A 144,179-nucleotide genomic window follows, 5' to 3' on the forward strand; every position below is an offset into this window, starting at 1 on the left:
CAACAGAGTGGATACATTCATGTTATATACGTTTGCTAAAAAAAGGTGAGCCCTTTCCGATTGCCTGGACTTTTTAATTGATTACTAATAAAATGTGTTCTAAGGCCTCATGTCCACGGGGAAAATCAGGCCCGCCGCGGATTCTTCATGTAGAATCCGTAGCTGGTCCCTCCTGCCCCGCGGACATAAGGCCTCAAAATCAGAATAAACTCACCTGATCCCGGCGATGCAGATCTTCCTTCCTTCGCTGCCGGATCTTCTTTCTTCGGTCCGGCGGATGTGCTCGGCCCGCCGGGCACATCCACCGGGCCGAAGATAGAAGATCTGGCTGCGGAGAAGGGAAGAACCGCATCGTCCGGAGCAGGTGAGTTTAATTCTGGTACGGGTCTCCCGCGGATCCGCACGGCTTTCATAGGCTTCAATAGAATTCTGCGGGAGCCGTCCCCGTGGGAGACCAGCACGAAAATAGAGCATGTCCATTTTTTTTCCCGCACGCGGATCCGCGCCTGACAGGAAAAATGACATCCGCAGGTATTTAACTACCTGCGGGTGTCCAATGCATCCCTATGCGGCGCAAATCCGCGTGCGGGAGAAACGCTGCGGATTTTAAGCCCGTGGACATGATGCCTAATGGTTAGCCAAGTCACAGTTACATACAAAATTTAAATTATGAACAGTAAAACTTTGTGTTCTCTTTTAAGGTCCTTTTATACGGGCCAATGATGGGGCTTGAACGTTTTTGCCCAATTATTGGCCCATCTGAATACGCTGGCAATTAGCCAGCGTAGATGCCCTTGTTCGTTCATTAGCTGCCGAGGAACATACTTGTAAGGGGATGAACAATCAAACGATGGCTGGTGTGAACAGGACCAACGCTAACCCAAATATTAATTTGCCAATTGGTTCTCATTCACAACAGCAGTGGATTGAGCCGTGTAGGGGCTCTTTCAAATGAGTGTTGTTTTAATACTCATATAGCCGCACTAAAACTGCGTGGCTATCACGTTAAATCGCAAGCACGTTGTGGCTGTTATTAGTAAGTATGCCGCGCTCCCTCCTTTTCCCGACCATGTCAGCTGAAGAGGATTTAGATTTTAATTAGGCAACTACCAGTGACCATAATATGCAAATATTCTATAATTTTTCAATAGTCTCCATGACAGCACCTCCTGACATCGCCTCCTCCTGATTGGACAGGAACAGAGAGGTTTAAAAGCTCCTCCCACCTTCCTCAGTGTTCTTCCTGTCCTGCCAGGAGGCAGGTATCCCAGAGAGGTGCTGGATGCAAATCCCAGCAGTAAATACTTACAATGGATCGAAGTTCAGGAAAACTCCCTTCTTGCGGATCGTCTCCTGGGGTGCTGCATGGGGCAATTTAGACAAAGGCCGGGTTCCTCCCACGGTGGCCCATCTGGGGTTCAATGTGGATATCGTGGTCTGCTCCTAGCTCTGTCCCTGCCGATGCACGGAGACTTGTGGGTCCGCACAGGGGCGAGCGCTCTCTGGCTCCCCTAAGCAGCACTGACGGGGGTGGAGGCCACAGCACCACGTGACCGCCACGATGACGCAATTGCATCGGCCTCAGGAGACGTGGTCAGGCGACAGCTGGCTCAAAATAATTTTTTTTTTTTTTTAAAAAGGGCATTTAAAGGAATCTGAGTGAAGATAAGAGATAGATACTAAGTTAAGCTGTGCAGTTGCCGGCTTAAGGCCCATTTGGACACAAAGATTATCACTCAAAAGCCGTCTTTTAAGCAACAAGCGTTGTGTCTAAATGTGCCCATCTTTCAGTTTCTGCCGAATGATGGTTTTTAGTTCTGCTTGCAAACCATTGGTCAGCAGAACAGCTGAGAAGCAGAATCGCACATTGTGCTCTGCCCGGGGAGAGCCAATTACAGCTGATAACATTGTATCAGCTGTTCTCAGCTGTCAGCCCTGTCGGAAGATCAAAGCAAAAGTAATGAGAGGTCTGTTCCCTGAGTACAGCTCCCGGAGGCTCACACGCTATTTGGTACTAATAGGCATTAGTGCCAAGTAGTAGTTTATGCAAAATGAGCACTCAAGAGCCATCTTTTGAGCCATCATCATCTTTGCAGTGTAAATGCACCCTTATTGAGGTGGTCTGCAGTACTAGACAGGATGAGTACTCCAACACTAGACATTCCCGAATCGGCTACTACCTCGTGGATCGTAAGTAGCCCGTTTGGTAAAAACACTGTTATTAGCGAGTTATGCCACTCCCTCCCTTTGCCGACCAGCTCGCAAAAGGAATCTATGGGTGCTGCCGGTGCTTTGCCATCAAAAGATAGGAAATGTCCTTTCTTTTGCTGGAGAGAAATCGTGCCTATTGTGCGCAATTTTTTTTGGCGCGTTAAAAAATCCTTCATCTGAAGAAACCCACACGAAACCTTGGGTTCTTTTAGATTTTTTTTTTGACACACCTACTCAGCGTCCAAATGACGCTCATGTGAAAGAGCCCTAAAATTGTTGTTATTGAGCACAAAACATTAACATCCACAGTTCGAGAAGAAAAATAGAAACCTTGAATTTAATAACACGTGTATGCCCCCCACCCCCACCCCCACCCTAGCAGCATTTATTACTAAACATTTCCTGCAGTTGCAAATCCACTTTCTGGGATGGCGCGTGTACACAACCATCTTCAGGTCATGCCACTGCATCTCCACCTGGTTAAGGTCAGAACTGTGACTTGGCTATTCCAAAACACAAAGCTTTTCTTTTTAAGCATTCTTCAGTCGCTTTACTTGTGTGTTTTGGCTGTTTGTCTTGTTGCATCACCGTCTCTTCAGGTTGAGGTCATGGACTGCTGCCATTACATTCTCCAGTAAAATGTTTTGATATACCTAGAATTCATTACGCCCTCAATAACCACAAGGCTTCCAAGCGCTAAGGCAAGAAAGCGACTCCAACCCCTGACGGCAGCGTGCTTCAGAGGGGGCATGAGGTTTTGGGGCTGTGTTCTTTTCCCCCTCCAAACAGAATATTTTGCTATAGTGTTTCACTTTTGTCTCATCTGCTCATGGAACCTTTTCTAGCCTCTTTGTGGAACATACAAGTAGACCGAAGTTTTTTACGGACATCAGCAGCTTCCGTTGCAATGTCCTTCATTTTTGTTCAGTGTTTATCGAACAGTTGACAAATGAGGTCCAGAGAGGTTGTAGTATTTTGCCGTTGTCCTTGAGTGTCTCTTTTCCCCCTCGCATACATCTCTGGGGTTTTCCCGTTACAACTCCCCCCCCCCCCCCCCTCCCTTTAACCCCTTGAGTGGCACGCCCGGAAATTTTCCGGGACGAGCTCCACTGCTCATAGTGACATAGCCCGGAAGATTTCCGGGCTATGTATCACTATGGGAGCTGCAGAGCACAATGCCACAAGCTGTGACAGTGTGCTCTGCCTGCACAGACCCACAGAGAACAAAGCAAGGGCTTTGAAAAACCAGCAGAAGATATTGCCGATATGCCGGCAATCTCATGCACTGGTTTGTTTACAGGTTGCCATAGAGACCATCGGCTTGTCAGAAGCAAGCCAATGGTCTCTGTGGCAGGGAGAGCTTGGTGCTTGGCTGTCAGAGGACAGCTAGGTACCAGCTCTTACAGCAGAGATCAGAGAAAACCTCCGATCTCTGCTGTGTTAACCCTTTACATGCTGCAGTCTATGTGACTGCAGCATGTAAAGGGCTGTCACTGCAGTATGTAAAGGGCTGTCACCATCGGACCCCCGGAATGTGATCAGGGGGTCCTGATGGGTCCCTGTGGAAGTCCCCTAAAGGGACAAAAGAAAAAAAAATAAAATTTTAAAAAAAGTAAAAAAATTATAAAAAAAATAATAAAAACACTTGTCGCCCTTTACTTTGTAAAAAAATCAAAAATACAATCACACATGTGGTATCCATGCGTCGTAATGACCCAGAGAAGGAAGTTAATACATTATTTAACCCCTTAATGACATGGCCCCTTTTTTTTTTTTTTCCCCATTTCTTTTTTTCCTCCCCCCTGTTTAAAAAATCACAACTTGTCCCGCAAAAAACAAGCCCTTATATGGCCATGTCAATGGAAAAATGAAAAAGTTATGGCTCTTGAGATGCAACTGCAAAATTAGTTGAAATTCGATGATTAGACCATTTTAAAAAACCTGCCCTAGTGGGCACGACAGGGTGGTAGGAAACCCGCCACTCAAGGGGTTAATAGAGCCCCCTGTAATAATATAATAAACTGAGAACTATAATTACCCCTCTCCACCGCCGTTAGTCAGGCTCCACCACTGTGGCCCCATTCTGGTCCCGGCCTTTGCTCTGACACATGTAACAGGAAATCAGGTGACTGCTGCAGTAGCATCAGTCCTCAAATCCTGAACTCCATGATGCCAGGAGTTTGGGAACGTGACGCTACAGCTTCTGATTGGCTGCAGCGGTCACCTAATCATCTGTCAAAACAAGTGCTGGGAGCAGAGTTGGAGCACAGCACTGGATCCAGACGAAGGAGTACGTATAGTTCAGTATTTTACTACAGAGGGTCCCTATTGAAGGGTGGTGAGGGGAGGAGTCTCTAGTAGCTGGACAACCCCATTAACACAAATACATTTATAACACAAATACGTCAACTGTGTGTTATTAGATTATCTATAATTGTGACTTAGCTAACAGACAGACATTTTATGAGTAGTCAATCAAGAATAATTCATAGGGTTCACTTACTTTTTTTTTTACAAGTATGTGTAATTTCAGATGAAAGGCCAGAAAAAAAAAATCCAACCTTGCAGATCACATTCTTTACAGACAGAAGCCTGCTGCTGGTCATTGCAAATGATCATTTCCATGTAGTAGATAGTAGGCCAAATAGTCAAATACAGCCATTCCAGCTAACTTACTGTATGTGTACGGGCAGCTTTTGATATTAACCCACAATAGCAGCTGAAGAGGATTTAGATTTTAGGCAACTCCTAGTGACCATAATATGCAAATAGTCTATAATTTTCCAATAGTTGCAGCGACAGCACCTCCTGAGATCACCTCCTCTGGATAGGACAGGAACACACAGAGAGGTTAAAAAGCTCCTCCCACCTTCCTCAGTGTTCTTCCTGTCCTGCCAGGAGGCAGGTATCCCAGAGAGGTGCTGGGTGCAAATACCAGCAGTAAATACTTACAATGGATCAGAGTTCAGGAAAAGTTTGTCCTCCCTTCTTGAGGATCGTCTCCTGGGGTGCTGCATGGGGCAATTTAGCCAGGCCGGTTTCCTCTCGGGTTTAATGTGGGGACAGCAGCCTGCTCTTCACTCTGTTCACGCCGATGCCGATGCACGGAGGCTTGTTGGCTTGCATAGGGGCAGGTGCAGCGCTCTCTGGCTCCCCTAAGCAGCATTGACGTGGGGTGGAGCCCATAGCACCACGTGACCGGGGTAATGACGCAAATGCGTCGGCATTGGAGGACAGTGGCCAGGCGGCAGATGGCTTGAAATTTAAGAAATAAAAAGGACATTTAAAAGGAATCCGAGAGAAGATAAAAAAGGGGATACTAAATTAAGCTGTGCAGTTGCAGGCATATTGTCCTAAGGTGGTCTGCAGTACTAGACATTCCCGAACCAGCTGATACCTCGGGGGTCATAAGTAGCCCGTTGGGGAAAAAACGCTCCATGAAAATGTCATTTTAAGTGGAACGTCTATGCATTTATTTGCCTTTTCCATGTTGCTGCTAGGGGGACAAGAGAGTAGACATCCCAACCAAGACAAAGCCCAAAAAAAGGGCAGAATGCACAAAAAGATTGCCCTCCATATACGACAAGCCGCTATGTAAATTATGCATAGCTTAAGTTATAAAAGAGGAATTGATCGGATTCATGGATATTAGACAGCTGATCAGGGAAGATGTTCACTCAGTCCTGACAATCGCAAAACATGCAGCCTGCTACAGCATCCATGTCAGCACGCTCTAGGAGGCCTTGTAACTCTGGTGATTACTCAGACTCTGAAAAAAAAAGTACTGTGTTTTCAGACGTCAAGGAACATCCAGATCCTTGAAAAAAATTCTTGTTTAATCAAGAGGACCTTTCCAAGCTTATAAAGTCGGTCAGGGCCACCCGCAAGATGGAGGAGTGCAGGAAGCCACACACTATTCAGGAGAAGGTCTTTGGGGTTCTGGGAGAGTGACGTAGGCACACTTTCCCCGTCCATAACAATATACCGAAGCTGATTAAACAAGATTGAAGCAGACCCGATACAGGATCCTTAACTACTAAAAAGGTATTAAAAAGACGCTACCTGTTTCCAGAAGAATTATGCACAGATTAGAAGGAAATACCCATGGTAGATGTTCCTGTAGCCAAACGAACGACCCTACCATTCGAAGATACTACACAGTTAAAGGATCATATGGATCAAAAAGAGGAAAGCCTCTTAAAAAAGACCTGGGAAGCAGCAGCTAGTCTACTCAAACCAGGCGTAGCAGGCACCTATGTGGCTAGAACTCTGAACGTATGGTTAGGTCAATTGGAACTTCATACATTTAATAAGACCTCGAAGGGAACAGATTCTAGTCTCACTCCCAATCTTGAAAATGGCAAATTTTTGGCAGATGCATCGACGGAGACGGTCAACCTGTCAGCACGTGCTGCAACATTATCCAATTCCACCAGAAGGATGCTATGGCTGAAATCCTGTTCGGGTGATCTAGCTTCCAAAAAGCAAGCTATGCTCTCTCCCATTTCATGGGCAACGATCCTAGAAAAAGCAGTGGATAGGAAGAAAGGGTTGCCAGAGGAGAAACAAGAGGAAAACCTTTTTTTCGGGCCCCAACATAGCATTCAGAACCCTGTAAAGGTAAAAGCAGGACAGGCCTGGAGCTAGCCTAAGGGGGGCAAAGGGAGGGGATTTCTCTTTAACCCCCATCAAGGAGACTTCTCCAAGCCAAAACCATCACCCAATCTCGGCAGGGGCGAGATTACAGGCCTTCACACACTGATGTGCCCCAGTCTGTGAGGGTACCTAGATTCCCAAAATCTTACACCAGGGATATCAAATAGAACTCATATCTCAACCCAAGCAATCGGGCCTTCATGGCATTCATAGACTTAAAAGATGAATATTTTCATGTGCCAATTCATAATTCCTCAGATATGCACTTTGCTTTGAGGGGGGGGGGGGGGGAGAGAATGAGGCATTTCCAATTTACCTGCCACCCCTTTGGGATATAGCGTCCCCCCCCCCCCCCCCCTTCCGCATTTTCACCAAGATCATGGAAGAACAATCAGGGCATACCTATGGCAGAGATCAATCTCGAGTGTAGCTTACTTAGATGATATCCTGGTTGAAGCAGAAACCAGGGAGCTCCTAGTAAAACATCTGGCGACTATTCACCTTCTTCAATATTTGGGGTGGATAATAAACTGGGAGAAGTCAGATGTAACCCCCAGCCAAAATAAGTTGTTTCTAGGCATCCTGCTTGATTCAGAGAGTCAATGCGGTTTTCTTCCTAAGTAAACGATACAGGGGCTCCAGATCAGAGCATTTCTAAAAAGGAAAAAAAAAAATTGTGCTCGATTCTGATCCGGCCATGTAATTGTTAGGGAAACTAACTTCATGCATCCCGGGGGTGGCAGGGGCTCAAGCACACACCAGGACTCTACAGAGTACAGGGTGCACTGGTGGATGTCGACCGTGAACCTATCTAGATGTGTTCATTGTCTTCAAAATCCAGCTGTATGCATTACGACAGACGCAAGTGCCCAAGGCTGGGGGGCGGGGGGTGTCACGTGGGAGACATTTCTTCAGGGACCTGGCCCCCAAGGATCCTCAAACTACAGGAACTTCGAGCAGTTTGGGAGACTTCAGCAATTGGGAGATTCTACACGAAATCAACATCTGCGGATCCTGTCAGACAACAGCAGTTGCCCACCTCTGGCCACATGGTTTCGGCTTGGAGAAGTCTCCTTGATGGGGGTTAAAGAGGAATCCCCTCCCTTCGAGTAGCTCCAATGGCCTGTCTTGCCTTTACCCTTACAGGGTTCTGAATGCTGTGTTGGGGCCATTTTCCTCTTGTTGTTTCTTCTCGGAAAACCCTTTCTTCCCATCTGCTGTTTTTTCTAGGATTGTATCCAAATCTAGGCCAAATAAAAATTAGGGGGCACGGACAAGATTCCCATCCTTACAGGGCGTCTGCCAAAAAAATCTTTCTTTGGGCAAAAAAACAGGTCCCATCAATATCAGCCACACACCTGAAAGGAACCTTTAACCAGGCTGAAACATGTAGACCTAGGGGAACGGTCCCTTTCTCAGGAGGCCTTCAAAGTATTGACAAACAAGTGGGGAGTTCCGCAGATAAACTGTTCGGATCAGCCGGTAGCAGTAGAGACTGGGGAAGAGGATTGGCCTACGCATATCCCCTAATTCTGGTTATCCCGAAAGTCCTCCAGAACTTCCGCTTCCAAAGATGTACGCTTATACTAGTAGCTCCATTCTGGCCAAGGAGAAGCTGGTTTGGGCTCCTAAAAAACCTAAGCCTACAAGACCCAGTCCCAAATAAGATGGATTGATAGGTTTATGAAGGCAGCAGACAGATTGAAGCCAAAAATTATGAATCTGGTCCCTGATTGGAACCTAAGTTGGGACCTCAGGGCTCTGTCTTCAGATCAATTTGAGCCTATAGAATCACTCCATATTAGAGATCTGACAATAAAAATGGTTATTCTAGTGCCAATTACCTCGGCCAGATGGATTAGAAAGCTACAGGCTTTATACATTCGTCAGCCCCTTTTCAGAACCACCAAAACTAAGATAATATTCAAATTGGACCCTTCCTTGTACCCTAGGGCACAAGATAGAATTCCCTTGTTTTTCGATAATCCTAAGAATGATCAAGAACGAGAATTTAATTGTCTGGATGTCAGGAGAGCATTCCTGCAATATACCAACGCCAGGAGGCAATGGAGGCATGGCGATTATTTGTTTACCAAATTTATGGGCCCCAATAGGGGCAAAAAGGCAGTGAAAAGCTCTACAGCCAGGTGGATCCGCCTGTCTATCACAGATGCATATAGGGCGATAAATAAAGAGGCCCCCATTAGACTCAAAGCCCACTCTACAAGGACAGTATCCACCCCATACTTTCATCAAACACTACAGGATAGATATTCAGGCGGATGAGGATCTAGCCTTCGCCACAAGGTCCTCTCAGCCATAGCCTCACCCTGACAAGAATTTACTTGTTACTTGTTATGTCTCAGGTGGTGCTGTCGTGGAGACGACTGGAAAAAGGTAGATACTTACCCGATAATCGGGTTTTCAGGAGTCTCCACGACAGCACCAGTACATTCCGACGCGACAAATTAGATTATACCAGTATAACTAATAATTTTAGTTAAGCTCCGACCCCTGGCAGTTTGTTATAAATCAATGAGGAAGGTGGGAGCTTCTAAACCTCTCCGTGTGTTCCTGTCCTATCAGGAGGCGATCTCAGGTGGTGCTGTCGAAGAGATTCCTGAAAACCCGATTATCAGGTAGGTATAATCTACCTTTTATTGAATACTGAATTAGACTAAACACTTGGTAATTACCAAAGGAGCTTCCCCCAGGAGACATTTCCCATATGCAAATAAATATTTGCTACAGCATAAAGGTGAATTAAACCCTTATTATCAGAGGATGTACTCGCCCCACCGGGTGTTTTTAGACTTTAAAATCCTATCACAGATTTAAAAGGTTAGACAAACAAATCTAAAACTACTTTAAAAAGTAACTTAGAGGGTTTTCCATTCTGCAGATAACAGTGTTGGCAGTGGAGAGGGATGAAATAGGTGTTTAAAAATTTTTAAATAAATAATGCTCACCTCTCCGCTGACGTGCTGCTCCCCACTACCCCATGTGACCACTGCAGCCAATAGGAGGCCCAACACAGGATGTTATCAGTTATGTCCCATAAACAAGCCCATGTGACCAGTTTATGGGACATCACTGAGCCAGAAGGCCTGGTAACGTCACAGATCACAAGTTTGGAATGGGGACAAATATGTAGAAAAATATATAACTCGGACAACCCCTTTAATTTTTTCACTACAACCACAGAAACTAAAAAACACAACCAGTTACATTTCTGAGACCTCTTTAGCATAAAAAACATCAAACTGATATTAAAAGAAAAAAAAGTTTACTGTACTATACATAAATTTTTGTCACTGACATAACTGAAATGTGTCATTTGTATTTCTCCCCCCCTTAAGAAAATTTTGTATCAAAACCCACAAAGTGGTTTTAATTTATTACAGATGGAAATAGTATATACTTGTAAATATAGAAAAAAACCCGCCAACAAGCATCACATCAGCATTGTACTTGGGATCAATACTGTATGGCATGATTTCCGTCTCACGCGTGACATTCTATTACTAAGTATGGCACATTGAATGACCAACACATAAAACGCCACACAGTCTCACAACACCCCTCATACAAAATGACTGATGGGGGTCTTCTTTAAACTGCAGGTGGTGAAAGCCCCTCCACACACATACACACACTGTCTTTTGCAAAGTGCTTTTTTTTTTTTCAATGACACTTTGGATAGGATTATATAAATACTCCCGAGTTGATACACTTGCCACTTGAGAGGTTCTTGTTTTTAGCAAATATCTTCAGATACAAAAACAAGTAATACACAGAGAGACCCAGATCAAGGTAAATACATGTAGATTAAAAAAAAAAATTAAAACCATTAAAAACATGTCTTCTCCCTCAAAGTACAAGCGTCCAAGAACGGGAGAAAGCAGCAACGTTCCCTTCCTAATACAGTATATACTTGGTCGCTTTTTTAATTGCGGGAGGTCCTTTTACAATTTATCCCGTCTGTACTTACCAGACACTTACGGCTAAACCCCTGACCCAGCACCGCCGATCTTCCTCACAATAAGTTAAACGTTAGAGGAAGTTTAGCAGCACTCAGCAAATTTCTGCAGTGCTTTTCTCCATGAGTGGTAAATATGCCATGGCTGCCCCCAGCTTGTAACGTATGGCAGTCGGATCTTGTGCAAATGCCACGTGTGGAGTGTTTCGGGGTAAAAAGGAGTTTTAAGTGTACATCAAAAATAATCTATGAAAGGCAAGATACCCTCCCTCCCCCCCTCTTGATAACACTTGGACCAGGGCAGATGAGGAGTGTGGGGAGAATGTGTGTGTATGTGTTTAGATGAGGGGAGGTATATTATTCACACATACACATTTAAAAAAAGGGCATTTTAGCTTTTCACAGCTTCTTTTTCTTTGTTTTCTGTGTCTTCAGGGTAAGCGTGCCAAGTCAATCTCTCCTCGTAAAATGCAATAACTATTTGTGGGCACTTCACATTGGCTTCTTTTGCTAGTACGAGATCTGCTTCATCAGAATCTTTCCTGCAATACACAAGTAGGTTTCTTGGGTTTAAGGTAATCAGCATATAGTAATATAAAGTAATTACACGCGCGGAACATAAAACATATCCTGTTCATTAGCGCTTGTAACTGCAGGCTCGGCTCCCGTTGATTTCAATGAGAGCCGTGCCTGCAGTTAAAAGCGACGGCCACTACACAGAGGTCGGCGCGGAGGCTTCCACTCTGACCTGTGTGTTATTGTGGCGCTGATAGCATGCGCCCGCTCAGTTGTTCAGTCGGGGTCCCGAGCAGTGGACCCCGGCCAATCAACTATCCTGATAGGTCATCAATAGTATGTCACTGAAACACACAGTGAATACAGCAGCACATTTTCTAGTCTAGTGCTCCATGCTCCACCCTGAAGCACAGTGTGACCCAAAAGTCATTGTAATAGGTAGCGTAATTATTAGATACTTGTCAAACTTTTCCTATTTTGTATATGACAACCGCAGAATAAGGACCCCCAGCCTGCAAACAACTTACCATTTCATGAGGAACATGAGCTCACCACAGGAATCTGTAGCCCCGATAATCTTTTCAGGCTCAAGTCCCCTTTCAAATCCTCGTGCAATGTCATTGCTCTGCAACAGATTATAAAACAGAGAAGCTTAAAAAGGAAACTGTAGATAAGCATTGTGTCAAATATAAAGGCTATGGCAATACACAGCACCCCAGCTATAACTGAACACACAACCATACATTCTCCAGAGTAACCCTGTACAGACTGAGGAAGAAAGGGCTGCAAAACACAAGGAATTGATTTTATTTAGTGTTCTAATGTGTTAAGGGGGTTGTGCTAATCACTTGGGTTTTCAGCAGCCAGAGCCACCAGATCAACTGATCACCAGGGGGTCTGTGATTAGAAGAGAAGTTCATGCAATTTCTTAAAGGGGTATTCCAGACATTTACTACTGATTACCTATCCTCAGGATAGTTTATCACTTGGGGTCCGCCACTCAGGATCCCCATCAACCAGCTGATCCTCCAACTGACTGACTGTAACGATGGGCTGCAAGTGTAATGGAAAGCATCACTTTCATTGATTTCAATGCAAGCAAAGCCTTCCTATTACACTTTCGGCCCCGACCACCAACACAGACGCCCAGCTCCGTTGCGCTGATGGTGGGCTGGATGATCAGCTGATTGGCGGAGATCCTGAGTGGCGGACCTCCACAGATCAAGTATTGGTGACCTATCCTGAGGACAAATCATCAATAGTAAATGCTCTGAATGACCCTTTAAAAGGGGGCTGTCCCATCAGACAACATATAACGTTGCATGTACGGTAGGAATGTTAGCATATGGCTTCACCTCTCTTCTCCTTTTTGCCCGAATGTCATCACTTCCTGCTTTTCTTTTGGTGGTTTCTGTCTTGGGTTTGGGTTCAGCTTCTTTACCCTTCTTGTACTTTTTCATAAATTCAGAGATCAACTCTGGGCAGTCCAGGTTCCTGTCAGGCTCCCATGTGTTATGTTCTCTGAGGTAGAAGAGCGGTGGATAATGTTACATCAGTTCAAACTTCACAGTAGGACCTTTCTTTCTGGACAACAAGAACACTTGTTCTACATTTCGGCCCTTCCAATATCTCTGCTGGAAGGGGTTTCTGGCTTTCACCAAATATATTTATATATTTTAATATGCACAAAAATATGGTGGCGATCGGTTACGTCCAAACTACCTCTGATGGCTGCTGCAACTGTTTTACACACTAAGAAGGATTCATCATCTGTATGTTTGAAAGAACTTACAGAAATAATATAATAATTGATTGCACTTTTTCTATAACCAATGTTTGCACCTGGGTCATGTCAACCCCATATAAATAAAGCAAAGTCTAGATATGGCCAATGGTCAAACGTGGTGCTGCATTAAAAATATATTCTACTCTAATCTTGTATGTCCTTCCATGTATATATCATCTCTACAATTGATCCAAATCGGAAATTAACAAAAAGGGAAGCAAACATTTGGCAACTAAAAGTAATGGTCATTTCAACAAAACGTTATTACTATTACAACAAAACACGCCAAGAGGTTTTGCCCTCTGTAGAGTATTAAAGGGGTATTCCGAGATCTATGTTTTACATAAATCCAGCTCCCCTGCCATAAAACAACAAATATGCTTATACTCGTCTCTCCCCACTCCTGCTGTGTCCCTCGCCTCCATATTTACAGGCTTCCCCAGCCTGTTAATTGGACGTCACCATTACTGCAGCCAGTGACTGAGCCCAGCAATTCAGGTCTGAGCTCTGTTAATGGCTGCAGTGCCTGTAACATTACATAAACCGTGCGGGACTGCAGCCTGTCAAACACTGGGAACAGAACTCAGCGGCGGTGCGGGACAATCGTATTTTATGGCACAGGAGCTGGATTTTATGCAATATGGATCTCTGAATACAGAGATCTCTAATAAAATCTGTATTCAAACCACCTATATACACTATTCTGCACACCATCTTGATGGGGCCAATGCTAGCGCAACTCCACTTAAAAGGAAGAGATTCTAATATTTCAATAAGCAAGACTTTTGAAATTAAAGCTATAAAGGTAACCAATTAGAATCTTCCAGCATGAGCGGTATTATTGATTGATTGTTAAAGGTGTTTGAAGGACTAAACTACTGATTACGTATCCTCACAAGTCATCAATAGCTGATTGTTGGGGTATTTAGTGTATGTGATTGCAAAGTAATTTGCACTAATGTAGCTTTAAAAATGATGGTCTGCTACAACCCCTTTTTATATTACAGAATATGAGGGCTATTGACGGGGAGGTTGGGGATCCCACTACTCTAGTGGAGACAGCATTTCCACAGCCACTATATAACATGTATGGACGGCCGCAGCTTCCTCCTGCAGTAGTAGCTGCTTACACAGGATTTTACTGCCTACATTCAAGCCACTTAGTTTTATTTCATGAGACCAGAAACCACCTGTTTAAAAAGGTTTTACTAGAGTTAAAAGTTATTCCCTATCCACAGGACAGATGATAACTTGCTGATCGGCAGGAGTCTCGCCATTGAAACCCCCAAAGATCCCGAGAATGGCGGCCCCATGTCCCCATCTGTCATTGCGTGGCCGCTTCTCCCCGCAGTGATGTCAGAACGAATGGAGCGCAGCCACTGCTCCATTCAATTCCATGGGGCTGACAGAAATACCCATGCACTTGCTGCTCAGCTATTTCCGTAGTCCCACTGAAAGTGAATGAAGCATCAGCAGGTTTGTGCGACCAGTGCTCCATTCATTCAGACAACACTGCTGAGAGGTACAGCAATGTATTCCCTATTCTGTGGATAGGGGATAATCTGTAAATCTGGTACAACCCTTTTAGGGAGTTACTGAAGGAGTGACTTACTCTGAGAATCCCTTCCATTTCAGGAGATATTCTACTTGCCCTTTAACTACTCTTCGATCAAGAACTTTTTCTACCACGTATTCTTCTTCTTCAGAGGAAGAGGAGGCGTCAGACGCTCTTTTGTTCTTTTTCGCCATGTTGTTACTGCTATTCACCTTCTCCTCTAAACATACAAGCAAAAAAAAGGAAAGAAAGAAAAAAAAAAGGAAAAACATACAAAAAAGGGATTATTTCATCTGTACAATTACAATGGCAAAATAAGCTACTATAGGCAACGTTACAATCCAGAGAAAAAGACACTTAGGCCTCCTGTCCACGGGCCATATGGAAAGCGCAGCCCCGCTGTCCACAAGCAGAGAATCATAGCGATCCTCCCCTCGTGGGATTTAAATCGCAGCATGCTGCGATTTGTCACGATTCTCCGCGGTGAGCCTGTCAGATAGGCTCAGTGCGAGAGACGTCAGCTCTCACCTGTTCCCGGGCAGCAGTTCTCGCAGCAGAGATCTGCCGCAGGATATCGCTACGCCCGTGGAAAGGAGACCTAAAACATAAGAAAAATAATGAAGTTGAATTTTGATAAATCAAACACCTCCATCGCATTATTAAAAAAAGGGGTATATTGAGGCAAAGCAAAACACTGTTGGGGGGGTAGTGAATTAGCAAAACCCCCGGTCCCGCTATATCCAGTATAATATCATCCTGAGACTTTCTATGAACCATACTTTGTGAATATATGGAATAAACTCCTTTGATTCTAAGTAGTAGGAAAGTGTCTGTATTTTCTTCCCATTATATTCTGCCCGTCTGTATGAAGCTTCCTTATTTGTCTGTGTTATATGTGGAGATCGGATCCACATTTGACCATTTTCCTTTTCCGTGTATATGAGCGATAATTGGATTGTCTTGTCGGTCACATCTCACATACGGTGTGCAGCCACCGAGATCTCCATCAAAGCATACAAGAGAAAATGTACAAGCAGGGCCACTATAATTCATTACTACCATCATCAGAGAAGACCATTTACACACAGGTACTACGCTAAAGTCACAAAACAGCGAGATGGCAAGAAGGAACCCGACGGAAGCTGAAAGCATCCTTGTCATAATAAAAGTCTGATTGCAGGGACCTGACCGATGACCGGGGGGAAGCGGCTGAAAGCACTTCAGCATTTTCTATTCACAGAGCAGAGAACTACAATTTGGGCCAATGTAAGTAAATAAAGCAGAGATCCAGTGTGTGCAGAACACCCGACTGACAGCGGCTAGGTGCAGGAAAATAAACTTATTAGGAGCCGCGGTGCGCCACGGCGGGGTCATTCTAATCTCAGCGGTCGGACCTCACACATCAACAGATGACAGCATGTGTCTCAAGCAACTACCTCAACTGTCCCTTTAAGGAGGATTCGTCAGGTCTTCCCACATTTTTGTTCTGAGCCCGCTTCACACTGGCACCACGATTTCCGTTTCACAGGAGCCGTTATGACAAACCACTTATAATGGATCGGTTTTCCTCTTGCTGGATACGATACTGCAGCACACTGCGCTACTATCATAGAAACCATTGAAGCCGGATGGAAAACGTGTTCTTTCTTCATATGCATTTTTGAGCTTTAGTTTAGCTCTGTATTGTGACGTTCCTCTTGTTATTACTCCTAGAAACTCATGAATAAATGGTCAACTGGGTATTACTATTCCTTTCTGTCAATGGGGTGGATCTCTTACACTGTCCGATGCAGTCAGCACTGACAATGGCATTATGTGTAGGGACCCCCCCCCCCCCCCCCAACTAGCATTGTCCAGTTGTCAATTTACTCATACAGGAGGAATGATCGAGGAATAGCAGAACACAGATCTAGGAAAAGCAGCTCCAGAATGGTTATATAATGGGGACAAGTATTTACTAAAATACACATCAGGAGACCGGGCAGGACCTGTAAGGGACGGTGGCCATAGTTGGGCAAGACTAGCCCTATCCCACCAGCGTTCTTGTTGTCAAAAGGACAAAAACGCAGAAAGATATCCACAATGATAAGGATTCTACATAACTAAAATGTTGCAAATATCCTTTGTTACTCCATATGTATTCTGTCACCGTAGGCCCAATGTCCACGGGTGGATTTGATTTGCAAAAGATCCGCAATTCAAGCCACCCGTAGGGAAGCATGGGCGCCCGCAACTCAATTAAAGCATGCAGATTTGTTATTCGGATTCCGCATGCAGAAAACAAAATCGCTGCATTTTAGGGCAGATTCCGTGCAAATGACTTCCATTGAAGTCAGTGGGAGCCGTCGGTTCCGTGGACGAGCCACGGAAAGCAAGGAGTTTAAAAAGAGAAAAAACAAAAACCCCTGTACCGCGCATGTGCGCCAGCCGCTACTTCCGCAGTACAGAAAAAAAGAAGACCCGGACAGTTATGTGCGGTCGTCGGCAGGGTCGGATTCCGCTGCGGGTTACCACATGCAGAATACGACCCGCCTGTGCACACGAGACCCTACTGTACACTGATCTTAGTGTTTATAAGTATTGATTATGCTTACACACTGATCTATGCATTTGTGTAGTTTCACATCTGTGTTAGGGATTCTGCTTTCAGGCTCTGCTTGGGTATCAGGAAAGGGGAACCCTCACGGCCAAACGGCTCCGTCTCTGGACAAACCGCGTAGGCGATACTCCATTGACTATGATGGGGTTCTCCTGCTCTAACACCCTCTGCCCAGCGCTGTGCTTTTTCTTCCGGTATTTTCAGCCATATCTGTGACGGAGTCCCCGACTGGAGGTTCCAACGCAGATGTGAAACCGGCTTTAGAAACAGTTTTCTGAACTGGGAAACTTGTTCTAATGAAAAATATCAATGACCATCGCATATAGTCAGATGGTTACTGATCATAGCCACGGCCAGCTCCAGCGATTGGAAGGCTGTAATTCTGTACCCCAGCTATAGATTTCTATCTTCTGACTGGCATAGCACTGATTTATCTCCTACTTGTTTGTGAAAAACTCAAAAAAAGACTATTCATGTAACGGTCCAGCATTGGGTTGGCCAATCCAATCAGCGTTTACACAATATCGCCAGAAGCACTAAAGCTGGTCATACATTAGAGATTTATGAACGCTTTGTTGTATTTGAGGACTTACCTGTCTAACGGATAGCATGGTCATCCATCGGTCTCTGCTATAATCTATGGCCTAAGCGATCTATACATCAGATTAAAACTATCATAAAGGCTGATTTTCAACATTCGTCCGACGATCAATGAAGACTATGAACGACTGCCGATCAAAATCCCTGCCTAATTTTCTGGTCTGGGCTTCCGAATTGACGAGATGCAGATCTGTTTGGCATGAAGACGACGGCATCTTCCAACGACCGAAAACCTCCAGCACGGCCGACCAACACTCTGACAGACAACAGCCAGTGCTTGGCATCTCTCATGGTCGTTTGTGTCAGGCAGAGACGATCGGTGGCAGAAGATGGTCTACATTGTCCATCCAAAGCTCTAATGTATGGCCAGATTCATACTGTCCACTAACAATTAGCTAAAATTACAAATCTGCAAGAGTGCCCTGTAACATGGGGTGCCCCGGCAGCGGGTAGCACTTGCTTTACTGCTAATTGCCGGGCTATACCTGCACTTGACCATTGTTTCCAGTTACAAGTACAGACCGACAGTGGTATAACATATGCACTACTAAGGCCGGCTTCACACGAGTGTGACGGGCTCCGCCGCGGAATATTCCGCGGCGAAGCCTGTCACGGCGCCCCCCAGAGACCCCATACTTACCAGCGGAAGATAGCGTGAAGACGCTTCCCCGCCCACCGCCGCGTCATGTGACACGCCCACCGCGTCACATGACGCAGCCGGCGGTAGGCGGGAAAGCGTTTTCACGCTATCTCCTGCTGTGTTACAGTGGGAGATAGCGTGAACGGACGGCTTCCATTGACTGCGTACACCCGCGGCAAATAGAGCATGCAGCGGGTGAGGACGGGAGATTTCACGGTGCGGAATTCCGCGGTGGAATTCTGCATCGTGAGCATTGTGCTATTAGGTTCAATAGAACCTAATAGCAGCGGGCAACGCAGCGGATTTTCGCCGCAAATTACGCGGCGTAAATCCGTTCGTGGGAAGGAGGCCTAGCCCTATACGGCTGCCCTGAATCCATACGCACCTGTACTAGCCTGCTCACATCCAAGTCATTAATCAGATCAGTCTTCTGCTAATTTATAGGTCTATATTGCTTATATTATATAACACCGACACTTTACGAAGGGCATTAGTTGCATAATCTGAAGTATAATTTTCATTCATGTAGGTTAAAACACAATTAGACATAAAAGCACTAAAGCTACATAAAAAAAATAAGTTAAATAGTTCCCCGTTGCCAGATCTATCTATTGTGCACTTAAAGGGTTAAAGCTGGATGATTCCCCCCCCTCCTCCATCTGGTTGTGCAGAGAAGCAGGAGAAAGGAGCTGCAGAAGAGGCCGAGCCGCCCTTCCCCCACAGGTTGGTGTGGGGGAGGGAAAGGAAATAGATACAGCAGATACAGACAGACACAGCCTGTATGGAGGATAGAGCCGCAGCATTACCGTAGTGTGGTTAGAGATCCATGCCGGTATAAACCGTGGCTGTCACAAACCACGATATAGGAAAAACAGAACCAACCGCCAGATGTGAGGGTTCAGTATACAGTAACTAGTATATATCATTTATATACACAGGGCGATGCCTAAAGAACGGTGCAAACAGAAAGCCGATTTCTCTATAGATGAATGGCCTACAGCAGCCACTGACGGGAACACATAGAAGAACTCCAAGTCGTTACTGTGCCGAAGGGGGCGCCAGTTCGGCCAAGACCTCCGCAGTGAAGATAGGTAGTCTTAGGTGGTCTCGTGCCACCCACGGCCCCACATCCAACATCAGTTCGGGGCGTTACATACTTGTAGGGTTCTTCTACCTCTTCATGGCTGTTGTAAATCCACGTTACGTTTGCTCCGCTCCTCTCGAACCACCCGGTGTATTTAGAGCGCTCAACTTTCAAACAAGGAAAGTTACAAGAGTTGTTTAGGAGGGCGGCAGACGAGTACAGAACCAATCAGCATTAGGCAAGGTAGACCCCAGCATGCAGTAAGTGCACTTTTTTTCCCCATTAGCGTTCATGCATACGACCGTATTACAGGCCTACACTATACGATGGGCCCATACTGTATTTGACCAAAATTTTATATATAGGCAAAAAAAAAATAAAAAATATATATTATGTAAATTTTATTTTCTCATGAAGTTTTTCTCACCTATAAAGGGTTCGCGCTCTTGGCTTTTTTGTATTTATGAGCCATTCTAAAAGTGGGTTTAAAAAAAAAAAAAAAAAAAAAAAAAAAAGGCCTTGGCCGAAAGGCCCCCAATACATAGACTACAATACTCAGAACCTGCTGATGCTGTTGGGGCCGAGACCATCATGTGTGTACGGGGCCTCCTCACAGATCCTCCTTCCCCAACATCATCTATCATGTTAAATTTCAACACCCGCTCCTTTTGTTCTCCATGGAAATAAGCCGCCATCGGAGGGTCTGGCAGCGGCTTTCTCCAGTGTGCCCATGGATGACACATGACCACTTGGACGAGTCGAGCATTTATGTGTCTAGGGGAGCCGGGGGAAGTGGATGTCAGCTGAAAGCCATCTATTGAGGGTGTAGAGGCACCTTAAATCAGACCATCGCTGCCTATAGCGAGGGGTCCGCCCGGAAGCCGAAACAAAGACCGCTGTGTTCTTGCTGGAGGTTGACTTTAACACTATAAAGGAGGCATTGTCTAGTGACCGCACCGATTATTCTACACAATCTACACAAGGAAAATGTACAGGATGCCAACTGCCAACAGGATGTCCTAGACATAATATATCTGTACAGGTGGGGATTGTACAGTGCCAGCTGTATGCAGTGAGGGGCAGGTACACCGCCCTTATATACTGCGCCAACCTCACAGATTCCTCCCCTACACTTGGATGGACAGACTTACCATCCAGATGGGTTTTTTCCCTAAAAAGAGTGAACTCTTAGAGGCTGACATTTTAATTAGCAACTAGCAGCCCCCTTGCCTTACAAAACCAGGGAGACCCCATCCTCCCGATGGGAAGGGTAGATTGGTGGGACCTTACAGTATATCCGGTAGTCTGAGATGGGAATACTCGTTCATAGGCCATCATCAGCATGATGCGACGTATATTCCGATACCAGCACACCCGCGGTCATACCTTCATACTGGGTTTCTATCCATTCAGGAGCTCAAAATTATGCGGCAGGCTCTTTTTAGACGTTTACACGAGCCGGTAACGTCACTGCCAGCTCGTTCGCCATCATGCAGCCTTTTAGACAGGTGGATTCATCAATGACTCGATCAATGAGAACCGCTCACTTTTCGTTTAGTGTTCACATTCGCCAACGATGATTTTTATGCTTGCAGAAACTGTACTACAAACTAAAAGACGTCCCTCCCACCTCGCCACGCAGGGAGACGCACCCAGCTTCAAATTTATGGCCTTTAAACACTATAGTGATCCTACAGGAGAGATGTCTGGTCAGAATACAGCGCCGTCAGCGGTTGGATTCAACCTGTTTTACCCAAAAATGTCAGAATGTTCACCAAACCGTAGGAAACAGGAATGCTGATCAGGTTGCCTTTTTCTCGGTGTCTTCTCCATGAAACAGGCGGCATGATGATGTCATCGCGCCACTTGTGTGGTTCCGCAGAATTCTTTGCTTATAGAGGTGAAGGCATTGAGTGAAGCAAAACTATTGCCGGGGCATTTATTAGAACAGGAGGCCAGTGTGGCTTATAAATTACTACAGGGGTCTTCCTTGGTAGCCATTAGTGTGCGGCACTATTAAGATTTCGTCTTAACATAGGGGTTAAGGATAAGTAAAGAACCAAAGACACCTCTTTGGGCAATCTGTGAAGAGATGAAATGTGCCTGGGAGAAACTGTTATGGCGGTCCTGGCCAGATGGAGAAGAAAAGAAGAATAATTGAGAAAGGAAGACACCTGTGAGTCACTGAACTGTCTGCTCAGTCCTCTACTCACTGTATAGTCTGCAAAGTGACCAAGGGCGGTAAAATTCTTGTTTGTGAAACTAACTCCCAGCATTTATTATTGTTCAGGTCACATTGGGAACTGATATTACAAGATATACAAACTTATATAGCAGAAGCTAATCAGACTTTGCAATGTATCCCTTTAGGCCGCCTGTCCACAGGCTTAGCGTTTTCCCACAGCGGATTTCTGCCATGGGAGAAGGCGTAAAGTCACAGCGATTTTCCCCGATAAACCTATCATTAATGGTAGGAAAATTTTTATACGCAAGTGGAAAATTGTGGTGATTTTCCGCTTGTGTACATTGGGCTGCACTTTCCATAGTTATCCTGTGGAAAGTGTTCATTGCGTTACCCGTGTGCGAGTTATTGCCGCGGATAACGCAATGATATATATATATCGCCTGTGGACAGGAGGCCTTAATGATCTTCGTCCCGCGTTTCCCTCACTGCACCCACCTGCATGGACCTGGAGATTGAATGGAGTGGTGGTAGCACATACATGGTGCCGCTCCACTAATCTTCAATGGGCTGACGGAAATAGCCAAGTACAAGGGCTTAGCAATCTCCAGCACGGAAGATGAAAGGACCACCACTAGAGATGAGCGGGCAGGTACTCGCTAAGGGCAATTACTCGAGCGAGCATTGTCTTTAGCGAGTACCTGCCCGCTCGGAAGAAAAGGTTCGGGTGTCGGCGCGGGTGAGCGGTGAGTTGCGGGAGTGAGCAGGGGGGAGAGCGAGATCTCTCCTCCGTTCCCCCCTGCTCTCCCCCGCTGGCACCCGAACCTTTTCTTCCGAGCGGGCAGGTACTCACTAAGGGCAATGCTCGCTCAAGCAATTGTCCCTAGCGAGTATGCTCGCTCATCTCTAGCCATTACTCCATTCATTCTCCCCTGCACTACAGGGGGGGCATCAGCAAACCGTCAAGGAGCAAGAGGGAAGGGACAAGACACACAACCCCAGTTCTTGGAAATAGTGGGAGGCAGCAGTGAGATCCCCACAGATTAGACTTTAATAAACTATCCTGTGGATAGGTGATAAGATCAATCTTGATACAACCCCTTTGGACTACCTACACACCGACGAGTGCGATATCGGGCTGAGAAATATGTGCGCTTTCACTGCGCTGCGAGGCATTTTATGTCAAAAACCGCCTCCTGTCACTTCAGTAAAGCAGCGATCAGCAAGTGTATCCCACTGTTTTCAATGGTAAACCCTGCATCGCATGCGAGCGCTCATCGTGTGTTTTACCGTCCAATTGGCGATGTGTTCCGAGAAGGGAGAAGACCCATCTGCGCAAGCGCGTCTAAAAAAGTAAGAAGACACCGAAATCAGACGGAACCATGGAGACGAGGACGCTAGCAACGGAGCAGGTAAGTGAATAACTTCTGTATGGCTCATAAGTAATGCACGATGTATATTACAAAGTGCATTAATATGGCCATACAGAAGTGTATAACCCCACTTGATTTCGCGAGACAACCCCTTTAATATATATTTGTAGTATAATGGTTTTATCTGGCCATTACTTTAGGGACGACTCGCGCCGCAGGCACCTCGCACTCATTTCAGTCAGCCAAGCAAGGAACCTATTAAAAATATGAATCCCACCGCTGACTTCAGCCCTAACATATCCAAAGCGGCTGCCCAACTGGATATCTATGCTCTAGTCAGCCGCGAGGTTATTCTTACCCAATGCCAGCATCGCCCCTTTTTGTCCTCCACATAAAACACTGCCCAATTCATTTTTTCCCCAAAACAGAAAGCAAAAAATAGCTGAACACCTCGGTTCTAGTTGGTACAATGTGAAGGCAGGCGACATCTTACATCTACGATTACTAAGGATCTGCAAGAAAAACAACCATGTGACAAAGCATTGCATACAATGGGCAGCCGGTGGTCTGTACCTGTAGTAGTCTCAGTGACGTCCATGATCTACGTCTGATGTGGGTTGAGCCGGAAAACTTAAGTTGTAAAAGAAAGAAAAACATTTGACAGATCTACATGGGAACGGCATCAGGTCATCATAGTTAAAGCGGGTTACAAACTATTATATGTGGGAATTGCATTACAAAAAAAACAATCCCTCCTGCAGTATTGGAAGGTGTCGGCCAACGGCTGTATTATGGACGCCTGTTGTACGGATCCGTAGTATAACGCCCGTACAGAGGTAAGGAGGTTTACCACTAAAGACACTTCTCCTCCATCCACAGTAGAAGTCTGATTGCTGATGGTATGACGGCTGGCACCCTCAGTAACACCAAAAAGGTGCGCTCTCAATGCCCCATGTGAGTGGAGCGGCTGGTAGGCACTCTTCACCATTCACTTCTATGGAACGGAAGGGAGACAGCCGAGCGCATTGACTTCCCTTCGAAGTGAACCGTGGATAAGCGTGCAACCAATCTGCTCACACGGGGGTCCCATAGGTCAGACCCCCAGACATTTATTCCCAATCCTATAGATAGCGGATAGAGGTCTTTAGTGTGTAAACCCCCTTTAATGAGACAATTCCATAAAGAGCGGCACAATGCCATCTTCTGTTGCATGATATTCTCCCCTTGTAGGGCACAATACAATGCTACATGGAAGCGCCATATTGCAGCACACGTAGCGCCTACCGCATCCCAGGAGAAACTGTGTGCCGCCGTACGGGAAAAATAGCTCACAATGCAATTTCCAAATAAAGTTCTTAAAGCCTCCCCAGAGCTCATGTTCATAGACATACATTACATGTGATATCAGGCCAACCCAGCAATCACAGGTAAATCCAGACATCAGCTGTACATAAAGCCCTGCCAGCCAAATCCTAACCCAGAATCAGAGGAATAAAGTGCTAATGTAATCTCAGCAGCTCACTGAAACTGGAACACAAGGAGTTGTTGCCTTCACTTATTGATCGATTGTCCGGTTTTAGTTTTGCATTAGGCAAAAACAAGAATTCTATAGATTAAGTTTAGCATGTGAATGACTGGGTGGGGTGGAGTGAAGACCCCCTCAGCGGGGCGGAGGCAAAGAATGAATGGAGCTCATGTAAGACAACAGATAAGACCCCCCATCCACCCCTACAAGACTACAATCATGCCATGGAACCATAATAACCTAACAAACATAACAGACAAAGCAGGTGAGCCGTATAACAACACAGGTGTGTGCGACCAGCCAGAATAGCAGGTGGGACCCAAACACACCTATGTGCCCGCTACCAGGGGTGCCAGCGGGCTGCAGATAGGAAGGCCTCCTTCACATCTCTGCTGGGTTTATACTTTCTGCTCTCTTATGGAATCGAGAAAATAAAAACCCGTCTAATCAGAACCAAAAAGACCCCACTGACTATAACGGGGTCCGTTCGGCCGTCCTGCACTGTATAGGACAATACGGTGCTGCATGTTATTGTGTCCTGGGGAAACCAGTGAGGGGGGCTGCAGACACCATGTGAACAAGGCTGTACGATACATTACAGGTACAATAAGCACATCATGGGATAACAAAAAATGGGCAAAGAAGTTGGAGACCAAGATCCTACGACCCCGTGGGCCCGCTGAGGCGACGGCCCCCCCAGGAACAGAAATGCTTCTGTCTATGAGATGTGATCAATGGAGCGGGGATTTTTTATTCTTTTTTTGCAAACCCCAACCCGTGTGCAAGTACAGGACTTCTTCCATCCTCTAGTCCAGTGTTCCCCAACTCCAGTCCTCAGGGACCGCCAACAGGTCATGTTTTCAGGATTTCCTCAGTATTACACAGGTGATGTAATTATTGTCGGTGCCTCAGACATTGCCACAGGTGTTCTTACTGTAGGATATCCTGAAAACATGACCTGTTGGGGGTCCCTGAGGACTGGAGTTGGGGACCCCTGCTCTAGAACACTGTCTTACTTCCCTACATTATGGGGAAATATGGCAGAGGGTGGCTCGGTGGTCAGCTGTGACTCCAGGGTCCTGGATGGAGGTTATATGATCTCCATTTGGTGAGCATCCTCCCCAAAAAAACAATATTCCCCTCTGAGCCCCGGTGTATGTCTAAAATAAGGGAAATTAACTTGGGATCTTTGCGGCTCCTAGTTTGGGCTGAAGTGCGCTGCACCTTATAGTGAAGCCTGCTGCGGATTGTTTGTGGCCGCATTGTGGCCATGCGAATGAGGCCTGACCCTGCCGTCGTGTGTTACGGCTTACCTCTTTATTACTAGAAGACTAATCGGACGCCGGGGCTAACGAACCCGTCTGTGTTGCGCCCACAAAGCAGGCACTTTTCCATCCAGGGATAGCACCACTTTTCTGACCACCTAACGCAGACTGTGTGTTAGTACGCATGTGAAGTCCGAAGGAAAGGATTGGGATGCTAGAATCGCGGTATCAGGCTACGTCCGCACGGGCGAGCGCGCTATCGGGCTGAGAAACTTGGCCTGATATCGCGCCCGCCAATGTGCGCTTTTCATTCAAAACAGCCTGTGAAGTTGCGATCCTCAGACGGGTTTCTCGTGCGTCTTGGGATTGCAAGCGTTTCCTATTGGTTACAATGGCAAACATCATTACACGGTACGGAAGTGCATGCGGGGTCTAAGGTCCCATTGAAAACAATGGCCGAGGCGGTCCGTGGGAACACCAGATTGGGCTTACCGCGAGGGGAAAAAACACTTGTAAATAAATCCATTCATGAGAGCGGATTTCGTATTCGCAGAGTTTTGTACTCCTCACAACAAGAAAAAAAATCACGCAAGAATGTCGCAAGAATACCCCCCCAACTTTGTTTCCCCGAAGTCCAGGCATTGCCGGCCGCCACGCACACGTTGTTACCCCAGCTCTGCTCCCAGGGCAGCTTAAAGGGGCATTCCTATTGCTAAATGACAGCATCTCCCTAGGAGAGGCCATCCTTGTATAACACATGGCGGAGCGACCCCAGGGATACGGAGAATGGAGGGGCGGCCGCACTGATTCAGGCTTGCGGCCCCTTCCAAATAATCCCCAGCGACCTTACTTTGCAGATGGGCCGTGGGTCGGCCGGCTTCCATTGACTTCAATGCAACCAGCACAAGAATAGAGCATGCGGCGATCTTCCTGCTGTCCGCTCGTGTGAGCGCGCACACCAATGCTCTATTCTTGTTAATGGATGCAGAATACCGCGGATCGTCCGCGCAGGCGACAATTACAGATTCCGCAATCCAAATCCGGTCATGTGTGAGCGGTCTAATAGTGTAATATGGGTAACATGGCACCGGAGCCAGAGGGGCTCATTCACACGACAATTACACGGGATGTGAAGGCTGCGGGCGGTTTTTTTTTTACATTGGCGTCATCAGGATTTTTTTTGGCAAACATTATTTAAAAAAATAAGGCGGCCCAACTAATGGCATTATTTCAGTGTGCATAAAACCGCAGCGCACTACATGCCCCATCAGTACGCGCCATTTTATTAACGCTGCCAGAGACTTTCAGGGGTGGTTCTGGTCTGAATACGGACCACGATAGGTCGAGGCGGTTCGTTTTTTTACGCGGCCCCCTCAGTCCACGCCTGTGTGACCCGCCCAATCTGCTTTAGGGGGTCTGTGTGCTGTATGTGATTTATTGTATGGCGGACGGCTCGCGGATCAGACGGCCTTCATTGACTGCAATTTGTTTTTCCGACCAGAAGGTCCGTAAATCGAATCCGCGTGCTTTATGTCAGGGGCGGACGCCCGCGATTCCCTATGGAACGCTTGAATTACAGAACGTCCACAATTCAAATCCGCCCGTTGACATTGGGCCTCAGTGCGTTACCGCCGCCGGCACGGACGCGGCCATCAGCTCTTGCACAGAAGGATGCCGAGGCTGCAGCGACTTCTGTGGCGTACGGGAGGTTTCACACCTGCGTTGGGGATTCCGCTTTACCTTTCCGTTCGGAAAGCGGGAATCCCCACGGCCGAGCGGTCCTGTACAGCACCAGGCGGTCCCCATTGACTATAATGGCGTCCGCCCGCCTCCTGGTTTGCGGACTGAAGCAGCCGCCTCGCACGGAACGCTTTTTTATTCTAGTCTTTGCAGCCGCATCGGTGACAGAACCGCCGAGCGGAGGATCCAACGCTAATGTGTAACCGCCATCACGCCTACAAGATCTGCCTGAAGACTTAGGTCTCCCCAAATGGAATTACGATCAAAATACGCCGACCGCGCTCACACGGCGCTGTGTGATAAACATAAGTTACCGGATACCAAATAAGTGTAAACACACAAGCAGCGGGCGGCGCAATGATGAAAGGGAATGGCAACCGCGGGCGCCGAACGCAGGGAAGCCGTAGACGGGGGATACAGCGAGAGATACGCTTTTATAAAACATGTATGCTTCGCGAAGGCAGGAGACGCAGCGAGAGCGCCGCCAGAGGCACGGTCCACACGGGTGTAAGCGTGTTACGGACACGTATTACACAACTATATAAATATGGCTTATGCCCGCTCCGCGCCATTCTGTGCGCACAAATACACTGCGTATACGAAAGGCCATCAGATCGCATTGCGTTTGTGCGCACTCAGCGAATACGCGTTTTCCTACGTATTTCCACCATTCAGTGATTGTAAACGGAACCGCGAGCCGCGGATGTGAGCAATCAGGGGGTTCTATTCGAATCCGCTGGTGTGAACGAGTCCTTGCAGGCGGACGGCCCCAGGCTAACCTCCAGCAGCACTAGATGGCCACCCCAGCAGGCTGTGCCCTGTGCTGGGACTAGTAGTTCCCCCTTGTCGCCCCGGTACCTGCAGCTCTCCGCACGCGTCTCCCAGCACCGGCAGCCGCTCTATGCCCCGCCCCCTCTGATAGAAGCCGCTTCTACCTGCCGCCTGTGATTGGCTGCTCGCTCTTATCAGTCCTCCCGTCCACTAGTACCGGCACTGCGTGCTATCAGCCGTGAGGAGCCGTTTATTCTACGCGCCCCTCCGGCTCCCCGCTAGAACTCACCTTCCCTAACGACAACCGTGACAGGCGGGCGCACCGGAATATCACCGAAGGATCTGCGCAGCGACCAAACCCCGCCAAAAACAACCTACACCGCGCATGCGCAGAACCTCCCACACTTCCCCCTCCATTTCCTTTCCGACGGTTTTACTACCTAACGCCACAGTAAACTTCCCGCCGACTAGTTGTGCTATACCCCTCCTCTCACAGGACTCCCTGACGGGGGGAGTATACCGGTCATGTACAAGTAAAGCCGCGCCGCGAGCTCTGTACGTTACACAAGCCTCGAGTTCAAACGGTAGATTGACAAAGCTCTGGTCCAATGAGATTGCGACTCGAAATAGGCGTCACCCCGTCTCTCTCTGGACCGAAAGGAAGAGGCGTGGTTTCGTCGCTCCTCCAATCGGAGAGAAAGTACGAGGTACGCTTTCGCCAATCACAGAAGGCGGAAGTCGATAGAGGCCAATGGGAAAGGTTGTGGGCGTGTCCAAGTGACTAAATAAGTGCTTTTTTGTCTGGCCTTCCCTCTGTACTCGCAGGTCTTGCGTCTGGTTTGTGGCGCAGCGGAGGACACTGATCGCGGACATCATGCACAAGGGAGAGGTGAGGTGCAGTGCTCTGAGACGGCGGGATTACTGTGAACTGAGGGGGAGACCGGAGCGGCGCGGATGCTTCGGAAATTTTATTTTATTTTTTTCTTCTCAGCGCTTTGTGCGAGCAGGCGCTGGCGACACTTGTTTTATGTTAGTAATGGCGGCTCGAGTAGTTGATAAGCCGGGGGATAAACTAATCCGCGGGTAGAGGGTGCTTGCGCAATGAGTCAGCAGCCGGCTTTGTGTGCCGCCATCTTGTGCGGCCTAGTTCTCTCACCACGTGCCCGACGCCTCGCTGCCCGCTATAGCGGCGGCCGTTCTATTTATAGATCGGATCACGTGCATACAGTAACCAATCAGGCTTCAGCTCTTATTTTTAGCCGCGGTTGCTATGCGAAAGTAGCGTTGTGATTGGCTGCCGCGCAGTGTATGTCCGCGATTTCCTGTGTGTGAGGGAAAGTGACGGGTTTCTTACTACTTGCAGTCACCTAAGGAACCCGAGCAGCTGCGGAAGCTCTTCATCGGGGGCTTGAGCTTCGAGACCACCGACGACAGTCTGCGCAACCACTTTGAGCAATGGGGAGCCCTGACCGACTGTGTGGTGAGTGATACACTATATCTGTGGGTCCTGATACTGAGGGTGTTTACAGGGGTGATGCTAGGTGCGGCCCACGGACATCCGGGTCACACAAAGGACGACCTTCAATCTGAATGAGAGCTTCTGTGCCCATTCACAGGAATGAGTGCAGACCCCATTATGCCATGTGGCTGGACTCTATGAGCGGCCATTTTTAAAGGGATGGTGGGGGTTACTGATGACCTAACCTCCTAGTAAAGTCCGGGGGAGCTACTTTAGGGTGCGTTTGCACATGGCTGATTTGGTGTGGAGAATCTGCATCCTATTTTGCATTACTGTTGCCTGTTTGCTGCAGATTTCTCCCCCCTGCAGTTGAAAAGGGGAAATCTGCTGCAGGAAGTAAATTATGCTGTCGCTTTCGGTGCAGATTTGCACCAAAAGTCACCATGTGTGAATGTGTCCTTAGAAGTGTGAATCCTCTTTAATCTGTTTTAAAACAGCTCCATGCAGTGCACAGTGGCCCTGGTTGGTACTGCAGGCTGAATCCTGTTGAAGTGAATGGGACTTGGCCTGCAATAGCAACTCGGGCTGCTGTGCACTGTATGGTGCTGTCTGAAAATGGCTAGAAGTGCGAGATCCCCTTTAAGCGTAATGTTCATGAGCTGTCCTTGGGGATAGGTGGTCAATATTAGATCGGTGGGGGTCTACCACTTGGGACCCTCACTGACTGCCTCTGCCCCATTCAAGTGAATGGAGTAAGTTGCTACACGAGGCACAGCTGCTCTGAACTGTATGGTATCCATTAGCTGTTGCAGAGGACAACAGGCCCCAAACTAGGGCTTCCTGTAGTGTGGGGGTTTGGGAATGGGGTTTCTAGACCAGATATCCTCTTCAACCTGTACGCTGGCTCTTTTTTTTTTTCATGCAATTAATCTATCTTACTTTGTAGGTCATGAGAGATCCGAACACCAAGCGTTCACGTGGATTCGGCTTTGTCACCTATTCTTCCGTGTCAGAGGTTGATGCTGCCATGGACGCCAGACCCCACCGGGTAGACGGCCGTGTGGTGGAGCCTAAACGTGCAGTTTCCAGAGAAGTAAGTGTCTAAACCCAAAATACTGTAAAGTGCAATAGTCTCGCAGTCTGTTTAGAACCTGCTGATTGTTGGCTCGTTCATTCACTTTATAAGTGAATGAAAATGAATGAAAACGACTGAACAATCAGTATTTAAACTGACTTTTTTTTTAACTTGCATAAAACAAAGTATACTATTTGTTATAAATGCAACAGTTATTTATTTTCACTCATTTGAACGTCTTTGGCTTTTTTGGCAGTCACTTTGTGTTCAAGGCCCTTTAGTGCGCGATCTAACAGTGTTTTTCTTATAGGATTCTCAAAGGCCGGGCGCACACCTCACCGTAAAGAAGATCTTTATTGGGGGCATCAAGGAGGACATAGAAGAGCATCACTTAAGGGACTACTTTGAGAAATACGGAAAGATCGATGTGGTAGAGGTGATGACAGACCGCGCCAACGGCAAGAAGAGAGGATTTGCTTTTATCACATTTGAAGACCACGATTCAGTTGACAGGATTGTCAGTAAGTGGCGCAGCTTTTGATTCACCATTACGGCATTTACCTGCGCCTGTGCAATAACACCACTTTCTGTGTCTTCAGTTCAGAAATACCACTCTATTAATGATCACAACTGTGAAGTAAGGAAGGCCTTGTCCAAGCAAGAGATGGCAGCATCTTCTACTCAAAGAGGTGAGTGTCTAGACTGCCTTACTAGTAAGGTTCTGAACATACTAATCAGGAGGTTCCCATTATAGTGCTGGTGACACCACATCTTGGTGGTCCATTACTATCCATAAGGGTTACAGTATCCTAAAACTCTAGGGACCTCACAGATTAGTTTTGTGTGCCTGTCCTGTCAGCCCAATTAAGTCTTTAAGTATTAATAAAATTAACAATGTTACCCTTTCACTAGGTCGCGGTGGTGGTGGCGGAGGAAACTTTAGTGGACGCGGTGGCTTTGGTGGAAACGATAATTATGGCGGAGGACGTGGTGGTGGAGGAAACTTTGGCGGTAGGGGTGGTAAGTGTCTTGAGTATATCTGTTATATAATCTAGATCTCGACAAGAACACAAAAATCTGATCATGTTTGTCTTCAGGTGGCTTCAGTGGACGCGGTGGTTATGGAGGCGATAACTACAACGGGTTTGGTAATGATGGATATGGCAGCAACCCACCATATGGCGGTGGTGGAGGTGGCGGCAGCAGCAATCGGGGATACGGTGGAAGCCAAGGAGGTGGCTATGGAGGAGGCCATGGTGGTGGATATGGAGGAAATGGTGGTGGTGGTGGCGGCGGTGGCTATGACAGCTACAACAATGGAGGAAGTGGCGGTGGATTTGGTGGAGGCAACGGTAAGTGTGTATACTGAGACTGAAGTAATTCTTTGACAAACTTTAGGACACCTGAGCTTATTTTGTCTTATTTTTTTTTAAGGTAACTTCGGAGGCAGTGGAGGAGGAGGAGGAGGTGGCGGAGGTTACAATGACTTTGGCAGCTACAATAACCAGTCCTCTTCCAATTTTGGACCCATGAAAGGAGGCAACTATGGTGGTGGAAGGAATTCTGGACCTTACAGTGGTGGTGGCGGCGGTAATTAATGCATTAGTTACACCTTACTTAGTTTAGATATGCTGCATGGGACAGACTGTTGGCTCATTCAGAGTTCAACTTGTATGCAGTCTATAAAGAGGCGCTGCAGAGGCAGTCCATGGAGAGGGGAAGCAAAATCATGGGCTGCTGCAGCTAATGCTTTTGGATCTTGCTCTCCTTGCATCGGCACTATGTCCAGTATGGCATACTGTTTGAGAGGGAGCAGAATCTGACGTTTTCTTCATATTTGGTGTATATAGCAGGAACTAACAAGAGAAATCCATACGCAATTGATATAATGGCCAGAACTGGTGCTGCTACTCATGTACACACCTCATTTTGAAGTCGCCTGAAAGGAGTACGCTGTAAAAGTGAATCAAAGCTCGACTAAAGTAGTAAAGTTTTTAGTTAGTCTTAATAGGAGGATTTTTTTTTTCTCTAACGCCCTGTTCTGCCTTAGGTGGTTATGGTGGTGGCAATGGTGGAAGCAGCAATTATGGAGGTGGCAGACGCTTCTAACGGAGGTATGTTTGCAGGCAATCTTGTGAATTGGTGATTCTTGCTACGCACAGAATAGGAAACTGCCTTTTAAATTTCAGATGTGAAAAGTATGTGTAGATTTAACATACTTGTCCCATATTATTCAACAGGAAACAATGCTTAGCCAGAGAGGAGAGCCAGGCAAGCGACAGGTTACTACACAAGTTCAAGTCAGCCAAGCACAGTTGTGGCAGGGCATAGCTGCTACATGAAGAAATGTTAGCAAATCAGAATTTACGTGTGAGGAAAACACAGAACTGTTCATGATTTACTTATGAAGACTTTGAGTTTGTTTTGTGACAGTGTCAAGCATTCCTAGGAGTGGGTTTTATTGTATAGGACTTTTTATATAATTTTTATTTTATTTTTTGGCTGTTCAAACTGTAAACTGCATCATGACTCTATAATAAATGTGCCATTTTTATACTTCTGCATTTAGAAGACATTCCTTTTTTTGGAGAGGGAGGTGAAGTGAGGCTGTGAGTTACAGTCTGAATGGGTTGACGGTGGAAATAAATTCCACACGTCTACTTCTAGACTCATTGTGGGGCAGAAGAGTTTGAGAAGCTTGGTTAACAGAAATCCAGATGAGTACTAGAACTAAAATTGTAGAAAAATCAAATGGCCTGCATTGAGACTATTAGCATTCTATGCAGCAAGAACATGGGATTTGTATAACTTTACTGGACTTTGAGCCTCAAATGTACCAGAAGCTTATAGAAATCAACCACAGTTGAACAGACTAAAGGGAGCCTCTAACCTGTCCTGGTGCCTGCCATTGGCTAAAAGCGCCTCACTTTTCAGAGTCCCATGCATGCTCTCCCATAGACTTGTATAGAATGGCATGTGCATGATGCTCTGAAAAGCACCCGGTTCCCTCTAGCCTAACGGCACCATATGGCTAGGCTGGGGATGGGTTCCCTTTAACTGTGTAAAGAGGGTTATTCTGGACTTCAGGTATTTTCTATTGATTACCTATCCTGATAGGTCCACAGTACATGATTGGGGGAGATCCCTGGCACTGCTGTCAGTATAGAAGTGGGTTGTGCTGATTGTACTGCAGCAGCCCAGGTTGGCAGTGCAGCTCCTAATCAATGGAGTGGCAGTTGTGCCTGCAGTATGGACAGTGCAATTGGTTTCCATGCTGATGGCAGTGCAGGGAATCAAGTATTGATGCCCTAAGTTCTTGGCAACCCCTTCAGCTTCATGTCTATGAAGGAACTCCACATGTGTGCAGAACCGCACCGTGGACATCTGTGCTAGTCTATAACGTCACTGAAGATATGACCTGGCAGCTGTAGGCCTACAGCATCTAATGTGGGTCCTGTAAGCAGGGCTAGTAAAACAGCCATTCACTCCCATTATAACTGGCAGGTCAGCACTGGGGTTGTGCTCTCATGAACAGTTCCTGTAACTCAGTTTTAGGGTTGGTTTGACATGGAGGCCTTGGAAAGTCATATGCAAGATGAGCTAGCGTGGCATTGGAAGACGAAGACAGTTCAGGAACAGCCGCAATAGCACATGGGTCCAGAGACTGCTAGCAAGAAAGATGTTCTCTCCAGCTCAGCCCAGTTTTGCTACTTCTAAGCATAGGTGACATCCAGTGAGATAGCAAAATGAAAGGGATTCCTCAGCACATCGGAAGGAGGCAGACCAGAGGCAGGCAAGCCTAGCATGCAGTACCAGCCAGAAGGGACAGTTTTGTTACCTTGCTTGTAGGTAAGAACAGACTTTTCTTCCGTACTATATTGTGACATCAGTTATACAGGCTTAGTGGTTTGAGTTATATTTGTAGGAAACTGCAGTTTATGCCCACTTAGTGGTATTCTTATTCAATGTACATGCTAATTCTAGCTTCCACTAAGGCAAAAGGATGGATCGCTCATGAATTTCAATGCACTTTGTGCTACATACTGTTCAAATTTTCTTTTGGTTACTTTAATCTTCTAGTTAAAGCAGCACTCTGGTCCCAGAGGGACTAACTTTATTCTATTACTAGCCTGTTGGCTCTCTGGCATGGATTTTCAAGTTTCAGGCTCCTCTGGTCTTCCAAGGTAGGTAGCGGCACTCACTGTGCATTGGCAGTCCAGACACTACACAAGCAGATTACTGATGCACTACCAATGTACAGTGGGCATCAGATGGCCCAAGTACTGTGGCAAAGGTAAAATCAGAGGGCCCTGGAACTGGACGATTCACACCAGAGCTGCAGTTTGTACCAGAAGCTATTTTATACTATTAAGCTCTGTTAAAGTTTTGCTAAACTTGTTAATTTTTAAAGGCATTGTGCATGAATATGAAAGGTCTTAGTTATGTCACCTCTGCAACTTCTGCAGTGCATCTAAAGAAGTAACTGTCCAATAGATCTGGAAGAAAACTGGTGGTCAGCCCCTGGTAGTGGACTACAAGCAAACCCTGCATTAGTCAGTCTGCAGTCATATTCCCTTCCATCTGTCCACGACTTTATCTAATGTACTTACTGTTGGCAAAAAAGTAGGAGCCAGATGGAAGGGAGATGTATAAATCTGCATAGGACCTATAGACACAAATGCAATCCTCCATTGAGCTTTTGCACAGTTGCTTGTTAGATGCATTTTAGCGATCAAGCACTTATGCCGTGAATGTGGACATATCCTTTAAGTTAAGATCACAGAAGCTTCAATGCAGATGTGTTAACCCATCAAGTTGGCTACAGAAGAGAAGTTGCTGCTGTATAATCTTTCCTTTTTTCGATCAATCTTGGCTTTAGATCAACACTGCATGCGATTTCAGTCTGTCGCCTCATTCATACGGGCAACAGTCATGTAATGTTCTCACGTTGCAACAATGCTACAAATGGCATGTATGAAAAGCCCATGCTTTCCTATGGGTTCCTTCAGATTTGCAATGTGTTGTAGCATGCGAAATTGGGAGTCAAAAACCTCACAGGTTTCATGGTATGCATGTGACTCATGAGCTTTTGTAGCCCATGTTTCCCTATGGAGCCTTTCTCTGTTGCATTCCATGAAAACAGTTTCCAGGAAATCCTCCTGTCTAAGCCCTAGCTGCATTTAAACAAACATTACCTGGAAACTTGTGACTACTACTTTGTAGAACTTGTTCTGCTGAGATATAGAAGTCAGCTGTGCTGGACGGAGGCTGCAAATAGACCATCATTCGTGCAGAATGCATGTGCTCCGTTCACTTTCTTTATCTCCATAACTCATTGCCCCTTGCAGCGGTGAGCTCCTACTATAACTTGTGTTGGAGTCGGACCACTTTATTGTGATCAGTTGGAATAGACATTAGTGTTTGCTTGTTGACTTCTCTTAATATGAACCGTTATTTGTGGCCAAATGCCTGAATATGGAAACCTGAATAAAAGTCCTTTATAGCTGTAGCATCAACCTGCAGATGGTGTAGCATCCAAAATGCTGCAGAGCAGTGGTAGGTCGGCACTAAAGAATATGATGTAAATCCATATTGATAACTCAGACTTGCCTTTCAGGTGACGATTCAACACGCCTTGGCCCACTGCTGACCTGACTGCAGACCTGGAACTGATGTCATGGACTATGGATTTTAAGGTGAGATGGTGGTACTTAACATCTTGCTATCTTGTAAGATGCACATACTTTAATCCTAGCTATTTCTATAAAGGCGGTATCCTGGAAACAGCCCCAGTTGATGTGAATTACACACTGTCTTAGACTCCCCCTGCATTCAGGTGACCACAAATGTATGGATGGTCCTACCAAACACTAATAAATGCTAGTCTTTGGCATTATGCTACAAGAACACCTGCCTGGTCTAGCACTGATAGTAGATGCCACACTAGCCAAGAACCCTATCCCTTTCATCTCAGCTGCAAGATAGATGGAGATATATAAACTTTTCATGAAATTGTAAACTTTTTTTTTTCCTGTCTTTATAGGTTTTAGAAGATGCTGAGTCCTGTGTCGCTGTTGTCTGCACATGATGTGAAGCTGGTGCACCTACTCCATCCAGATATACGTCTTTTTATTTTATGAACTTTTAATTTTTAAATAAAGATTTTTAACTTTTTTGTACATCCAGTTTTTAGTAATTCACTGATCAGGCAGCAGTGTACTCAAAAGTGTTTGCTGCTAAAGGCTTCACCAGATGCCAAATATCTGCATAGTAAAACAATATACAGCTAAAATCTATGGGGCAGCAAGATAACAGAACTGCCCTACATGACAGTGTCCCTTTACCTACACAGCACTCCTCCTGTCAGTCTGCACATGGTGATGGAATATGATGGCCAGAACTCGCATCTGTAAAGGTTACATATGCATAGAACTCTCCCATAGATGTTCGTATTTCCAGGTCCTCGTGGCCCATATGCCTGCTGCAAAGCATCTCCAAATGTGTTCACAAGGGGAGCTCGTGCACCTTCTCAGTGCTGAGGGGGAAAAAAATAACCACAGAAAAAAACAAATATTTCTGTGGCTTATATTGATAAGAACTGTAAATGAATCATTAAAAAGTTGGATGGGTTCAGAACATGGAAAGTCCTGCTGAAATATGAAGTTCATAGGGGTTTAAATACCAGCTTTCCTTGGTTCCTAAAGGGAACCTGTGAGGTACCTCATGCTGCCCTGGATTGTAGGCAGCGTAAATTGGTAACAGGTATACAAGTGTTATGGGGCAAGTATTACATTTGGAATATTTACATATAGAAGTTGCTGTGTTGGGCGAAAAAGTGATCGTGATGCCCCGTTGATCTGAGCTGCTGTGATTGGCACTTTTCTAGCTATTACACAGCACATAATAGAAGTGTTAATTACAGCAGGGTAGGCGGCAACTCATGAGTAATCAGGACTCCTGTCTTGCCAAGTGCAATGGCATCACTATGTTGCTGCTCTGGAACTTGTCCTGTAATGACAGACTAGAATAAGCAGGTCTGTTCCTACTGTATGCTTCCCCAAGCGACAGGTTCCCTTTTTTTTTTTAAACTAAATGGTTTCAGGTAAAGTAGGAAACAATCTGTAAGACTTACAATAGCACAAGAATTGAGTACATTCAGAATTTACATGTTCAAAGCCAAGACAAGGACCTCAACCTAGTAAATCCTCCCATCTAGTTGTACCTCCCCAAATCATGATTTGGTACGTCTTCTGTGATGTGGTCATGAGGCACAAGGTAAGGATAGCATATTTGGTCTGTGACCATTTCCTGGTTTTCATGCAGAATAGGTAACTTTTTTCTGAGCAGGAGCAATCCATAATGCCTTGCCTGCCTTGACATTTATAGCTACCATCATAGTTTTACTGACCAGCCAGACTTGGGATGACTGGACTTTAAACAGTCAGCCAAAAGCTCATTCTCCCAGGGGTGATCCTCCTGACCCGCAGGCATTCACAAGTTTTTATCACTGCAATTTTATCACAATAAAACACTGGCTGAAGTCCATCTGATGCATTAGATTCCAGCGCATCATTTGCATCAGATGGGGTTTTTTCTACAGGCAGTTCCTACACCGGCTGGTCCTGTAGTAGCACACTAGATCCTGCCCCCTCATTACATGCAGCCAGCAAGGGCCAGAGAAGGGGTGGGGTTTTAGTCCTTTGCCACCACAGGCCTTCGCGTTAAAACGGAAAATGCCTCTCGATACACTATTTGGCCAAAAATCCCAGCACCCATGTGAAGGAGTCCCCATATGCATATTTGAGTTGGCTGTCATCACAACTTGGAAAAGGGGAAATTAAGGCCCATTTAACACAACGGTTATCTCTCAATGTGTTCAAACAAGCAATTGTGCAATAATCACATGTGAACATGTAGCGGTTGTGCACTATTTTTTTTACTTGCGTTTATCACGGAATTTCAGCCGACATAAAAACGGGCACGCGGTAGTTCAATATTCAGTTTAAATGGCATTTGTTTAGTCTCGATCGAGAGGAGACATCTACACTGCACCACCCTCACCCTCCTGGCCATACCATGAACCAGCCAGCTGTGCTAGCTCCTGTGCAGGAGCGTGGAGACACGGCACGCCTGTCCGGCATCATTTGCCCGATAGCCGTCCAATGTAAATGGGCCTTTACGCATGTCTGGTGAAGACAATGGTTTTTCTTCACACTAGTTCAAATTCTGCTAGCTAGAGATTCCTTGCATGGAACATATGCAGAGTTTACTTCAGCTAAAGGCCCATTTAGACGGGCCGAACATCAGGCAAACAATGCCAGACACTGGTCCCCCATATACACTCCTGTGCTGTTATCGCTGGCTCACAGTGGGGTGGCTGCAGGAGATTTCACTCCTCGCTCTCCCCGCCCCTCTCCACTGACTTAATGTAGCGGCCGTTTAATACTAACGGCTGGTGGTAAGTCAATAGAGGGAGGAGGAGGAAGCAAGGAGTGAAATCTCCACCCACCCTGCTGTGAGCCAGCCATACTAGCTCCTGGGCAGCAGCACCCGCGCTAGTATATGTGCAGGGATGAGTGTCAAGCATTGTCTGCCTGACATTTGTCCCATCTCTAAATAGGCCTTAATGAGGGACATTATGATTTCACGCAATTAGTATGTGTAAATGTACAGTATTCCATGTAAAAAAAAAAAAACCACTTCTGTAGCTGTAATTTGGTGTCAGATAAGTCTAGTGCTGGCCTTTGTAAGGAAAAAAAAAAAAGCGACGTATGTTGAACTATGACATGCTTGCTTCACATACTGGCTGGAATATTCAGTATCAATCAGCAATGCTAGCTCTGCCAGCAATTCTGCATCAAAATCTGCACTTAGATGTGGATTTCCAGGTCGGCATATTCCCCAATGCTGTTGTGGACTGTTCTAGTCATGTCAGCACCATAACTGAGATTTTTCCTTCTAACGCACAGCCATTATATTGATACCCAAACCTATATGTTCAAGTAGATACTTAAAACTAGATTCTCAGTAGTTCTCAGCTCCACAGATCCAATGCTCCAATCATGACAACTGGTCTATAGCTTATTTGTTAAGCAACACTGTAGAAAAGCATCATTAAAAAGGTTTTCCAGCGAGAATACTATTGATAAGTTGATTGGCAGGGGGTCTGTTGCTCAGGATTCTGCCCGATCAGCTGATTGTGCACCCACTGACAGCGGGGCAAATACACAGTGGTCGGAGCAGAGGTCTCTGCTCCGATCTTTGTGAAGTGATTGGTAGTTGTAACTTAAAGGGGTTGTCCCGCGCCGAAATGGGTTTTGTTTTTTTTCAACCCCCCCCCCCCCCCCCCCCGTTCGGCGCGAGACAACCCCGATGCAGGGACGTAAAAAAAACCCGCTCAGCGCTTACCTTAATCCCCGCGCTCCGGTGACTTCTATACTTACCAGTGAAGATGGCCGCCGGGATCCTCTTCCTCCGTGGACCGCAGCTCTTCTGTGCGGTCCATTGCCGATTCCAGCCTCCTGATTGGCTGGATTCGGCACGTGACGGGGCGGAGCTACACGGAGCCGGCATTCTGCACGAGCGGCCCCATTGAAGACAGGAGAAGACCCAGACTGCGCAAGCGCGGCTAATTTGGCCATCGGAGGCCGAAAATTAGTCGGCACCATGGAGACGAGGACGCCAGCAACGGAGCAGGTAAGTATAAAACTTTTGATAACTTCTGTATGGCTCATAATTAATGCACAATGTACATTACAAAGTGCATTAATATGGCCATACAGAAGTGTATAGACCCACTTGCTGCCGCGGGACAACCCCTTTAAGTGCAGCTCATTGAAATCAATGCATTGGGGGACACAGCCTGGGTATAGCTACTGCCACAAGGAGGATGACACTAACCAAAGAAGGGGGTAGTTCTTCCTAGCCTCACCAAGCTAGCCAGTTTTAGATTGGTGTTGGTAGGAAGCAGACCTCTTCCTGCTTTTGGGCTTCAGTTTTCCTGACTATGGCACTTAAGGGCTGCCACTACTCTCCCTGTTTACCCTAGCAATGAGGGGGAACAGACCAGATTTAACTGCTCTGCCATCCACTCGGACTATTCATGACGGCCATTTGGGTTAGTCATGGCCCCTGTGGTTTCACGAAGGTTCTGGCATGTGTGATGGCCCTCTTGAACAATCTGTACAGTTTCAACATCCCTCTGCACACATCCTGATTCAGGTGGATTATTTATCAAATGACCCCAAGTTCTGCCTCTCACCATCTCAATGTCTGCTTTTTCTGGGTCTATCATTTGACATAATACAGGGCTGAGTTTCGCTTGCAGTCCCATTGGCCACTGCATGAGTCCTGGGACTGATGGTCTCATCCTTTGAGGCCATCTCATTTAGGCCTCATGTCCACAGGGTAAATGGAATTGCGGATTCCGCTGCGGATTTTGCCCATAGGGAATCATTGCCATCCGCGGGTCCATTAAATTGATTTTTGCACCCGAGGATGGCATTTTAAAAGAATTGTGTTTTTTATGCGCGGGAGAAAAAACGCGGCATGCTCCATTTGCCGCGGATCGCCAACATTGCTATCACATTGATAGCTATGTGTGCGGATATCTGCATGCGAAAAAATGCCATTTAAAGCAAATCTGCGGCAGATTCTGCGCGGATTGTATTTTTGAGTGGACATGAGGCCTTAGGCAGTTGCATGCGTGGCCTTTCCAGTGGGCCATTTTCTCCTGCTGAGAGAAATCAGCGAACTCTCAATTGCAAGATGTGATTACCTCCACATTAACGCGATCTGGTGGCTGGACTCCCCACAGATCATCCGAAGATGCCCTAGTAATTCCTTGGACGGAATTCCAGTTCCTTGTACATTGCCTTTTCAGGAAGGCCTACCAGGGATTGTCATTGCACCAGGCACACAGACCTCATTGATCTGCCTATTGACACTGTGGCCCCTCCCTCTTTGAGATCACTTAAAAGGACACGTGTGCCACCTGAGTTTGTCCACTCTTTGTTTAATAGTGTGGTTGAAGCCATGGTGCCAAGAGCCCGTGGTTTTGACAAGCCTGTCATTCAAACTATGATGAAGGCGGGAAAGACCGCTTCCCAAATTTATCATCATGTCTGAAAGATGTTCTTCCTCTGGTGTGAACAACGCGACTTCCATTCAAATCGCAGCACAAGCAACCTCCCACTATTAAAAGATACCAAACTTGGATCGCAACACCCTAAGGTTTATTACGCCACAGAAATGGCCTAAGGACTAAGGAGTGATGTCTCCAATTTGACTTATGCCTGGAAATGGATGAAGTTATCCTATGGAGCATTTAGAGACAAATATATTAAAGGGACAATGCTCCAAAGGGGAAAAAAACGTAACATAATGGTGATGGTTTAAAAATGTTGGACTCCCCTTTGGGCCCCTCAGACACGCTCAGATGAGCTGACCGTAGGCTTGCGAGAAAGTCCTTACAGGGATAGTAAGAGGAATAATGCTATATCTATCAGGATGGAGAGCAAGCAGTGCAAACACCAGAAGGTATATTACAGTCCAGGATAATTAACAAAAGTAAAAGAAGAAAACAGGACTTAGCTCACAGGAAATTTCGTGCAATTCATAAATGAATGTAAAATGTAGGAGGAGACTTACTAATTGCGGGGGTCGCTCCTTGAGACGGTGCTTGGTCCTGGGCTTTAATCTTGGCCGATAGCAAAAATATGCACGGGATTGAAGCCTCTTCTCCAGCAATCAAGCAGGAGCATGTGGGGTTCTCACCTGATAGTCACAGCTTTCCCGTGTACATAGCACTCAATGAGCTCTATGTACTAAGTAGTGAAAGTGGAAGTGCTTCTTCCACAACGCGACCTGGCGATCATGTGACCGCCGGGAGCCAGCTGTTACAGCAGAGCTGCAGGGTTCTAGTAGTTGCTACAGGGGGATGTTACTGGGGCTCCTATGGCTGCCCCAGCTACAGTGAAAAAGTATGTAACAAAAAAAAAAGACCCATGTGAATGACTCCCAGAGGTCTTATAAGGCGTCATGGGGAATATAGATGGTCAAAATAATTACAGAATAAAATACAAATATTACATTAAAAAAAAAGAATGACCCAAAGCTGACACCAACTAAAACCTTCCTCGCATGCGCCCCATAATCCTAAACCATACATATTATATATCGAAACAAATTGAGGAGCCCATTCCCATACTTTATTTTAGCGTAAATATAATAATTAAAAAAAAACAACTATAAATGTTAAAAAAAATAATTTTTACCACCCATAAAACTGAAAAATGGGGAAAAAAGTCAGTGAAAAAGATATTTAAAAATAGCCCTATATGTCATGGAAAAAATATCTGCAAAATTAATTTTGGTAGCTGAAGGAAAAAAAATAGGGTAGTAAAAGCACCACATGGGTAAAATCCCTACAAAGTGTCTGGTCCTTATGGTACAAAACATTGTGGCTGAAGTTGTGTTATTTCATAGCATTCACCGATACACATTCATTTATTAACTTAGTTACGGAACTCTTTTACAAATGTAGAAGATGTCATTAGATCTTTCCTATAAAACAACATACATTTGACATTCTGTGGTTCCTCAAGGTTCTTCCATTAACATGCAGTCACTTCCGCGTCCATGTGTATGGTCCTTTAACTACACCGAGATTAATGATCACAAAGGCAAATATTAACTCACGATGCAAGGAGGAATTCAGGAACAAGCTGAGGTCGGTCATCGTTTTGATACATGTTGACACTTCAACAATTAATGATGTCTAATGATTGTTGCACTTTGCAGAGTTTCAGCTCCTACGCACTAAATCTACGGTCACCTGTTTGATTACGGCTCCACTTTAATCATTCGAAAGGCCACTGCAGACTATTGACCACAGCTTACAACTAATATACATTGACCATATGTACAGAAATAATAGGACAGCACGGTTTCCGTATCTTTGTCTTTTCATTTGATGAAAAATAGTCTAAAAAATGGCCGTTCTACTCCATCGAGAAAGAAACATCATTTGGTGTCAGATGGAGCGAAAGATCTTCCGATTAGTGATGGCTGTCCTGATTCTGTAAAATACTATAAACTTCTTGCTGAAGTAGTTTCATGTTACCTTTCAGTTCAGAAATGATCGTTTCCACCTCTTCTCGTTCCCTACGTAATCCTTCACGTTCTGACCTGAGGGCCCCAATTTCTTTTTCCAAGATGGCAATGTTCTCCATCTTGCGCTTACGACAGTTCTGAGCAGCTACTTTATTCTTGCCACGTCTACGGATGTCCCTGACCAAAGCCATCTGAGATTCAGTCAATGTGTAGCGTGACAGAAGTTCATTAAAATCCTCCACGGGAAGATTGACTATCCTGTCTGTGGGGAACGGGATCTGCATTGCGACTGCCCTTCGCTCATCCCTACTGCAGACAAGTTCTTGGGTCTGGGATGTGAAGTAGGTGTGTGCTTCACACATGTTTTCTTGAACAGGTTGTGTGAGATTTGGTGGTAAAGGATATTGGTTTTGGTAGGCATGTTGTGGAAGTATTTCCATGAATTCAGGGTGAAGCCTTTGGCTGTCTATATTCTCTATTTCTATCGATTCCCCATCACTGAAGTTCAAAGATAAACCAGAATCCGATTCAAAGTCATCATGGTTTTTGGAGGGTAGGTAGAGAGAAGTAACGCTGTCCAGGTAAGGCTGAGGCATGATCACCTGGTCTCCTGGTGCATTCATTGCCGTAGGTGGTATGTGCTTTGGTGGATAGTGATTTATTGCGCCCATCGGAGAGATACTTGATGAGATTAACATTCCCGTATATGATGTTGGACCATATGCAGAAGTCATGGTGGTTGTTGCCACATTCTGGGCTTGACAGTCTATGTAAGATTGATTGCAGATTGGTGTATTATTGTTTGCATTCGGTACAAGGCCATCTCTTGGGAAACTGCCAAAGCTGCATCCTGGAAAGGGTAACATAGGTGTTTGATATCCAGTCGCAATGTCATATGAGGGTTCTGGGTATGAATCCATGCCCTGGATGAGAAAATTAAATACTTATCGTTATTATGGAATGATAATAGTATTTAGTAAAAGTTCATCAGTAACATTTTGTTAGTAATTGATGTGATGTTTATTAGTCGGATTCAAACCATTAGGCCTAATTCCCACGGCTGTATTTCCGCCGCGCAAAACGCTCAATGTACATGCTGTGGAATTCCACAGCATGAAGTTACCCGCAGCATGTCCTATTTGCCGCGGGTATACCCGCTGATGGCTTCCATTGTAGTCAGTGGAAGCGTCCCGTCACGCTATACTTCCGCTGCAGCACAGCGGAAGTATAGCGTAAATACGCGCCCCACCCACCGCCGAGCACGTCATATGACGCTGCCGGCGGATCATATGACACTGCCAGCGCACCAAGCGCTGTACTGCGCAAGCACGCCGGAGCGTCATGCGAGACTTCGTGCAGCGGATCCGGAGGTAAGTATGGAGTCTTTGGGGGCGGGGGGGGCGCCGTGACGGACTCCGCTTTGGTATTCCGCTTGCGGAGCCCGTCACGGCCGTGTGCATGAGGCCTTAAAGGGATTTTCTCATTACTTAAAATTGCTCCACAACCACTCTGTGCTTTTTGGTTGCTGCTTACCCGGACATATGACTGCTGCAGCCAATCACTGGTTATAGAAGATCACTGCTGTGGCCGGTGATTGGCTGTAGCAGTCACATGTCATGGTAAGCAGCAGTCAGGAAGTGTACAGAGTGGTTGTGGAGAAATTTTAGGTAATGGGAAAATCCCATTAAAGAGTAATTGCACTTTCTAAAAACTTTTAAAATGGCAGAAAGGTGGGTCAAAGGTTTTCATCAGTGTGGGTCCAGATGCTGAGACCCCACACTGTTCGCTGAAATAAAGAGGCTGTAGCGCTTACCTGAGCACTGCGCCACTTCGGCTGTATGTTGGCTCCTCTTGGCAGCAGAAGGCAGATGCTCAGATATATATACATATACCAAGAGGAGCCGGCAGGCATAGAAGACAGCCGAAGGGACGCAGCTCGCAGGTGAGTGCTGCTGAACCTAAACCCTTACTAATCAAAACTTTTGATATGTCACTCTGACGTGCCAAAAGTTTTTAAAAAGTGCAGTTACGCTTTAAAAGAAGGGTATTGTTTCTCCTTTGGGAGAGCACCTAGGAGGTGTGAGGACACTTATAAGGCCATGCATGGAACTCTGGGAAATATGCAAATGGAAAGATGGAACAATACCTCTACATCGCCACCTATTGGAAGGCAGCATTCCCGCAAGTAAAACACATCATTTTACAATATACTTATTCGAAGGCTTAAAGTTATATAAAATATTGAGTACATATGCAAATACTTTGGTTAACACATTTTGTCCTAGTTTTTAATCATAGGACAGTTTGTGATGCCATTCAGACAGAACTCTAAATTCAAAATTCTGACACCAGTGCACAATGAATTGTGGGAACTCAGAGTGTGCAGGTGGGAACTATGTGTGCAGGTGAAGAGATTTCCAGTAAAACTAAGTGTGACTGATTTAATGAAATTTTACACTTTTTCCCCCCAAAAGTTTGATAGGTGCCAGTTTACATTTTATGCTAGGAGGACCAATAGAAACTTACAGTGATAGAGAAGATCTCTTGCCAAGTGAGATCCATGTCTCCTTGGGAACACTGTTCTCCCATTTATGAACAATATCTTCCAAATCTAGGCTCTACATTGAGGAAACTGCAGATTGGGGAGATCTTACATTAGTTCTCTTTAGCTCTGAAAAAAAAGCAAAATAATAGGGTTAATGAACAAATGAGTTGATATTTTCCAAGCTACTAATATTTTATTAGTTTTATATTACATTGCTGTTTTAAATTAGGAACATTTAAAATCTATGGAAACCTTTGTGCATGAAAAATCAATATGTGCATATTTACTAAATCCCTGCAGTTTTCTTTCTCATGCATTTAGAAGCCTCATACTTGGTTTGTAGGCTCTCCAACATTCATTTTTCTGGATTGTAGGCATTTCCAGCAACGACCAGCTGGTCTCTCTCATGAACATACACAAGCTCACCTCCCCTTTCTTCTTTCAGAGACTGGGTAGCAAACCACACCTACTTAATACTACACAGCTATCTCATCCTTTTTTTGAGTAGCTATTGGTCCCATTCCCTTTTGTAACTGATAAGAGCAGAAAATACACCCAGAGTGAATTACAGCCCTCTGTAATAGTAGCTTTCTCTGCACTCTGTCCTCCTGATCTTGTCCACCCTCCCCCGGTAACTGTCATACTGCCCTATGTAATGGATGAGTGGAAAGGCAGTAAATGCACCTTCTCAGCAGGGAAGCAGGCTATGGGAGGAGCTGACAGAATTTGATAAGGTTTCAGTCTTCCAGTCTACAGCGTCTTGGAAAACTACAAAAGTGCAAAAAATTTGAATGAAAACCAATTATAAAGTCTTTATTTCCAAAAACACATTGATTAAAAACAGTACAAAGATGTCCATAGCTTTTAAGTACTGTAACCTTAGAAAGAAACACATTACCAATTTATCTAATTGTGTGCGGTACACCATGTATGTCTCTGCAACACAAAGATTTGTGGGAGTATACTGGAAATCGGAGACAGCGGAAATAGATTAAAACCTCTTTCAGACGAGCGTATTGTAACATCCGTAATACAGATCCGTATTACACCAGTATTCAGGATTTGCCTCTGTATTTATTGTCATTGGGTTTATTGTCTACCGGGCAAATACTGATCGGTATTTGTGCAATAGAAACAAATAGCGGTACAAAAGCAAAAACAGACAAAAATAGGTCATACTGCATAAAAAAAAAAAAAAAAAAATGAAGAATATGGCCGCGTGAATAGATACTTAGATTATCATTAGCACCGTATTATAGTCCACAAAACACGTAACCAAATACGGAGTTAAAATATGCCCGTCTGAAAGCCTAATAGTGTTGTTTGCAGGACATTACTCTTCTGTGATGCTGCCAGGACTTGCTGCATCTGTCACATTTCAGATTACTGACTTTCACTATGAAAGGCCACTTCTCCTCTGGGACTAGACACTGGGCACCCTGTTGTTGTGGCTGCTTGTGGTCCAACAGTCAGAACTAGAGATGAGCGAGCGTACTCGCTAAGGCAAACTACTCGAGCGAGTAGTGCCTTATGCCAGTACCTGCCCGCTCGTCTCTAAAGATTCAGGTGCCGGCAGGGGGTGGGGAGCGGCGGGGAAGAGCGGGGAGGAACGGAGGGGGAGATCTCTCTCTCTCTCACTCTCTCCCCCCGCTCCTCCCTGCTCACTGCCACAACTCACCGCTCTCCCCTGCCAGCACCTGAATCTTTAGAGATGGGCGGGCAGGTACTCGCACAAGGCACTACTCGCTCGAGTAGTTTGCCTTAGCGAGTACGCTCGCTCATCTCTAGTCAGAACCCTTTTGATGTGACATTTGTGACGTATGCAGAGAATATGCCATTGGGGTCAATCATCCGCATACCTCTTTGATGCACATCAGACCCATTATGGCAGGGTGGATCTTTTGTATTGGTAACATAATCAAATACAAATAGTTAATTTTATTCTGCAAAGTATAGTTTTCCAGTTCAAGTTGCTTATGTCAATTAGTTTACCCCGCAAGACCTTTTTCCTTCCCTCTCTTCCTCTGCATGTACTGCACAGAGTAGATAAAACTTATCAGGAGACATGCAGCACTCCGGCTCTACAATGCTGGAAGTAGAGAACCATATGTACTACACCAATCAACTAGAACATTAAGACCGCCTGCCTAATATTGCATAGTTATCCCTCATGCTGCCAAAACAGCTCTGATCCTTCAAGGTATGGACTCCACAAGGTGTCCTGTGGTACCTGGCATCAATATGTTTAAAGGGAACCTGTCTAAAGCACATAAACTAACTTATGGTGCTGTTAGGCGAGGTGACAGGGAGCCGGCTGATGGATTTTTTTTATACTCGCCCGCTTCCTGATTCCCGCAATGCCTGCCTGTTAGGTCCATGCGCCGTCTGAAAATCGGACTCTTTTCACAGTCCCATGTGTGCGCTCTTCTATACAAAGTTGGACTGTAGGGTTTCCAGACCAAACATTGCCAGAGCATCACTGTCTTCACAGACCTGTCTTCTTTCCAAAGTGTAACTTAGTGGCATTTCTTCCCCAGGTAAGCAAGGAACATGCACCTGGTAGTCAACATGGTATAAAAAAAGTGTGACTTATCAGACCAGTTCACATTCCATTGCTCCATGGTCCTATTTTGATGCTCACATGCCCATTGTAGGCACTTACGCTCTTAGACAAGGATCAGTATGGGCACCCTACTGGTCTGAGGCTAGGCACTATGCCCTGACACCTTTCTATCATTGCCCAGTGTAAACTTTTTCAACAGTTTGTGCTGCACTACTCTTCAGTGGGATTGCACCACATGCATCAATAAGCCTTGTGCGCCATTGACCTTGGCACTGGTTCACCGGTCGTCCTTCTTTGAACTATTTCTGGTAGCTACTACCCACTGCCTACCGTAAATTCCGCCTCAAGATCTGCCATTTTGGAGCTGCTCTGACCCAATTATTTAGCCATCACAATTTAGTCTTTGTCAAAGTTGCTCAGATCTACTTCCCAATTTCCCCTGCTTCCAAATGATTGTTGGCTTGCTGCTTAAAAGGGTTTTCCCCTTGTGGTCAGAGCGGAGAGTGTAATAGAAGGGATCGCTCTCATTGATTTCAATGGGAACAAAGCCCGTCTATTACATTTCTGGCTTTGACCACTGATGTGAAAATTTAGCCCTACTGCACTGACAGCGGGTTGGAGGGTCAGCTAATCATCAGGGGCCCCGACCCTCGCCAATCAACTATTGATGACCTATCCTGAAAATAGGGTTCAGGATCCGATGCAACAGAAGAAGTAACCAAGTTATACAAAATTTATTTAAAACACAAAAGCAGGATTGAAGAATAATGCAACAGTATTAAGTAGCCAGTTGAACATTCACCTTCGGTCGCTAGCTAAAATGTAGGCATAACAACACTATGAGCAATCTGTAATAAGAGTAATACCTTGTGATCAATGACAATTACACTCATTAAAAACGCAGCTTTAGAATGGAATAGACAGCTTTCCCTTTAGGGCTTAACACTTTGATACAGCTTCTAAGAAAAGCTGGTTCCTGTATACACACGCAATGTCTATGGCCTCGAGTCTTAGACACTTAAAGGGGTTCTCCACACAACGTCCACTGTCAGTGCTGGGATACACTGGGGTAGAGCGGAAGCCACTGCTCCGACCCCTGTGTAGTGGCTGGTGCTTTTAACTGCAGCCACAGCTCGCTTTGATTTCAACGAGCTGTGCCTCCAAATACGAGCGCCAGCCACTACACAATGGTCGGAGCAGTGGCTTCTGCTCGACCCCAGTGTATCCCGATACTGACTGCGGGCACTGCCTGGAAACCCCCTTTAACAGCAGTTTAGTATCCTAACTAGAATGTAACCCTTTCCTTCAAGTGCACACGTAGCATTTTTTCTGAGGTCGGCCTCATTTACAGTTTAGGGTGTGGGAGTTGCAACTGCTACTGACCTAGACTTGTCTGGGGTCATGAATGTGGCACAATAACTGCTCTCCACAGTCCTTGTCACAGTCCAGTTGTTCCCACAAGACTGGGTCTGTAGGATTTCAGCTGTCTCGCTCTTGGCTCCAGGTAATGGGCACAGCAGGTTTCTCAGCTCCTCTCTGGCTCAGGGTCCGTTCCACTGCATTGCCGGTGCACCTTCTCCTTAGCGGCAGCCTCTTCTCCTCTGTCCAACACTGGCCCTGCTTCTCTGCACAACTCACACACAGCTCTAATTGTGCCTTTTTATACAAGGGCTTCATCCTTCCAGAAAGTTCTTAGTGAGCATGCTCAGTTCTGCTGTGCTACTTTTGGCGCACGCGATAATTTGGTGCAACTGTTGGCGCATCTTCTGTCCATTCTCAAGGCAACATTTGAACCCTTCAGGGTGCACTTAAACACTCCTTGATCAGTAGGTTACGTAGGAATGTGAAAGAGAACTGAATGATTCTCTAAGATGATCTGCTTGCATAAGCGCGAACGACCTGGTAATGATGTCACCAGCTCGTTATCTCGGACAAACAAGAATCGTGCAGTTCTCATTGTGTACAAAAGGGCCACAAGACTGTCCTTGTAGCGTGGTTAGAAGTTCTTGGAGGTCAGTAGTGGCCACTTTCAACAACTGTGATGACTCTGAGCTCACTAAGAAGCAAAGTAGGCATCAGTATTCCCTCTTGTGAGATATCAACCAAACAGAAATATTGTGAAATTACTAGGTTGCGCTGCAAGGGAAATACCCTGTAGTATAGCAATGGAGGCTATATAAAGAGAAATGCAGTGAGCTCCCCTAGTGGTGGTCACAGGAATTCAGAATTTTATTATTCAACTCTGTGAAGAAATGCGGGATGGGGAACTAATGATTATAAGGATACATTGTGAAATAAATCAGCACAGAACGTAACATTTATTTTAATAAAATAGAATAAAAGTATATGTACGCGTCAGCTCCTTACTGTGTTCATATCCGTATCAGAGGTTCCATGAAAATCCTGAACAAAATAGCACAGCATGCTGCTTTATTTTGTCCGGGAAATTGCTGCAGAGCCGGACAGAAACTACAGGACCCATATTATATTATACGGGTCCGTGTGGTTTCTGTCCGGCTGTTAATGGGGTCCGTTCAACGATTGGCTCCATCATGAGATAGATCTGTTCAGCCCAGTATTCAATTTTCCTGCTCTCATAATGAAGCAGGAAAACGGAATCAATAGCACAAGTATGAATGAGCCCTTACACCACCGCCAATAATACCATTACTCTTCCACCATACTAAACAATAAGGAAAGTTCAGTAGCATTCTCTAATCCACAGCTCCTCTGTCTTTTTTATTGTAGCCTCACCAACGAGAACATGCTGGTGCCTAGGCATTTTGCCGTCTATGAAATGGTACCAACAAATTTGCATAAATAGCAACCAAATGCACATTCAACATTTGCAATCACCTCCAGACCTTTTATCTCCTCTCCTTAAAATCAAATTATGAGGCAATCGGCACACTGGACCATCAGACTCATTTGCCCTTCGCTTTGATAGAGTTTGGTAAAATGAAAAGTCTACCGCTTGTTTCTTATTTTTGGGTTCTGATCATTTGATTAATTCAAGCTACTTCCAGAAATTGATTAAATACTGCTTCCCTAATATTCTTCTGTTGTAGGTCAATCACACCCGAAAATCACACTCAAAAGCATGGCTTCTTATTCTTCTTCTACTGGGCGTCTCACGAGCCGGACATTACTAATGGTCTAAACGCGCGCCCATTGTGCGCTTTTCGGGCACTACTAGCTTATTGTTAAATTAAGTCCAACCTAAAAATTGTCATTCACTCTTATCAGTAGTTCTCCGCTGGAAAACAAAGGATCTGGGAGCAGATAATGGCCTCAGGCTATTAACTGCTTTCAGCTAAGGCTTTATTTGCACACTTAATTGCTCTTAAAGGGGTTGTCCCGAGAAAGCAAGTGGGGTTAAGCACTTCTGTATGGCCATATTAATGCACTTTGTAATATACATCGTGCATTAAATATGAGCCATACAGAAGTTATTCACTTACCTGCTCCGTTGCTGGCGTCCCTGTCTCCATGGTGCCGTCTAATTTCAGCGTCTAATCTCCCGATTAGACGCGCTTGCGCAGAAGGGTCTTCTCCCTTCTCTTGGGTCTCGGTACGAGCGGCGTTCGGCTCCGCCCCCTTCTACGCATCATCACGTAGCTCCGCCCCGTCACGTGTGCCGATTCCAGCCAATCAGGAGGCTGGAATCGGCAATGGACCGCACAGAGCCCACGGTGCACCATGGGAGAAGACCCGCGGTGCATCGTGGGTGAAGATCCCGGCGGCCATCTTGGTAAGGTAAGTAAGAAGTCGCCGCAGAGCGGGGATTCGGGTAAGTACTAAACTTTTTTTTTTTTAACCCATGCCTTGTGTTTGTCTCGCGCCGAACGGGGGGCCTATTGAAAAAAAAAAAAAGCCGTTTCGGCGCGGGACAACCCCTTTAAGTAGCTGAGTAGCTACTTAAAAGTTTATGCAAAATGATCGCTCAAAGCTGTCACTCAAACTGTCTTTTAGCAATCATCGGCTGGTGTAAATGGGCCTTTAGATATGTTACTAAACCAGAGATTTGTGCGATAATGGAAAGGCCTTGGCAACATTTGCTCATTGTCCAAAAAAAAAAAAATCCTCTAGAAGGAGTTGTCGGAATGGAATAAAACTTTCTCTGTGTGATTGTAACCTTGATATAAGTAAGTGATAGCAATATCAGAGCGGAAGGATAATTTATTGTGGAAGACTGAACACATGAAGGCTGTAGTACCCTGTTATAACAACGCAGGCAAAGAAGGCTGATATACTCCACCACTTTCCCTTTCCCTCCTGGTCACGTAGAACGCTGTGGTTCAAAACCTCTATAAAACGCTGTACACAGTCCATTTTTGCAGCATTGAAAATGCTCCCCATTGATTTCAATGGACGACACATTGTGTTTCAAAATGCCAAAAATAGAGCAGACAGCACTCGAAAATCGCAGCGTTAGAAATACTGCGCTCGAACGCAAGTCTGTGAAGCCCCACTGAAATCAATGGAGGCATTTTACAGCATTTGAAACTTCACGATAAGCGCTGTAAAAAGCAGCATGTGTGAAAGCAGCCCAACAGTCTGGTCAGAAGGGCCCAGGTGGCATCAATTTGTTGATATGACCATCCAGCTTCTTGCATTGCAATAATGCGCCCCTCTCAAACTAGGCCAAATCTCTTGACTGCGTCGTAGAGGTGTCTAGTAGTCAACAAGCTCTACACAAGCGGAAGAAGAGGTCACTACACACAAGGGGCCTCCGAGAGCCTTTTTATAGGCCAAGGGGGGAACCACTTTTAGAGCCTCAGGTGACAAGATCGTTCATCTAATCACCACAACTCTAATTATTTCTATATCTGCCTGAGATGTAACTGCATGCCGAGTTTTGTAGCCAAATGACAACTTCTTCTAGGGGCTTGGTTATTTTTTACAAAGAGTGTATTTTCGCTTCTCTTAAAACTGCCTCCCCGACACCTAAGGGGTGCGTCACAGTTTCAGAAGAACTGCTCTAAAGTATATCTAACGGCTTGCAGATATATCCTGCTACTGGTTTAGAAGTTTATACTGAAGGTGCATCACAAAGATTAGCATAAAGTGTATGTTCTCTAGTTACTGAGTATTCCAGAATTGCGCCAGTATACTGTGTGCATATGTGGTTTGTCTGGTAAGTCGCCTTCATTCATCCTAGAACATGTAGTGTAGTGAATTCTGCACTGGAAATACGAGTGTTTCAGTTATTACATAACCTTCTAGCCAAATTGTGACACAGTGAAGACTTTGCTAAGAAGGATGCAAGTGTACTTGATACAGGAACAACATATAACAGAGGAATACAGGAGATTCATAGAAGAGTTGAAAAAGATAAATGTCCATCAGATCAACTTTAAAGCTACCTGGAGAAACAAAGATGGCCTAACCACTACTCGACAACCTGATGCAGAGTATGCATTTGTACTCTACAACAGGTCATGTTTTCAGGATATCCTATAGTAAGAACACCTGCGGCAATGTCTGAGGCACCGACCATAATTACATCACTTGTGCAACACTGAGGAAATCCTGAAAACATGACCTGTTGGCGGTCCCTGAGGACCGGAGTTGGGAAACACTGCTCTAGGACACTGCATGCTGCTCTGATTGGCCAGAGCAGCATGCAGTGTGGACACGTGGAAAACGCTCATGTGGACAACACTGGCCAGTCAGAGCAGCATGTAGTGTCTTGGACTACCAATGCATGCTCTGTACACGGTACATCAGGTAGTTGGAAAAGGAGTTTGGCCATCTTTGTTTCTACAGGCCTGGAGGGTGGCTTTATAATATGAGACAGAAAAAGGCATAAAACTCTATAAAGTTTGGTCAAATCTACCTTAGTAGGCAAAAATGTAATTCTCGTAATCAGAGTAGATTGGAGTAACTATAAAGTGAATGTCAGCGGTTTAATACTGTGTCATTTTTAAGTCCAAAATTTGATATTGTAGCAGGGATTTTTGGGACTTAAAAACATTTTACAGGCTTAAAATGGTATGAAATTATAAAAAAATAAACACTCCCCTGCTCAAGCGGTTCCCTGTCCAGCACTGGAGCCCACTTGGAACCTGGGATAAGACAGTGGGTGGTCACAGTGTGCACGTGACCGTACAGCCAATCACAGTCTTCAATGGTGATTCTTTTATGTCTGCTAAAGCTTGTGACGAGCTGAGTGGTCACATACACAATGTACAGCATGTGCCTGCCCACCGGCTTTTTCTAGGTTTCAGTTGTGGAAGCAGGACTGGACAGGAAGCCTCTCGAGCAGGTGAGAATTAATTTTTTTATTATTTTACATCATCTTTAGTTTACATAAATTTTTTAGAGCCCAGAAAACTACTTTAATATATTTTAAGAGCAGTCAGAGTCCATATTTTTGATACAGAGTTCCAAATCCCCTGCAAGAAATAAAGTTAAAGTGAAGTTCCCATCTTGGCCAAACATGACTGTGATGAGAACATCGCAGAATGCGAGTTAGCTAGAAAGGGCAGAAACAGCCAATCACGGCTGGGCTACACTATTTTCTTACCGGCTATAGAAGTCTATGGAAGTTATGCAGTGTTTGTGCAATTCCCATTGACTTCTATTGGAAGTCACTCTGTGTAGCGCAGAGTGTTAAGGCAGCAGAAATGCTCACGACTTGAAGGTTTCGGGTTCAATCCCCGTGGTTCAGGTAGCCGGCTCAAAGTTGACTCAGCCTTCCATCCTTTTTAGGTTGGTAAAATGAATACCCAGCTTGCTGGGGGGTTAAATATAACTGGGAAAGGCAATGGCGATCCACCCCACAAAAACAGTCTGCCGAAAACCGGCTTCCTTGGAGCAAGCACCGAGTCATGACTTTACCTTTACCTTACCCACATCCACTCACCACATACATCCTGGCTAGAGGTGGTGGGGCCACAATTAGATGTAGATATCTGTCCTAGCGGTGTCGCTTACAACTGACATTTATGGCATATTTGGGATATTCCCATCTCATACTTCATATTCTGTGGATATTAAGTCTGAGATGGGAATATCCCATTAATTAACAAAATTCTGTCTGAATACAGATGCAACTCGAGGGAACTTAATTGCTTACTGCCTGGTGTGTTATTGTTGAGTTCAATGTATAAAGACTATTGCCAAGTTTACAACTGCATTATAACTAGAGATGAGCGAACGTACTCGTTTAGAGTAATTACTCGATCGAGCACCGCGATTTTCGAGTACTTCCGTACTCGGGTGAAAAGATTCGGGTGGCGCCGGGGGGCGTGGCGGCGCGGGGGTAGCAGCGGGGAACAGGGGGGAGCCCTCTCTCTCTCCCTCTCCCCCCCCCACTCCCTGCTGCAACCCCCCACTAACCCACTGCGCCCCCCGAATTTTTTCGTCCGAGTACGGAAGTACTTGAAAATCGCGGTATTCGGGCGAAAAAGGGGCGTGGCCGAGTACGTTTGCTCATCTCTAATTATAACACTTTGCTAAGCATTCTCTCTGGGTTTTCATCATTTCATAATTGACTGAATCAATGGCGCAGCATGCAGTACTATTTGTGCCATGAAAACAGCCAAAATGTAGACCAATCTTGGATGGACCCCATCACAAATCAATAGGCTCTGTGAGACACTGCTAGGATCTGATGTATGACAAATCTGGCAGAGCACTATGCCTTCTGTTATTGAAACCATAGGTGTGAACAAAGGCTACATTAGTTGGAACCAAAACTGGAGGAAAGTCCATACAACAGCAGAATAGCATTAGTTTTTTGGAAAAAATGCAATGGTGTAAATAGTGACAGATAATTAGTTTCAGACAGCATGACTATACCACATACAAACCCATAATGCCACAGAAACCACTTGAACAATATATAGTGCCCAGTGCGGGGCAGTAAAAACAATTGTTAGGCCATAGGGCTTTATTGTCGGACCACCTGTTTGGGCCTTGCCAAACCCAGTCAAGAAAAAACAATAGATTAATACCGTGGTCTTACCTTCCATACTGTTGACTATGTAGGAATCTGGAATTGGTAGAATCCAACCGGTTGATGGATAATTGTGGTACTTCTTGATCTGAAGATGATCTCATCCGCCAGCTGCCTTCACAAATGTCTTCTTCTCTACTATGTCTGTAGTAAGTTCTCTTTGTAGATTGGTCATTCGAGGTTCTGCTGTCCTATGCCCATCAGATCATTCTCTGCTTTTTCATACCTGTTCCAATGACCAATGTCTAAAAGACTCCTCTTCTCACGTTCATAGCCTGACATTTCTCATTGTCACATGTGCTCCCTCACATTTTCATACGCTCCATTTCCCTTGCTTACCTCCCAGTCCCCATCCTGTCATTGGAAGTGGTCTCTGCATATAGTCCTACCCTGTTTATCCACACTTGCTGCTGCAAAACCACAAACTTGAGACAGTGGCATCCTCTCCCCACCCTTTTTTCCCCCCACCCTCCTGATCGCAGCTACCTCCTTCGCTGTAACCGAGGGACATGGCTAAAGATTAGGGACAGTTGTTTAAGTCAGATAAAACAGACTTACATGTTAGCGCTCTTACTTAGATGACCAGTTTTCAGGCATCGTCTTTATACGTGGTTCTGGCTACAGTCACATAGAAGAAAAAAGTTTTGTAAACTTTATTGATATTCTGGAGCAGGAAAATATAACCCTATATCAGTTCTGGCAGATGGATGTATGTGCATTGAAGATAGGCAGAGAAAATGCAAGACTGGCACTAGCCTATGCTCCTAGGTTATTGTGTCGGGCACACAGCAGATTCCATCTAGTCTCCATCCTTCCCCCTATGTATATTGTCACTACATGCTGTCCTATGATGAGCTCTGCCTGTGTTTTTCTTCTCTAGCACTTCAATATTCCAATTGCATAATATACTTGTTTTTGCAGTAAACATAAAGAGGTTTTCTAGGTAATTTCTATTGATGACCTATCTTTAATTGACTGGAGTTTACCGCTGGTGGCCCACCCAGATCAGCTGGTCAGCACCCGTACACTGTGCACAGAGTAGAAGTAGATCGCTCCGACCCCTCCGTAGTGGCCGGCGCTGGTAATTGCAGGTGCAGCTCCCAATAAAATGCATGGGAGCTGTACAATTATCAGTGCCGGGCACTATGCAGGGGTCGGAGCGATCTGCTTCTAATACGTACACTGTATTGTGGCGCTAACAGCAAGCGCCTGACTAGTTGATAGGCCAGGGTCCCCAGCAGTATACGAGAGCCGATCAAATATTGATGACCTATCTGTATTCCATAGAAATTGCCTGAAAAACCCCTTTATTAAAAATAACAATATAGACCTTAAGGGCTCAGTCAGACGGGCGTTATTTGCCGCTTTTTTTTTGCGTTCGCATCTATTAGAACCAATGCTTTTCAATGACAGCGGTCACATGTCCGTTTTTTACCTGCGTGGCAAAATTTGCACCGGTAAAAATAGGGCAGCAAATTGCAAAATGCAACTAAATGCCGCATTCAGGATTTTTTGGATGTGAAACCCCCGGATGCTGTCACATCCAGGGCTTTCACCTTGTGGTCAATGGGGCCGGCAGCAGCGCCAACCCCATTGAGAACATACAGAGAAGATCGCGATCCTCTGGCACAGCTGCCACAGAGGATTTCTTCATCCAGGGGTTTCACATCCAAGGAATCCCCTGCTGTAGCTGTCACAGCCGCAGCAGGAGATAGCGGGCAGCGCACTTTATCTGCGAATTTTGAACTCAGCCAAGTGCATTTTTTTCAGTGACGCCTGCTTCCATCATGCAAATTTTTGTGCGCATGCGTTTTGCGCAAAACAGAAACCGCCCATCTGACTGAGCCCTAACTGTGTTGTTCACGTTATATATTTTTTTAATAAATTAATCCTCCCTCCTACTGATTTATTAAGGCTGATTTTTCACACCTGTCAAAAAGTTGCAAACTTTTTGTAGAAGCACCAAATTTGCAACTTTTTAAAGCCAAAAAGTCTTCATAAATCTCCTCCTTTATTTTTGTAATTTACCAGCATTTTTTAAACAGCACCTGTGACGTCACCTGTTCTCCTGATCCCAATGATATCCTACAGACAAGTCACATCTGGTGTGTTGTTCCTTCTTCAACCTTTGTCTAAATGGAAACTAAACTAAAAATATAAAGAAAAAGTGCCTAAAAAATCCTAATTTCGTCGAGTCACTGAGTGTTTGCTAATAATCTAAATCCCGAGTCCTATGCCATACCACATATCTGCCCATCCTTGGCTATGCAATAATAGGATACCACTCTACTACTTCCGGTTTTGCAGCACAGAATACATATCAATGACCACAGATATCATATCACATGTATGGACAGAGGTCACCACTTACAGCGGGAGAGAAGGAGGCACGAGAATAAGCAGAAGGAGGGATCTGGAGGGTGAATACACAGCAATAAAAGCCTCTTACTGCTATTATAGGCAATGGTTTTGCCACTACAATTAGGATGTAACCAGTAACTTCCCCAGAATAGGAGGATTTTAGGTTCTAATGTTATGAAAGACTAGGAAATTACAAATATTAGGTGGTGACACAAGTGCGACTGTTGCTGCACCATACTGTAATATGCCACCGGTTAGATGGGTATCCTTTTTACCGGAGTAGTCAGAGTGAAAGTAGTTTTTGTGAGGATGTAATCTACAGTCATGTATAATAATTAATTCAAGGTTCATTTATAAAAATGATTATTTTTTGTAGAGATTGGGACCATGAAACATAATATATTACTTAAATGTAGATAACTTGTTATCTGGTTCCATGACAGTTCTATGATTTATGAAGATGGTACCAAAGTTTCACAGTGGCTGTGGATTGCAGGGGACACTATACCTTTGAGGGGCACAAAGGGGGCACTATAACTTTTAGGGGCACAGAAGGGGTGCTATTAAATTGAGGGACCGCAGAGGGGACAATTGGGGAGGGCACTAAGAGGCTCATTGGATACAGCGGAAGGATGGAGATAGTGTGCAAAGACAAGTCTTGGTTGGAAGGAACCTTTATAAGGCCTCATGTCCACGGGCAAATTATGAATTAAAATCCAGAGCGTTTTTCCTGCACGCAGATCCGTGCCCCATAGGGATGCATTAGACACCCGCAGGTAGTTAAATACCTGCGGATGTCATTTTGCCCTGCAGGTGCGGGTCCCGCGTGCAGGAAATAATCCGGACCATGCTCCATTTAGGTGCGGGTCTCCCGCGGGGACGGCTCCCGCTGGCTTCTATTGAAGTCTATGGAAGCCGTCAGGATCCACGGGAGACCTGCACCAGAATTTAACTCACCTGCCCCGGACGATACGGGTCTTCCCTTCTTCGCGGCCGGATCTTCTTTCTTCGGCCCGGTGGATGTGCCCGGCGCATGCGCCGGGCCGAAGACGGAATATCCGGCAGCGACGGAGAGAAGATCAGGCCGCGAAGAAGGGAAGATCCGGAGCGCGCGGAAAGGTGAGTAATTCTTATTTTAATGTCTCATGTCCATGGGGCAGGAGGTACCCGCTACGGATTCTCCATGTAGAATCGGTAGCGGGCCTGATTTTCCCCATGGACATGAGGCCTTAAAGTAGTTTAGACTCAGATAAAATAGGAAAACAAAAATAGACAAATCCAGTCAGTGATCAGTGGAGGTAACTTCACCGTAGACACTTCTTTCTGTGTAGAACTGGTATCTGACATAGAGGAATACCAGAGCTGGGCTGATGAATTGTTGTATATGAGCCTGCTGTGTTATAAAAATAGTTGGATTATGGATTTATGGATATGCTACCACATTTTGGTGCTCTTCACACAATTTAAGCCTCCTAAACAGCTGTTTCTGTTTCAGCTAATTACTGTATTTCAACCTACATATGAAAATGGTGATCACTATGTTATCCGTTCTGTATAATTGATTAACCATACACCTGACTATAATCCTACACAACACTTGACTTCATGCAAATGTACCTAGGATAATTGATGCCTTTTGAAGGCAAATGGTGGTCACACCAAATATTGATTTAGAAAATCGATAATTGAAAATGAGAATTACAAAAAATTTTTTTGCGCATTCACTCTGCATTTTGGTAATTGACAAAAATAAACTATTAACACTTCTATTTTTGAAAGTACTCTAACTTTGTGGCATTTTTTCCACACCTGCCTAAAACTTTTGCACAGTACTCTTCCTTTTATGAGGTGTTAGGTTGTGCTCCTGGGACCTCTTGTAATAGGAGTTTCTAGGAATATACCTTCACAGGTGTGGGATAATTGAGCTGGCCAGGTATGGAGTTTCTTCAGCCAGCCGATCCCCACTGGTCTGCTGCACATATATACCAGCCCCTCTGGCTAGAGGATGCTGGTTTCCCAACACCCTGGTGTTTGCTTCCATGCATAGTGTTCAGTATGGTGTGAGCAGTGATGTGTTCTGTGGGTCTGAGCAGTGGCCGAACATGTGCTGCGAACAGCCCTGTTCTGCGTGGTGTGAATTTCCTGGTGTGTTGGTGTGGACTGTGCAAGAAAAAAAGGGCAGACCACTTGTGATTTGCACGAATGAAGAGCAACATACAGTGATTCGCTTTTTGTGGTCTGAGGCTGTCTGGTGCCAATATTTATCGAAGACTTTGTGAACAGTATGGTGAAAATGTTTTGTCGCAAAGAAGTATGTTTGAATGGATAGAGAAGTTCAAGGAAGGTCGCACATGTGTCAGCCATGAAGAAGTAGCCAGATGTCCGTTCACGTCCATGGCTGATTACAACATTGAGCATGCACCTTAATTGATTCTGTTAGATAGACGAGTGACAGTAGATCATGTGTGGTCCCCTGAAAAAGCCCTACGAGGGCGACGATTCACGTCTGATGAAGAGCTGCAGATAGAGGTGCATTCATGGCTCGCAGCTCAGCCTAAAATATTTTTTAATGAGGGAATACGAAAGCTTGTTTACAGATGGACAAAGTGTGTTGAAAAGCAGGAAGATTATGTTGAAAAACAATGTATTTTTCTTTTCTGAAAGTTGATTAAAATAAATTCTACAGCCCGAGTGCGGATAATTTTTGACTCACCCTTGTATACATCATCATGCTTACTTCCCTTTAAAATTGGAAAATGTCTGGCTGTATCATCAGCTCAGAACTAGCAAAAAGCAGTGGGAACAAGATATAACCACCTATGTTTTAGGTCTGGCCAAAAATGGTCTTCATGGGAAAATTGCGTCCAAAAAGCCTTACCTATGATGTAGAAATAAGACCAAGCACCACAACTACGCACGTAAACATAGGAACTGGGGTGCAAAAATATGGCAGCAGGTGGTCTGGACTGATGAATCAAAATTTGAAATATTGTCTGTAACAGAAGGTAGTTTGTTCACTAAAGGTCTGGAGAACGGTACAATAATGAGTGTCTGCAGGCAACAGTGAAGCCTGGGGAAGAGCAGTACAATAATGAGTGTCTGCAGGCAGCAGTGAAGCCTGGGGAAGAGCAGTACAATAATGAGTGTCTGCAGGCAGCAGTGAATCCTGGGGAGGAGCAGTACAATAATGAGTGTCTGCAGGCAGCAGTGAAGCCTGGGGAAGAGCAGTACAATAATGAGTGTCTGCAGGCAGCAGCGAAGCATGGAGAGAGCGGTACAACAATGAGTGTCTGCAGGCAGCAGTGAAGCCTGGGGAAGAGCAGTACAATAATGAGTGTCTGCAGGCAGCAGTGAAGCATGATGGAGAGCGGTACAATAATGAGTGTATGCAGACAACAGTGAAGCATAGGGAGAGCGGTACAGTAATGAGTGTCTGCAGGTAACAATGTAGCATGGGGGAGGTTCCTTGCATGTTTGGGGCTGCATATCAGCAAATTTGGGGATTTCTTCAGGATTAATTGTGTCCACAATGCTGATAAATACAGGCAGATACCTATCCATCATGCAATACCATCAGGGAGGAGTCTGATTGGCTTCAAGACAACAACCCCAAACATACAGGCATTGTCATCAAGAACTATCTTCAGCGTAAAGAAGAACAAGGAGTCCTTGAAGTGATGATATGGCCCAACATCAATACCAGTCTGTCTGGGATTACATGAAGAAACAAAAGGATTTGAGCAAGCTACATCCACACAAGATCTGTCGTTAGTTCTTCAAGATGTTTGGAACAACCTCCCTGACGAGTTCTTTCAGAAACTGTGTGCAAGTGTACCTAGAAGACTTGATGCTGTTTTGAATGCAAAGGTCACACCAAATATTGAGATTTAATTTCTCTTTTGTTCATTCACTTTGCATTTTGTTAATTGACAATAATAAACTATTAACACTTCTATTTTTGAAAGCATTCTTACTTTGCAACATTTTTTCCACACCTGCCTATCTCCATCAGTTCCATAGACAATCAATGGAGCAGTAGTGCACTTGCGTCACCACCACTACATTAAAAAGGGGCGCTCGGGACTCCTGTGGGGGTATCAGTGGTGGGACCCCCAGGGATCATACATTTATCAGCTATGCACAGATGTTCTACATTGTTCAATATTTTTAAGCGCACACTATGTTTGTGCACTAAGCCTAATGAATGTGCTGGGAAAAGCTCTTAGCATATATGTTAACTTTTCCATAAGACCTTATTCACTAGATGTAGGGGAAAAGTGTGTCCTTTTGTCTTCCATGTTGCCAGTATGAATTAGCATAACCATTTTGTCAACTGTATAGGAAAGTACAGCAAACTGCCCTTTCCTATACTGTAAAATAACGTATACTCTGCGGTATACATCTTTTATAATGGATTCCTATAGTTGACTGATACCACTGTATGGCATTCATCACAAGCCTACATCAAACATATATATCCGGAGTATATACACTCAACAGTAGTCTATGGCATAATCTATACAGAGCCTTAAGCCCCATTTACATGCAACAATTATCGCTCAAAATGAGTTCAAACGATGGCTTCTGAGCGATAATTGTTGCGTGTAAATGCACTCTTTGGCTGAATGATGATTTTTAGGTGAGCATAAAATCCATTGTTCAGCCAGAGAGAGATAGCAGGGACCGCATGCTATGTTCTCCACGGAAGTAGCTGATTACATTGTATTCAGCTAACAACCTGTGTGAAGGCAATGCAGCTGAGAGCAAAGTCCAGACCACATGCTGGGATTTGCAAACAGTTGCTGTAGGCTCATTTACATGCATAAGCTGATAAAGTGCTAATGGGCATTGGTGTCCATTAGCAGTATATGCAAAACGATCGGTAGAACTGTCAATCTTTCAATCATTTGAAAGATTGTCTTTGTGTGTAAATGAGCCTTATGTCTTCCTCAAACAGATTCTTAAAAGTAGTCAAGTATGTTCTCAGGCAGCGCAACCATGACCCAATGGCCCGTAGACATAAAAAAACACAAAGTAGGCTGCCTTTCCACAGACGAGTTTTCATTACGTTCCCTGCGGCGATAATCCGGCCACAGGGAACGCAGTGAAAGCTCTCCATGGCGTTGCTATGGAGAGCACTTCCCCCCTGTACACGAGCGGAGAACCATTGCGATTCTCCGCTCGCGGCAGGCAAATCGCGGCATAATGCGATTTGCCGCGATTCTCCGCTGTCCTCTGCAGTCAGCCTATCTGTCAAATAGGCTGATCGGCGGAGATCCGTCTGTCGACTCCTGCTCCCGGGCTCCGGCTCCCGCGGCGGATACCGCAACGCCCATGGACAGGCAGCCGTAGTCTCCAATGAGCCATGAAAAAGTAGCAATATATTCCATTTGTTAAGTTGTGTGTTTATACATAACGGACATCACAATAACCCTATATGCATGTGTGTACGATGCTTTATTGTATGACTGATCACTCATCAGTGAATGATTTGGTCATAGATACGGCAGGTTGTCATTAGGTACTCTGTAATACTTTGGATCCGACCCATTTATTGTTTGATGGTAATGGACCTTACACCAACGCTGCATCTAGTTTTCGGCAGTACTTCTACTGCAGTATGTTAACCTGCCGCTCTAGAGCCCTTCAGTCAAGTGGCGTTTTCACACTGCAAGCCATAGATAAAGTTATATTATCAGCACAGCCAAAGCCCATTAGTTGGGAACATGCTTATCTGTGTCTGGCGGGGAGTCATTAAGTTTACAGTATCTGTCTATTTGTGTCTTGTACTTTGTGTCGCCATATACTGTATAATTGACATGTAATTTATTGGCCTATATAATAAGTTAAAAATATAAAAAATTGATGACTCAAAAACTAAGAAAGTCCGCCCATTTTATTTACTAAACATTTGCCTTAGCACAGACAGGGACTTGTGTAACTTGGCCCAATGAGAATCATCCATAACTGGTTTCCAGTTGCAAGTTTTCCCTGCTCCTACGGGGCAGATATCCTTGCAAACAGATTGTCTGCGTCACTAAGAAGGGGAGAGTCAGGGCAACATTACAGATTGAAAGTATAGGGATACTGTTCCCTTTCCACAACCCCAGGCTCCGGATATCCTCCTCAAGAAAAGAGTACAATGTTTTGGCTTGAGGTTTTGTCATTGAACAGATATAGGTGCTGCCAGCCTGGTTACGCTGATCAACCAGTGGTGGTGTTAGCGTCAATAGACATGAAGTAAATGAGGGTAAAAGGCTAAGATCCTGGCATGACCTATTGGCTGTGAAAATGGTGCTAGTGGAGTCACTAGTAGTGTAAGGAAAGCACCCTGCTGGTTCTCAGTAAAGCCTTTTCTTACACTACTAGTGGCTTCACTAGCATCATTTTAACTACCAGTAGGCAACAAAAACTGTCTGAAGGTGTAATCAGTTGTTAGAAAAGCCTGTCAACGTGGAAGCATTGAAGGAACTGCAAGATATTGGATGGCTTATTCAAAGGCACATGATGATTGGGACATTCAAATTGTATTTATTTAACATTTTCTGTTAGGCCATATTGAGACAGCCATATTTGATGTCCATGTGCTGTCTGTTACGATCGTGTGGGCAACTAAGCATGGGGCCCACACGATCGTAACCAAAGGATACACACGGGTTTCAGACAACTGGTCCTGAACTACAGGGAGGCTGACATGGCCCTACCTGAGTGGGGACATCGCCCCGATAAAGGGCGGCCAAGCGGTCTTTGGATCTGGGCCCTACCTGCTCCTAGGAACCACGCCACCAGAACAAGATACATACACATGCCACATGACAGGGACAACTGGACAGAACAAGTAGACACACAGAGCCAGAAAACACAGCATACAACAGCCAAAATGCAAACACTAATAGCAGATAGTAAAGCTGAATACAAATGGTTCAAATAAATTTAATTATCATTTATCAATTTACATACAAATTTAAGCCCAAACAAAGGAAAGGTGGAAGGGGGAACTGGGCTACAAGCACCACTGTAGTTAAGGAGATCTTTGTAGACCCGGCGCGCGAGTAGCCATGCGTTTGGTCATAGGCATCATCTAATGGAATATCTGATGGCTAATTAAGTGGCTCTCGGTGGTGTTTACTATGGATTCAATGGATTTGGTAGCCATACCTGGCCTGGTTCAGAAGATAAAAGGCTGGGTCTGCTGACCCCATACACTATGGGGCCACCGAACTCCCATTGCGTCTAACCCTTTTTTCTTTTGTGCTTTTACGTGGTCATTGACCTGAGAATATATCAGGGATCTTGCCTAATCCATAGAATGCAAGTGCCCCAACCAACGGAAGGGAATAGACACAGTTTTATAATAGACAATGAACAATAGACATTGGGGGTAGGGTGTGGGGTGAGCAGGACAGGGAGGGGTAGGTAAATGGGGAGGAAGGGGAGAAGACGAGATAGGGCAAAAAAAAAAGGGGGGCCAAGAATCCTTCTCTGCATCGCAATTACCTGTCTGCCCCTCAGGCTAGTCTCGTTCTGGGCTGCTGAGGTTTTTGGACCGTCATCCCTCAGATCACCCCTGATACTATCCAGCTCCTAAACCTGTCTGTGGTCCTGAAAGCTATCCAGACCTGCCAGGTCTCGTGTGTCGCCTTCCAAGTTTCGGGATCATCAGCCCCCAACTCCTCATAGCGCATGAGGGTATGACATTCCTCCACCCTTCATTCCTCTGGTAGGAACAGTCGTGGAGCGCCACAGTCTTGGAATGATTCTCCTAATTGTGGTTATGAAGAATTTCAGAATCCAGACTTGGCACCTCTAACCGATGCTGGAAACAGGGAAAGCAGGGCTATCTCCGGGGTCATCCTCACCGCTGCATGACAGATATGGTTATAAAGCGCTGTTACCTCTTTCCAAAGGGTCGCCACCACTGAGCATCCCCACCATATGTGGGTCATTGTGCCTCTACTATCGTTGCATCTCCAGCTGGTGGAGGGAAGCTGGTGGAACATCCTCTGGAGCCGATCAGGGGTCTTGTACCACCTCGATATTATTTTGAAAGTATGGTCTTGGATCTTACACGCAGATGACAGCTTATGTGTTAGTATCCACGCCTTAGACCAGCTCTCTTCTGAAAGGCTCTCCCCCAACTCCTCCTACCAGGTCCCCACATATCCTGGGGTCTCCTCCCCCGCCTCCCGGGCCAGCAGCAGCCTATAAAGCCTTGAGATCATGTGCCTGGGAGATGAAGGGGAGATGCACAACTGCTCAAAGGCTGTAAGGGGCTCTGTTAGATTCTACCTGGTCATCAGTGTGTTCACAAATCCCCTCAACTGGAAGTATTGGAGCCACGCCCCCGGCAGTGTTGAGTGGTCTCCCAGAATGTCAGACATTGGTTTTAAGCTGGACTGTGACAGGACGTCTCTCAGTCTAGGGGTCAGACTTTCCGGGAGTGCCAGGAGGGAGGGGTATCTAAGTGTAGCTTCAAACTGTGGGTTTGCAACTAATGGGGTAAGTGGACCTGGTACAGTAACAAGTCCACCCGCAGCCGCGAACCCCGCCCACGTCTTAACAAGTTGAAGACAAAATGGGGAAATGTTAGGCAGAGATTTGATTCATTTCGGGGGAATCCAGAAAACTCCATATAGGCCATCTGGGTCCCCCGAGTGCTTCGCCTCCACCCAGAGTTTCGAGTCCCTGTTTTTAAGAATATCTAATACGCAGTTGGAGATATTAGCTCTGTAGTAGAGGCAGAAGTCCGGGAGTTCCATACCCCCCCTCGCTCTTTCTCTCACCAGGAGCGAAAAGGGCAAATGTGGTCTATGTCCCCTCCATACGAAATCTGTAATTAGTGACCTCAGTTTTTTAAAGTGCAACCGTGGTAACCCAATCGGGATAGTTTGGCATTGATAAAGGAATTTGGGTAATGCGTCCATTTTTATTACGTTGACCCTGCCATTCCAGGAGAGAAACAGGTGTCTCCTTCTGTTCAAATCCCTCTCTAGACTAGTAGCACAGGGGGTAAAATTAAGTTTGAAGGCCTGGGAGATATCAGCCGGCAGTTGGATGCCCAGATACTTGATGTGGGACCCACTCCAATGGAAGGGGACCGTGGCCTCTAGGAATGAGGCCTCGGCCTGTGGGAGTGAGACGTTCAACACCTCTGACTTTTAATCTTATAATTGTTGACTCTCCCAAACCTCTCAAACTCATCTAGCAGAACCGGCATGCTGACCCAGGGGTTGGACAGATAGAGGAGCAGGTCATCGTCCGCGAAGAGCGCCAGTTTATGCTCCATGCGGCCGATCCTCATCCCCTTGATCGACTCGTTGCCGCGGATGGCATTGGCAAGGACCTCCATGGTCAAGACATATAGGAAGGGGGACAGCGGGCCCCCCTGCCTGGTACCGTTCTCCACCCGAAAGGCTCCAACCACACCACATTCACACTTATCCTGTCTGTGGGATCCCGATCCAATGCCATGATCCACTGCTTCATCCGCGGCCCTTTTCCTATTCTATCCAGAGTGGCAGGGAGGAAGGGCCAGCTTACCCTATCAAACGCCTTCTCAGCGTCAATGGCTAGGAGGCATAGGGGCACTTTCAGATTCCTTGCCCTGGCTATTAGGGACAGTGTTTTAACCCACCTGCTCTCTATGTATCAGGTTTGGCACTACATTTTGGAGTCTGTTGGCAGTAAGTTTTGCAAACATCTTAATGTCTACATTGATCAGAGATATTGGTCTATAGCTCCCACAGGCCGAGGGATCATTACCCGGCTTAGGTATAACCGTTATGTGAGCCTGAAGCTCTTGCGGCAGGAAGGGGTGGCCCCTACTGACGGATTAGTTGACATTTTGATCGAAACATGGAAGCTAGCAGGCCACTTCATGGCTCCTGGCTATACCACTAGTCCCCACACAAACCAGGAGTCCAGTGACACCGGACCCAGTTCACACCGCAAGCTGCAACAGCACAGCCAACAGGGCACAAGTCACACAGCAAGCTGTACAGGACACAAGTCATACAGGAAGCTGAAGGTCAATGACTGCTCACCCTGAGCACCAGACAAACACTGACAGGAGGTGAGTTTATATGTGCTGCAGACTAAAGGAGATTGGCTGCTGGAGAATATCACACCCAGCCAGCTCAATTAACCCCAACCTGTGAAGGTGTGCTCCTAGAACCCTGTAGTACAACAGATCCCAGCACTGTCCCTGACCCTGACACTGTCCATATATTTCATAGACAACACACAGACCCATTGTAGCCTTTGGGGCTATTAACATGGGTGAGTTTTCACATAGACCAATACAATAGGACACACAATGTCCACTGTGCACGATCTCCTTACCCAACTCTAGTGTCAATCAGTAACTTACTTGACCCCCCACTGTCTTAGACCCCCTGGCATCATATATCTTTCAGCTCTCTTGCTATCTCATAGCCATACTCAGTTACAGGAATAGTTTTGAGAAAATTAAGCTTTTAGTTCATTATTTGCCTAAAAGGATGACTAAGTGTCTCAAAAATTCCATGAAATATTCAAAACATTGCAGATATCCAGTTTTGGCAGCGTCTGAAAAAAGGAAGGCAGTCAGTTACCCTTGTTCCATTATACACATTTTCTGAGAAATAACTACTCATTAAACATTGTTTGGTATAACATGTCCACTTCTGCCAGCACAGAGGACCTCAATACCAGACCAGTGGTGCCATTAACTCCATTTCAAGTGAAACCGTACTTATCCCCTTCTGGTACCATGACCTCCGATTTATATAATAGTATATAATAAACTCTTGATAGGTACTCTGTCCTCAGTTTCAGAATGGATGATTGTAAGCGATTCTGATGACAGTGGACTCCTTATATAAACTAACTTTGAGATGATCCTTAAAGAGGTTGTCCGGTTACTGGACAACATTCCTTCAAGAGGGCTGTCTGTGCTGCAGCCCTGCTGTGGTCCCAGCCTCTGTTGTGACAGCTAACGTTACCAGAAATCAGGTGACCACTACAGCCTCTAATTAGCAACTCTGAGTCTGTTGGTATACGTGCTCGCATCCTGAGCGCCATGATGCCAGGAGTTTGGGGACATGATTCTGTAGCTTCTGATTGGCTGCAGTGGTATCCTGGCTTCTGGTGTTGTCAGCTATCACAAGAAACACCAGGACCGCAGCAGGGCTGCAATGCTGGATCCCGGCAGCGGCAGAAGGGCAAATAGAGCTTAGTTTGTTATTTTACTACAGACAAAACCATAGAAGTTAATATGGAGTTGGGTCCCTCCTACAAATATAACAGCCTCCACTCTTTTGGGAAGGTTTCCACAAGATTGTAGAGTGTGTCTGAGGGAATTTGTGCCAATTCAGCCAAAAAAACATTTTTAAGGTCAAGTACTGAGGTTTTTGAAAGCATTGCTGACAACTAGCATTGCAATTCATCCCAAAGGCGTTTGATGACATTGTAGTCAGGGCTCTGTGCAGCCATTTGAGTTCCTACATTCTATACTCCTCAAACCATGCCCTGATGGAGCTCGCTTTGGGCATGGGACATAGTCAGGCCTTATTTGGAGGCATACAATTGTCTAAAATGTTTTTACATGCTGTAGCATTAATGTTACCCTTCACTGGAACTAAGGGGCATAGCTGAAAACCTGAAAATTGCCTATTGCCATTATCTGATAGCTCCAAACTTGGAGCCGACTTCCCTAGTAGCCTATGACTTCATTGGTGGAGCCTCCTGCCACGTTCCCTCAGTACTCTCTTTCTCAAAGACTAGACTTTGTCTTGAGAATGAATGTGATTGACATATGTAGACAGGAGGATAGGAGGGGGCATCACAAATGACTGCATTCCATACAGCAGAAACACAACCCTAATGTGTTTTGGCTCAATGGAGGCAAAAAGGACCCTCTTTGGCTTCTGTCCAGTGAATGGGGGCCTATGGATCTGTTTGAACTTTGCTGGCACATATTGCAAACAGCTTACTGAAATGTAGTGTAAAAAGAACCTTATCCAACTACCTTAAAGCTCATCTTGTTTGGACATCAGCTGTTGTAGCCAACAGTTAGTTTGGTGGACAATGTGTTAACTGTAGCAATACATGGACAGAAGATATTCCCTCCTGGTGGTTGCATCAGTGCAGTATGCTGCCTTGGCACAGCCCACAACTCTTGGAGACTCACATGTCCTTCCGTTGTTCATTGCACAATAAATTTGCCAATCAGGATGGAATGTGGTTTTATGAGAATATAAACTTCTTGTACATTGACCGCATTTGTAACCAAGTCCCACAAGCTCTCCGTGAAGAGTTTATCTCTAGTCTCAGTCTTCCGCACATAATTGCTGTTTTCACTATTAGCAGAGCAAAATATGGTAAAATAAAATAGGCATATAAAATGTAAGACTGGGTATTAATTCATTAATTAAAGGGGTTGTCCAAGTTATGAAAAGGCAACCTAAAGGGTCCCCATATTGTAAAATAACAGAAGAGCTGATACTCACTGCTCCCCACTTGTCCTCTGCCACCGCTTCCAGTCTCCGCTGTGTTGTATACAGTCAGTACCGTAAACCTGCTGCTGCAGCCAATGACAGCATTCAGAGATTATCATTGTGCACTGTCATTGGCTGCAGCAGCTTGTTTGTAAACAGCTCAGGCTGTCTGCAGCCTCTAAAGATGAGGGAGGCCAAAGCTCTTCCATAGTGTTCTGGTATCAACGTATGAATGGGACTTGCTGGGTTACAGTTCAGTGCCTGTGTGGTTCAAAGCATAGCCAGCGATATATATATTTATATATATTTTTAAAATATGCTGGCCTGGCTGAAAAACAATAAAGTAGCCTATACTTACCCGCTCCAACTCCTCCCTCCTCTCTGTTCTCCCCACAGTTGCTCTGTTTAGAGGTGGCAGTTAGCAGGGGACATTCCATCAGCAAGCAGATTCTGCAGTTTAAAAAAAGACCCAGAGAATGGAAACTATAACCTAATAGATGTGACTACTATATTTGTCATTTTTGCTGTGGTTTTACGGCTCTGTGTTCAAAGTATGGCAATGCAAGTACTTCATCGAGTATTTGATGCAAACAAACACTTGTCAGAATTAAAGGTGTTTTACAAGTCATTACTTTTATAAAGTTTTGGCTCCACCATGCCCCAAACTATATAAAAGTATTATAGTCACCATGGCACCAGACTGCTGCTTTGTTGGTTCAGTGTCGTAGTATTTGATAGGTGACGTCATCCGGCCAGAAGGCCAGGTAACATCCCGTAAACTGGTCACCAGGGGTTCTAATATGCAGAAGCCCTGAGGCAGGTTTATTGGACATCACTGATGACTTCCCTGCTTGGCTCACATTGGCTGCAGCGGTCATGTGGCTAAACAACCCACATCACCGCTGCAACCAATGTAAACAGAAGACCGGAGCAGTGGCCACCGGCGGAAGAGCAGTAAACAGTTGGAGGAGAGTATTTTTTTTTTATATATATTCCAGGTCCCCCCACTACCACCAAAGTCAAGGATTCTTGGAAAACCCCTGTAAAAGGGGGTCATCTGGTTTTAAAAAATGTTTTAAAAGGGTTGCAAATATATAAAACCTAAAATAGAACCACTACCACCTATCCTGTGTTTCAGTGATCTACAGCTGTATCTATGGCGGTCCTCTGTAGTCTTTTGTTTACATCCCCCCAGAAGTGGCGATTTGTACTGCTGCTGACCGCAGCAGCCAATCAGTATCCACAGTGGTCATGTGACTTATTCCTGGCACTATGGCTCTCATCACTCAGTGGTGGTGACAGTAGTACAGGCACGTGACCATTGTGACCACTAATTGGCAGTAGTGTGTACATCACGTCCAAAGTTACCTGGATTATCGGAGCAGAGAACGGATGAGTAGTGGCTCTTTTTATGTTTTATAACATTTGTTGCCATTTTTATTTTTTTGCTGGTTTATGGATTAATTTTAAGGAAACACAGATTTTGCGAATTGGATGCGCAACATTCACAAATGCCTCAATCACAGTCAACCAACAACAGCGGTTGTAAGAGGTCAACTGGTTTGACCACCTAGGCAGTACAATTACCAATGACAAGGATGCTAAACATGAACTCCAGTGTCGCATCAGGAAGGCGTTAGCAATTTCCAATGTCTATGTTCAATATGGGCTACTGCTTCACTCCCATTACAAATGAAGATAGAACTTCTGAATAGAGATGAGCGAGCATACTCGCTAAGGACAATTACTCGATCGAGCATTGCCCTTAGCGAGTACCTGCCCGCTCGGAAGAAAAGGTTCGGCTGCCGGCGCGGGTGAGAGGTGAGTTGCGGCAATGAGCAGGGGGGGAGAGAGAGATCTCCCCTCCGTTTCTCCACGCTCTCCCCCGATGCTTCCAGCCCGCCGCCGAATCTTTTCTTCCGAGCGGGCAGGTACTCGCTAAGGGCAATGCTCGATCAAGTAATTGCCCTTAGCGAGTATGCTCGCTCATCTCTACTTCTGAACACTATCGTGATCCCAACTGTGGTATATGCATCTGAACATGGAAAGCAACCGCATGTATCAAGTGGCAACTCGATGTTTTCCAACAATGATACCTTCATTGCCTGCTTAAGGTCACTTGATCGGGTTACCAATGAAGAAATTTACCACTGCTCCATTCCCAAGTCACCGAAGGCCGATTCGGTTTTTAAGGACACATTCTACCCTTCCTTTGACAAGACTGGCAAGAATCACTGTCTCATGGAATCCCAAAAATGGGAAACATCAGCAAGAAAGACGATGCACATTTATAAAGGGCTTGCGTACTGTCACCCTTTCAAGACTGGATAGCCCCTTTAAATATATAGGTTTACAATAAATAGTTATGGCTGGACATTGGAAAGTAGTTATAAAGTATCACGACCAGATAAAGGCCCTTCTACACAGAAGAATTCTTGTTCAAAAAATTTTTCAAAATGAGTGAAATTGAACGTTAATCATTCAGTGTAAACACAGCCAACGATCGAACGATGCAAGATATTTTGTTCGCTTATCGTTCATTTCATGAAATCGTTGTCTCGTTTGCTAATTGTTCGTTTAAATATTGATCGTTCAGTCGTTCTCATTCACTGCCTGTATAAACAAGCTGCATGAGCGAACTAGCGAACTCTGACATTGTTCCCGTGTGCGAATGATAAATCATTGTGCGTAAAAGCTGTAACTTTTTCTTCATGTACATGCTGAGATTTTCAGTAGACAAAAGATCAGATAAAGACAATTCTCTGATGACACTTCCTTAGATAATGCCAACAACTCTGAGATAATTGTCCCTTCAGAAGAAGTCCAAGACCTTGGACTTGACTCACACTTCTCACAATTTCCAACTTACCAAACAAGTAACAACTTTTATCTGAAAAGTCTACAATTTTCCATTATGATCTAATGATTTTTGTCCCAACTTTCATCTGAAAGACATCAAATATATGAGCCATACACAAGAGAAAAGTAAGCAGAATCAGCTGGTGATCTGATGTGCTTGCGGACCTGCTGATGCCAGATGTCTGGGTGATAGGAATTGGGCAATTTAGATATTAAAAACTAGATTCTTTGTCCCAAGTGGGAGATAAGCATGCCACATACAAATAAACATGTCCGCTTGGCCAAGTCCAGCTTAGATGATTATAGTGGAGTGGGCTGAAATAGCTATCTCATGTCTAAAAGTGCCTTTACCAGAGACAACTGTTGGGTCCGAAAACCCCTTTTGAGCATGAAGTGCCTTTCTGAAAGAATTGGGACAGCAATCTTATGGCTGGGTTCCCACTGTGCGTATTCCCGTCGGAAATCCCGCGGTTTGGCCGCAGCAAAAAACGCGAGATCTCCGCTGGGAGAACTGCCACAGAAAAACCCGCGGCGGCTTTGAAGCGGCCTGGCCGCTCGCTCTTCCGCTGCGGCCGGCGCTCCCATAGAGGAGAGAGCGGCCTCGGCGGAAATAAAAAAAAAATAGACATGCTGCATCTTCTGAAGCCGCGGCTGCGGTCACTGCAGCCGCGATTTCAGCCTGACTTACCGCAGCAGATTGGCCGTCCCGTGTGGACGAGATTTCTGAGAAATCTCGTCCACATGGCTGGCTAATCCCGAGATTAGCGGCTGCAGGCGGATTTGCCGTGGCGAAATTCTGCGCGGAATTTCCGCAGCAAATCCGCCCTGTGTGAATGCAGCCTATGGCTCGTTTTCTCTATGCACTCTGGATTGCCCTATTAGCTATGTGTGAAATCCTGTGCTAATTTTCATTGAGATCTGAACTCCAGTGATAATGTTACTTGTAGTGTTATTTGGATATTTTTTGTATACATTCTTCTATAAATTAGATTTTTCATTGTGCTTGTCACCTGTAATATAGCGCACAGATCAACAGTGTTGCGTCATGTCAGTGACAGCTCCTTGTCTACACTGTCCATCATGTCTAACTATTCAGGTTTCCGGCTCCTCAGTAAGGCTAATCACACATTATAGTTCAGATTTGGGGTTATCTCCCTCGTTTACATGCTGCAGAAACATTTCTGACTATATTGGTATAGCATGCTGCAAAAAATGAAATCTATAGCATGCACAATCCCTTATGGAAAGTCAGCAAATTCCACTCATTGTACTTATGTGAGGAGGTCATATCAAAATCCACATGTAAATACTGCAGTATGTTTAATTCCAATGGATGCAAAATATACAGATAGATGTTGGCTGGTTCAGCAGATTTATGTATAGCATCCTATTTAGGCTAATTTCACACGGGCTTTATGACCTTACATGTAACCTTTATGGTTTTGCGGCTTTTGCCTACAGCCTTTGTGGTTTTGGCGCTGTGGCCTTTGTGGTTTTGACCTTATAGCCTTTGTAGCTTTTGCCTTATGGCCTAATATATTTTATGACTTTGCCTATAATTTTTATTGCTTTGGGGCTTTGCCTTTAGCCTTTGTGGTTTTGGCCTCATAACCTTTGCAATTATAAGCCATTGAGCTTTGCCTATACCATTTTTGTATTTTAATTATGGCCTCTGTGCCTAAGGGCCCATTTACATGCAAAAATAATCTTTCAAATGATTGAAAGATTAGCAATCATTTTGCGTAAAGTACTAATGGGCACTAATGCCCATTAGTACTTTATCAGCTCCATTTGCATGGAAATGAGCCTCCAGAGCTGGTTGTGTAACTCAGCAGGTGGTCTGAGCTCTGCAATTAGCTCTATTGTTCAGCAACAGGCTGCTAAGAGAATACAACGTAATCTTTAGCTCCCCCTGGAGATAACACCCCGTGATCTGTTTTCTCTCCAAGGCTGAAGAGAGAATACAATACAATCTCCTGGTCCCCTGGAGAACACAGCATGCGGTCTGAACAATGGATTTTAAGTTCACCTAAAAATTATTGTTCAGATGAAAAGTGCACAATGGTAGCATTTACACACAACGATTATCACACAAAAGCCATAGTTTTAACGAATTTTGAACAAATAATCGTTGCGTGTAAATGGGCCTTAACCTAGGTACTACTACTCACTGTGCTTGGCCTAGAGATTGTGGCCTCTGGGACCATTGTTTGATAGGAGTCAGTGTGCATTAGTGATGAAAATCACATTGTTATTGTGCAAGTGTGGATTGGCCTCTGAAAGTAGGTAGGTGTGTAAAAAAAAATCAAGGAGCTTTGTGAATTGACATTTGAAGGAATCTCTAGGTGTTGGGTTTAGGCGTTCTCTGAATTCGCTTTGTGAAAGAATCAGGAGGTGGTCGGTTTGAGCAAATAGCAAACAAGGAGTTTTGTGAATTGACATTTTGTGAATTTGTTTACTATCACAAATCTTTAGTCAGAAGAAGTAGTGAAACCAGCTGGCGGCCAAAGATAAATCCTCGATGTAGATGCCATGACTAGAGATGAGCGAACGTAGTCGTCCGAGCTTGATATTCGTGCGAATATTAGGGTGTTCGGGATGCTCGTTACTCGTAACGAGTACCACGCGGTGTTCCGGTTACTTTCAGTTTCCTCTCTGAGACGTTAGCGCGCTTTTCTGGCCAATTGAAAGACAGGGAAGGCATTACAACTTCCCCCTGCGACGTTCAAGCCCTATACCACCCCCCTGCTGTGAGTGGCTGGAAAGATCAGATGTCACCCGAGTATAAAAGTCGGCCCCTCCCGCGGCTCGCCACACATGCCTTGTGAGTTAGCTGAGGGAAAGTACTATCGTGCTGGAGCTGCTGTAGGGAGAGCGTTAGGAGTTAGTGTAGGCTTCAAGAACCCCAACGGTCCTTCTTAGGGCCACATCTACTAGTGTGCAGTACTGTGTTAGCACAGTATTTTTTATTTTTTTTTCCAAAATTGGATCTGCAGAGCATTGCGCCCTGCAATAGGGACAGAAGTGGGGGTTAGGCAGGGAGAGTGTTAGGAGTTAGTGTAGGCTTCAAGAACCCCAACGGTCCTTTCTAGGGCCACATCTATCCGTGTGCAGTACTGTCCAGGCTGCTGTTAGCAGTGTTGCATATTTTTTTTTCTTTCTCAAAACCGGCTGTGCAGAGCATTGCACCCGGCATTAATACTACAGGGATAGAATTGTGTAGGCAGGGCCAGAAGACATACATTATTCATTGAATACACACAGTGTGGGTGTTCCTTGTAAAAAGCAGGGAAAAAATTCTATTTGGCCTGCCTCTGACAGTACTCAGGGCTCTGTGTACGTGTGTGCTGTGCGCTGAACGTTCAGAAAAAATCAGACGCAGTCAGCTACGTTTTACCGCAGGCAGGCGGCAATTTTTTTCCTGCATGGGAAATCCCTGATCTGCTGTAGGTAGCGAATTACTTTGCATCACTGCAGTTCTGGGACAAATTGGCAGGGCCACAACACAGTTATTAAACTTAGTATTCATTGAATACACGCAGTGTGGGTGTTCCTTGTAAAAAGCAGGGAAAAAATTCTATTTGGCCTGCCTCTGACAGTACTGAGGGCTCTGTGTACGTGTGTGCTGTGCGCTGAACGTTCAGAAAAAATCAGACGCAACCAGCTACGGTTGAGTGCAGCCTTGCGCCAATTTCTTTCCTGCCTGGGAAATACCTGCTCTGCCACAGTTAGTAACTCTGCAACAGTAAAGTTCTGTGACAGTTTTGCAGGGCCGCAACACAGTTATTAAAATTATTATTCAGTGAATAGACGCAGTGGGCCTATCCTTTTAAACAAAAGGGAAAAAAGTATATTTGCCCTGCCTCTGACAGCCGTCAGGGCTCTGGGTACGTGTGTGCTGCGTGGAGAACGTAAAAAAATCAGACGCAACCAGCTACGGTTGAGTGCAGCCTTGCGCCACTTTCTTTCCTGCCTGGGAAATCAAATCACTGGTAATACACCATGCTGAGGGGTAGGGGTAGGCCTATAGGACGTGGACGCGGGCGAGGACGCGGAGGCCCAAGTCAGGGTGTGGGCACAGGCCGAGCCAGTGTGGTGGCCAGGGGTAGAGGCAGGGCCAGACCGAATAATCCACCAACTGTTTCCCAAAGCGCCCCCTCGCGCCATGCCACCCTGCACAGGTCAAGGTGCTCTACGGTGTGGCAGTTTTTCACAGAGACGCCTGACGACCGACGAACAGTGGTGTGCAACCTTTGTCGCGCCAAGATCAGCTGGGGAGGCACCACCAACAGCATGTGCAGGCATATGATGGCCAAGCACCCCACAAGGTGGGACGATGCCCGTTCACCGCCTCCGGTTTGCACCACTGCCTCTCCCCCTGTGCGCCAACCTGCCACTGAGATCCAACCCCCCTCTGAGGACACAAGCACTACCGTCTCCTGGCCTGCACCCACACCCTCACCTCCGCTGTCCTCGGCCCCATCCAGCAATGTCTCTCAGCGTAGCGTCCAGACGTCGCTAGCGCCACAGTTTGAGCGCAAGCGCAAGTACGACGCCACGCACCCGCACGCTCAAGCGTTAAACGTGCACATTGCAAAATTGATCAGCCTAGAGATGCTGCCGTATAGGCTTGTGGAAACGGAGGCTTTCAAAAGCATGATGGCGGCGGCGGCCCCGCGCTACTCGGTTCCCAGTCGCCACTACTTTTCCCGATGTGCCGTCCCAGGCCTGCACGACCACGTCTCCCGCAACATTGTACGCGCCCTCACCAACGCGGTTAATGCCAAGGTCCACTTAACAACAGGCACGTGGACAAGCACAGCGGGCAGGGCCACTATATCTCCCTGATGGCACATTGGGTAAATTTAGTGGAGGCTGGGACAGAGTCAGAGCCTGGGACCGCTCACGTCCTACCCACCCCCAGAATTGCGGGCCACAGCTCGGTGGTGGTATCTGCGGCGGTGTATGCTTCCTCCACTAAAGCACCTTCCTCCTCCTCCTCCTCCAACGCAACCTCTGTCTCGCAATCAAGATGTGTCAGCAGCACGTCGCCAGCAGTCGGTGTAACGCGGCGTGGCAGCACAGCGGTGGGCAAGCGTCAGCAGGCCGTGCTGAAACTACTCAGCTTAGGAGAGAAGAGGCACACGGCCCACAAACTGCTGCAGGGTCTGACAGAGCAGACCGACCGCTGGCTTGCGCCGCTGAGCCTCCAACCGGGCATGGTCGTGTGTGACAACGGCCGTAACCTGGTGGCGGCTCTGCAGCTCGGCAGCCTCACGCACGTGCCATGCCTGGCCCATGTGTTTAATTTGGTGGTTCAGCGCTTTCTGAAAAGCTACCCCCACTTGTCATACCTGCTCGGAAAGGTGCGCCAGCTCTGCGCACATTTCCGCAAATCCCACACGCACGCTGCCACCCTGCGCACCCTGCAACATCGGTTTAATCTGCCAGTGCACCGACTGCTGTGCGACGTGCCCACACAGTGGAACTCTACGCTCCACATGTTGGCCAGACTCTATGAGCAGCGTAGAGCTATAGTGGAATACCAACTCCAACTTGCGCGGCGCAGTGTGAGTCAGCCTCCTCAATTATTTACAGAAGAGTGGCCCTGGTTGGCAGCCATCTGCCAGGTCCTGGGAAAATTTGAGGAGTCTACCCAGGTGGTGAGCGGCGATGCTGCAATCATTAGCGTCACCATTCCTCTGCTATGCCTCTTGAGAAGTTCCCTGCAAAGCATAAAGGCAGACGCTTTGCGCTCGGAAACAGAGCCGGGGGAAGACAGTATGTTGCTGGATAGTCAGAGCACCCTCCTGTCTATATCTCAGCGCGTTCAGGAGGAGGAGGAGGAGCATGAGGAGGATGAGGAGGAGGGGGAAGAGACAGCTTGGCCCACTGCTGACGGTACCCATGCTGCTTGCCTGTCATCATTTCAGCGTGTATGGCCTGAGGAGGAGGAGGAGGATCCTGAAAGTGATCTTCCTAGTGAGGACAGCCATGTGTTGCGTACAGCTACCCTGGCACACATGGCTGACTTCATGTTAGGATGCCTTTCTCGTGACCCTCGCGTTACACGCATTCTGGCCACTACGGATTACTGGGTGTACACACTGCTCGACCCACGGTATAAGGAGAGCCTTTGCACTCTCATTCCCGAAGAGGAAAGGGGTTCGAGAATGATGCTATACCACAGGGCGCTGGTGGACAAACTGATGGTAAACTTCCCATCCGACAGCGCTAGTGGCAGAAGGCGCAGTTCCGAGGGCCAGGTAGCAGGGGAGGCGCAGAGATCAGGCAGCATGTACAGCGCAGGCAGGGGAACATTCTCCAAGGCCTTTGCCAGCTTTCTGGCTCCCCAGCAAGACTGTGTCACCGCTCCCCAGTCAAGGCTGAGTTGGCGGGAGCAGTGTAAAAGGATGGTGAGGGAGTACGTAGCCGATCGCACGACCGTCCTCCGTGACGCCTCTGCCCCCTACAACTACTGGGTGTCGAAGCTGGACACGTGGCCTGAACTCGCGCTGTATGCCCTGGAGGTGCTTGCTTGTCCTGCGGCTAGCGTCTTGTCAGAGAGTGTGTTTAGTGTGGCTGGGGGAATCATCACGGATAAGCGTACCCACCTGTCAACCGACAGTGCCGACAGGCTTACACTCATCAAGATGAACAAAGCCTGGATTTCCCCAGACTTCTCTTCTGCACCAGCGGACAGCAGCGATACCTAAGCAATACGTAGGCTGCACCCACGGATGGAAGCATCGTTCTCTCTCACCATCCAAAACGGGGACATTTCTGCTTCATCAATCTGTGTATAATATTCCTCCTCCTCCTCCTCCTGCTCCTCCTCCTGAAACCTCTCGTAATCACGCCGAACGGGCAATTTTTCTTAGGGCCACAAGGCTCACTCATATAATTTTTCTAAACAATTTTTATACGTTTCAATGCTCTTAAAAGCGTTGAAAGTTTAACTTGAACCAATTTTTCGTTAAACTGGGCTGCCTCCAGGCCTAGTTACCACTTAAGCCACATTAACCAAAGCGATTAATAGGTTTCACCTGCCATCTTGGTTGGGCATGGGCAATTTTTCTGAGGTACATTAGTACTGTTGGTACACCAATTTTTGTGGGCCCTCGCCTACAGTGTAATCCAATTAATTTTTTGCCCACCTGCATTACAGCTGACGTTACATCAGCTGTGTTGGGCACTGCAATGGGATATATTTATGTACCGCCGGTGGGTTCCAGGGAGCCACCCATGCCGTGGGTCCACACGGAGTTGTAACTACATGTGTCCACTTCTAAAGAGCCCCAGTCTGACTGGGGCATGCAGTGTGTGCCGAAGCCCACCTGCATTAAGCACGACATTACTACCTCAGCTGTGTTGGGCACTGCAATGGGATATATTTATGTACCGCCGGTGGCTTCCTGGCACCCACCCATGCTGTGGGTCCACAGGGAATTATAAATGCATCTGTTTCCACTTGTAAAGAACCCCAGTCTGACTGGGGCATGCAGTGTGGGCCGAAGCCCACCTGCATTAAGCACGACATTACTACCTCAGCTGTGTTGGGCACTGCAATGGGATATTTCTATGTACCGCCGGTGGCTTCCTGGCACCCACCCATGCTGTGGGTCCACAGGGAATTATAAATGCATCTGTTTCCACTTGTAAAGAACCCCAGTCTGACTGGGGCATGCAGTGTGGGCCGAAGCCCACCTGCATTAAGCACGACATTACTACCTCAGCTGTGTTGGGCAATGCAATGGGATATTTTTGTGTATCGCCGGTGGGTTCCAGGGAGCCGCCCATGCTGTCGGTCGACAGGGACTTCACAATAGGGAGTTGTACCTGCCTGTGTCTATGAATTAAAAAGCCCGGTCTGACTGGGGCATGCAGAGACACCTTGACAGAATGAATAGTGTGTGGCACATAGGTTCCCCATTGCTATGCCCACGTGTGCAGCTCCTGATGGCGGTGGCACAGGATTCTATTTCTCATTGCTTCTGTACAGCATTGTGGGCTATCGCCCCGCCCCTTTTAAAGAGGGTCACTGCCTAGCCGTGCCAACCTCTGCAGTGTGTGCCTGCGGTTCCTCCTCATGGCAGACGCACTTCTAAATAGACATGAGGGTGGTGTGGCATTAGGGCAGCTGAAGGCTGCGCAGGGACAGTTTGGTGTGCGCTGTGGACGCAGGGTCGTGCAGGGAGGGGTTGGGCAGCATGTATCCCAGGAGAAGTGGCAGTGGAGTGTCATGCAGGCAGTGATTGTGCTTTGTTGGAGGTAGTGTGGTGCTTAGCTAAGGTATGCCATGCTAATGAGGGCTTTTCAGAAGTAAAAGTTTTTTTTGGGGGGGGGCCCACTCTTGCCGCTATTGTGGCTTAATAGTGGGACCTGTGAACTTGAGATGCAGCCCAACATGTAGCCCCTCGCCTGCCCTATCCGTTGCTGTGTCGTTCCCATCACTTTCTTGAATTGCCCAGATTTTCACACAAGGAAACCTTAGCGAGCATCGGCGAAATACAAAAATGCTCGGGTCGCCCATTGACTTCAATGGGGTTCGTTACTCGAAACGAACCCTCGAGCATCGCGAAAAGTTCGTCCCGAATAACGAGCACCCGAGCATTTTGGTGCTCGCTCATCTCTAGCCATGACCTTAGCATGCGAAGTAGAAGATGGCAAATGTATTTTCAATGCCCTTTGTAGCTTCTGCGGTGTATGTTAGAACGGTAGATGATTTACCAGCCAATGGTGGAGCACTAGGCGGGCGTGTAAAAACAGTTGCTTTGTCTTGACAGCCAATCGCTGCACCTTTTTGAACACAAGCAAGTACACCCTGCCAAACGATAACTCCTCCCCATGAATCGCTGATTGTCATTTAAACCAAGCAGAAAGCAACCAGCCAAATGACAGTCTTTATGCGGACTAAAAGTCAGCGATGAACGAAAAATGCACAACTGCCCGCGTTTACACATAACGATTATCGCGCACTTTCGGACGTTTGAACGAATTTGAGAGATAATCGTTGCGTGTAAACGGGCCTTTAGCCTGTAGGCTTGTGGCTTTGGAGCTTAGCTTATGGCTCTATGATCTGCCTTTGATCTATAGCCTCTGGGCCCTACTTATGACCTATGTTTACTTATACCCTGTGAGCTGGGCTGCTGGCCGATGACCTCTAATCTTGACAGGTGATCTTCAAAGGAAAGATCAATAGACGAAGCCTCTTTTTTCTTCCCTCACATCTTCGGTAAAGGCATCAATGGTAAAGACTACCTTTGGAAATCTGAGGTAAGACTGTTCTGATGGTTGATAAGAATAAGATGACAAATACAGTAGATGGAGGTTACAATTTACCTACGATGGGAAGTTTTATATAAGAATCTATCTTCCCAAAGTTGCATCCTTAGGGTGACTACTCACTAAAGTTTTTTTCACTGCGAAATTTGCAGCATTTTTTTTTCTGCAGGGGTCTTTGGGCTGTAGGACTTGTAAAGCTAAAATTGCGATTGCGCAAAATCGTGATTTCACGGTAAATCGTGATTTTGCGCGATCGCGATTTTAACATTACAAGTCCCATAGACCCCTGCAGAAAAAAAAACGCTGCGAATTTCGCATTGAAAAAAAACTGTAGTGGGTAGTCACCCTAATGTGGAGTAGTTATGGGACGCATTTATACTTTTGAACATTTATTGGATTCTAGGTACAGTATATTGGTGTAATATTGGGTAAATAGTGTGTTCCTTTCTGGGAATCATACTTCCTAAAGCCTCATGTCCAAGGGATAATTTTTATTTTAAATCCGCAGCGTTTTTCCCGCACGCGGATCTGCACCCCATAGGGATGCATTGGACACCTGCAGGTAGTTAAATTTTTCCCGTCAGGTGCGGATCCGCGTGCGGGAAAAAAAATGGACATGCTCCATTTTCGTGCGGGTCTCCCGCAGGCTTCTATTGAAGCCTATGGAAGCCGTCCGGATCTGCGGGAGACCCGTACCAGAATTAAACTCACCTGCTCTGGACGATGCAGATCTTCCTTCCTTCGCGGTCGGATCTTCTCTCTTCGGCCTGGCGGATGTGCCCAGCGCATGCGCGCGGCGCGCTGCCAGCGTGCCGAGCACATCCGCCGGGCCCGAAGAAAGAAGATCCGGCAGCGAAGGAAGGAAGATCCGCATCTTCCGGAGCAGGTGAGTTTATTCTAATTTTTAGGCCTCATGTCCGCGGGGCAGGAGGGACCTGCTGCGGATTCTACATGAAGGACCTGCTGCGGATTCTACATGAAGAATCAGCGGCGGGCCTGATTTTCCCCGTGGACATGAGGCCTAAGAAGAATAACTAAGCGCGTTCCATAGCCTAGTTGACTGTAATAGAGAAACCAGTACAATGGGGGAGAGTTGGATCCTGGGGTCTAAAAAGCTGATATGAATTCTGTAAATTTGGTTGGCGACAGTTTTCAGCATCAGAAGAGAATGATGATACTTCATAGCTACAAGACAGTTTTCTAAAGTTTTGCTGGTACATTTTTGGTGGGTTTTCCAATCCAAAGAGGTATTAGCTATCAGTAGAATGGTGCTGTCATGGGCTCATGGAAAACTGATTACTGATAATTTTAGGGTAAAAATTTCCTGTAAGGACTGTGGACGTGGAACCACCGTGTCAACCTACCAGGTAAGTGATAATCCAGTCCAGCACAGTTGACAGCCAACTCCAGTGTGGGAGGTAAGATACCGGATGTACGAACCCCGTATGCAGATAGAAACTAGGGAAGATATCTTGCCCTAAACTAATAACCAGGAGGGGAGACCCCTGCCTATAAGCAGAGCACTTGTCCTGGTAAGGACGACCCCACGGTCTTATTCTAGGCGCTGACTGACCCTGACAGGACACAAAACATAAACATATACAATTAAACAACAAAACAATACCGAGATGTACAGGAACAAAGGAGGTACAAACTGACAGGGATGAACAGAGGGGCAGACTCACGAGAGTGACAGACAGCTGGATACACAAACGGAGAGAACACAGAACACGAGCAGGTAGCAAGGAAACAAGGTAACTGCCAAAGCAGTGGCTGAACACTATGTGAAGGGAACAAAAGTCACATCAACACTGCAGCAAGGTCTGAAAGGCCCAGGCCAGAAGCTATTAACTCTAGGAGTGCTGAAAGAGAGTGAATGCAAGCTCAGGGAACAGAGAGAATGGGATGACACCCATATTTGCCAGACACAGAAGCAAAAGACTGTGTCTGAACAGTGCATCTAACAATTCATTCTTGACTCCCAATCTGCTAATCAGGGGATTTGGCCCTCAGACAGTACCTGACTGTTAAAACAGTCAGTCCCTACTGGTGCTGGCCATAACCTCTGGTACATAGCTAGAGATGAGCGAGTATACTCACTAAGGCACATTACTCGAGCGAGTAGTGCCTTAGCCGAGTATCTCCCTGCTCATCTCTAAAGATTCAGGGGCCGGCAGCGGGCGGGGAGTGGCGGGGGAGAGCGGGGAGGAACGGAGGGGAGATTTCTCTCTCCCTCTCTCCCCCCCACTCCTCGCCGCAACTCACCTGTCACCCGCACCGGCCCCCGAATCTTTAGAGACGAGCGGGGAGATACTTGGCTAAGGCACTACTCGCTTGAGTAATGTGCCTTAGCGAGTATACTTGCTCATCTCTATACATAACCTTTGGTACATACACCTTTGGTACATAACCTTTGGTACATACACTTGCCTGGTACTCATTTTAAGGAGCCATTAAAAGGGGAAAAAGTGGAAGAAAACACATGTTCTGACAAGTAAATGAGTCTGTTGTGGCTGGAAGATACATTTGCACATCAAAATTAACGTTGACTTTGTAGTAAAGCTGATTTCCAAAGAATATGAAGCTGAATCCAGCTGTGACCAACGTGTTGTTTTGAACTCAGGGTAATTGTGAAATGGACCTTGATTTAGCTCTTAGAACGTTTGTAGTAATTTTGCAATTAACAATAACCTTCTAACTTCTCCATGGCAGACCACAGCTCAGCTCTCAGACGTTGTAACCAGAACGTATTACATCCTCTTTCCATTCCAAAACTTTCTTTTAAAGCCAAAAAAGTGTTTCAGAAACAAAATACTGAATGTACGCAGCACTCCTTTTGGACCAATCGTTGTCATCAAAGAGAGGCATTCGCAATAGATATTATTGTCACAATGGATCAAGTCGTGACATTCTGGCCAGTTAATCCTTGTCGTGAGCTCTACCATTATAAATGGAAACGAAATCAAAGGAAGACAAATTATGAGCACTTAATTAAATCCTATATTAAATGTACCCATCTCCTATCAGTGATGCTAGTAGAACAGCTCATTACTTTAGTTAACTGGATAAGGTTCACCACACTTCTGTGGTTATATCATGGTTAAAAAGTATTTATTATTGTGTGTGTCAAAAGTTACGTTTTATGCTCCTAATAAGCTTTTCTATTCCCCACTGTGTCTTGTTCACTGACAGGTTCCCCCATCCCCATTGGGTTTCAGGTCACCTAACAACAGGCTGGGTAGTGGTTAGTCAGGTAGCCAGAAAAAAAAGAGGGCCTGTGATTGGGGGATGACTTCTTCGCACAGGTTAGTGATGGTATAAAAGGAAAGAGGGTGGAGTTTAGAGAGGGAAGACCGAGCCAGAGGAGAAGTCAGGATCTAAGTGAAGAGGGAAGAAAGGAGGAGAAGAGAGGAGCCAGTGCGGTGAGAAGTGGAAGAAGTGTGAGTACTATAGCCTGTTTATATTCAAAGCTCAGAAAGTCAGCAGGAGAGAGAGGTTCAGTCAGAGGGAAGTTAGAAAAATAGATAAAGAGTGAACAAAACCTTTATAGTCAATCACAGAAAGCAAAACTGGAGTGTTAAGCAAAGTGGACAAATGTGCATACCAACTCATGTCTCCCAAATGTAGGAATAAAAGATCCCTGTAACCAAGTGTAATTATCTGTCTCAGATAAAAGTGATGCAACCTGTATAACTACATCAAAGTGAAGATCTCTCGCTCTGCCAATAAAACGTCCAATTGTTTTACCGTTTAATCCTGTCTTCTGGAGTCCCTTCCACCACCTACAACATCTGCACTGAGGTCCCACACTACACTTCAGAAGGAAAAGGGCAGTTCCCCTTTTATTTTGTGTTTCCTATTTGTTATTATTATTTTGTCCGGAGTGAGTTTCAGCCTACATACGGACTGGTGTCACAAACTTGATACACCACCATCTTTTCCTGCCCGACTTCGTGGGTACCACCCAGCGCCAAACTAGAAAATACCATTCACACTGGTATTTTCCCACAGTCACGGTACATAAGAGGAGCAATTGCGGAGCCACTGCCGCTGACTAAACTGACACCCAAACCCTCTCTGTGGACCCCCCCGGGCTTGTGGGTGCCATAGTGCCACTGTCTGAACCTATTCCCCTCCAAAAGTGACTCCTGCATGTCCTTTCCAGAAGACTGAGCAGGGGTCTTCCAGCTCCGTCAGACTCTTTCAGGGGCCTATTTTAAAATGCTACTATCTTAGAACGATAGCACAACAATGATGTTCGTAAAATGCATTATAAGGATGGTTTCACCACATTGCATGCCTGAAAATCTGGCTTCTATACATCAAATAAGAGGTAAAACTGCCGGTAGATGTGAATACATACTTACTGGGAAGCTGTCAGGTACTTCATGCTGCCCTCACTGATGACAGCATAAAGTAGTGACAGACATGCTGATTCCAGCGATCTGTCACTTATGGGTCAATGTTCAGTAGATTTCTTGCATTTATATAGCTAGTACATGTGTCGAGAGATGAGACCACGTTATTCATGAGATGTCACTCACCTCGCCCACCTGCCATGATTGACACTTTTCGAGTTATTATATTGCATACTGACAACAGTGTCAATCATGGCAGGTAGTCGGTGATTAGCGCCTCATGAATAATCTGGATTTATCTTTTGCTGGGCACAGGAGCTTTTCTATGTAAGTGCGTGGAATCTACTAACTACATTGTCCCATAAGTGACAGACCCGCCTTAGTGAGCGCAGCATTAAGCACTTGGCAGGTTAACTCATGAAGACAGGGGCGTAACTATAGAGGGTGCAGGGGATGCGGTTGCACCCGGGCCCAGGAGCCTTAGGGGGCCCATAAGGCCTCTCTTCTCCATATAGGGAGCCCAGTACTATGAATAAAGCATTATAGTTGGGGGCCCTGTTACAGGTTTTGCATTGGGGCCCAGAAGCTTCAAGTTATGTCTCTGTGCAGCATGGTTTAGGTATGGGTACGGATACAGGTACAGATAGAGGGGGGGCCCCAGCTCATCTTTTGCATCAGGGCCCCTGAGCCTTTAGTTACGTCCCTGCATGAAGACAACCTTTTTTCTCCAACTGAAGCTGGCCCAGCAATGAGCTGAACACCAGTGGTAGCTTATAAAACCACCTACAATCAGCATGGCCACGTCACCATTCAGTACCTACCAGGGTGCGGCAGCAGCCTCACCGGACCAGTCATTGCACCCTTGTTCTTCACATAGCAGCGTGGCCTAGAGGTGGGAGCTACAGCTATCAGACATTACTGACATATTTATGTTGAAAATACTTCTTTAGCGCTCTTACACACTGGCGATAGACTTTCCTGCGATGCAAGAGTAAGTAAAAACGCATGATAATGAAACCAATGATTTTCAAAGGTTTCATTCTCATTTGCGATGCCTTCACTCAAGCCTTGCAGTGCTAAGAAAAATCTGCGATATCACCCATTATTTTCAATAGGGCCGGCGGCAGCAGCACAGGCCCCATTGAAATCAATAGGGAAACATTGCAAAGCAGGCTAGCAATCCTCCTAAGAGAGGAGAGAGAGGGGGGGCAGAGCTACAGGGGATCTCTGACATATCTGCCCATATTTGGAGAGATAGGGGGCGGGGCTAAGGGGCTTTCCCAAGGCTTCCCCAAGAGCAGGGGTGAGGGGTGGGGCTTGATAAGGGCAGGGCTAGATAGGTTATCATAGTGATCCCACTCTAGCCAAGTAAGGGGCAGAGCTAGCAGGCTAGCCCTCTACCCCCATCTCTCCAAATATGGGGAAATATGTCAGGGATCCCCTGCAGCTTCGCTCCTGTCTCTCCTCTCTTTGGGGGATTCCTAGCCTGCTTCACGATCTTCTCCCATTGAAAACAAAGGGCGATATCACAGATTTTTCTTAGCACTGCAAGGCTTGAGTGAAGGCATCACAAATGAGGATGAAACCATTTAAAATCATTGGTTTCATTATCATTAGAGATGAGCGAACGTACTCGTCCGAGCTTGATACTCGTTCAAGTATTAGCGTGTTCGAGATGCTCGTTACTACACTTTCATCTCTGAGACGTTAGCGCGCTTTTCTGGCCAATTGAAAGACAGGGAAGGCATTACAACTTCCCCCTACGACGTTCAAGCCCTATACCACCCCCCTGCAGTGAGTGGCTGGGGAGATCAGGTGTCACCCGAGTATAAAAATCGGCCCCAACCGCGGCTCGCCACAGATGCGTTCTGACATAGAGGAGGGAAAGTGGTATCTTGGTGGAGCTGCTATAGGGAGAGTGTTAGGAGTATTTTAGGCTTCAAGAACCCCAACGGTCCTTCTTAGGGCCACATCTAACCGTGTGCAGTACTGTGGAGGCTGCTTTTTGCAGTGTTGCACATTTTTTTTTTGGTATATCGGGCGTGCAGAGCATTGCGCCCTGCAGTAATACTCCAGGGCCAGAAGCGCTTAGGCAGGGACAGAAGACATATTGATTGAATATAGGCAGTGGGCCTTTGCAAAAAAATTTGGGGAAAAAAATCTATCTGGGCTGCCTGTGACTGTCCTCAGTGTTCTGGGTCTGTGCTGGGTGTAGTAGTTCTCCACATTCATATGCAGCCAGCTAAGTGTTACAGCAGGCTTGCGCAAAATTATTTCCTGGCTCTGTCTGGGCTGTGAAATCACTGCTGTATTGCAGTTCACAGTGCAACACTCTGCAGTTCTGTGACATACCCCAGGGCCAGAAGCGCTTAGGCAGGGACAGAAGACATATTGATTGAATATAGGCAGTGGGCCTTTGCAAAAAAAATTTGGGGAAAAAAATCTATTTGGGTTGCCTGTGAGTGTCCTCAGTGTTCTGGGTCTGTGCTGGGTGTAGTAGTTCTCCAAATTCATACGCAGCCAGCTAAGTGTTACAGCAGGCTTGCGCAAAATTATTTCCTGGCGTTCCGTAAGCGAAGTCAGCCTCCAACCACAGGCCAATAAGCGGCACATTTAATTACAGCGTTCTGTTTCTGCACTACTGGTAATACACCATGCTGAGGGGTAGGGGTAGGCCTAGAGGATGTGGACACGGGCGAGGACGTGGAGGCCCAAGTCAGGGTGTGGGCACAGTCCGAGCTCCTGATCCAGGTGTATCACAGCCGACTGCTGCGCGATTAGGAGAGAGGCACGTTTCTGGCGTCCCCACATTCATCGCACAATTAATGGGTCCACGCGGTAGACCTTTATTAGAAAATGAGCAGTGTGAGCAGGTCCTGTCGTGGATGGCAGAAAGTGCTTCCAGCAATCTATCGTCCACCCACAGTTCTGCGCCGTCCACTGCTGCAACTCAGAATCCTCTGGCTGCTGCTCCTCCTTCCTCCCAGCCTCCTCACTCCATGAAAATGAGACATTCTGAGGAGCGGGCAGACTCCCAGGAACTGTTCCCCGGCCCCTGCTCAGATTGGGCAGCAGTGGTTCCTCTCCCACCAGAGGAGTTTATCGTGACTGATGCTCAACCATTGGAAAGTTCCCAGGGTCCGGGGGATGAGGCTGGGGACTTCCGCCAACTGTCTCAAGACCTTTCAGTGGGTGAGGAGGACGATGACGTTGAGACACAGTTGTCTATCAGTGAGGTAGTAGTAAGGGCAGTAAGTCCGAGGGAGGAGCGCACAGAGGATTCGGAGGAAGAGCAGCAGGACAATGAGGTGACTGACCCCACCTGGTTTGCTACGCCTACTGAGGACAGGTCTTCAGAGGGGGAGGCAAGTGCAGCAGCAGGGCAGGTTGCAAGAGGCAGTGCGGTGTCCAGGGGTAGAGGCAGGGCCAGACCGAATAATCCACCAACTGTTTCCCAAAGCGCCCCCTCGCGCCATGGCACCCTGCAGAGGCCGAGGTGCTCAAAGGTCTGGCAGTTTTTCACTGAGAGTGCAGATGACCGACGAACAGTGGTGTGCAACCTTTGTCGCGCCAAGATCAGCTGGGGAGCCACCACCAACAGCCTCACCACCACCAGCATGCGCAGACATATGATGGCCAAGCACCCCACAAGGTGGGACGAAGGCCGTTCACCGCCTCTGGTTTGCACCGCTGCCTCTCCCCCTGTGCCCCAACCTGCCACTGAGATCCAACCCCGCTCTGAGGACACAGGCACTACCGTCTCCTGGCCTGCACCCACACCCTCACCTCCGCTGTCCTCGGCCCCATCCAGCAATGTCTGTCAGCGCAGCGTCCAGCCGTCGCTAGCGCAAGTGTTGGAGCGCAAGTACGCCGCCACGCACCCGCACGCTCAAGCGTTAAACGTGCACATAGCCAAATTTATCAGCCTGGAGATGCTGCCGTATAGGGTTGTGGAAACGGAGTCCTTCAAAAGTATGATGGCGGCGGCGGCCCCGCGCTACTCAGTTCCCAGTCGCCACTACTTTTCCCGATGTGCCGTCCCAGCCCTGCACGACCACGTCTCCCGCAACATTGTACGCGCCCTCACCAACGCGGTTACTGCCAAGGTCCACTTAACAACGGACACGGGGACAAGCACAGGCGGGCAGGGCCACTATATCTCCCTGATGGCACATTGGGTGAATTTAGTGGAGGCTGGGACCGAGTCAGAGCCTTGGACCGCTCACGTCCTACCCACCCCCAGAATTGCGGGCCCCAGCTCGGTGCTGGTATCTGCGGCGGTGTATGCTTCCTCCAGTAAACCACCCTCCTCCTCCTCCAACGCAACCTCTGTCTCGCAATCAAGATGTGTCAGCAGCAGCACGTCGCCAGCAGTCGGTGTCGCGCGGCATGGCAGCACAGCGGTGGGCAAGCGTCAGCAGGCCGTGCTGAAACTACTCAGCTTAGGAGATAAGAGGCACATGGCCCACGAACTGCTGCAGGGTCTGACAGAGCAGACCGACCGCTGGCTTGCGCCGCTGAGCCTCCAACCGGGCATGGTCGTGTGTGACAACGGCCGTAACCTGGTGGCGGCTCTGCAGCTCGGCAGCCTCACGCACGTGCCATGCCTGGCCCACGTCTTTAATTTGGTGGTTCAGCGCTTTCTGAAAAGCTACCCACGCTTGTCAGACCTGCTCGGAAAGGTGTGCCGGCTCTGCGCACATTTCCGCAAGTCCCACACGGACGCTGCCACCCTGCGCACCCTGCAACATCGGTTTAATCTGCCAGTGCAGCGACTGCTGTGCGACGTGCCCACACGGTGGAACTCTACGCTCCACATGTTGGCCAGGCTCTATGAGCAGCGTAGAGCTATAGTGGAATACCAACTCCAACATGGGCGGCGCAGTGGGAGTCAGCCTCCTCAATTCTTTTCAGAAGAGTGGGCCTGGTTGGCAGACATCTGCCAGGTCCTTGGAAACTTTGAGGAGTCTACCCAGGTGGTGAGCGGCGATGCTGCAATCATTAGCGTCAGCATTCCTCTGCTATGCCTCTTGAGAAGTTCCCTGCAAAGCATAAAGGCAGACGCTTTGCGCTCGGAAACAGAGGCGGAGGAAGACAGTATGTCGCTGGATAGTCAGAGCACCCTCCTGTCTATATCTCAGCGCGGTGAGGAGGAGGAGGAAGATGAGGAGGAGGGGGAAGAGACAGCTTGGCCCACTGCTGAGGGTACACATGCTGCTTGCCTGTCATCCTTTCAGCGTGTATGGCCTGAGGAGGAGGAGGAGAAGGATCCTGAAAGTGATCTTCCTAGTGAGGACAGCCATGTGTTGCGTACAGGTACCCTGGCACACATGGCTGACTTCATGTTAGGATGCCTTTCTCGTGACCCTCGCGTTACACGCATTCTGGCCACTACGGATTACTGGGTGTACACACTGCTCGATCCACGGTATAAGGAGAACCTGCCCACTCTCATACCCGAAGAGGAAAGGGGTTCGAGAGTGATGCTATACCACAGGACCCTGGCGGACAAACTGATGGTTAAATTCCCATACGACAGCGCTAGTGGCCGAAGGTGCAGTTCCGAGGGCCAGGTAGCAGGGGAGGTGTGGAGATCAGGCAGCATGTACAGCACAGGCAGGGCAACACTCTCTAAGGCCCTTGACAACTTTATGGCTCCCCAGCAAGACTGTGTCACCGCTCCGCAGTCACGGCTGAGTCGGCGGGAGCACTGTAAAAGGATGGTGAGGGAGTACGTAGCCGATCGCACGACCGTCCTCTGTGACGCCTCTGCCCCCTACAACTACTGGGTGTCGAAGCTGGACACGTGGACTGAACTCGCGCTGTATGCCCTGGAGGTGCTTGCTTGTCCTGCGGCTAGCGTCTTGTCAGAGAGTGTGTTTAGTGTGGCTGGGGGAATCATCACGGATAAGCGTACCCACCTGTCAACCGACAGTGCCGACAGGCTTACACTCATCAAGATGAACAAAGCCTGGATTTCCCCAGACTTCTCTTCTCCACCAGCGGACAGCAGCGATACCTAAGCAATACGTAGGCTGCACCCGCGGATGGAAGCATCGTTCTCTATCCCCATCAAAAACGGGGACCTTTTTGCTTCATCAATCTGTGTATAATATTCCTCCTCCTCCTCCTGCTCCTCCTCCTGAAACCTCACATAATCACGCCGAACGGGCAATTTTTCTTAGGCCCACAAGGCTCAGTCATATAATTTTTCTAAACAATTTTTAGACGTTTCAATGCTCATTAAAGCGTTGAAACTTTCACCTCAACCAATTTTTATTTTAACTGGGCTGCCTCCAGGCCTAGTTACCAATTAAGCCACATTAACCAAAGCGATTAATGGGTTTCACCTGCCCTCTTGGTTGGGCATGGGCAATTTTTCTCAGGTACATTAGTACTGTTGGTACACCAATTTTTGTGGGCCCTCGCCTACAGTGTAATCAAATTAATTTTTTGCCCACCTGCATTACAGCTGACGTTACATCAGCTGTGTTGGGCACTGCAATGGGATGTATTTATGTACCGCCGGTGGGTTCCATGGAGCCACCCATGCTGTGGGTCCACAGGGAGTTGTAACTGCATGTGTCCACTTCTAAAGAACCCCAGTCTGACTGGGGCATGCAGTGTGGGCCGAAGCCCACCTGCATTAAGCATGACATTACCTCAGCTGTGATGGGCAATGCAATGGGATATATTTATGTACCGCCGGTGGCTTCCTGGCACCCACCCATGCTGTCGGTCCACAGGGACTTCACAATAGGGAGTTGTACCTGCCTGTGTCTATGAATTAAAAAGCCTGGTCAGGTTGGGGCATGCAGTGTGGGCCGAAGCCCACCTGCATTTAATCGGACGTTACCTCAGCTGTGATGGGCACTGCAATGGGATACATTTATGTACAGCCGGTGGGTTCCAGGGAGCCACCCATGCTGTGGGTGCACACGGAATTCCCATTGCGGAGTTGTACCTGCCTGTGACTATTTATAAAAAACCGCGGTCTGACTGGGGCATGCAGACACCTTGACAGAATGAATAGTGTGTGGCACATAGGTTCCCCATTGCTATGCCCACGTGTGCAGCTCCAGATGGAGGTGGCACGGATTGGATTTCTCATTGCTTCTGTACAGCATTGTGGACTATCGCCCCGCCCCTTTTAAAGAGGGTCGCTGCCTAGCCGTGCCAACACTCTGCAGTGTGTGCCTGCGGTTCCTCCTCATGGCAGACGCACTTATAAATAGGCATAAGTGTGGCGTGGCATGAGGGCAGCTGAAGGCTGGGCAGGGACAGTTTGGTGTGCGCTGTGGACACTGGGTCGTGGGGGGGGGAGGGGGGTTGGGCAGCATGTAACCCAGGAGAAGTGGCAGCGGAGTGTCATGCAGGCGGTGATTGTGCTTTGTTGGAGGTAGTGTGGTGCTTAGCTAAGGTATGCATTGCTAATGAGGGCTTTTCAGAAGTAAAAGTTGTTGGGAGGGGGGGCCCACTCTTGCCGCTATTGTGGCTTAATAGTGGGACCTGGGAACTTGAGATGCAGGCCAACATGTAGCCCGTCGCCTGCCCTATCTGTTGCTGTGTCGTTCCCATCACTTTCTTGAATTGCCCAGATTTTCACAAACGAAAACCTTAGCGAGCATCGGCGATATACAAAAATGCTCGGGTCGCCCATTGACTTCAATGGGGTTCGTTATTCGAAACGAACCCTCGAGTATCGCGAAACGTTCGTCTCGAGTAACGAGCACCCGAGCATTTTGGTGCTCGCTCATCTCTAATTATCATGCGTTTTCACTTACTCTCGCATCGCAGGAAAGTCTATCGCCAGTGTGTAAGAGCCCTAAGGGTACGTCCAAACGTAGCGGAAATGCTGCAGATGTTCTGTAGCAGTAAATCCACAGCACAATTCACAGCATTTTCTCATAGCAAACCATTGGTGCTAGCAGTGAGCGCTCAGTATTCGGAGGAGGGCTGTTATGTGCAGGCTGAGATTAGCCGCAGATTCGCAGCTGAATCTGAGTAGTTTTTGATGAGGAAATGCTGCAGATTTTGTAGTGGATTTTCCCCTGTGGAAAATCCGCAGCATTTCCCCTACATGTGATATGTTTAGGGTCTGTTCACACGTTGCTGATTTGCTGCAGATTTTGTTGCTGTTTATGGATGTGAATCTGCAGCAAATTTCAACCCTTCAATTTGAATTCAATTAAAAGGGGAAAATCTGAAGATGCACAACAAAATCCGCAGATCCTCAGAAATAAGTGACATGTGAATGCATCGTTAGGCCATTTCACATGAATATATTATGGAAGCATTTGTGCACTGAAAGTATCGGTGAGTATCTTGGTCCGACCACGGATCTATTGAACTGAAATCAGAGTATTATCTATCCCATTGATCCTCTGACTTAGGGTCTACCATCCTGATTGTGGGTCTACAGACCTTTAAACCATCATTGATCGCTCTGAGTTCAGGTCAGTAGATATACATGCGCCTGTAGTACACTTGTGTGAAATTGGCCCTCAGCATGGTATCACACACAGGAATTGAATTTTTCTCTAAATACACCACTGCAGTTTTTTATGTAGCTTTTTGAACCAAAGTCAGAAGTGGATCCAGCAGGAAGAAGAAGTAACAGTTCTTCCTTTATATTTCCCACTCCTTCCAAATTCACTTTGGCTCACAAAACTGTGTGAACAGCGGCCACAAATACCTGTGTGTAAAAACAAGCATAATTGACTTTTCAGAATAAACTATCATGTGTGTACATAGAATATAACGCTTCTTCTGGCTATGGAATATAACACTTTTTTTATATGACTTGAATTTTGCGTTTAAGACCAGTTTTCCTTAATGCAGGCTGTATATCTGATTTTCAGTTCTCCATTAGCTGGAGGGAAGGGTCTCCTGTTATGCTGTTTTCTATACACTGCACATGGAGAAAACTGTAGATTCTGGTCTCTGTCTGTAGCACATACAGAGACATAATATCATTTTGGACAGTGTACAACAGTACTGAGCAGTGGTGATGTGAATAAATGAGAGTAAATTATTTACCATTAACTCTAATGACACGTCTGAGTCAGTTTCAGCTTCTTCCTCTTCCCCCTCCCATATATAGACTTCTTTGGGGAAGATGAATCATCACCCTCATTCACATCCTGCTCTTAGTTTTGCTATATATTTTACAAAAGATAGGCACAACTTGACAACAGGCAGTGGACAGCAAATTAGAAGGAAGACTCTTAGTGATCAGCATTTTAAAATTATTTTTCAGAAAAACATATTTTTAGATAAAGTGATTTGCACTTTTGCCAGTTATTAACACAACTTATTTGAAACGTCAGAGATCACAGGCTAATTAGTATTATGTTTCACTAGTTTCTCAGTAATCATAGTGTTATCCAGCCAGCATGAGTGATATTGTTGGGGGGCCTTTTACAGGGCCCAATGATCAGGCTGTATGACCACATGGCACAATACTACTTAGTATTTTATGTCAGTAGTTGTAAGCCAAAACCAGGAGTGGAACCTACAAAGATAAAAGTTTAATATATAGATTTGTACCTCTTCTGTATTTTTGATCCACTCCTGGTTTTGACTTACAAACACTGATGTAAAATACTAACCAGTAGAGTGCCATGTGATCATCAGGCTGGTAACCCGTCGACCTGATAGGTAATCAAATCCTAAGGCCGGTGCCATCATTTATTTTTTACCAGCCACATTAAAGGCTGGTAGAAAATAAATGTGAGCTGAGAGCACCTATTGCCCCGGCAGCAACCCTCCACCATCCAGTATGTCACTCTAATCTGTCTGGCCACCGCTGTTGTAAAAGTGCTGTGGCCCCTGACCTCTCCTCTCGGCTTCTACGCCCTATATGCAGCACAGACACTAGGAGGAGAGGTCAGGGGTCATGCCATTTGTTTTGCATTAGCGGCGCCCGGTTCGAAACTTGACAGAGTGAGTGACATACTGAATATTTTGGAGTTGCTGCCTGGCCACAGAAGGGTCCCTATTGCTATTGGGATCCACTATTACTATTGGGGCTACTATTACCACTGAGAGCACTGTTACTATTGAGCGCACTACTAGGGGAACTATTACTACTTTAGGCATTGTTACTACTGGGGACACTGAGGAGGACAAAATTAAGCCACACCTCCAAGCACACTTCCTTTTGCCTTGGGCGGTATTTTTTTGTGATAGGCCTCATGTCCACGGGGAAAATCAGGCTCGCCGCGGATTCTTCATGCAGAATCCCGCAGCGGGTCTCTCTTTTCCCGCGGACATGAGGCTATAAAGTAAGCATTACTTACCTCTGTCGAGGCCGGATCTCCTTTCTTCGGCCGGGCGGATGTGCTCGGCACGTTGGCAGCGTGCCACGCGCCTGCGCTGTGCACTCAATTTTTTTTTAAACTCCTGCTCTCCCGGGCCGGAGAGCAGGAATTCAGCTGCGGGTGTGCCATGGATCCGGACGGCTTCCATAGGCTTCAATAGATGCCTGCGGGAGCTGTCCCCGCGGCAGGCCCGCCCTAAAATGGAGCATGCTGCGGGTGATTTCCCGCACATGCAATCTGCGCCTCAAGGGAAAATGATGGGTGTCCAATGCATCCCTATTGGGCGCGGATCACGCGTGCGGGTGATCCGCTGCGGATCTATCCCGTGGACATGAGGCCATAAAGTTGGCAGCCCTCACTGTACTCCAGACCTCAAACTTCAAGATGCATATACTTAGTGATTCTCTTGCTGGGAAAGCTGAATATTCCTCAATAACTTTGTAGTTTTTGTATGGTTCCCTATGGACATTAACAAAGATTATGGAGAAAATGTACAAAAACTGTCTAAAAGAAAAACTAACTTTGTTGCCCATAGCAACCAATCACAGAGCAGATTTCCTTTTTTCCAGAGCACTATGAGGAAATAAAGCTGAGCTATGATTGGTTGGTATAGACAAGAAAAACAGGTTTTGTCTTAGACAGTTTCATAAATCTCACCTATGTCTATAGAACCAGCACACCTCTCAACGAAGCGGAGTATACCTGTGACGTCGAGATGTGTCCACCAAACAGGCGCTTACCACCAACATGTACTCAGTTGAGCAGCGTGTGTTTATTGCTTGTGAATATTGTCGAGTGGGTTGATTTAAACAATTTTAAAAAAAGTAAAAGTTATTTTGGTGACCAGAAATGACAATGGAAGCAAATGGATAGCTTTCTGTCCGCTTCCATTTTCCATTGACAGCAACATTAAAAAAAATCATAGTTGATACAATCCGTTGTGGTTCCGATTTGTGAACTGGAAACAAAGGCACAGCAGTCTGCACTTTAGGGCTTATTCAGACGGGCGTATATCTGCTGGGTTTTCACACCCGGCTGATATACGCTGTCCCTCCCACCCACCGACTCTCTGCTTCTCTCCTCCCCTCCGAGCGGTTTGCAATGGGAGTGGGTGGGATGGGGGCGGAGCTAGGCTCCCGCCCCCTGCCCTTGTCCATAGCCAGCAATGGGAGTGGGTGGAACAGAGCAGAACTTAGCTCCGCCCCACCCCTCCCATTGCAAATGCCGGAGTGGAGGAGAGAGGCAGAGAGCCAGTAAGGGGAAGGGGGGACTGGTTAGATTGAAGTGTATATCGGCCGGCCGTGAAAACGCCGGCCGATATACGCTTGTGGGAATAAGCCCTTTTTGGTAGATTTTCATCTCCATTTTTCAAAAGCCATAACTTTTTTATTTTTCCGTCGACGCGGCCGTATAAGGGCTTGTTTTTTGCGTGGCGAACTGTAGTTTTTATCGGTGCCATTTTAGGGGTACATAGACTATATTGTAAAACTTTTATTATTTCTTTTAAGATCGTAGGGAGAGAAAACGCATCAATTCTGCCATAGATTTTTCGTTTTTGTTTTTTTTTTAAGTGTTAATTATGCAGCATAAATGATACACTACATTTTTTTCAGGTTTTTCCACTTTTCTGTAATAAAAACCCTTTTTTTGGAAATCTTTTTCTAAATCACTGCATTCAAAGTCCTATAACTTTTTTATTTTTCCATGGACGGAGCTCTGTGAGGGCTTATTTTTTGCGAGACAAGCTGTAGTTTTTATTAGTACCATTTTTGGGGTACATAGGTTTTTTTATCACGTTTTTTGGGAGGCAAAATGCTAAAAATTAGCATCTGGCCTCAGTTTTTTGGAGTTTTTTTCACGCTTTTTGCCGTGCAGGATAAAAAGCGTGTTTGAGAAAAAGCATAAAAAAGCATGTTTTTTTACATTTTTTTAATATTTTTAATTTTTGTACATTATTATTATTTTTTTAACACCATCTATGTCCCTCTGAGACACCATACCACCGATGATCGCTACAATAAGGCATTGCAGGACTTCTCGCCTGCAATGCCTTATCACTTATTACAGTGATCATCGGCAATGGGAATACAGGACGCCGGTATCTGGTGTCCTGTTGCCTTGGCAACCAGCCGGGCTCTCTGCGATAACATCGCGAGAGCCGGCTGAAGTCACAGAGGGAGCGCGCAAGATACTTAGATCGCAGCAGGAAAGGGGTTAACAGCGGGGCACATCTCTGATGCACCCCTGCTGTTGCAGTGGGAGGTCGGCTATCAGTGATAGCCGTCTCCCGCTGCTGGATAGCGCAAGATATGGTATGACCTTGTGCTATCCCTATGACGTAAGGGTACGTCATTTTGCGGGACGTACCCCGCTCCCGTGATGTACCCTTACGTCATGGGGAGGGAAGGGGGTTAAAGACACAGACTTTTTGTTTCCCCCATTTTCATTTTTCCCTCTCCACCTTCAAAGGATTATAACTGCTTTATCCATGTAGTAGTTGTCTGAAGGGCTTGCTTTTTGTGGGACAAGTTGTATTTTTTTTTATGGCATTATTTAATGTACCATAAAATGCACTGAAAAACTTAGAAAAAAACTTTAGGGGAGCAAAATGGAAAAAAAACATGTAAAATCTGCCATTTTTGGAGGCGCGTGTCTCGTCTTTAGGGTGCATTCACACGAACGTATATCAGCTCGGTTTTCACGCCGAGCCGATATATGTTGTCCTCCTCTGCGGGGGGGGGGGGGCATGGAGGAGCCAGGAGCAGGAACTGACCTCCTGCCCCCTCTCTGCCTCCTCTCCGCCCCTCTGCACTATTTGCAATGAAAGGAGGTGGGACAGTGGCAGGGCTAAATTTTGAGAATTAGCCCCGCCCCCATCCCACCTCTCCCCATTGCAAATAGTGCAGAGGGACGGAGAGGGGGCAGGAGCTCAGTTCCTGCTCCTGGCTCTTCCATCCTCCCCCCCTGCACATGAGGACGACGTATATCGGCTCGGCGTGAAAATTGAGCCGATATACGTTCGTGTGAATGCAGCCTCAGGCTGGATTCAGACGAACGTATTCACACCCAGCCGATATACGTCGTCTCTCTCTGCAGGGGGGGGGAGCCTGGAAGAGCCAGGAGCAGTGCTCTGAGCTCCCGCCCCCTCTGCACTATTTGCAATGGGGAAAGGTGGGACGGGGGCGGGGTTAATTCTCGGAAATTAGCCCCACCCCCATCCCACCTCCTTTCATTGCAAATAGTGCAGAGGGGCGGAGAGGAGGCAGAGAGGGGGCGGGAGCTCAGTTCCTGGCCCTGGCTCTTCCATCCTCCCCCCCGCAGATGAGGACACCGTATATCGGCTCGGCGTGAAAACCAAGCCGATATATGGTCGTCTGAATCCACCCTTACGGCGTACACACTACAGAAAAAATGCCGATAACTTTATTCTGTGGGTCAGTATGATTGCGATGATACCAAATATAATGTAGGTTTTTTTGCTGTACTACTTTAAAAAAGGAAGACATCTTTGTAAAAACTTTTCTGCCATCTTCTGACAGCTATAACTTTTTTACTTTTCTGTCGACTTACTTGTGTGAGAACTTCTGTAGTTCTATTGGTACCCGTTTCAAGGAGATAAGACTTTTTAATCGCTTTTTATTACATTTTTTTTCTTGGAGAAAGAGTAACCAAAGAAGTGCAATTCTGGCAGTGTGTTTTTTTTACAATGTTCACCAAGTAGAGTAAATAATGTGTTACTCTGATAGATTGGCCTTTTACGGACGCAGCGATACCAAGCATGTTTTTTTTTAATTATTTTATTACAAGGTGACACAAATTTTCCCAGGGTCAGGGGCACATGGTCAGGGGGCGGGGCTTATCATAACATGACTTTACCTCCTTCGTTATAAAATGTACAGGGCCGTATCAAACAAGACAGGGAGCAAGTTCTGCATTGAGATGCATGTGAGAAAATTACATTCCGTACGTAAAATTTGGACGCTAATTCTTTGGCGTATAGAATTGAATAATCGAGTTGGGACCCATTAGCTTTTCCTATTTATGACATAATCAATGTTCGTGCCAAATTTCAAGTTTCTATGACATTGGGAAGCGAGAAAATTAGATTCCGAACGTAAAATTTGGACGCTAATTTTTTGGCGCTTACAATTGAATAATCGAGTTGGGACCCATTAACTTTTCCTATTTATGACATAATCAATGCTCGTGCCAAATTTCATGTTTCTACAACATCGGGAAGTGAGAGAATTAGTGGCAATGATGGAAATCGAACGATCTACGTGGGGGGGCGCAACTGTCGACGACGCACGCGCGCCATTTATCGTAGCATAAATGTACTATGCCTATAATCTTCCCAGGAGTGTACTCAACAACTTCCCAAAGTTTCATGGCGATCGGATGAATTGTGTAGTAGCGCATAAAGGACAAACAGACAGACATACATTCAATTTTATATATATAGATAAGGGATTTGAACTTGCAATCATTTGATCGCCCAGAGAGTAAAATGCAATACAATAGTACTGGATTATACCCAGGGGTATAATTACAGCCTGAGGCTGGATTTAGAGAAATGCATATGGGCTCGGTTTTCATGCCCAGCCGATATACGTCTGTCTCTGCAGGGGGGGGGGGGGCCTGGAAGAGCCAGTAGCAGTGCACTGAGCTCCCGCCCCCTCTCTGCCCCTCTGCACTATTCGCAATGGAGAGAGGCGGGGCAGGGGCGGAGATAATTCGGGGAATTTAGCCCCGCCCTGTCCCCACCTCTTTTCATTGCAAGTAGTGCAGTGGGGCGGAGAGGGGGTGAAGAGGAGGCAGAGAAGGGGCGGGAGCTCATTTCCTGCTCCTGGCTCCTCCATCCCCCCCCCCCCCCCTGCAGATGAGGACGACGTATATAGGCTCGGTGTGAAAGCCGAGCCGATATACGCTCGTTTGAATCCACTCTAAGGGGCCCGTGTGCAAAAGTTCAGCTTGCTCCCCTTCCCCCATACCTAAACCGAGCAGCATACAGCTGCAAAACTAATTTACATACATAATCTGCCCCTGGCATAAGTGCGCGTGTGCAGTACAGTGCATGATGCGCCAGCAGTGGGCGATGACGCGGCCGGCGGTGAAGAATAATGACTAGAGATGAGCGAACGTACTCGTTTCGAGTATTTACTCGATCGAGCACCGCGATTTTCGAGTACTTCAGTACTCGGGTGAAAAGATTCGGGGGGCGGGGGGAGGCGTGGCGGAGCGGGGGGTAGCAGCGGGGAACAAGGGGGAGCCCTCTCTCTCTCTCTCCCTCCCCCCCCACTCCCCGCTGCAACCCCCCACTCACCCACGGCGCCCCCCGAATCTTTTCGCCCGAGTACGGAAGTACTCGAAAATCGCGGTACTTGGGTGGAAAAAGGGGCGTGGCCGAGCACGTTCGCTCATCTCTAGTAATGACGCAATACTTCCGCTGTGTTCATACCTGAAGTATCACGTGACGGACGGCTTCCATTGACTACATTGGAAGCTGGACACGTGTTTTTCCGCGACAATTAGAGCATGCCGCGATTTCTTTTCCGTGTGAAACGCGGCAGAAATCCGTCTGTGGGCATTAGCCCTTAGGCCCCCTGTGGACGGGCGTTGCGAAGTCCTGCTGCACATCTCCGCTGCGGGAGTCGCACACGAATCTCAGCTGGTCAGCCTAATCTAATAGATAGGCTGACCGTGGAGAATCGGGGCAATTCGCATTTGGGCGGTGTCAGCTGTCAGGGGAGCGGGAGCGACCTATGACCCCGCTGAATACAAACCCCACCTTACAGAAATATATGTCCTGGCGTTAAGGGGTTAAAAACAGCATGGTGGCAGAAAATTAGCAAATGGACTGAAACTGAAGATCTTCAATTTCAATGCATGTCTATGGGCACAGAAAAGTGTTTTCTTTCCGTTTAGCTCCTCCCACAACGGAACAGCTAGACGGAATCCAAAACCGCCAGTGTGAAGGTAACCTCAGTCTTCACAGTGGCCGGTTACTGAGGCATGTTTGGTCGTATCAGACATAACGTATAACTAGCGGTAATGCGCCGCCTCATAGCCAGGCGGATACAACAAGACTAGCCGGAACCTGGCTGCGGAAGCCACGTCCTCAGCTCACCAGTTACCATAGCAACAAGAAAACTATTTCCATTGGTCTACGTTCTGGACCAATCAGAAGATAGACTTTCTTTTCCTAACAGCAGCTAAACCAATTCCGACGAAGCCACAAGAGTACGAAGCTGCAATAACTGGGCGGAGTTTTATAGCATAAGTCAGCCAATTAGCAAAGGACCCGGACAACCGGCGACCAATAGCTGCGACTTCCGCCTGTACACCCGAGACGACGTCAGAGTAGGAGGCGTAGACCAATAGGAGAGCGCGGCGCTCACTTCCGGTCTCCAACTGATAGCGTCCAATGAGAACTTTGTTAGGGCGGAGCAGGTTGTGCTGAGTGACAGCTGGGGTAACCAATCCACGGTTTGCTCCACGTCAGCAGGACTGAGGAAGATGGACGCAGTACTGCTGGTGAGTGAGGCTGCAGAGTGTGGACGGGGACGTAGCTGGTGTGTTGTGTGAGGGCGCTGGGTGCGGTATGTGACTGTATGGCAGAGGGGGCGCACGTCACTACCAGCTGCCATGTCTGCTGACAGGAGGACGGTGAGAGGAGTGCTGTGGCCCTCACAGCTGTGTGTATAGAGGTAGTTCCATGGAGGGCATCCTCATATATGGTCTGTAATGTCTTCAGGCTTCCTTCCATGCCAGTGTTGGCACAAGGAGAGTCTAGTCTAGTACCCTCACGCCAGGGAGCTGAGAAGTGGTCATTGAGGACGTTAAAGGGGTTGTCTGGGGTTACAAAAACATGGCTGCTTTCTTCCCAACACAGCGCCACCCTTGTCTGTAGGGCTGTGTCCGGTATTGCAGCTCCATTGAAGTTAATAGCTGCACTGCAATACCCGACACAACCTACGGACAAGGGTGGCGCTGTGTTGGGAAGAAAGCAGCCATGTTTTACTAATTCTGGACAACCCCTTTTAAAGGTCATCAACAGTGGATTGGTGGGGGACTGATCAGCTGACAGGACGTATTTCTGTATGCGGTCTGCGAGTTCACCGCAATGACATCGCCATGTACTATCTTGGCGTGTAGGCGTGGGTGATACGCACCAACATAGAGCATGCCGCGCTTTTTCATGCGCTATTAATAAATGCACTTTGTGTGAGCGGCAACATGGCGGCCTTTGCGATATTGGTACAGCGTATTACCTGCGTGCGTAATATGTGATTGTGATACGCCCTTGTGAGATAGCCCTCACTCACAATGCTGTCTGTAGCACAGTGGCGTGGGCTGGTATTGCAGCTCCATTGAAGTGAATGGGAGGAAGCTGCAATACCCAACCTGGCCACTGCAGCGCTCGGAGCATTCAGGCTGTTCTCAGCAGCTCCTGATCAGTAGGGGGTCCCAACTTCCCACAGATCTGCTATTGATGACCTGTTCTAAGGCCGGTTGCACATGAGGAAGTCGCAGCGATATACGTTGGAGTTGTGTGCGATATCGCTGCGTTTTCTCGCAATTTTGTGTCACTACAAAGTCGAGTGACTTTGTCCGGTGGGGAGACTCCTCTGTTTGGGCTTATGTACTCGGGTGTTTTTTTTTATTTTTATTTTAATCATGTGAGTACGGCTCGATTTTTAATTGGACCGAACTCGTATGGAAATCTATTCCTATATTCGGAAGGATAGTCCAAGTGTATCCACGCAGGGGGTGTACATTCAGCGAAAAGGGTCAGCAAATCTACATCTGCCTCCCGGGACCCTCACTAATCAGCGGTTTCCCAGTTCGATGCGCTCATGCATGGAGTGGTTTTATGCAGGAAGCAGACAGCTCTGTTCTCACTGCAGTGGCCAGGCTTGGTATTGCAGGCAAAGTTCTCATTGAAGTGAATGGCCTCTAAAACCAAGTCTGGCCATTGCAGTGGGAATGGAGCTGTCTGCTTCCTGCAAGTAAAATGTGTTTCTGAGTAAATTCTAGTAAGATTAATGTATCACATGACCCTCCACCCCCCCCTTTCCCATTTAAAAAACCTGAGCTGAATTCAATATGGCCGAGTTCAAAATGGCTGCTGAAACCGTCTGCGGCCTCTCTCCCAATTCATAATTTCATGTGTTTTAAAAGTCAATTTTCTCATGATTACAGCAGTTCGTTGGTGTGTCCAGACATTTGCCTCGCCCTTTATAAACTGACAACTGGTTGTTACCATTCCCCTTTTTGACGTGGCCCAATTCTGATATTGTCAGCACTGATTGGACAATGCGAGATTGTGTAAGGATACAACTAGTAACACCCAGCTGTCAATTTATTCATAAATTTCCAGGAAGAGTAACAGAGGAACAACAACATTTAGTTGTAATCTAACTGTGTGAAATAGTGTTGTTTGCTAAATCGGAAGGGTTTGTCATACTGAAGATCTTGGACGTGGACTGCTTGGTTCCGAAATCCGAAGGGCTGAGACATGTTACTCTTTATCTTCCAATCAGTACGAGTCTCTTATGAAGCGCCATCCCAAAGCCATACTACTGCGAGCGGAGTCATACTTGTATGGAAGGTCCTGGAAGGGCAGTAGTGAAGCTGCCTTGTCTGCAGAGAGCATAAATGCTGCAGCAGCTTTACTCAGATCCAGTTAAGACTAGCCCAAATGTTTTCATCGACCATGGCACGTTTATTACACCCTCTTGGCACGTCTTGAGGTCGTCTTGTTACACCCACCGGTGGTCTTCTTAACCCTTCTGTGTTTGTTGTTTATCATTGCTACAATGTAGACGTCCTTGTTAGAAGGACACTGAGTTATGGGGCTCAGTGGGAAATCCGGGGAGGTATCTTTCACGCTCACAGAGCGCCCTGTTTATAAGAGGGGGTAGAATAAGGGACCTGACAGATTTCGTTTAAAGGGGTAATCCAGCACCAATACACGATCCAATCCCATCCAGCCCGGCTGGCACCTCCGCTTCCAGTCTGGTTTAACGCCTGGTCACATGGTATACAGCAACTTCCCAGCGTCATCGGTTTATCCCAATTCAGTAACTCTGTCTCTACATCCACTTCCCGGATCACCCCTGTAATGTTACACCGCCATAAGGAGCTCTAGTAGTAGTATAGGCCTCTTTATAGAAAATCTATACAAACTGACTGACCATCTGCAACAAGACCAAGACAGTGGGCAGCGGTCCTTAAAGAGACTCTTCATCACTAGTCCCAGACCCCACATGCTGATCCGACTGGTCAGGGCTGCTCACACGGGCGCTACTGGTCAATTAAAGCAGATGTAGTGGCTTATAGACTAACGATGCATAATAAGGCGGCCATACTCGGCGGTATACTGATACAAGGACACGTATAGAGGCCCTCAGCGGGCAGACTGCTGTATGGAGGAGCATTGCAGCGATGCAAAATACTGCTGAACGACCTCCCTCACACTACACATTGGAGGAACTGTCTGCTTAGTATTAGTACTCGTTCACACAAGTGTGGTTTTAGCGCAGTATAGGTGTGCGAAAAAAATATCATGCCTATACTGCTCTGCACTAAAAATCGCATGACGGGCAATTTTTCATGTGCAGAAAACCCGAGCGTCATGCGTGTGAAAATCACCCATTCACTGAAGCAGCGCGTGGCTTTAAAACAGCGCAGCTGCCCCAGGAGGAGAGAGAGGAAGCCCCGCAGGGCGTTGGAATTAACCCATAGCCCGGCTCTCTTTCACCCTGCTATGGGTTAATCCCCCATAGCCCTGCTCTACCTCTCCCTGCTCTGAGGATCCCCGAGGGATATAGAGAGAGGGGGCGTGGCTATTGGGCTTCTCATAGGGATTCCCCATAGCAAAGAGATCCCTCTAGCCCCGCCTTCTACTTCCACGCTTTTGGGGAAGCCCTGAAACCCTGCACAACTCTTTCTCCCCGCTATAGGGAAATCCCTTGTAAACAGTGTTGTTTTTTTTTTACCTTCACGCGCCTATAATGTGAATGAGGCCCTAGGCTGTTTTCACGTCTGTGCTGAAACCTTCATTCGGAGGTTCTATCGCAGATCCAAGACAAAATACCAGCAGGAGAAGCTCTGCCAGTAACATGCCGGACAGCTGAGCGGAAACCAAACTGACCCCATTATAGTCAATGGTGTTTGTTTGGCACCATTCGGTTCCGTGGGAAGACTGATACGTTCAGCCGCAAGGATTCCCCTTTCCTGCCCCCTGAGCGGAGCAAGAAGACGGAACCCTCGATGCTCAGAGTGCAATAAGGAATACTCCCATAGAAGGGTCTGGTGTAAAGACTTCACTCCCCAAACTACCAATCCTTCCGTTAATGGGCCTTTACACTTGCAGAGTTCTCAGTCCAATCTTAATGAGTGCAAATCAAAACACACATTGAACGCCACTAGAGATGAGCAAACCTACTCGGCCACGCCCCTTTTTCGCCCGAGCGCCGCGATTTTCGAGTACTTCCGTACTCGGGCGAAAAGATTCGGGGGGCGACGTAGGTGAGTGGGGGGTTGCAGCGGGGAGTGGGGGGGGGGGGGAGAGGGAGAGAGAGAGGGCTCCCCTCTGTTCCCACCCGACGCCCCCCCGAATCTTTTCACCCGAGTACAGAAGTACTCGAAAATCGCGGTGCTCGATCGAGTAATTGCTCGCAACGAGTATATTCGCTCATCTCTAAACGCCACTCATTTTCCTTCACGGGGTCCGAGAATCGGCTTATGGGTTCTTTCACACAAGTGTATGCATTTTTACGTTTTCTCGCCAGCGCCATAAAATTGTGTGAAAGGACTTTTTTCCGCCACGGTAATTAGTGTTTTCTTACCTATTCACACGATCGTTGAGCGCGGTTTTTAGCGAAAAAATACGTCGCACCACAGAAAACCCTCGCTTGGCTTTATTCCTCCGAGGGACTTCTATTGCCTACGTAGAGGCACCTGTAAGCGGTTCCCAGCCTTGCCTCCCTTTTTTCCCAGCTCCCATAGAAGTCTATGGGACCCGCCGGTGTATATTGGCCAAAACCCGCTGGTGTATATGTTGCCTAACGTATTTTGGTCGCGTACATTCCATTTTTCAAGTTTCCGTGTTCTTATGCGCCATATAATTGCCCGTGGAAACGACTACATTGGAAACCAATGCCACAGATGGTCGCGTATATCGGTCACCCACAAAAACTCGCCGTTTATGCGCACGTGTGAAAGAGCCCTATGGGGCGCATGGTCATTATCACAAATGGTCATCCCCAGGTCTGTACATCTTCCTGTTCACATGGGGCGATGTACTGCTGATCAGCAAGCATTGTAATGAACAATCAGCCAACGAGTGGGAGTTCATTCATTCATTCATTCATTCATTCATTCATTGGCTGATTGTTGGTCTTTTGACACGGGCCCAATTGTCAGCCAAATTGGTGTTCGGAGGAACTTTCATGCCCAGTCATCAGCACTTGTAATAGGACTGTTAGTTCAGTGCAAGCATTCAACCACTAAGATTTCAGCTCTGAAGCCTACAAAATTGTAGCTTCTAATACCTGCTGGATTGATTAGGATGAGCGATGTATTCGGGACCTGCTCACATCACATTTTCAGTCTCCATTTGACATACTGGGTATATGCCCAACGGAAGGCGGCAAGGTATAGGCGAGCGATGGCTTTACCTGGATGATCTGTGTTGAGTCGTACTAGTTGGAGAAAGTCCAGTCTGCGGAAGTCTTCGTCTCCAGGTATGTAACGGAGCGATGTGATGTCCCCGGCACAATTAGCGTTCTGTCATACAGCAATGTCGCAGCCTGTCCAGCTTTTAATGGCCAGGTCAGTATTTATTTCCATCAGCCTTTGAGAGGTAATTGCAGCGCTAGTAAATAATGCGCACATAAGAATTAATTACTTACTTTCCACCGTCCCATCCCGATCGCTCATCTTCCATCTCCGGAGCGAGATTAATCATGCGCTCCAGCGCTCCGTAGCTGTCCCGGGCCACTAGCATAGATTTGTGAAATGATTAAAGGGCCTCTGTAAATGCCCTCCGTTTATTAGTAATGGGATGTTGGCTGATTAATTAAGCACAAAAGCCTCCTGGCAGCGAACGAGGTTTACAAGGGGCTTCGCTTTGGCCTGGAAAATGCTTAGCAAGATTTTCGAGATGGAAAATATGTACAAGGAAGATGTCGGATAAGCGTTGGCACCGCCGGACCGAGCCGCTCGTCTGCATTTAACGCTCATTTTTAGACTTTACTTTTAGTTAGTGAGTTAACTGCTAAAAAAAAAAAAAAGACTAGTTTCTTCATTATATCTGTTTGTGGGTGAGCACCGATATAATGCCCGTTAGAGTTCCCACTAAGGTTATGACTAGAGATGAGCGAGCATACTCACTAAGGGCAATTGCTTGAGCGAGTATTGCCCCTAGCGAGTACCTGCCCGCTCGAGAGACAATGTTCGGGTGCCGGCGCGGGGGAGAGGTGAGTTGCGGCGGGGAGCAGGGGAGAGCGGTGGGAGAGAGAGAGAGATCTCCTTTCCGTTCCTCCCCGCTCTCCCCCGCAGCTCCCTGCCCGCCGCCGGCACCCGAACCTTGTCTCTCGAGCGGGCAGGTACTCGCTAAGGGCAATGCTCGCCCATCACTAGTTATGACACATTGACAAAAGGTGTAAAAAAAAAAAAATCGCGGCATGTCCTATTGTTGTTTTTCCCATGCTCCTGTGAACACATCACCCCTTGATTTCAATGGGACTTTAAATACATCACATGGCACTCGCATGCCGTGTGATGCCCCTGCAAATATGAAGCTTCCCATTGACATCAATAGGAAACCCTTCTGATCCTCTTTCGCGAGTGAAGATCGAAATTTCACGGAAGCAATGTGAGCCGCTTTTCCCTAAAAAACGGCTAATATTCCCTGGTTAAACGTTTCCGAGTTTTTCTGCCCGATATCGCACTTGCCCGTATGAAACTCGCCTAAAAAAAGATTTTCCGGCATTAACCCTTTCCAATCCACTCTCTGGGGTCTTCCTACATTCCGATTTAAGCTTGCTCCAATGTCAGCAGACAACCGACAGGGTATTCTTACCATCTATTGCCAGCCATTCTGCTGTCGGAGCCTCCCTGGCGCGCACACACTGGCTTTAGCCAGCAGATGGCACCGTTGTATTACCGCAAAAAAAGGGAGCCTTTTAGGAAACCCTGAATCCAAAATTGGATTGAAAGGGGTTAAAGGGCTTGGACCGCCATAGCAGTTTATCACTTATCCACGCGATGGGTAATAATCAGTTGGGGTCCAACCACTAGGAGGCAGTGGAGTGCAGCGCTCAGCTATCTCCGCAGTCCCATATAGATGTATAGCACAATAGTGCGCAGGCGTGATTGCTCCATTCACACCGGAAGACGAGGTCCCCACTGATCGCTCACATAACGCCTATCCTGTGGGGATGATAAAGGGGTTTTACCTACAGACCAATTAAGAAGACTCGCCTGCATTCGCCCAAACTAAAGCAAGGATTAAAGGAAGCCTGTCGTCACTTTGAGCCTTATAATCTAATTTATGGGGCTCCAAAGCTGAGGGAACAGGTAGTCCTTGGAGTTATGTTTCCTATGAGTCTCAATGTGACTCAAGAACCATCAGAAGGGAGTGGCGCTGTATGTGTATGCCAACCTCCCAGGGAGATGGCACTGGAATGGGGCACCCGGTGAGTAGTAAACTCCTACCTGGACCCTCTGTTCCCCTATTATTGAGCCCCACAACGTAGGTCACATGTCGTTCATTGTACATGTGACTACTCGGCCAATCACTGGCTTCTGCAGTCATTCCGCTGTGAGCAGCATGTGACCACTGGAGGCTCTGATTGGTTGTGCGGTCATGGGTACAATGAATGGCCCGTGAGCACAGCTGGCGATGGAGACTGTGGTTCTAGGCCTGGACGGGGAGCCACTGAAGGAGGCAAGTATTATTTTTTATTTTTTTATTTTATGTGGTTCAATGGCCATAGAAATTTTTTTTCCTAAAGGGAACTTGTCACCAGGTTCATGCTGTCCGAAGTATGGGCAGCCGGACGCAAGGACAGGTATGTACAATGGGCCCATCCACGTCTTACTCTTAAGTGCTGCGGCCTTCAGAATAAACCTCCTTTTGAAGGTGCTGTCCAAAAGGGACAGGTCGGCGGAGCTCCGCCGACCTGTCCCTGTCTGCGTCATCCACGACAAGTGAATCCCATGGGCAGTAGAATCGTATATTTCCCAATCCTTCGCAATCCACTTCTGGCTTTGGCATAAAAACTGCATGAAAACCTGACGCAGAAGTGAGGCTTTTTTTTCTGTAGACCCGCGTGTGACGCCAACATTACTGTAATTGTTTCCATTGATAGTAATGGAGTATGGAAAGTTCTAGATTAAAGTTTCTTATCCGCTAGAAGGCAGAGCAGACTGTTGCGGAGCTCATTGACATTACACTAATATCGCCACGTCCGCTCCTGCCGCATATTGTTTATTGACTCATTTTCCTCAGCTCAGTGCCCATGAAAGCTCTCCAACACCTGCTCCATATTCATGCTTGTCTGCAGGACTCTTGTGAACACTACCGGGAAGGCGGATGGATACCGAAAGAGTGGTCAGCAATTATCCCCTAGGCCACAGCAAACTTTAAAAAAATTGTTTTGTGTTTTTATTATTTTTTTTTTTTTTACAAGTTTCTTCATGTTTTTTTTTTTTTCTTTTTTTAATTTTATATTATTTTTTAAAGTGCCTTTTTCTCATGGCAGATTTGCGGTAGTGCTTGTATAACCGGTGTACGGCCTCGCACACATGCGCCGAGTTTCTGAAGCTGTAATGTGGCACCCATAGAAGTTCGTAGGTTCATACAAAGTCTGAAAAGAGAGAACTGCAACAGCGCATTTTGTTGCCTGTTGGGGTACATTTCCATAATATGGGGGTGCCTTTGGTTTCTTAGTTTTAAACTTGTAGGAACTCATGCTGCTGTACGCGATCAATGCGTGAAAAGTTACTTTTTACATAAATGGCCTCTTACGGTAAGCCAGCGAGTGACCCCCGATGTAGAACTCTAACGACAATCCGCATTTGAGGTGAAGTTCTGTTATACACTCAGGCTGTGAGTATGTGGAAGTCAGTGCATCACAGAACTTTGTCTCGAGGGCTCTGTTGCATCTACCTTGAAGAAGCACAAGCAGGATGGCAGGTCAAGCCGTGGAGGGGATGGGGGGGGGGGGGGGGGTTAAAAGTTTTCCTTCACTTCTGCCTCCAACTCCTCTTCCATATTTCTCTTCTAGTTTCTCATCTCATAACTCGCTTCTTCTGTTGATATTTCATAGAGAATCTATATGAGGTTCCGTTACCAAATATCCTAAAATCTGCCCAGTTTCTCTTCTGCATGCCCATTTAATAGATGATCCGTAAGGGTATGTTCACATGTTTGGGTACAGTGCAGATCTGCGGGCATAAAATCTACATTACCAACAAAGTGGGTGGGATTGGATTGAGTTATTTCCAATCTTAATCGCACTTGAGTAAAAAAAATGTGATTTGACTTGCAGTGCAGATTTTAAGTCAATTTATGCTGCAGATTTTCACCACATTTTCCCCTTGCAATAAAACAGGTAAAATCTCCACCTGTAACACATTCGGACGTTCCGTGTTGATGTACCCGTATATCATGGTTCTTCTGTATGAGGATTGTGGGGAGGGGAGTGGGGTGTGGATGCTGATTGATGGTGACTTCTGTGTATCTTTCTGTTTTTGGCAGGACCCTTCACTGTACACAGTGAAAGCTGTTCTCATATTAGACAATGACGGAGAGAGGCTGTTCGCAAAGGTAAATATTCGATCTGTTCCACAAATGTAACTCCTTCTTTAGTTGAAAAGTTTTTAAACTTTTCAAGCAATTTAGGACACTTAAACATTTAGTGTTTTAAGTTTTTTTTAAAACACATTTTTGTTTTCCTGCATTAAACCAAATTTGTAGAGGATCCTAAATAAATGAACCCATTTTGAAGCCTAGACCCCATGATGTGTTCATTGAGGGATGTTGAGTATTTCACCCCACTGGGGTTTGCAGTAATTAATGCAAAGCAGGTGATTTTTTTTTTTTTTTTAATTTATTTTTTTTCCAAATCCATGTTCCTCATACCCAAACATAATAAACGATCCTATATTCATCTCTCCGCGCTCCTTTCATGTTCAGCGCCATAGCTTAGTACTCCATGCTGGATTGCAGCCGGTCAAAGACCTCAGCACTCAAATGGTGTGTCATCCAATACATAGACTGCCTGCAGCCTGCAAACACGGCATCAGAGGTGAAGATTGGGGGGTAGCCAGGAGAGGGGAGTATAGGGAGCATGGAAAAAAAATAAAATAACGCCAACACCCCCTTTAACTTTCAACCTGTCCAATCCATTGTCTTCCAATGCTACAGAAGTTGGTTGTGCAGAGTTTTCCAGCTGAACCCTCAGTCACCCTACAAGTAAAATTTGTCATTTTTATGTTGGGAACCGTCCGGCTTCACGGTGACCCCCCCCCCCCCCAGAGACCCCAATACTTACCTGCGGATCCGGCGTCCTACGTCCCGCAGGACGCTTCGGCGCGCATGTGCAATAGAGCGCGTGATGCGCCGTCGCGTCACGTGACGCGGCTGCGGTAGGCGGGGAAGCGGTTTCACGGACTGCAATGGAAGCCGTCCGCGCATACACCCGCGGCAAATAGAGCATGCCGCGGGTGAGGACGGGTGATTTTACGGTGCGGAATTCCGCACCGTAAGCATTGTGCTATTAGGTTCAATAGAACCTAATAGCTGCGGGCAACGCAGCAGATTGCGGCGGAAATCTGTCCGTGGGAAGGAGCTAGGCCGTTTCAGGCAGATTAAGCTGCATTGGTTAAATACTGGGCATACATTGTAAACTACACAAACAGATTGGTGCACATTTACTAATAAAGTTAGACCATGTAAACTAAGACAGACAGTCTTAAAATAACCAGTTTCATCACCTGCTGGATGGGAAGTCTTGAATTTTAAAAAAAAACATCTAGTTTAATTTTATACCGCCTATTATTTTGGCTTGGGTGACGCCAAACATTGGGCTCAATTTGGGGCAATGTAAGCTATGGCCCCCTTTTCAGACCCGCTGTAAATGTGACACAAAGTATGTAAGACAGTTTTCTGGCACAATTTGCTCCAGAAAATTATCGCATTTAGAATAGTAAATCTGCCCCGTTGTATATTGTTCACTAAACTGGATCACATCCTCTTAACAGTACTACGATGAGACGTATCCCTCGGTGAAGGAGCAGAAGGCTTTTGAAAAGAACATCTTCAATAAAACTCATCGGACAGACAGTAAGTGTGGCAGTGTGGGGACTGAGTGTACCATTACTGAATATGCCATGCCAGGTAAAAGAAGCTACACATTCAGTTAAACCTCTAATTATTCTTAATACCTGCCTCTCATGGAAGAGGCCTGTTCATGAAATGCAACAAAGTCTCTATAATAGGCCACATTCAGACTTTTGCTCAGGCCTGCAGTCTTTTTCCGTTGTTCGGCTCGGTCCTCTTGAGCCCAGCAGTGGTTCGGCTCGGTCCTCTTGAGCCCAGCAGTGGCTCGGCTCGGTCCTCTTGAGCCCAGCAGTGGCTCGGCTCGGTCCTCTTGAGCCCAGCAGTGGCTCGGCTCGGTCCTCTTGAGCCCAGCAGTGGCTCGGCTCGGTCCTCTTGAGCCCAGCAGTGGCTCGGCTCGGTCCTCTTGAGCCCAGCAGTGGCTCGGCTCGGTCCTCTTGAGCCCAGCAGTGGCTCGGCTCGGTCCTCTTGAGCCCAGCAGTGGCTCGGCTCGGTCCTCTTGAGCCCAGCAGTGGCTCGGCTCGGTCCTCTTGAGCCCAGCAGTGGCTCGGCTCGGTCCTCTTGAGCCCAGCAGTGGCTCGGCTCGGTCCTCTTGAGCCCAGCAGTGGCTCGGCTCGGTCCTCTTGAGCCCAGCAGTGGCTCGGCTCGGTCCTCTTGAGCCCAGCAGTGGCTCGGCTCGGTCCTCTTGAGCCCAGCAGTGGCTCGGCTCGGTCCTCTTGAGCCCAGCAGTGGCTCGGCTCGGTCCTCTTGAGCCCAGCAGTGGCTCGGCTCGGTCCTCTTGAGCCCAGCAGTGGCTCGGCTCGGTCCTCTTGAGCCCAGCAGTGGCTCGGCTCGGTCCTCTTGAGCCCAGCAGTGGCTCGGCTCGGTCCTCTTGAGCCCAGCAGTGGCTCGGCTCGGTCCTCTTGAGCCCAGCAGTGGCTCGGCTCGGTCCTCTTGAGCCCAGCAGTGGCTCGGCTCGGTCCTCTTGAGCCCAGCAGTGGCTCGGCTCGGTCCTCTTGAGCCCAGCAGTGGCTCGGCTCGGTCCTCTTGAGCCCAGCAGTGGCTCGGCCCGGTCCTCTTGAGCCCAGCAGTGGCTCGGCCCGGTCCTCTTGAGCCCAGCAGTGGCTCGGCCCGGTCCTCTTGAGCCCAGCAGTGGCTCGGCCCGGTCCTCTTGAGCCCAGCAGTGGCTCGGCCCGGTCCTCTTGAGCCCAGCAGTGGCTCGGCCCGGTCCTCTTGAGCCCAGCAGTGGCTCGGCCCGGTCCTCTTGAGCCCAGCAGTGGCTCGGCCCGGTCCTCTTGAGCCCAGCAGTGGCTCGGCCCGGTCCTCTTGAGCCCAGCAGTGGCTCGGCCCGGTCCTCTTGAGCCCAGCAGTGGCTCGGCCCGGTCCTCTTGAGCCCAGCAGTGGCTCGGCCCGGTCCTCTTGAGCCCAGCAGTGGCTCGGCCCGGTCCTCTTGAGCCCAGCAGTGGCTCGGCCCGGTCCTCTTGAGCCCAGCAGTGGCTCGGCCCGGTCCTCTTGAGCCCAGCAGTGGCTCGGCCCGGTCCTCTTGAGCCCAGCAGTGGCTCGGCCCGGTCCTCTTGAGCCCAGCAGTGGCTCGGCCAGGTCCTCTTGAGCCCAGCAGTGGCTCGGCCCGGTCCTCTTGAGCCCAGCAGTGGCTCGGCCCGGTCCTCTTGAGCCCAGCAGTGGCTCGGCCCGGTCCTCTTGAGCCCAGCAGTGGCTCGGCCCGGTCCTCTTGAGCCCAGCAGTGGCTCGGCCCGGTCCTCTTGAGCCCAACAATGAAAATACCGGAATCTGCACAGACTCCATTGATTAGTAACTGGGCCTATCTGGCTTCCGGCATGTCGGTTGAACCTTTCTGAGATGAAATGGCGCAGTACGGTGGGCTATCTCATCTGGCATTACGTGACTATCTGTGCCGCAGGCTCTGGATGAAGCCCCCAATGCAAATGTGAAAGTAGCCTAAATTATCCTTGTTTACATTACAGAGACAAACCATAAGTGATATAACATTTAGGGGATGTTAATCTCTGCAACATGATGTGAAATCTTCGCAGGTTTTCTTTCTGCACAGTATGAATGACATTTTTAAACATCGCATGGTTTTCAATGTGGAAAATTTGTGCACTGAAAATACTCTACCTGCAGTATGTAAACGCCACCAACGTTTCATCTGAACATGCAAGAGGTCTTCTCTAGGTTTACATATGGAAATGGTCTGCTCAGAGTTCTCCTCATTTGGCTCTTCGTACTCCTGATCTTATTTGCAGCTTGTATTGATATTTTGCGCGTTCAGCAATAAAGTGTAGACGTTTTTGGTCTCCAATTGATCTTTAAAAAAGGTGTTTTAGTAAATGCTGGTATTCCCGATGAAATAACTCTACTGAGGCATGTGGGGAACTGGCACAACATTACATGGGGGTTAATTTTGGCGATGGTATTAATGTAGTTGCTAAGAGTAATGCAAAAAGTAACTTTCTCCTCACAATGTGTCCTAATGCTCGTAACATAGGAAAGCAAGCACGCTCTCTGAGCTAATGGCTATTATATCCAGGGATAATTTAGACCTGGTTGTCATAATAGAGACTTGGTTTAAGAATTGTAATGCTTGGGAAATAGCCATGCCTGGATACACACTGTACAGAAAAAAGCAGAGTAGAAAGAAGGGGCAGTGGAGTACACACAAAGGACTTGAAACTTTTTGGGTTTTCATGTAAACTCAGTATGATTACAGTTTACCATATATAGGTCTCTGAGGCAAACTGGGAATCGTAACCTGTTGTGAAATTACTCAAATGGCACTGAAGGGAGATATTTTGCAATAATGGGTAGATTAGAGTATTTCTAGTGCATTTCCAAACAGAAGCAGAAATTGGATTTAGGCACTTAACTCCTTACGGTTATCTGAAGAAACAAATAAAGCGGTGCTCCATAGTGACCTCTCCACTTCAGATGTCAAAGAGAAAAATAAAGGTATATTGGTCCCTCCGATGGTTGTCTGAAGGCACAACACGTTTGTATGCAGAATACTCCAGCTGCAGCCCGCTCCCACAGCAGGTCAATACCTCCATGTATAAACTTGAAGCCAGCAAGGAACAAGAGACGCGCCGGACAGGAGGACCGGGAACGTGACATAACAAGCTTCATTGGTGAGAGGCTACGTGTATTACTGCCCGACCGGCATCTTCATCTGGCCGTTTACACATTCCAACACAATAAAGAAAGTATTTAAAAGCCATGTGCAAATGTTAGTGGGTGACATCACAAGGTCATGTGACCACAGTCACATGATGGGATATACATAAAACGGAGTCCTCAACCACATATTTCAAAAAGCCAATGTAAGGAAAGGCATTAATTAGACGATCCTGAACTAAAGGATCCAATGGCCATTAAGGAGCTTACAAGACTACTCGTTCGTAGAGCTCCTTATTGGTCGTTGTAACATCATTGTTTATCTGCATTTTTACTAGTAACGAATTACCTGCCAGAATCAATTAACTTTCTGATTTTATTGCTATGTGTAGTTTTAGCATATGGCTTCTTCATACTGCCATTCCTTCATTGAATTTCTTCATGCCCCCATGTGATGCCACTACAGACCATTAGCCATAGGCCGGTTCACAATGTATTACCTACACTGCTGGAGTTCAGGATACACGAATTTAGTATTTATGACTAATTTTCTCTCTTAATTTCAAGGGATAGTTTCAAGGATTTATCAACTATATTAATTTACGATTTCTTTTTATCTAATTACTAAAAATTGTTTTTAATGCTTCTTAATTAGCGATGAGATTCGGGGGAGAGCGGGGAGGAATGGAGGGGAGATCTCTCTCTCCCCTGCTCCCCGCCGCAACTCACCTGTCACCGGCGCCGGCCCCCGAATCTTTAGAGATGAGCGGGAAGATACTCGGCTAGGGCACTACTCGCTCGAGTAATGTGCCTTAGCGAGTATACTCGCTCATCTCTATTCTTAATTTATCTCATCCAATTGTTTATACATGTTGTAACGGTGTCCCGTGGGATTTCATATGGGGTATCTGTTTTTGTGCGTACTTGTCAATATTGTCCTTTTTCCTTATATCGGCTTGTCTTACGTTTCCAGTCGTCCTATAGAACTGCCCTTAAGGACATGGCCTATTTTGGGTTTAACAATGCAACGATTTTTTGGGGGAGGATATTTATGCTCTCTTTTCAAAAGCCATCCTTTTTTTACATTTTATTTCCCTGTTAACATGGCCATATGAGGGCTTGATTTATTTTTTTTTTATTTTTTTTTTAATTATATACATAATGGTAGTTATCGTGTGCCATGACAATGGCATCTGGTTGTCGGGGGCGCCCATCAGCCCTCCCTGATGACATCGTGGCAGGTCGATGTGGTCAACATTGATTGTGGCATGTAAGAGGTTAACACAAGTTATCGGACGCTCACGGCAGTCTCCGACGGCTGAACACATGGGCTCAGCCAGGATGTAAATGTACGTCCTGTGGAGTTAAAGGGTTGAAGAAGCCTCTCTAAAATGGATTTTTAATCAACCAGAGGAGATAACCTTCTAGACTTAGTATTTACAAATGGGGATCTGGTGTCTGCGTTTAAAGGGGGTTTTCAGATATCGTACAGAAGCCACTGCTCTGACCCCTTTATCGTTGCTGGCCCTTGTAACTGCAGGCACAGCTCTCATGGAAATGAATGGGAGTTATGCCTGCAATTAAAAGCACCGGCCACTACACGGGGGTCAGAGCAACGGCTTCTGCTCCGACCCTGGTGTAGTCTGGCACTGATAGCGGATGCTGCCTGGAAAACCCCTTTCAAGGTGGGAGAGAATTTGGGTTCCAGCAACCACCAATGTTTACGGTTTGACATGACAGACCTTTTACTACAACCAAAGTTTTTCATTTTAGAAAGACCAATTTCAATGACATGGGTGAGTTTAAAACAAAATGAATTAACAGGGTGGAATAAAACCGCAGTCGTGTGCGTGCCCAGTGGGCACTATTAATATGGCCATCCTAAAGGCAACTAAACTTTATGAAACAAACTAGCAAAAGTAAGGCCCAGTGCCCACAGACGGATTATCACTGCGGAATTCGCAGTCAGACACCCGCCGCGAATTAATGGCCATCCATTGACATGCCAGTTAATTTGAAATCTGTAGTAGTTAAACTAATAGAAACTCTCTTGAAAAATAGGATATTTGACCACTTAAAAACCAACAACCTGTTGGCCCCTAAACAGCCAGCTTTACTGAAGGAAGACCATGTCAAACTAATCCCACTGATTTATATGACTAAGTCACAAAAGTGGTGGATGAAGGTGGGCCCTGGAGATCACTTGGCTGAGTTTCAGTAAAGCCTTTAATAAAATCTCACATAAAGAGCTCAGAGAGAAGTTATATAAAGTTGGATTTAATCCTTTGATGGTCCAATGGATTCTCAGCTGGTTAAAGGATGGATATCAGAGTGGTGGTGTTAATGGAGTGCATCCTGAACAGGGACCAGTTACAGATGGTGACCACAAGGGGCTGTTCTTTTTAATATCTTTGTAGGTAACATAGACCTTACCTATTAAACCTTTTCCTATCTGATGATGACACAAAAGTGTACAATATGGTTGATACTCCTGCTGGTGTCTTGAATTTAGAGAAAGATTTAGCCTTACTGGATAAATGGTCAAAATCATGGAAAATGCAGCTCAATATTTCCAAATGTAAAATAATGCACTTGGGAAAAAGAAATCCTCAGAAAGCGTATTGAATTAGCTGTTCGTAGACTTCAGAAAAGAAGGATTTAGGGGTTCCAATTTATGACAGCTTCAAAATGAGTCCACAGTGCGGTCAGGCAGCAGAGAAAGCAGGTAGGATGCTCGGCTGCATAGCTAGAGGTATAACCAGTAGAAAGAGGGAGATTGTGATCCAGCTGTATAGAACTCTGATGAGGCCACATCTGGAGTACTGTGTTCTGTAGATGAAGTCTCCAGAACTGAAAGACATTGATAAAATAGAACAAGTCAAAAGACTGCTACAAAAATGCTGTAAGGTCTCAAGAACAAAACTTAACATAGAAGACTTAAAGAAATTAATTTGTATAGCCTGAAGGAGTGAAGGGAGAGAAGGGGATATGATGGAAACCTGTGTATATACCCTGTTTTCCTGAAAATAAGCCCTAGCATGATTTTTTTCAGGATTTTTGAGGATGCAGAATGCTTTTTCAGGACTTTTGAGTATTCTTGAACTATTAGCCCTAGTTACAGTTAATAAAAAAGTGAATGTAAATAGTGTCCAGGCAGCTATATATTTAAAAAAAGTAAAATCTTGTGGAGCAAAAAATAATATAAGGCAGGGTATGTTACAGGAGGACAGGCGGGACAAAATGGAAACCTTTTATATATGTTACCGAAGGAGTGGAGGAGAGGAAGAACTTGATGGAAACCTTTATATATGTTACAAGAGAAGAGGAGGGACATGATGTAACCTTTATATATGTTACAAGAGAAGAGGAGGAACATGATGGAAACCTTTATATATGTTACAAGAGAAGAGGAGGGACATGATGGAACCTTTATATATGTTACAAGAGAAGAGGAGGGACATGATGGAAACCTTTATATATGTTACAAGAGAAGAGGAGGGACATGATGGAACCTTTATATATGTTACAAGAGAAGAGGAGGGACATGATGGAAACCTTTATATATGTTAGAGGAGGGAGAGGGGAACGTGATGAAAACCTTTTATATATGTTAGAGGAGGAAAGGGGAGAGCGAGGGGGACATGATGGAAACCTGTATATATGTTACAGGAGGAGAGAAAGGAGAGGGAGACCTGATGGAAACCGTTATATATGTTACAGGAGGAAAAGAGGGAGAGGAGGACATGATGGAAACCTTTATATATGTTACAGGAGGAGAGAAAGGAGAGGGAGACCTGATGGAAACCGTTATATATGTTACAGGAGGAAAAGAGGGAGAGGAGGACATGATGGAAACCTTTATATATGTTACAGGAGAGGTGGAGAGGGAGAGGAAGGACATGATGGAAACCTTTATATATGTTACAGGAGGAGAGAAAGGAGAGGGAGACCTGATGGAAACCGTTATATATGTTACAGGAGGAAAAGAGGGAGAGGAGGACATGATGGAAACCTTTATATATGTTACAGGAGAGGTGGATAGGGAGAGGAAGGACATGATGGAAACCTTTATATATGTTACAGAAGGAGAGAAGGGAGAGGGAGGACATGATGGAAACCTTTTATATATGTTACAGGAGGAAAGAAGGGAGAGGAGGGACATGATGGAAACCTTTATATATTCTACAGGAGGAGAGGGGAGAGAGGGGGACGTGATGAAAACCTTTATATATGTTACAGGAGGAGAGGTGAGGGAGGGGGACGTGATAGAAACCTTTTATATATGTTATAGGAGGAGAGAAGGGAGAGGGGGGACATGATAGAAACCTTTATATATTCTACAGGAGGAGAGGGGAGAGAGGGGGACGTGATGAAAACCTTTATATATGTTACAGGAGGAGAGGTGAGGGAGGGGGACGTGATAGAAACCTTTATATATGTTATAGGAGGAGAGAAGGGAGAGGGGGGACATGATAGAAACCTTTATATATTCTACAGGAGGAGAGGGGAGAGAGGGGGACGTGATGAAAACCTTTATATATGTTACAGGAGGAGAGGTGAGGGAGGGGGACGTGATAGAAACCTTTATATATGTTATAGGAGGAGAGAAGGGAGAGGGGGGACATGATAGAAACCTCCATATATATTACAGGAGGAGAGAAGGGGGAGAGGAGGGACATGATGGAAACCTTTATATATGCTACAGGAGGGAGAGGAGGATGTAATGGAAAGCCGTGCCAGGAAATCTTATTTTACTGAAAGGGTAGTAGATGACTGGAACAAACTTCCAGCAGACATGGTGGAAAAATCAATACTAAATTAATTCAGGCTGCCTAGGATAAGCATTAGTGATGAGCGAGCATACTCGCTAAGGGCAATTGCTCGAGCGAGCATTGCCCTTAGCGAGTATGCTCGCTCATCTTTAATAAGCATCTATCTATCCTGGGAGAGCAATACAAAGAAAATAATCTACTGGCCGACTAGATGGACCATGTGGCCTTTTCCTGTCATCAATTTTCGGTGTTTTCTTTAATTTGAGAACTCTATGGTGTTCTCTGTTGTCCCTCCTTTTTTGACAATAATTGACACCTTAATCAAAAATGAAAAGTGGCAGCAGATATGGTGCAAACGATTTAAAGTCCATTTTATTCCGCCATGTCAAAATCGGCAACGACGTTTCGACTTTGCCAGTCTTTATGTGTGTTTGTGCAGTCAGATTGGCCAGTGACTGAGGGCACCTCCCACTGACCGGAAATAGTAACACCTAGTAGTTGTCAGTTTATTTATACAGTGTTTGATTCTCCATTGCTTTTCTCTCCTCGCAGGTGAGATTGCGCTCCTGGAGGGCCTGACCGTGGTCTATAAGAGCAGCATCGACTTGTACTTCTATGTCATTGGAAGCTCCCATGAAAATGAGGTACGTGTCACAGCTTGTTCCGCTAATACGTTTGAGACGCGGCAGTCATTTGGTTAGATAACCTCACCCCTGCCTGTGCTCAGCGCAATTATATTACTGTGTACATTAGGTAATATTAATGAACTGCATTCGACAGCATGTTAATGGGGTGATATAATCTAATAGTGATCATTAAGGCTGCCTACCTAATAGAAGTGAACTCGCAAAGACATCCATCCCATAAACTTCAGAAGCGTCTGCATGTTTTGTCAATGAAGACAAATGGCTGCTAGAGGTGAGCTCCCCTGATGGATCTCGTCGGTTTCAGCTTTTAAATACCCCTTTGACTTCATTTATAAATGCACATGATGTGCTTGCAGGTTATATTATACTGTATGGCTTGCAGTCATTTGTAGAGTAGATCTACAAGATCGAAGCTATTTGGGGGCGTCCTGTTCTTACGTTCAGTTTTATGCAGTCTGGTAAGGAAGGGGTTAATCCTTCCACCCCATATATTTTTAATGCTGCGCTAATACCACTTCAGTCATCTTAAATACATTATGTCTTTGTTAATGGGTCACTTCTAAATGTTTTATGCCGTGCTTTACATTTATGTAAATGGCGCTACGTCGTACTTGATCTTGAACTTTTGCGGCCCGCACGCAGACTGCTTTCAATTCTACATTATGATTACAAGACATTTACTCTTCCGACAGTCTAGAAATTAACCCTAAAGATTTGTGGGATTTAATAACACAGTGGTTTTGTTGACGCACGGCTTTCTTTGGTCATCTACTCTGTGGCATGCTTCGCTATGTCATAGGGCTGCTTCATTATCATCATGAGACAATTAGATCCCTTTAAGATCCCTTTAAGGCTCAATGGCCACGGACGAATTTGCATTGCGGAATACAGAGCGGGCGTCCGCCTCCGGATTTCGTAGAAAATACCTGCCATAGGCATGCAATGTTAAAGCGGGTTTCCATGCCCACAAGCGGAAATCCATTGAGAAAATCGCGACCAGCTCTATTTTGAGACGGAGTCCGTGCGGACGGCTTCTAACGGCTTGAAGTCAATGGAAGCCGTTAGACACGTGGGATCTGTATCATCGCCTAGCGAAGGTGCAGCATTATATGTGCTGCGCATGTGTGCTGGGTGGCACATCCGCAGCACAGAGAACAAGAATCCGTTCAGGTACGTGTGGGGGTTCCTGGCCAGGCACAGGGTTAGATCCCACTGCAGGAACTTTTGGTCTAAAGTCCCACATGCACATAAGGAAAAAGTCACCCAAGACTGTTGTTTTGCATGTGACCGGCTGATTGGCGGATGGGGGACGTGCAACGTTTTCCTTGCAGATTACGGGGAAAAAACAGTTTTGGAATTTCAACATCTGATTAGAGATGAGCGAGCATACTTGCTAAGCGCAATTGCTCGAGCAAGCATTGCCCTTAGCGAGTACCTGCCCGCTCGGGAGAAAAGGTTCGGCTGCCAGCGCGAGTGACAGGTGAGTTGCGGCAGTGAGCAGGAAGGGGAGAGAGGGAGAGAGAGATCTCCCCGCTCTCCCCCACCGCTCCCTGCCCGCCACTGGCAGCCGAACCTTTTCTCTTGAGCGGGCAGGTTCTCGCTAAGGGCAATGCTCGCTTGAGCAATTGCCCTTAGCGAGTACGCTCGCTCATCACTAATTCTGATCTTTTTGTTCTTCCTGAAGTTAAAGGGGTTGTCTGGGACGTTCACTATTAATGACCTTTCCTTAGGATAGGCCAGTAATAGTTAATCAGCAGGGTCCTCCACTCTCAATGCTAGCTGATTGCCAGCTCTGTGGTCAGGGCGGACAGATGGTGCTGTCTGTATTGCTGCAGACTGGTTTGGCTTTATAGGCACAACACTCATTGTATTCAATGGGAATTATGCTTGTAGTACCAACCTGGGCAGCGCTGTCAGTGGGCGTTGCAGTCAGCTAATCGATGGTGATCCCGAGTGGTGGAACCCCACTGATCGACTATTGATTACCTATCCTGAGGATAGGTCATCCATAGTAAAAGTCCCGCTGGACCCCTTTAAAGGTGCTGCTAGAAACTGCATGAACGCCCAGCTGACCTGAGCTGTCATGTTTATTGGGGGAGTCAGGAGAAATAGCTGTCAAGTCAACGGCTACTGAAGGAGCGTGAGCTGTTTAATACCGCCGAACATCTGTCAATGAAATTAGTGCAAATATATTTAGCAGGCTAAGGTCACACTTGAGTCGTGGCTTTGGCTGTGAACGGAAGCGCAATACTTGGCTGTATCCATTACACGACTGATCTCCGCTGACTTACAGAGGGGATCAACAGATTGAATTGAGATGTCTGTCGTCTTTGACAGGAAAAATACTGCTGCGGGAAACACTATTTATCTTGTCAAATACGATGCGGGCGTGAAGAGAGCCCAACGATATCGCCCCTTCAGAAGAAGACAACAAGTGTGTTTCTGTTCTGTAATGCTTTTGTGTTTTTTCTTTTCTTTTTTTTTTTTTGTTTACTTCATCCCATGAAGCTCATGTTGATGGCTGTCCTAAATTGCCTGTTTGACTCGTTAAGTCAGATGCTGAGGTACGTGAATGGCTGGCTTCTTTTAATGAAACTGTTAAGGTTTTTTTTTTTTTTTTTTTTTTTTAAATATTATTATTTCCATTTTGTTTACTCCTTCATATACAGTATATAGCCTTGCTTAAAAAAAAATGGTGTTAAGACCTTCCTTCGCTACAAACTGTATGGGAAGCTGCTTGCCGCACCAATATCCTGCTGAACAGGACTTTGGGAAAAGCATTAGACCTCCTTCACACGGGCGATTTTCTCGTGATGCGACAATGCTACAAATGGCATATATGTGAAGCCCATGCTTACTATGGGTTCCTTCCCATTTGCAATGTTTTGTAGAATGCTGCATTGTGAGTCAAAAACCTTGCGTGCTTCGCGATCTGCACACGACTTGAGGTGCTGTAGCCCATGTTTACCTATGGAGCCTTCCTCTGTATTGCATGGCACAAAAATGCGGTTTTCATGCAATGCAACTTTGACAGTAGGAAATCCTACTATCAAAGCCCTAAACTAAGCCCTAGCTGCAGGAAAAAATAAAAAACCTACACATACATCACCTAAGAAGTGCTGTCTGGCTCCGGCCCGTCTTCTCTCTGGTCCCCGGCACTTGTCTTCAGCATCTCTTCTGGCCGGGGATTAGAAAATCCCCGCCTCCAGGAAGCGCTGCCTCTGGCTGAATCGCAGCCCTCAGCCATTTAGAGCCAGTGCTCCATGCATCAATCACAGCCAATGAAAGGCTGCGATTGGTTTATCAAGTGCTGACTCTGATTGGCTGAGCATCACCACACTTAGCCAATCAGAGCCAGCGTTTCCTGGAGGCAGGGATTTTCCAATCCCCGGCCAGAAGAGCTGCTGAAGACCAGTGCCGGGGACCGGAGAGAAGACTGGCCGGAGTTGGATAGCACTACTAAGGTGAAACCACGGCGATATTGCATAGACCACCCTTGCTATATCGCTGCAATTTTCTTGCGTCCATGTCGTGTCGCCCGTGTGAAGGAGGCCTTATGAGCAGAGCTAGGTCTATCGGCTGCTTTCAGCCAGTTAACTTCACTGAGAACATTCTTGCTGATGGGCTGATAGCAGCTGAATGGCTCCCGGGTCGTCTTTTCAGCTGGATGCCAGACTCGGTATAAAGGCCCCCCAGATCCCTTAGCATCCATTAGTTTAATTAACCCTTTATAGCACTTAGTTGGGATAGGTGGGGAGCTCTGATTGTATTGTTTAGTCAATGTTAAAGTTGTGTTTATTGGCAAGTTACTTGGATTATAACATAAGTTTACCCGTAAACCCTGTTTTTGTAGTCGGCACTTGTGGGCCCCAAAGGTTCATTATGGGGGCTTAAAGGTGAGAGAAAGGGGGGTTCTGGGGAGCTGCTTCTTATACCCACCAGGTCCCTCCATTCCAGCACTGTGAGACCAAGAATTCGGAGTGCACACGCAGCGTGACTCTCCAAATGGCTCTGTGCCCCTGCTCTCCAGTAGAGAGGTTGTGCCCACCGCCTTCTGAAAAGAATTGAGCTGTGTGCATGCACCGATTTCTCGGGCGCACAACGCTAGAATGAGGGGACCTGGTGAGTATGAAAAGCAGCTGCTCGGACCCCCTGTGTCCTCACGTTTGAGCCCCACCACAGTTTATGGGGCTCAAAGGTGCTGATAGAGGCCCTTTAAACCCGACTCGTACTTTTTGATTAAATGACTGATGAACATTCCTAATTCTGCAGGAAAAATGTCGAAAAGCGAACTCTGCTGGAGAATATGGAAGGGCTGTTCTTGGCGGTTGATGAGATTATAGATGGCGGGTAAGAGATTAATTGGGTTTCTGGTCTAGCTTTTTAACAGTGACTCTGATCTACAACAACATCTGTTCCTCCGCCGCCGTTTGGGATGGGAGTGCGCCATCGACGCCGTTCCTTCATTTCACCTCTATCTATTTCTCAGGTTATAAAGTCTGTGCTGCATTAAATGCTACAGCGCTCTTCTCCGTCTTGTAAAGCACTCCGGCGTCGGCTTAAGTGACCGGCAGCGCAGCGGTTAAACATTCAGCATGAACATTAAGGCAATTCACATTCACAAATGAAGACAGTAAAACCCTCCTGTGATTGTAAATAGAAGTGTTAATCTGGAAGCTGTACATTTCCCGTCTGTGCTTGTTTTTGTTTGAATTGTGATAGCGCAGCAGTTACCACCATAGAGACTCTGTAAGGAGAACGGCTCCTAACAATGTCATTACCGTGTAAGAGCGGCCATGTATCCATGTAATGACATCATTAGGAATGCTTCCATCATAGGCTTCTGCAGATCGAGCAGCCGTGCTCCGGCTATAAAGACATAGAAGAATTGCCTTTTCTTTAACTCTGTAATAACTAACGCTCTCCACCGGCCTGGAGTGTACAGTAGACTGGATATAGCTGACTTGGACTACATCTGATTTTATTGTCCCCCCCCCCCCCCCCCCCTTTTTTTTTCCAACAGTGTCATTTTGGAAAGTGACCCCCAGCAAGTGGTTCATCGTGTTGCCTTGAGGGTACGTTGGCTCTAAATATTCCATGCTGGGTACACATGGCATGGAAGTTGCTTCATCTATGTTTTTGCATAAGAGTTCTGGTAGGAAAGTAAAAGTTTTTGATGGATGGCACAGTTACGCAAAAATAGGACTCGAATTTGTACTTTTGCTATCGCCATTTTTTTTACTTAGAAAGTGAGTGAGGTTTTATGAAAGAGACAGGCTGACAAGGTTACTATAATTGCTAGTGCAAGCACCAAGTGATGACTGACTTCTAGGGTGACGTCGTATCTTGGCAGACTGTTTTTGCGGGGTGGTTTGCCATTGCCTTCCCCAGTCATCTTTCTGTCCACCACCAAGCTGAGTACTCCTTTTACCGACCTCGAAAGTATGGAAGGCTGAGTCGACCTTGAGCCGGCTACCTGAACCAAGCGGGGATTGAACTCGCAACCTTCCGGTTGTGAGAGAGCTTAGGACTGCATTCTGCCGGTAGTATAAATTAGAGTGCATTCACACATAGCTGATGGCTGCAGGTTTTTCGCAACTGAAAAAAATGCACCTTTTTGTTGTAGATTTTGTCGCAGGTATGTATCACTAATAACCTACAACTTAAAGGGGTTGTCCGGTTATTGGACATCATTCCTCTATGCCACCAACTGTGCTTAAATAACAAAAGGATTAGTACTTACCCCTCTTCTGCCACAGTGCTGCCGCCCAGCTGTGATCCCAGTGATTGTTGTGGTAGAGGACGTTGGCGGAAGTCGGCTGAGCACTGCCATCCGTTTTCCTGGCATCAACGCTCACATCCTGAGTGCCATGATACCAGGAGTTCAAGAACCGTGCAAACTTCTGATTAGCTGTTGGCATTGTCTGCCACAACAAACACCCAGACCGCTGCGGTACTGCAGAGTTGGGGTAATTACTGGTCTTTTTAATATTTTAGCATAATTGGTGGTTTAGAGGGAATGTTCAGTAACTGAACAAACTCTTTAAATTCAGTTGAAGAGGGGAAATACACAGCAGGTTTGCACCAAATGGTGAAAAGTTTGGTGCAGATTTGCTGCAGCAGATTGGCTGTGTGTGAACACATCCATAAGGTCGAAATCACTCCGACAGTCTGTTATATTGGTACATCCCTGGAGTACTCGGGTCTTTTTCCAGCGCGCTGGCTCGCAGTTCATCGTCCACGTTCTGCCTTTTTATATTTAAAACCTCAGTTAATCTGAAAGAAGGCAAAAACCATCCTTGAACGGAATAGACAAAGTTGCTATAAAGTGGGAAACAAAAACAGATAATTGGCAATCGGATAAATCCCCGAATCCTAATTCTACATTAATACTAGTAACCTTGTGTGTTGTCTCCTAATGCCATTTTAATTCTATCCCCACTTTTAGTCACTACCACACCCTGTGGCTACATGATCCATAACTCCTGTCAACTTTTGAGTTTAGTGTAAGCGGTAACCAAAAAAAAGAATTAACTCTTGCTTTAATAGGGTTTTTTTTTCATATTTATCTAACCTTATATCGTCCTTCACCCGCGCATATCTGGGGTAAACAAGTGTAGTTTGACGTCCTGAAGTCTTGGCTTGGCGCCCTCAATTCCATTTGCCAATGTGCCAAATATTAACTTCTGCTAACCTGGGGGGGGGGGGGAATGTAGCACTGCAAGAGACTGGCCAAAAGGGGAAGTTTAATTTTTCTGCCACTTTTCGGCAGAGTGGCATCAATAGAGGGATATAGTGGTTGCTGCTTTTTAGGCTAGAACCTGGGACCCCACCCTATTATACAGAAACCACGGCACGGGTAACAGCTATTGATGATGGGCATTATTGAATGCCCGTTATATGCAATATAGTCCGGGGTGTTGCTCTCTACCCAACTCTTGAAAGATTCTCCAACAGTATGAGAACTGCTGGATGTACTTTTGGGAGTGCGTTTTGATGTGACAGTGGTGAAGTGGTTAAGTGCCGTGTCGCCATATGTTGTTTCTCTTACCAGCATCTGTCCCCTGGGTCCTCCACAACGCTGCCTGTGAATGCCTGCTGAGAAGGCAGATTTATGGGCTCCATTAGCATGCTGTTCCAGTGTTTGCGGTGCTCTCTTAGGAGTCTGTGCCCAGCTACTGGCAGTGCCACCTGCTGAGCCGGAGAATGATGGAAGAGGCTTCAGTACGGCTGTAGTGCAGGGAACATCAGTAGGGTGTCTGGAGGAGTGGAGCTTCATAGGGGGAAAAGCTGCTATTTAGGTGAGGAACCCAAGTCCCGCAGTTGTACAATAAGTAAGAGTTTAATATTAAATGTGACATTTTTGTTTTTCTAGGGCGATGATGTACCGCTCACAGAACAGACCGTTTCACAGGTAGGTTGCACAGACTGCAGTACGATGCACTATTTTCGCACGTACTGTAGGACGTGTCCATCTTTATGTGGACTCAATACTTCTTACATTTGACAGGGAGCTGATGCAATGATCTCGCTCAGAGCGGTGGCATACTCCATTGACTGCTTGATGATGAGGATCTGCTATTACAGTATTTTTATGCTTTTTAGTAAGAAAGGGACAAAGCTGCACATTACCACCCCCACAAAAATTTTAACAAGCCAATCGAGCATCGTGGGCTCCATTTTATTTCAGTTCAAAAACTGTAGAAACTTTATTTTTCACTTTTTTCCCCTTACTGTCCCTAGTTGGTGGCAATGCCACATAGATCTAATCCATTATGTAGGAACACTAGAAGAGTGTTCCATAGTGTACCAAGACAAGAAAATGTCTCATACCCGGTTGAGCTGTGCAAGTCAAGAACAGCACTGAGGAATAGCCTATGACCGCTGTTGCCTCTCTTGGATTGGATGAATGCAATGTTAAAAGAAATGTAAAGAAGATACTAACGCTGCTGACTGTCGTTATCTGATGAAGGCGCCTGTTCAGCGCTGAAACGTGTTCTCTTTCATAAAGGTTTCTTCTTCATCTAGGCGCCCTTTTGCATGGAATGATTCAATTTAGCACTGGATCATGAGGAACTAATTATGATCTTTCTGTGTAAACCCCGCCAGCGACTGAACGATTTGTTCGCTTATCGGTTGTCCAGTTTAGGCAGGCATATACTGTGAACGGAGGCAAGTGGGTGGAAACTATCTCTACCCTGTGCCGCCTCTACTCACTGAATGATTATCGCTCCTGCGTGAAAACATCGGAGCGATATGGTCAACAGTGAAAATCTTTCCGACTTGAAAATAGGTGTTTCGTAATCACTTCATCATGGAAGAAATGAAAATGACATTGAAAACTTTGTGTTATATCTTGGCTCTGATAGGTAGCCCATTTTAGTTAAATATATGTATGTTAAGGCCTTATTCACACGGGCTACAAAATCGCATGACTTTATAGCGCTACAAAAACGCATGCATGTGGAGCCCATGATTTCCAATGGGTTCTTTTGAGGCTGCAAAACCTTTCATGTGAAAGAACTCATTGGAAACCATGGGCTCCACATACATGTGTTTTTGTAGCTCTACAAAATCGTGCGATTTTTGCAGCCTGTGTGAATAAGGCCTTATTCAGATCCACAAGGTCAAAGGAGTGACATTGGGACAGTCGGGATAGGTCTTCTCACTACAAGATAAAAGTCTGGCCCAGAAGGGAAAACCTCTGCCCCAGAGAGAAAAATGTCCAGCATGATCTTCTGGTAGAAAGACACACAATTCTTTTGCCCCCTCTACACATAAAACTTGGACTCATGAAGAACTTTGTAAAGGGGATGAACCGAGTGGAGAAGCTTTTCAGTACCTCAGAAGACGATTTCCACAGCTCAGTGATGCTAAAGTTAAAGAAAGCACCTGACAATTGCCCCATGTATAAGGCCCCCTTATCCTGACTTTCTCGATCAGCAGTGCATCTTCTGGTGTTCTTACCTTGTCTTCTCATCCATTATGTGTCAATGAATGGAATCTTCTCCTGACATTAGTTATAGGAGACTTGGTGCAGAGGTTTCTTGCAGTAGAGTAGTAGTTGGCTCATACGCTATGCTCTTTAGCTTCATAGACTTTGTAAGGAGTGAAAGCATGCATGCTCTACCACCCTCATGATCCAGAGGAATGGGCGACTTGGATCTCCCTTTCAAGTAGTCAATGAATATACATTTAGTGAATAACTATTAGATGTAGTGAATATACATTTTTTTTCTGGGGCAAATTTATGATGTTAAAGGCATGTTTCATGATTGGAAGAGCCCATCCAATGTAGCTCAGGCGATTGTGTGCACTGGTGGTTCTCGTAAGATGATACGTATTATCTGATTTGCTGTGTTCCTTTCCACAGGTGCTGCAGTCTGCAAAAGAGCAAATCAAGTGGTCTCTTCTGCGATAGCTGTTGGTTGTGGAGCAACTCATGATCATTCCACCTAGATGGGAGGGCTCGCCCTAGTCCCACCTATACTCCATTGTTTTTATTGTATAAAAACGTTACGTTTAGGGCAGCGGCACTGATGTGTAGTAGACATTTGCAGCAGTAGGGGGTGATCACTTGTGGCACTGCATTTGTACTTATGGGATATTATGCCTTCTTCCTCAAAAAGCCTTTTTTTCCAAGTTCCTAATCCTACAATCTCTTGCCAGTTTGTGAACAGTCCGTGCTTAAATGCTGCCCTGCCAGTAAGGGTACTATTAGAGGCATCAATATTAAGTCATGCATAACCTCGTAGGCTGACGGATAAGTTGTGATAAAACTTCTAAGGCTAAACTTAAAATCTTGATATGTTTTGTACTACACCCGCAGGGCATGTTTTACTCCAGCTGCTCACAGCCCGGTACTTGCCCCGAGGGAACAGATTATAGGTAAGGCTGGGTTTACATCAGCGTTTTGTGTTCCGTTTTTCTTTTCCATCCTAAGAGCAGAAAAATGGTACAAAAAAAACAAACTAATCCAGTAAAATTCCCATTGATTTCAGTGGGGTGTATTTAGTTTGTTTCCTTACCGCAGCTCACCCCCGCCCAAACACGCCCGGACCAGTAAGCAGTTACTTGAGAAGCGCGATACTCGCTCAAGTAACTGCTTTATCCGAGCGTGCTCGCTCATCTCTAAGAGCTACATTTCAAACAAACTGATTCATTACCAACCGATCATAATGGATAACTGATGCAAACTGAAACTTTTTCTTTGTTTTTGATGCCGCTGTTTGTTTGTTTGCCGCAGTTAGACAGCCATATATTGTTTTTTTTTTTGTGTTTTTAAAAAGAAAAAAAATATATGGTTCTGTGAATTGAAAAAAAGAACGCTGATGTGAAACTAGCCCAAATTTACCTAAATTGTATATTTGCAAGTGGACCAATATAGGAAGGCACAGGCGAGTACTCAGAGGTTCTTAAGATGTGGTGTATTTTTTTTTTTTAATGTTCCCCAAGCCACAAAACAGCCATGTACTCGCCTCTCCTGGGTCTCTGCATCTCCTGTGTCAGCTGATCCAGGTCTCCCCCATGATGTAATATTTACAAGGCTGCAGCAGCCTGTGTTCAGGGCACCACAGGCTGCTGCAGGCAATGACTGGGCCTGGTGTTAAAGTGCTGAGTCTGTGATTGGCTGCAGCAGCCTGTGGTGTCCTGTACACAGGCTGCTGCAGCCTCTAAACAAAGACTGTGCGCGGAGCAGCGGCGCAGGGGATGCCGGGAGCCTGGAGAGGCAAGTAAATAACTGTTTGTTGTTTTGTGACTTAGGGGACATAGTTTAAAGAGAAAACCTTGTAAACCCGTTAAGGTGACTTTCTTCTCATCTGATACTGGGAAAAGAAGCAGAGGCTTTAAAAACTGGCATTCTTTCTCCATGCTCTTTGTGATGTGCTGTACAAATAAGACCTATACAACGATTAATAAACTGCTGACAGAATAATGACTGTTTTGATTTATTTTCATTGTTGTGTAAAGGCCCCATTCACACTTGTGTTAGGGCTCTGTTGGGGCTTTCTGTTTTTGAAAGACATGGAAGTAAAAAGGAAATAAATGAATCCTTTTTTACCTCGTTCTAAAAAAAACCCCAAAATATAAAGCTTTGTTTGCTTGTTAAATTTGTTTTTTTAACTATAGCTTTGTTTTTTTTTTGTTAAAACTCTCAAATCAATGGGGGGGGGGGATCTATTTAATTCTGTTCCTCTGTTCCAAAAATGGAGCCTTAATGCGGGTGGGACTGGGCCCCTACCTATGATTTGTAACAAATTATAGTAGACCTTAACCCTTTCCAATCCACTGTCTGATGTCTGAAGACATTATGATTTAAGGCTGTACAGCTCCGATGTTGAAATACGTCCATCAGGGTTCTCTTACTGTATATTAGCATCCTCTCTGCTGTCAGAGCCTATCCAACGTGTCACATCATGCAGTACCGGCTTTAGCTAGCAGATAGCGCTAGCAGATAGTTGTATAACGACAGGAAAAGAGTAAGCCCCCTAGGAAAACCAGGATACAAATTGGCTTAGGAAGGGTTACGGTTTATTTGATTTCCAGGTTGAAACTAGCGAAATGGCTTTATCCTAAATCCATGTTTAAGAGTCCTCACTGCAGAACCCACCCTAAACTTTCCTCCACACTAACATGGCCCAGACCATGGGAGTCCTTATCGGTGAAGATGTCCTCTCTGCAAGTGACGTGTCCTCAATATGTACACTGAGTCACCAATCATGGATGTCCCAAGAATTTTTATGATTTACACCTCACCCTTTTCGATAGGTCACACCCTCAAAAATACCCCAATCTATCAATTGAGTGGAACAGGTTACCCCAAGAGGTGGTGAATTCTCCGTCAATGGAAGTGTTCAAATAAAGGCTGGACAAATATCTGTCTGGGATGATTTAGTGAATCCTACACTGAGCAGGGGGTTGGACCCGATGACCCTGGAGGCCCCTTCCAACTCTACCGTTCTATGATTCTACTGCCCATGATCCTTAATGTTTTTTCAAAATTATTTTACCTCATTGAATTTAATGGGAACAGTGACTGCAATACCAATCTAGGGCACTCCCATGAGTACAGTGCTGTCAGCCTCTGGTTCTGTACACACTGACAGCAACCTGGCAAACAGATTGGTTGGGGTGCCAAGCGGGGATGTAGTGACGGCATCACTGGTAATCGGCTGACTGGCGGGGATCCTGAGTGGTGGCCCCTGATGATCCTCTATTGATGATCTGCCAGTCATCATTAGAAAAAGTTTTAAAAGTTTCAGCATAACCCTTTAAACTACATTAGATAATTGGAGTAAGGCAAAATGGCTTAAAAATAATGTCTTCTTTCATCAGATGTATAAAGATTTTTTTTCCAAGTTCAAACTGTGCTAAATTTTTAATCTTAGAGATTGTCAACAGATCTCCTCTCCCTTTTGCTCTAAAATATGTCATAATTCTCAAATAAGGAAAATTTGTTTATGTGGATTTAGACTTGTGGCTGCTATGTAATCTTGTAATTTGACCTGAATGCAGACAACTAGAGCTTCATCGGCCATCCTTACCACACTAACTGTCCTTTCTGATTGCTTAAACCCTATTCCATAAAGCCAGGGTTTCCATATCTTGCATGGATGAGGGTGGAAAAAATGCCCTTCAATAACTGTATATACAGTCTTTCCCCAAAAAGAAAACCCTGTCTTATATTTTTTTGCCCCAAAAGAGGTGCTAGGTTTTATTTTCGGGAGATTTAGTATTATTATCCCACTGCTCTCTGGTGCTCTGACGCACTTCTTCCGGTCGCCCATAGAAGATCATTTCCTGCTTACTGGATTCATAAATCCCACCCTCCAGGAAGCAATGGCTCTGATTGCCTGAGCAGCGCTTGAGAACCAATCAATGCAGCGCTCGATGAACCAATGCGATGGCTGTGATTGGTTCATCGAATGCTGCTCAGCCAGCCATTGTGTTGTGGAGGTGGGATTTATGAAATGGCTGAGCTGCGGCATTGATTGGCCAAATCATAAATCCCACCTCCACAAAGCGTTGGTCTTTGATTGGTTCTTCGCCCGCTGCTCAGCCAATCACAGCCTTTGCATTGGTTCAACAAGCACTGCATTGATTGGCTGAGCAGTGCTTGAGAGCCATCGTTCCCTGGAAATGGAATTTATGAATTCCGTAACCAGGAAGTGATTTGTGGGCAGCCGAGGACTGCAAGAAGTGCATCAGAGCTCCAGAGAGCAGCGTGAGGGACCTGGATCGAGCCTGCTAGATAATGTATTCTCTTTAGGGAAACTGCGTACTACTTTTATGGGTTGTTTACAACCTATTAGAACATTATTCCTGTGTGTGTTCAATGATAATGTAGTCAATGAAATTAAAAGTGGACATAGATTCTTTATAGATGGCCTTGGGAATCATTATCTGTTGGGCCCAAGGAACCGCTGGCCTGACAATGCTTGTGTGTCCTGTTCTATTTATCTGTGATGAATGTCTAAGTAGTTGTGGCAGGTATGAAGAAGCCTTTATTTAAAGGGGCCATCCGGTGTCTCGATTTCCCCTTCATACTGGAACAAGTATAAAATGAATAAAGCTATTATACTTGCCTGTTTCATGTGTCTGACAATCTGTCTTCAGCCACTCTGGTCCCCTCCACATTCTCCAGGTACTGCGGTCACGTGTCTTCTAGACTTGTAATCGCTGTGGCCAATCGCTGGTCTCTGTATTGGCACCACTGAGGCCAGTGATTGGCCAGATCCGTCAGGATCTTAGGCAGCATGTGACTACACGGAAGTATGTAAAGGCCAGAGGAGACTAGAGAGGTGTGGGCATGAAATAGGTGAGGGTATAGCTTAGTTGTGCCAAACCGTAAAAAACAAAATGGTTGGTCGGGGGTACTTTTTTAAAATCCTCTATTCAAAAGAGAGAGAACCTAAAATTAGACCAAAATTGAACATCTGCACCGGTATAGCCTTACCAGAACACCTTGCAGGGCACTACTGTGAACTTTGTACTGTGTTGTGCAAATTTCCCTGCGTAGTCTTTGAAGGTGTCTCTAATGTCTGCTTCAAAGGAGAAATCTATTTGGATTTTGACATTTTAATGCCGACATGAAAGAAGTCTTAAGCCAAGTACCGCCGCAGCAAGGAACACCTTACCACATTCCAAGTGCCTGGATTTACTGAACTTCCTTCTCCCATAGTTGGTTTTGACCTTCTCTTACTAATTAGATCCATTCTTTCATCTGTATTGCATTTACATTTTGCACAAGAAGGTGACAAATCTGGGGGAATGATAACAATGAAGAACTAGCCGATGAGGGACACGGGAGGAAAAATAATATTGTGCGATTGCTGCTGGTTTTCTTTGGCGCGACCGAAATACACAGGGAAAAATACGTGCAAGTGAACAAAGCCATTGACATCCATGTGTTCTATTTACTGCGTATTACGCTCGTATGAATCTGGCCTTAGAAACAAACCTCACTAATGAGAAAAGGTAACATATCAAGTTATTTGAAAAATGTGTTACTTTTCATAGGGTAATATTAGGGTTAAATAGCTTTGATTTTTAACTCTTTCCTACCTGGGGGCCCAAAGCAAAATTTCAGTAGTGCTCTGTTCAAAAAAGGTCGTAGCTGTGCCTATCAGCCTTTCCTACTCCTTATTAGGCATGGGCTATATGGCAACCTTTTTAGTATGGTGAAAAACACATTGAAGGGGTTGTCCCACTTAATTTTTTTTTTTTTTTTTTTTTTACAACTGGCCATGTGATAAAATAATAGTGAGCCATGCTTGCCTTCCTTCTTCCCCCTAGGAAACTGTGAAATGACTTCCACGGTGCACTTAGTTTGTACTGACAATGTACGTTAGGTAATTGCTGCAGCCAATCGCAGGCAACAGCTTCACGGTTCATCGTCCTAGCATCAGTACTCATGTACTGTGTGCCATGATGCCAGGATATCCGGACTGTCACGCTGTTACCTCTGACTGGCTTCCTTGGAAACTTGACTTGCGCTGTCAAGGTTCGGTGGGAACAGAAACATGTTCTCCAACTCCGATGAATATCCTGTAATGTGAGGACTATGAAATAAAGCGGGATACTTTCACAAGAAGCCTCTTGCTCCCGACTATTTGTTTTCTTATAGGGGCAAAGGGGGGTCGTGAAGGTGGAGTTATCCCAAAGGAGGCAGGGAAAGGGGTTTTATCTTTAACCCCAACCAAGAACAACCCTATAGGCAGAAACAGTGACGCCATTAGGGTGGGGGCAAGGTTGCAGTCCTTCGCACAACAGTGGAACCTTCTTGGAGGGGACCCTGGGATAACAAAAATAATAGATGAAGGATACAAAATAGAATTTACTTCTCCCCCCCCCCCCCCTCAATGATTTGTAATTGCATCATGGCCCAGGTCTCAGGAGAATCTAGATGGGGTGTCAGAGAGATACTGGAGCTGGGTGCTGTAGTCCCAGTACACCCATTAGAGACTCAATTGTTTCAGACTCTTTCTGGTCAGGAAACCTTCAGGGAAATACAGGGTTATTATAAATTTAAAACTGCCAAACCATTTCATAGTCTACGGAAGGTTCAAAATGGAAGGTGTGAAATTGATATAAAAAGGGGGACCTTTTATGGCCACAATAGATCTAAACAACACATGTTTTCATGTGCCAATACATCAAGATCACCAAAAATACCTGAGGTTTTCGTTGAGGAGGAACAGTTAGATGAGACACTTTCAATTCAGGCGTCTCGTCTTTGTATATTTACCAAAGTTATGGCAGTGCCCTTAAAAATGTCTGTTTTTGAGGCAAAGATTCCTCCTCCTGATCCCATACCTCAACGATATTTTTGTGATAACTCAGACAAAAAAATCTTCTAAGAAACCAAATCAAAGTCACGATCCAATTACTTCAACAGCTAGGATGGATCATAAATTGGAAAAATCTGATCTGTATCCCAGTCAAGAAAAAAATTCCTGGGGGTTCATTCTAGACCTCATAAAACAGTTCCTTTTTTGCCAGTAGACCGTGCCCAGGACCTTCAGGCCACTGTAACATCCTTCCTACATGTGAGGGCTTGAACAATAAGGAAAGCAATGTCTCTTTTGGGGAAACTTATAGCATGTATTCCCGCAGTAGCATGGGCCCATTTCAACACCAGAGTCCTGTGGGGGGCTCAGATACAGGACCACTATTTTGAAGGAACATGGTCCATGAGAGTCAGAAGTCGGTCTTCTTCAAATGTCCGAGAGTTATATGCGATTTGGAGGGCTCTCCAACACTCGGAAGGCCTGACCAAAGGATGACCCTTAAGAATTTTATCGGACAACGCCGATATAATATATATATATTTTCCCTCAATCCTGGGGATCATCCATTGGCAGTGAATGCACTGTCTCAGGATTGGGGCTGAGGACTGTTATATGTGTTTCCCCGCTCTCCCACTCATTCTACACAATTTTCTGAAGGAGTCCCTTATTTGTATCCTTGAGGAGACACAGGAAACAAAACTCATGACAAGACAAAGACAAGATTGCGTATAAGAGAACTTTATGGCTTCTCACACTCACTCTTTCAGTTGTACTGAGTTGGTGGGTACAGAATGCTGTGCTGATGTCACCAGAGACTGCGCATAGAGAAAAGCAGAATATCTTCTCCATCTCTCTGCACTACACCCTTGTCATAAAAAGCATCATGTGGGACTCCACACAATTGCTAAGCAGTGGAGATGTGGTCGCAATAGCTGTCAGAGACAGTAAACACCAGGTAGCTGCTGCAGCAGCATCTTTTTAAGTCTCCCTCCTCCTCTTCTCTCCATAGACTTCATGGGCAGCACGAGTCATCACCTTATTTTACTTCCTGCGTTCTCGCTGTCTCTGTTACTAGAGATGGACTTCACAGAACAGGCAGTGGTCAGCACTTTAGAGGGATTTTTTTCAGTACAATAAAATCATTTTAGGTGAAGTGATTAGCACCAGTTATAACTTAAAGGGGTTGTCCCGCGCCGAAACGGTTTTTTTTTTTTTTCAACCCCCCCCCCCCCCCCCCCGTTCGGCGCGAGACAACCCCGATGCAGGGACCTAAAGAAAGCTTACCGGAGCGCTTACCTTAATCCCCGCGCTCCGGTGACTTCTATACTTACCGGTGAAGATGGCCGCTGGGATCCTCTACCTCCGTGGACCGCAGCTCTTCTGTGCGGTCCATTGCCGATTCCAGCCTCCTGATTGGCTGGAATCGGCACGTGACGGGGCGGAGCTACACAGAGCCCCATAGAGAACAGGAGAAGACCTGGACTGCGCAAGCGCGGCTAATTTGGCCATCGGAGGGCGAAAATTAGTCGGCTCCATGGAGACGAGGACGCCAGCAACGGAGCAGGTAAGTATAAAACTTTTTATAACTTCTGTATGGCTCATAATTAATGCACAATGTACATTACAAAGTGCATTATTATGGCCATACAGAAGTGTATAGACCCACTTGCTGCCGCGGGACAACCCCTTTAAGCACGAGTTGTTTGAAAAACCAGTGACCGTTAAAGGTTGAGTACGGCAATACAGCATTCATAGGCTCAGTCCTGGGTAGTTTTATCACCAGAGTGAGGCGAAGAATAATGGAGGACATTGATGGTTTAGCTTCATGGGGTTGTCCTGGAATTTTTCTACTTGATAGACGATCGACAGGGATCTGCCATTCGGAATGCCTGCTGATCAGCTGATTCCCGATGCCGCTGTCAGTACGGATAGCGCAGGAAACCAATTGTACTGACTTTAGTGCAGCGGCCTTGGGTTGGTATTGCATGCGCAACTCACTACGAGCTGAGCGTGCAAAGCCAACCCTGGCCCCATGCACTGTGGTCCGTGTGATCTGCTACTTGTGCTGTCCATAGGTGGCAGCCGGAATCAGTTGTTTGGTGGGGATCGTGAACATCAGCCCCCTGCGAATCATTAATTGATGATTTGTCTTAAAGATAGGTCAATGTGAAAAAAAACCAAGTTGTACTTTTTAATGGCACAACTCCAAGGTGCATAAAATGAATTCTAGAACTTTCATTATATATATATTTTTTTTTGGAAGGGGGGGACATAGAAGAAAGACTCAGAAATGTTGTTATTATTTGTTTTCTTTATATGGTGTTCATCATTTGGTAAAAATATCATGAAAACTTTATCCGGATCAGCACGATTACTGCGATACCAAGGTTATATAGATTTTTCTATTTTTTTACAACTTTTTCACAATAAAAACACGTTTTTAAAGAAAAACTATTGAATCTGCATCACCACATTCTATGACCCATAGCATTTTTATTTTTCAAACATTGGAGCTCTGTGGGAGCTTGTTTTTTGTGGGAAAAGTTGTAGTTGTTATTGGTACCGTTTTGAGATATGTGACTTTTTGGATTGCTTTTTATTGCGTTTTTTGGGGAGGCAAATCTGGCATTGGTTTTAAAATAATTTTTCTGCCGTTTACCATGCGTGATAAATAGCTAAATATTTTCATTATCTGGGTCATTACAAATGTGTTTTTTGTGGGGAAAAATGTGTATTTTCTGTGAACTGTTTTTTCCCCTTTAAATTAAACTTTATTGAACTTTTATAGCACTTTTTTTAGTCCCTCAAGGGGACTTGAAGGTGAGATAATTCGAGTGCTAGAACAGTACACTGCATTACTTATGTAGCGCATTCTACTAAGCCTATGATAGAAGCCTGTTGGACTCCGAAGGAGGTGGGGCCTAATAGACTGTGTTACATAGCAGACGTGGAGGCCTTCGTCAGGCTTTTCGCTGCCCCGGGAACCCATTGGCACCTTGCAATCGCACTGTGGGATGCCAATAGGTGACAGCCCCCAACCAAACGATGACCAACACATGTACTGGTAATTAGAGATGAGCGAGCGTACTCGCTAAGGCAAATTACTCGAGCGAGTATTGCCATTTTCGAGTAGATGCCCGCTTGTGCCAGAAGATTTGGGGGCCGGCGGGGGGGGGGGGAGTGGGGAGGAATGGGGGGGGGGGGAGATCTCTCTCCCCCCCACTCCCACCTGCTCACTCCCGCAACTCACCGCTCACCCCCGCTGTCCCCCAAATCTTTTGGCACAAGCGGGCATGTACTCGAAAATGGCAATACTCTCTCAAGTAATTTGGGAGGAGCCATTGTGCAGTTTGGTAGAAAGTACTGTATACTGGATAATCCAACAGCAGCCATCAGGACTTGTGATCATGTCACCGTCATGTGATCACATGTGTGGGTGGGGTCAGGGATCACATGACCAGGGGCTGATCACTGTATCCAGGAGTCTGCTGAGCTGGTGATGTCTGGAAATCAGCATGGATGTACCACAGCTGTGTCTGTATGATGTGTGTGAATCAGGATATATGTAGTAAAGCTGTGTGTGTGATGTGCGGGGATCATAATGGATGTACCATGTAGCACAGCTGTGTGGCGCATTGCACCACCAG

At 46.3% G+C, this 144,179-nt stretch overlaps 4 protein-coding genes across 11 annotated transcripts; 2 read left to right on the top strand and 2 right to left on the bottom strand.

Annotated features, from left to right (window-relative positions):
* Positions 1-10,136: 10,136 nt before the first annotated feature.
* CBX5 (chromobox 5) lies at positions 10,137-28,879 on the bottom strand. Of its 2 annotated transcripts, none has more exons than XM_066584284.1 (6): positions 28,772-28,879; positions 23,755-23,811; positions 14,761-14,923; positions 12,718-12,883; positions 11,890-11,987; positions 10,137-11,388 (listed from the first exon to the last, which is right to left on the bottom strand). In XM_066584284.1, exons 2-6 carry the CDS (start codon positions 23,777-23,779, stop codon positions 11,238-11,240), a joined length of 603 nt encoding a protein of 200 aa, XP_066440381.1. In that variant the 5' UTR covers positions 23,780-23,811; positions 28,772-28,879; the 3' UTR covers positions 10,137-11,237. The 2 variants fall into 2 exon arrangements, with proteins under 2 accessions (XP_066440381.1, XP_066440382.1); XM_066584285.1 differs by lacking the exon at positions 28,772-28,879 and adding an exon at positions 28,570-28,622.
* Positions 28,880-29,242: 363 nt separating this feature from the next.
* On the top strand, positions 29,243-37,195 carry HNRNPA1 (heterogeneous nuclear ribonucleoprotein A1). 6 transcript variants are annotated; one of them, XR_010787283.1, is made up of 11 exons: positions 29,243-29,371; positions 29,846-29,962; positions 30,888-31,034; positions 31,327-31,537; positions 31,616-31,705; positions 31,929-32,036; positions 32,114-32,368; positions 32,451-32,606; positions 33,067-33,130; positions 36,634-36,712; positions 37,060-37,195. XR_010787283.1 is itself a non-coding variant. In XM_066584281.1 (10 exons), exons 1-9 carry the CDS (start codon positions 29,357-29,359, stop codon positions 36,669-36,671), a joined length of 1,137 nt encoding a protein of 378 aa, XP_066440378.1. In that variant the 5' UTR covers positions 29,243-29,356; the 3' UTR covers positions 36,672-36,712; positions 37,060-37,195. The 6 variants fall into 6 exon arrangements, 5 of the variants coding, with proteins under 5 accessions (XP_066440378.1, XP_066440376.1, XP_066440379.1 ...); XM_066584281.1 differs by lacking the exon at positions 33,067-33,130; XM_066584279.1 differs by lacking the exons at positions 36,634-36,712; positions 37,060-37,195 and adding an exon at positions 33,257-33,572.
* A 6,659-nt stretch (positions 37,196-43,854) lies between these two features.
* NFE2 (nuclear factor, erythroid 2) lies at positions 43,855-57,630 on the bottom strand. Of its 2 annotated transcripts, none has more exons than XM_066584286.1 (3): positions 57,210-57,630; positions 46,656-46,800; positions 43,855-45,052 (listed from the first exon to the last, which is right to left on the bottom strand). In XM_066584286.1, exons 2-3 carry the CDS (start codon positions 46,716-46,718, stop codon positions 44,075-44,077), a joined length of 1,041 nt encoding a protein of 346 aa, XP_066440383.1. In that variant the 5' UTR covers positions 46,719-46,800; positions 57,210-57,630; the 3' UTR covers positions 43,855-44,074. The 2 variants fall into 2 exon arrangements, with proteins under 2 accessions (XP_066440383.1, XP_066440385.1); XM_066584288.1 differs by having other exon boundaries at positions 57,540-57,606.
* Positions 57,631-105,275: 47,645 nt separating this feature from the next.
* Positions 105,276-135,677, top strand: COPZ1 (COPI coat complex subunit zeta 1). The gene is made up of 9 exons (XM_066584289.1): positions 105,276-105,395; positions 114,634-114,702; positions 116,139-116,220; positions 124,647-124,738; positions 127,250-127,305; positions 129,014-129,091; positions 129,765-129,816; positions 132,117-132,155; positions 134,115-135,677. The coding sequence occupies exons 1-9, from the start codon at positions 105,378-105,380 to the stop codon at positions 134,160-134,162; spliced, it is 534 nt and encodes a 177-aa protein (XP_066440386.1). The 5' UTR covers positions 105,276-105,377; the 3' UTR covers positions 134,163-135,677.
* The last annotated feature ends 8,502 nt before the right edge of the window (positions 135,678-144,179 follow it).

This window comes from Eleutherodactylus coqui, chromosome 1 (assembly GCF_035609145.1).
Source record: "Eleutherodactylus coqui strain aEleCoq1 chromosome 1, aEleCoq1.hap1, whole genome shotgun sequence".
NCBI classification, from domain to species: domain Eukaryota; kingdom Metazoa; phylum Chordata; class Amphibia; order Anura; family Eleutherodactylidae; genus Eleutherodactylus; species Eleutherodactylus coqui.

Coding starts and splice junctions, on each gene's coding strand:
- CBX5 (XM_066584284.1), bottom strand. CDS start 23,779: ATGGACGTCACTGAGACTACTACAG. Junction 12,884..14,760: donor AAATGGAAGGGATTCTCAGA/GTAAGTCACTCC, acceptor CTTCTACCTCAG/AGAACATAACACATGGGAGC. Junction 11,988..12,717: donor GGGCAAAAAGGAGAAGAGAG/GTGAAGCCATAT, acceptor AATCTGTTGCAG/AGCAATGACATTGCACGAGG.
- HNRNPA1 (XM_066584279.1), top strand. Junction 31,035..31,326: donor AACGTGCAGTTTCCAGAGAA/GTAAGTGTCTAA, acceptor TTTTTCTTATAG/GATTCTCAAAGGCCGGGCGC. Junction 32,369..32,450: donor TGGATTTGGTGGAGGCAACG/GTAAGTGTGTAT, acceptor TTTTTTTTTAAG/GTAACTTCGGAGGCAGTGGA.
- NFE2 (XM_066584286.1), bottom strand. CDS start 46,718: ATGGGAGAACAGTGTTCCCAAGGAGACATGGATCTCACTTGGCAAGAG. Junction 45,053..46,655: donor AAGAGATCTTCTCTATCACT/GTAAGTTTCTAT, acceptor TTTCTCATCCAG/GGCATGGATTCATACCCAGA.
- COPZ1 (XM_066584289.1), top strand. Junction 116,221..124,646: donor TAAAACTCATCGGACAGACA/GTAAGTGTGGCA, acceptor CTCTCCTCGCAG/GTGAGATTGCGCTCCTGGAG. Junction 129,817..132,116: donor TTCATCGTGTTGCCTTGAGG/GTACGTTGGCTC, acceptor TTGTTTTTCTAG/GGCGATGATGTACCGCTCAC.